The sequence below is a fragment of the Amblyomma maculatum genome, chromosome 1 (genome assembly GCF_055883805.1).
Source record: "Amblyomma maculatum isolate TAMU_Amacu chromosome 1, ASM5588380v1, whole genome shotgun sequence".
Classification (NCBI taxonomy): Eukaryota; Metazoa; Arthropoda; class Arachnida; order Ixodida; family Ixodidae; genus Amblyomma; species Amblyomma maculatum.
In genome coordinates, this window is record NC_139344.1 from 382,456,088 (window position 1) to 382,600,266 (window position 144,179).

At 45.3% G+C, this 144,179-nt stretch overlaps 6 protein-coding genes and 1 long non-coding RNA gene across 9 annotated transcripts; 3 read left to right on the forward strand and 4 right to left on the reverse strand.

Moving 5' to 3' along the window:
- The first annotated feature begins 5,040 nt into the window (after positions 1 to 5,040).
- LOC146208382 (fibroblast growth factor receptor 4-like) lies at positions 5,041 to 6,438 on the forward strand. The gene has a single exon (XM_084593011.1). It carries the CDS (start codon positions 5,299 to 5,301, stop codon positions 6,046 to 6,048), a length of 750 nt encoding a protein of 249 aa, XP_084449137.1. The 5' UTR covers positions 5,041 to 5,298; the 3' UTR covers positions 6,049 to 6,438.
- Positions 6,439 to 7,300: 862 nt separating this feature from the next.
- LOC146208383 (nicotinamide phosphoribosyltransferase-like) lies at positions 7,301 to 34,063 on the forward strand. The gene is made up of 9 exons (XM_084578469.1): positions 7,301 to 7,328; positions 10,032 to 10,189; positions 12,018 to 12,146; positions 12,866 to 13,024; positions 15,874 to 16,004; positions 17,393 to 17,624; positions 22,225 to 22,485; positions 30,923 to 31,045; positions 33,848 to 34,063. The coding sequence occupies exons 1-9, from the start codon at positions 7,301 to 7,303 to the stop codon at positions 33,953 to 33,955; spliced, it is 1,329 nt and encodes a 442-aa protein (XP_084434595.1). The 3' UTR covers positions 33,956 to 34,063.
- Positions 34,064 to 34,233: 170 nt separating this feature from the next.
- Positions 34,234 to 52,577, reverse strand: Prosalpha5 (proteasome alpha5 subunit). Its single transcript, XM_084593019.1, has 8 exons — positions 52,429 to 52,577; positions 52,017 to 52,112; positions 51,810 to 51,936; positions 50,274 to 50,341; positions 48,971 to 49,137; positions 46,656 to 46,758; positions 44,701 to 44,787; positions 34,234 to 34,391 (listed from the first exon to the last, which is right to left on the reverse strand). Exons 2-8 carry the CDS (start codon positions 52,110 to 52,112, stop codon positions 34,314 to 34,316), a joined length of 726 nt encoding a protein of 241 aa, XP_084449145.1. The 5' UTR covers positions 52,429 to 52,577; the 3' UTR covers positions 34,234 to 34,313.
- A 2,747-nt stretch (positions 52,578 to 55,324) lies between these two features.
- Positions 55,325 to 81,403, reverse strand: LOC146208385 (G-patch domain and KOW motifs-containing protein-like). The gene is made up of 10 exons (XM_084593017.1): positions 81,207 to 81,403; positions 80,866 to 81,044; positions 79,777 to 80,017; positions 74,816 to 74,987; positions 70,775 to 70,907; positions 63,122 to 63,281; positions 62,464 to 62,560; positions 62,201 to 62,270; positions 59,451 to 59,536; positions 55,325 to 55,572 (listed from the first exon to the last, which is right to left on the reverse strand). The coding sequence occupies exons 1-10, from the start codon at positions 81,362 to 81,364 to the stop codon at positions 55,441 to 55,443; spliced, it is 1,428 nt and encodes a 475-aa protein (XP_084449143.1). The 5' UTR covers positions 81,365 to 81,403; the 3' UTR covers positions 55,325 to 55,440.
- An 11,120-nt stretch (positions 81,404 to 92,523) lies between these two features.
- On the reverse strand, positions 92,524 to 102,548 carry LOC146208386 (uncharacterized). Its single transcript, XR_014704896.1, has 3 exons — positions 102,317 to 102,548; positions 101,471 to 101,578; positions 92,524 to 92,679 (listed from the first exon to the last, which is right to left on the reverse strand). It is a non-coding gene; the product is annotated as an uncharacterized LOC146208386 (long non-coding RNA).
- A 54-nt stretch (positions 102,549 to 102,602) lies between these two features.
- Positions 102,603 to 107,970, forward strand: LOC146208387 (U3 small nucleolar ribonucleoprotein IMP4). The gene is made up of 9 exons (XM_084593057.1): positions 102,603 to 102,713; positions 102,820 to 102,928; positions 103,017 to 103,100; positions 103,388 to 103,497; positions 103,952 to 104,084; positions 104,188 to 104,342; positions 105,203 to 105,297; positions 106,883 to 106,953; positions 107,809 to 107,970. Exons 1-9 carry the CDS (start codon positions 102,711 to 102,713, stop codon positions 107,949 to 107,951), a joined length of 903 nt encoding a protein of 300 aa, XP_084449183.1. The 5' UTR covers positions 102,603 to 102,710; the 3' UTR covers positions 107,952 to 107,970.
- A 1,293-nt stretch (positions 107,971 to 109,263) lies between these two features.
- LOC146208388 (uncharacterized) lies at positions 109,264 to 112,595 on the reverse strand. Of its 3 annotated transcripts, none has more exons than XM_084593038.1 (2): positions 112,511 to 112,595; positions 109,264 to 111,830 (listed from the first exon to the last, which is right to left on the reverse strand). In XM_084593038.1, the coding sequence occupies exon 2, from the start codon at positions 111,794 to 111,796 to the stop codon at positions 110,672 to 110,674; it is 1,125 nt and encodes a 374-aa protein (XP_084449164.1). In that variant the 5' UTR covers positions 111,797 to 111,830; positions 112,511 to 112,595; the 3' UTR covers positions 109,264 to 110,671. The 3 variants fall into 3 exon arrangements, with proteins under 3 accessions (XP_084449164.1, XP_084449155.1, XP_084449172.1); XM_084593029.1 differs by having other exon boundaries at positions 112,445 to 112,553; XM_084593046.1 differs by lacking the exon at positions 112,511 to 112,595 and adding an exon at positions 112,460 to 112,484.
- Positions 112,596 to 144,179: the final 31,584 nt, after the last annotated feature.

The following is a 144,179-nucleotide window of genomic DNA, read 5'->3' on the forward strand; positions in this document are numbered from 1 at the left end:
CCACACTCAGCCTATATCCTGCAACCGGTGTGTAATCTCCAACTGGTACCAGGTACCTCGTGCTTGGTGATCACGTTGGCATTTCATACTCAGTGATATTGGAAAAGTAAGTGCTGTAGGCTACAGTCCGCACATACCTAGCGGGCTGTATAACGCAATATATGCAATGAAGTGCAGTGTAGTGTCGCGAAGGGCCTTAGAAATTAATAACAAGGGTTCCCTACACAGAAGGAAAGCAGTGACGTAAATAGCACCAATGCGCTGCCCCCTCCCCCCCCCCCTTCCCCCAGCACACACACATATATACACTAAAAAGAAAACGGCTCGCGTTTTTCGTGTCCCTTCCAGTGAAACGGAAAAAACTGCATACACTCAAGTGCCGCGTGAGAGTGGCTACTACAAAGGCCAATATCCACAGTCCCACTTCGATCCTCTGGTTATGCCAGTGATTGTCTCAAGGCCACGCCCTCGCCGATCCACCAAGCAAGAGCCGCCAGATCCAAGTGTCTCTTTAAGAACTGAAGACAAGAATTGTCTTGATCCCTCAGCGACATGGCGAAATCCCGAGGCAATGTTGAACTGGAGTAAGGCGGTAATAAATGTGTTACAGATGTGCTTTCTGCGACAAAGTAGCTATGCATGGAAGGTCTGTTTTCTACAAAAGCTAACCAATCGCCTCCAGAAATTGGAAATTGTTGCAGGCCAGACGACCCACGTCCACAGTGAAAATAACTACAGTTTCAGCGTGGGGTCCAAGCTCAGCCATACACACGTTCCAGGGATTCACCACAGTCATAGAGAGGCAGCGACCAAGAAAGAAAGCATATAGCCAGCCGTTTGCAGTCTCTTCCAAGTTTCGACTATGCAAAAACAGCCAGGCTGTGCTCTGTCCTTCAGTCACAACTAGTAAGCGCGCTCATCGCACGCAATGTGATGAGCGTCTTCGTTCTGGTCATACTAGTACTTATTTGCAAACGCTTATATCCGACCCCTTCATGGATCACTGCCTTGTCGTGGCGGATGGGCTTGCGAAACTCGATGAAGTCGTGAGGTCTGCTGTGTAGGGCCACCCAAGATAGACAGGTCACGGCAGAGAGTTCTGACAAAATATGATTCACTGGAGAAGGTAATGGCAACCCACTCCAGTATTTCCTGCCAAGAAAACCCTATGGCCAATCACAATAGCATTAATGATATGGCGCCGGAAGATGAGCCCCCCAGGTTGGATGGCGTCCCACATGTTACTGGGGATGAACAAAGGGCGATTCCTAGTAGCTACAGGACGAATGAAGCGGCTGGGCTAAAGCCAAAAGGACGCTCAGTTGTGGATGTGTCGGGAAGCGACCGGAAAGTCCGATGTTGCAAGGAGCTATATCACATAGCAACATGGAATCGCTCAGCTACTTTGGTCATCTGATGAGAAGAGAGGAGTCGCTGGAGAAAGATTTGATGTTGGGAAAGGTTGAGGGTCACCGGAGAAGGGGTAGGGAGCGAACGCGATGGTTAGACGGCACCCTCGAGGCGCTGCAGATGAAGTTATGTGATGTTAGGAAGATAGTGAGAGACCGGAAAGCGTGGCGTGATATGATCCATAGGGTCACGAAGAGTCGGACATGACTGAACGACTGAACTGAACTGAACTGAACTGATATCCGACCACCAAACCTCACTTCAGTGGAGCTTCAGATACAGAGGCTGCATGTGGATGGCTGCAGGGAAAAGTAGTAACAGTTTCTTCATTTATACTTCACCTGAAGGCAAAACACGAAAGCTTTAAGTTTGATGCTCAAGCAACAGCCGTGAGTCTCCACAATATAAGGTTTTACTTTTGCTTATAAACGACGAATCTAAAATAAAGGCATTAATAACAAATGAAATAGTGCTTACTTCGTCCTTTGAGAAAGTTTAAACACAATGGCAAAAAATACGACTGCATTGTTCAGCAGTCGAGACTTAAATACTAGCCGGCTTGCGAACATCTGTGAGCAGATGGCTTTCTCAAAAGAAATAACAAATTCCAAAGACGCTGGGCACATCGCGGCGCCACGACGCATGACAACAGGTGGCAGCCACAGTAAAATGTCTCCGTAAAGGTCAAGCACGCACACCGGCTTTCGCTTTTCGGGTTTCTGTAGTTGTGAAGGTTTCTTGGTATAATGAAGCGACAGAATAGTGTGCTGTTCCTGGAGCACATGAGCTGCGTAAACAATTGTCTTCGCTCAAATTCTGACAAGAAACAAGTGGTAAAAACCTGTATAATGAGAGGTGTTCTTGTCTCGTGTGGCTCCGTTTAAAAAGCGTCGGCAAGCTCAATCGCAGAACAGCGTTATGTGCACTCAGTGGAAGCTTTTGCTTGTATTTGTCAGTGCAGAGTGTTTCGTCGCCTTGAACATTGGTGCCAACGACGTAGGAAAGAGCGACAAAGCATCGAAACCAAAGTTCGTTAAGAAGACCAGCGACGTACAAACGTTTTGGGCCGTCGTACCGGGCGAAAATGTGCGTCTTGACTGCAACGCTACAGGCAATCCCTCTCCAACCGTAGTATGGACCAGGAACGGAAGCGTAATCGCACCTGGAAAATCATCCAAGCCTGCAAGAAAAAAAACAGTGAAAACAGCCAAGCAGCATGACTTGATATTACGGCTCAAGAATGTGACGGCAAATGACAGCGGCCACTACCAGTGCAATGTTTCAAACAGTAAAGGCTCGAGACAAAGAAACTTCACCGTGCTAGTGATTGTGCGAGATAGGTCTCCTCCGCTGATCACGTACATCACGCCGAATGTAACAGCCACTGTTGGTCAAAATATAAGTCTGGAGTGCAGAGCAAGAAGCGATTTGACTCCCTACTTCGAGTGGTTCATATGCCCCATCGAAAGCAGTGGCTCGGCAGGTGAACAGAATGCAACATCCATGAAGAACAGTAGTCGAATTACAGGTAGTGTTTTTAATATAACTAACGCCCAGAAAGAAAACAGTGGTCAATACATATGCTCCGTGGGAACTGCGTCGGGTACAACTTATAACAGTACTTGGGTTGAAGTAACAGATAAGGGTGCAAATGGTTGCTAACATATCTGGTCGTTATTGGCGCGGCGTTTTGAAAAATTAAAGCAATAAAGCAGCTTATTATTCCACTCACTGAAAGCGGTTTATTTTGTTCCTGCTAAATACGTAAGCATAAGTCTGTTAGAAAAGACAGACAATCCTTAGAACCCACAACGCTTGTACTCGAAGACACAACTGTGTTGAACTTTCAACTACATTTCTGACGTAATCGGCCCGCGCCTTTTATTGGGAAAGGAAGGCGCATGCTCACGCGCACGTATTAAGCCAGAAATACGAAGTGGAAAATTCCACAACCGCCACTTATGAAAGGGCATATGTGCAAAAAGCGAGAAGAAACAATCCCAAGAAGATCGGACGGAAACAATCAATTGAAACATCATTGGATTGGGAGTTGCTAGTCAGCGCGTGTTCGTTCGGTGTCAGCGCTGTTTCCACCCCAGGCTGTAACGTGCTTGGGTCCCAATTATAATATGCGTGTGTGTCCTCCTCTTCTTGGTCCGTCGTCTGCTATAGCGTTCTTTCTCTGACAATAGAATATTTGTCGATTCTGAGACTGAAAGATGATATTGGTTGCGTCCGCGAATACTGTATGATGTTGCGAGATCATTTCTGGTATTAATCATAATCCACCGATCTTTCAGCGTGTTTAAGTCTTATTTTAGGCACGAAGTTGTAATTTGTTTCTTCGTCTAAAGGGACACTTCCAATTTTGCCGCTTTTAATGAAGAAAACCTTCACCCTTAATCATTTTCTTCACACGCACATTTTGAACAGATTTCTGCTACTGACTTGCGAGGTGCTTCCGGGCTACGGGAGCGACTATCTTTCAAGCTCGTAACTTGAGCAATACGATGGGCGACAGTGATTCGGCGGTTATCAGCCCATCGCGCGAAGAAATTGCGCAGCACGTCGCCCACAAATTATCAGCTCATGCAGCCAAAGCTTTAATCGTGACACAGTCAATTTCGCAACGTTCGTAGCATCCCTCATATCTGTAGACTTACAGCCCCATCAGCGAGTTGGGAGATATTTTTCTACAAAAAAAAAAAAAAAAAAAAACAATTTGAGCAATTTTGTTTGTTTTTTGTTTTTTTGTTTTTTACGCAGAAACGCTCAGTCAGAATAAAGGAACTTTGCTGTCTTATGCGCTGTAGCACGTGATGTCTCCTTAAATGATTCGCGTTTGTTACTGAAAAGGGTCTTTTTTTTGTTTGTTTGTTTGCGTACCTGCAGATGGAACGAAAACTTGAGAACGAAGTCGTAAGTCAGACGCAGAGGCGTTAACAAGTCAAAGTCTGCGTTGCCAGATAAAATAATTTGAAACATAATTGTGCTCGACCTAGCTTTATATTCGAACACGTCATAACGACCTTACAGCCGAGGTAGTGAAGACTGACACAAAAAATTGACAATAGCCACATATTAAGACACCCTATATATTCGCGCTCATGGTCCCTGCCGTAGGACCTCCGTAGTCCAAAATACATGCTGTCATAAACCATGCGTCGTGACCTCACTCACGGTCGTCAAAAATTTCTGAAAACAGCAAGGAAAACCATGTGACCCCGTTTCAGAAGTCTACGCAGTACTGTGTCATAATTGTGCCTCTTTTTTACGTTTCACAAACTGAAACGGTTGCAAAGTAATCATACTCTTGGCGGGACTAGCGTGAAGATACGTCCGGCATATTTCGAAGAAACTCAGTGGCGTTTTGTATCGGTTTACCTCATCCTCCGCTATGTTTGTCCGTGACGCACGAGGGCCACTGAATTTCTCGCCTTAGATATCAGTATGTTTCCACGTGGCGCAACGAAGTTCATTCAGACAGAGAGACATGTTTTTGGTTCTATTGCCTTTCGCAGCTTCAATACCGGATGCGACATAACGAGATTTCCTCCGCGCTTCCTGCGCAAGAGTTCACTGACGCACTCGGCGGCCAACCAGATACAGTGGGTCCTTAATGCCCGGCCTTGGCTGAATTTCGCCACTCTTTCTGATAGACGCCAAGTGCCGACGCGCAAAAGCGGCCGCCGTGAAGTCACTGGACCCTCTTTATATCTCGCCCTTCGCCAAGCTACAAACGTCGTTTCATGCACCCAGCAAAGCGCAACAAGGACGCGTGAGCATTTTCTGCTTGCATCGTGCATACCACGACTGCTTAACTTCGAACCTAAACTGTCTCCAGGCCTCTTCACTAAGTAACAACTTCGAGGTGTTGTAAAAGTGACCATGAAGCAGCTTCTAATCGTTTTTGTTGCGACTATAATCGTCATCGGCTTCGCCAGCAGCACGGAAGACAACCTGATCGATTCCTTCTATCGAAGCGGACCAGAGTCCGCACCTCGGTTCGTAAACCCTGCAAAAATGGAGAATGCCATTAAGGTCGTATCCACTGGCGGAAGCGTAAGGCTCGACTGCCGCGCCAAAGGCACACCCGAGCCCCGGGTCGCGTGGTTCAAGAATGACCAACCTCTGAAATCTTCCCTGTTCAACCGGGAAAACGGTGGCAGCGACCGGAAGTATACCCTGCTCCTGACCGACCTCGTTCGCAATGACAGTGGAGAGTACACGTGCGTGGTCTCCAACCGCCTGGGATCCGTACAGTGGACGTACACCGTGGAAGTCCACGAACGGCCCCAACCGATGCCGACCATCATCTGCCCGTACGTCAACGTCACCGTGACGGAAGGCGAGAATGTGAACATCACCTGCGAAATCTACAGTCACCTGGCGGCGTTCGTGCGCTGGATCAAGCACTACCACGTCAACGGAAGTTACTTCGACAGGGACGGAGCCCCGTACGCGAAGCTAGTCAAGGATGCAGCGCATTTAGAAGTCACCGACCCCTACAGGCTGACGTTGACCAACGTTACGGTGGCAGATTCCGGGTACTACTCCATACTGGCTAGCACGTTGTTGGGACTGTCGCGCAAGACGATAGAAGTCATCGTATTGCCCAGACCTTTTCCAAACTTGTAATTTCAACCTCACTAGGAGCGAAGGACATTTCTTCGTTAAAGAAAGCTCAGGCAAAAGCGGATAGAAGGTACGTTATTAACACCGATACAGCAGTTCGTCAGGATTGTCCTAATCCCCGAAGGCACTTTTGTTCTAACCTTGTGCGTCTGTTAAAAACAGCTTCATGTTGCTGAAAGTTATAAGACTGTTTACGACCACTGTCACAGCTTTCGATCCCTGAGAATAAAGCTGTGACCTACATAGGTTCCTTAAGCTTCATTAATGCTATCTAGCTATTTTCATGTTTACAGATCCGCCCTGTAAAACTCATCTTATGTTCGTACTCTTAGAGCAAAGTTTAAGAATGCAGAGGGCTACGTTGTGTTGCGTAATAAAGTGTATATTAACCTACCTGTCGCTTATACTTTAATATAAAGTTGATTTTACTGGTCGGCTTAAAAATGCAAACGTCCAGACTTCCTCATTTTAAGCAATGACCGATGACTGTCTGTCTACAGAAACGAGTCGTCAGAAACTTCAACGCATGTACCTTCTAGAACGCAATATGGTTTCAAGAACCAATAAGTACTAACGTTTGCACCAAACCCGTTAATATATTAAGCACTGTAACCTTGAATGCTGCAGCAGGCAAATTGGTGTTCTCGAAGTGTTGGCGGCTTACAGATTGAAAAAAATGCGAATTCGTGTTGTAAACACGAAGCGTAATGTAAAGGGTTTTTTTTTTTTTTTTTTAGCGGCAAAAAATATCGCTTCAGACAAACATTTCAAATCAATCGTGCGAGAAATGCACATAAATGAATAAAAGGATTCCTATTTCATTTGACAGGCCTAATGCAGCTTCGGTGCATTAGGACATATGATCGTTGCGTCGCTTTTCTCACCCTTGTTTACATTTAGATAGCATGGTGGTATTTGTTTAACTTTGCTTAGCTTTATATATACGCGAAGCCAAGGCAGCGCCACCAAGGAAAACGCAGGGCAATTTTTATACTACTTATTTACTTGTGCCGTTGATAAGAAATTAATCGTGTAATTATTTGGTGCCTGAAAGATAACTGACTAAAAATTAAAAGAAGAGCAACCAGGACCCGAATTTCACGTCCGGCTTCTACTAACCGAGCTAATGCGACAGTAGATCAGTCTTGAACTTTCGTAGGTATTTATGTTTTGTGTAACATATATCCAACCCTGTACATAGCATTCATTGATTACGAAAAAAGCATTTGACTCAGTCGAAACCTCGGCAGCCATGATGCCGATATTGGGAAACCGCGGTGCAGGTGAGCCGTATGTGAACGTACTAGAAGATATCTTTAGTGGCTGCACAACATAGTTCTGCATAACAAGAGTAATAAGATTCCCATAAGGAAAGGCGTCAGGCCAGAAGACAGTACTCAATATACCATTCACAGCTTGCTTAGCGGAAATATTTTGAGAAGTGCAATGGGGAGACTACCTCAGGAGATGCATTGCAAAGAATGATTGATGACGTCGACAGGAAAAGCAGAAATTTAGGCCTACAAATTAATATGCAGAAGACTAAGGTAATGCTCAACAGCCTCGGGGGGGGAACCGTACTGTTCCTCAGTTTAGAATAGACAGCGAAGCACTGGAAGGGGTAGGCGAATATGCCTATTTAGGCAGTAAGCGCAGGTGCGGACTATGGAAGGGAAATAACTAGGAGAATAAGATTAGGGTGTAGCGCAATTTGAAAGTGCTCGCAGATTATGACTAGCAGCTTACCGGTATCGCTCAAGAGTAATATATACAACAGTTGCATCTGAAACGTGGAGGCTAACCAAGAGGGTTCTACTTAAGTTGAGAACAACCCAGAGGGCTATGGAACGAAAAACGGTAAGGGTAACATTAAGAGATAGGAAGCGTGTAGAGTGGGTCAGAGAAGTAAGTTACTGACATTCTAGTGGAATCAAGAAGAAGAAATAAGAATGGGCAGGACATGTAGTGCGAAGAAAGGATAACTGATGGTCGCTGACGGTAACAAATTGGATTCCAAGGGAAGGAAAGCGTAGCAGGGAAGGCAAAAAGTGAGGTGGGCGGATGAGGCTAAGAAGATCGCAGGGCTCAATTGGATACGTATACGTGCAGTTGACACAGGACCGGGTTAACTGAGGTAATATGGGAGAGGCCTTCACCCCGCAGCGGTGATCATGATGATGATGATGATGATGATGATTCAACCTATCCTTGAGAGTAGATTTAGCATATAGGCTATATAGTAACTCTACTTGAGAGTGCCTACCAGCGCCACCCTCCTCTATCGTAGAGGACGTATTACTTTTGTCATTATCACCAGTGTAATGTGGAATGTGATCAAATGAGGAAGCTGGGAGTTATGCAATAACCCTCTTATATTACCTATGGTTTTGTAATAAATACTTGTTTGGCTTACATAACTTTGACTGGTTTGTTTTGGCCTTATTGACCTGATTAAATATAGTGCATCTGTTATTCTCGTATTAACGGTTTCTATTTGTATCCTGTGGTAAATGCAGCCACACACAATAGGTGCAGGTTCAAGACAGTTTATTATATCACATATAAACGACGTCCGAACCCACACACCCATAGAGCCGTTGCCGTTCCCGTAGTTTCATCAGATGCTGTTACGTCTTTCCACGTCGTTAACGCCGTCGGTAAAGTAATTCGACACGCCCACAACACACACTACACACTCGCAATCACCGACTTCGTTTCCAAGGCTGGTAGTTTAAGCTTGCAGGCGAATGCCAGCAGGAGTAACCAGGCATAACGAATACCGCTGCAACAGCTTCAGAAGGAAAAATGTTTGGGCGTGTTGGTTCATCGTCAAGAAAGCAAAGCGCAAAAAAACGACAAAGGACGAGTTGAGGACGGGACAAACGTTTGTCCCGTTCTCATCTCGTCCTTTGTCGTTTTTTGCGCTTTGCTTTGTTGGCGACAGCTTCATTTTCAATTTTCATTTCGGCATTGAGCCCGTCATACCACTACTGCTGCAAAAAGGTCCATTGCCAGATTAAAATCGCACCAGAGAAAGGCAATTCTAAGCATGTAGCCGGGCACGCTGCCGGCACCCAATTCCGCGAGTAGTGTGTCACTGCAAAGGAATAAGAAGAGGCTGCTGCTCGTTGAATGGGCGTGCCGACACATAACGTTTTCTTCTCGCCCGTGATCCGTCTTGTGCTATCACGCGAAAAATATCATTAAGATTTCATATACATGCATTTCAAACCTTTCAGGTCATGAATGTATTTCTAATGTATTTCTAAAATAATGTCGCCATTCATAATGGTAGAAGGTAATTTTTTCGAAAGGTATTTTCGCTATTGGTCACCGGCGTTTACTGAGCAGTTTCATGAAAAAGAGGTCTTCGTTGACTACAGAAACATCTGGCAACAATGAGACCAAAAGAAAAGGTCTTGAGCGACATATTAGAGGTATTATGTAAATAAGCCATTTTCGACTGAGCCCATCATGCTACAAGTTCTTGAGATAACGTCTATGCTTCACTATGATTTGCGAAGAGGCCGCATGTGAATTTAAGGTTACTTAGGAAAAGCATGACAAGAAGTCTTTTCTGAAATGCAGCTTGTTTCTACTTTATAAATGCAGTTTTTGTATTGCTCGAGTAAAAAATACCTACAAAGAAAAAAAGCACCCTAGTGCAATAATTTTTACAACACAGCCTTCTTTTCATTGTTCTTCGGATGACAAAAAAAAGCAACAAAAAAATTGCATGCGTGGCGCTTTTTCTTTTTTTTTTTTCGACCTGTAAGAATAACGCCGAGAACAAAACATATAAAAATTTGAGGCGCCAAGAATTCTCCTAAACGGTCACTAATGCGACCAAGCATTACATTCTACTTCGCCGAAAACGAGCTTTGCACCTCTAGAGCTGATCATCCACATGAAGACAGCATTGGTTGAGCATATCAGCCTATTTTACCGCATTACGTGGCTGGTCATTTCGTCGTATGCCGTTTCAGGTTATATCCACAAGAAGGCCCAAAGGCCTGCCGCGGTGGCGCAGTGGTTAGGCCGCTCGACTGCTGTATCCAAGAGTGCAGGATCAAACCCCGGCTGTGGCTCTCTCTCCGATGGAGGCGAAAAGCAAAGCGCCCGAGCACTGTGCGATGCAAAGAGGGTGCGACGTCAGTGCACGCGAAAGAACTCCAGGTAGTCGAAATTTCCGAAGCCCTCCACTACGACGTCTCTCATAGACTGAGTCGCTTTGGGACGTTAAACCCCCATAAATCATAAAACACAAAGGACCCATGGCTTTGTTATGCTCGGGCCTAAGGTTCTGGCCCATCATTGAAAACCAGCTCATTCTTATCAGCAGTGAGCACAATCTTAATTTGCCTTCGGAAAAGAAACAACAGTTTGCTGATAGTTTGGCATAACCCTCATTCGAGCGTACCGTTACCGCACATATATTACATGTATGTTTTTAGAAATATACCTTATTTAATCTAGTCGCTATTGCGTGCATCAGTAACGCTACCTGAGCCAAAAGCTCAGCTTTCGATGGGTGCTTAGGCAAGAAATGTACAGTACCCGATCTTAATGCGTTCGTTGAATCATGAGCAAATGTAGATCTGAGTTCGGACTGCAGTAAACCGCATATTCTCAATCACTGCCCTATAAACTCATGAGCGCACAGCCGCATTGCGCGGCATCATGCATCTCCTGGAATGTTTCGATGGCTATGGCAATCTGATATTGCTCATGGATCGTGTGATCAAGTCCTGGCCACGGCAGCCACATTACGACGGAGACTAAATGTTAACGCACCGGGAAACTGATACTTCGGTGCACTACGTGCATCCTCAGGGCGATGAAATCAGCTCAAAAATTCTCCGCCACGGAGCTTTTTCCCCGCCCAGAGTTGCAAAAATCAATCAATCAATCAATCAACAGTAAAGTAATCAATCAATCAATCAATCAAATTTACCCCCCCCCACACACACACACGCGCGCTGCGCGCGCGTGTGTGTGTGTGGGGGGGGGTAAATTAAAAAAAAAATTAGACTCTTAGATTTCTCTTAAGAGAAGAATGACGGAAGCCTACCCTTCCTCTCCTATCATTTGCCTTTCATTCTTCGCCTTTTATTGGCGTTCGTTGCATGCTACATATAATTATAATTGGTTTGCAGGAAAGGAAAGGCGATATATCTGTCACACTTTCCCCGACAAGTGTGCGTTTGGACGGCACACCATCGCTCCTGTCGCGTGGCGTTCATTGGCGCGCGTTCAAGTGTAGGATTGCAGATGGCAGGAACGCTTGACAAGATGAGACTTCTGGTTGGTCGCTTCGAATATGGCGGCTGGTGACGTTGCTTCTATGTTGATCAATTAGGTGCACCGCTCGCGCGGACAGCTTTTGTCGACGCCATGGAGTATGAGATATTAAAGGCTTTCGCCTTAAAAGACTACGTAAAGAAAAGATAAATATTTGCCATAACCTGCATTATACAACAATCTGTAAACTGACGGTATATTCAGAACATTAATTGTACCCGCTACTTTTCTTTCTTTTTTTTTGTAAAATGAGGGGAAAAAAAGCTACTGAGCCAGATGCAGCCTTTTCAACAGGCATTTCACAAGCGACCCTTTTGTCGCTGGTCCCATCCTCTAAGCATTAGTCGTAGCTGATAGCCGGGCCTCGATTCGCAGCTTCATAACACGTAGGATTAAAGTGATCAAGCGAAAGCCACAGAAAAAAAAAATACCGTGACAAGTACTGTGGTTGATCTGCGCGCTGACAGAACAAGACAGCCAGCAGGAAGGCAAACGTGACAGTCACAAAGTAATTTTGTTTACGAGATGCGCACACGAAAAACCTTTGTGATCTCAGCCGGACTTTTTCTTTGTTATTGTTCCCTATGCTGATATTGTGTGGCCTGACATAGCCTGCAAAGTAGTGATAGGCTATCCCCCCCCCCTCCCCCTGTCTCTGTTTGCGACAGTAGCAGCACGACGGATACCTGCCACTTTCGATCAAGGCGGTGCCCGAAGGTAGCATCGTTCCCACGCACAACGTCCTCTTCACGGTGGAGAACACGGACCCGGAAGTGCCCTGGCTCACCGACTGGTTTCAGGTGAGACCGCCGCCTTCTGCAATCATTGGTAGCTATAGCAACAGTTCGGAAAACGGGCGTGGGTGAAGCGTCTGAGATGCAGAATGGGCAGTTAATTGCCTATTAAAGTACAAAGGGGACTCCAGGTGACTCAATCCACTGTTTTTAGGGTGGCCTACCAACTTCTGGCGATTCTCCAAGCAAGAATTTGTACTTTTCGGTCTCGGCACGTAAATACTTCGGGTTGGCCCAGCACAACCCGAAATTTTGGGAGTGGCCCTTAAATTCCAGACTAAGCCAACAAGTGGCCCGGTAAGGCCCATAAATGTCTGGCCGGCAAAGACGCCGTTTCGAATTTGGCGGAGGCTCTTGATTGGCCCTCGGGGTGAAAGCGTCAATTTCCTGGTTGACCAACAAGGTTTCAGGACGCCGTTTTGCCTGAACGATGACACTGTATTTTTCTGGTGATGAGACGTATAATGATTTTTCATGAAAACATTTCATCACAAGCGGCCGAGAGCCGTATGGACCGACCAACTTTGGAAATCTGCAGTAATAAATGATGGGGCGCAAAACAATAAAAGCAAGTCATTGCAAGAAGCCATAGCTAACCGCACATTGGGGCGCAAAAAAAAACAACAATCGCCAGTCATTCTGGGAAGCATTTGTCCTCCATGGACTGAACTGTGGTGATTATGATGGTGATGACGATGGCGAGAACAAATCCCTTATCTGCGCAGACGCTGCTGATGCAAACGTGGTACCCGACCACTGTGGCGACAAACGCCTGGCACCACAAGGAGCTCATGGCGAGGTACCTGGTGGACACCTGCGGCTCGGCCGCTAGCATTCCTTACCAGCTGCACGACTTCGGCTTCGGCGGGGCTTCCTGCGCCGAAGTAAGCCCCTAGGATTACCTACCAAGAGATGCACGCCCTAACCTTGAACTTTCACCGATACATTTGCCGTCATTGGTGGTGTCAAATGTGACACCACTACCTTATGTCCTGTTTTATAAGACTGAGCTCGATATGCGTTCGTCTTCACACCGCTCATAGCAATAGATGAGGATAGTATTCGAACGTTGCCTTGGCCTCACCCTGGCACAGATAGACTGCATCTAACTGCATTTCATCATTAAGCTGATACAGCCCGACGAGAAACTGCGTTGGCGAGGCAAAGAAAACGTAATTAAGCTGAACTTAACGATTTTTGCTCTAATAGATAGGTTCAATCCGTACTTAAACTCTCACTATTATTTTCTACGTTATTTGCTAATCGGCGGTGGACTATGTCACGAAAAGCTCTGAAACAATTGGCTGAAATCTAGCCCTGTCTGCCAGCTTATTGCCTTTCCCATATGTACAGGGGTAATCAAAAGTTCCCAGGCCGCAGGTTTTGCTTCTGGTTAGCATATTCTGGCACTTGACACCCTATTAAAGCAATAAATAATCTCAGAGGTTAGAATAATGCTTCTTGAACCCTGCACAGATACTTTGAGACTTGGGGCTGTCGTAGCTGCTCACTATACTGCTCTTAAGAAGACCATGTGGCCTGGGAACTTTTGACTACCCCTGTACATCCCCTAGCGTCAATGACACTAGATGAGTAAAACTGAACAGAAATAAATTACGTGCACAAAATTACTGAACATGTTCCTGTGTGAGAAAAGACAATTCTGGCCAGAACCTGTAATGAGATAGTCGTGCAGAAAAACAGTTTGCTCTATAAGGACAGAACCAGCCATGACATATTACCGGCTCGTCGCCACAGTTCTCGGCGCCAAACTAGATGCAGCTTTTACAGAGCTGGTCAAAAGTTCCCAGGCCATGCTATCCAAACAGTACATGAAGCACTTACATGTCCCAAAACATCAAAATATCTGCAAAGGGTAGGAGAACTATCAGTGTCGCCTCTGAGAGCCTTAATAGCTTTATTTCCATCTTAAGTGTCAGCATATACAGCTGAAATGCAGACTTTGTGACCTGGAAACTTTTGACCGGCCCCGTGCATTCCATCGTAAAATTATACTATATATCAGTGCATCCAGCCATAAAATCGGAAATATGCATTCATATCCGAAATGTCAAGAAATGGTTTTCCTTAATAGGAGATTGGTTCGTCGACATAATTACGATGTTTTCCGGGGGCCATTCAGGCTGTCGAGGAACTGGTTTGGTGTGTTTCGTGGGGTTTAACGTTCCAAAGCGACTCAGGCTATGAGAGACACGTAAGTGGAGGACTCCGGAAATTTCGACCAATTGGGGTTCTTTAACGTGCACTAACATCGCACAGCACACGGGCGCTTGCTTTTCGCCTCCATCGAAAAGCGGCCGCCGAGGTCAGGATTCGATCCCGCATCCTTGGGCACAGTGGTCGAGCGCCGTAACCACTGCGGCACCCCGGCAAGGCTGTTGAAGAACTAAAAGCGCACATGGCCCAAAAGGACAAACAAGCACACAAGGGAGCGGAAACTACTCTGTGCGTTGCGAAAAAACTTTGAAACCTTTCCAAAATCAATTAAAAAAAAAACAATTCGAAATTAGTTTTAATATAAATTATTATAAAATAAATTATTTTATAAGCTCTGATTAATAAATTTGCAGTACTGTAGCGAAATATATATACATTCATTTGCAGCTAGAAAACCTACTAAATGTAGCATATTGCACCTTAAAAATAGCCCCGCCGGGGTGGTGCAGTGGTAAGACGCCCGACTACTGTGCCGGAGTTCCCGGGATCGAATCCCGGCCTCGGCGGCTGCGTTTCGATGGAGGCGAAACGAAGTGGCGTCCGTGTGCTGTGCGATGTCAGCGCACGTTAAAGATCCCCAGGTGGTCGAAATTACTCCGTAGCCCTCCACTACGGCCCCCCTTTCTCTCTATCCACTTTCACTCCCACCTTCATCCCTTCCCTTACGGCGCGGTTCAGGTGTCCACAGAACAGGTGTGACAGATACTGCGCCTTTCCCTTCCTATGAACCAACCAACCAACCAACCACCTTAAAAATACAAGCAACCGAGAGGGAACCACCCATTAAAGACTGTTGGCTGTTGTCTGCACTCCCCCCCCGCCTCGTCCTCCCACAATTTTCGTTCCCCCCTTCTCACCTTATGCCTACGTCAAATTGACGTCACGGTTAAGGGAACATGTTCCAAAGTGAACTATTTCGTGTACTCGGCCCGGATACATAAAATACAACGCGCACACGAGGCGAGCATTATTGCTTCAAATACATTATACCGTATTTGCAGCGTCAAACCGCCGAATGCCAGATCATGTATTTTGAGAGCTGCAAGCTTTCCGTTAGGACGAAAAATGTTTTTAAAAATTTTTTGCCGGTTTGGAATCTTCAATCAACCTATAAAGAAAAGCTGCGAGCTATATCCTTTGTAGCCGAATAGCTGCGCTTGAGTATAGGCTAATAATGCTCCCTTATTATTACGCCGTGCACGTAAAGAGATAACTAATGCCCACACAAATCCGGGGCCGCTCTACCTCCCCCGCTTTTGGCTAGAACTGTCTTACCCCAACAGTACTTCCCTCTACGCTAGCCTAAAACACTGCCTACTGATGTTTCCCGCCACTACATAGTCCCCCCAATTATGCTTACCCTCCCTGTTTCCTATTGTGTGTGGTTGGAGTGCTCCGCACTGGAGGATATACTAGTTCTGGTCCGAGAAATCGCCGACCACCTTTTGGGTTTCAATTTTTAGGCAAATAAAATTTGTTACTACTAATTATACAGTCGGCTGCCTTAGGTGGAGCGGCGCACCTCGTCAGCTTCTTGAGCAGCGACAACATAGCCGGCATCCAGCTCGCCCACCACTACTACGGCCATCCCATGGCAGGATACTCCTACCCATCCACAGAGCACAGGTGAGGAACGCTACATGGTAGAGCCAAATGCCCCAGAAGCCCCCTAGCTTGATTTGATGCAAGCAGTTAGCAAGGCGAATAATGCCGCAATTATTTGACGGGACCTGCGGCAGAAATGGTGCGCTTTAGTTATCCACAGGACTTCGGCAGGCAAACAGATTATAACCTCAAGACTCTATTTTTGAGTGACAATACAACTAAGTATATGGTAATCATGATCATGATCAAACGTATGATAACTACTGTATTTTTATTTTAAGGCAATCATTAAATTTGACTTGGAAAGATGGGGCCGCCAGTCCCGAATGAGATGCTCTTACATCTACACAGCGGAGTAACCCGTTGTCAAGCAAACCAGCGTCAAATAAGTTTCTGGTTCCTTCAGCCTAACGCACGTGGTTTCAAGTCGCCTTCATCACATGGCTTCAACAACTTATAAATAGCTAGGTTCCCAGTTGCCGAAAGTGCAATCTCAAAAAGTGCAACTGGTTAACATAGACTTCATATTCAGCATCTCTTCATTTTCTTCAAATGCTCAGAAAATGGAAATATCAGCACTGGAAGCAGTTCTGGTGACAGGAAAAATACAAGGCCATACATTTCTTCCATCGTACCTGCGTGCCAGAATTTGATAGAGTTAGCCTGATTATTACATAGACGCAGCGGTCCGCCATTGCGCGTAGCTTCCGGCGTCCAGTAATCCGGTATTCGCAACTCCAGGTTATTCCTCGCCACCTATAGCGGTCACCGCGAGAAAACCCAAAGCTGTGTTCGCACAGTAATAAGCAATAAGTATAATGGTACTCGCGCTTTGTGAAAGGGCATCTATGGTTTAACCGCACAATGGTTTATCCGCATTATTTGTAACGCGCTCTTGGCTAAATGTGTTGGTTTCGGTCACGTAAAATCGACGTATCCATTTTGTACAAATCCGGAATGATAACAGCCATCTTATGACGCCACAAGGTGACGTTCCCTTCGTCGCAATATTAGGATGCCTCCATGTCGCGGCGCTGGACAGCGAGGTACCATATGCAACATTTCGCTTACGCAGTTACACTAAGCTATTAATGCTCCTTCCAAGAGCGCGCGCTCATAACGTTTCCGTCTTGGCTGAAAACTGTTCGTTATTACGACTTAACCATCTGTATTGAAAACCATCGTGACACTGTTCGCGCGTGAATGATGGCAGTAAATGACCCAAGCGACTAACACGCGAAGAGCGTAACACTGACACATTACTGCTGATTTTCTCTAATGCGCTCAAGAATTTATTGTGTACGCATAAATTAGCCCTGCTTCTGGTGTGCACACAGTGAAAACCATGTTTTCCTTGTCATTTCTGTAACGACAACACGAACATCCACGTGCATGGCTTACGCATGCAGCACCATGACCCCGCGGGGTCCTGAGGGAGAGTACGTGGCGTGCCGCCAGGCAATGCACGCGTTTCCCAGCGGACCCGCCTCAGTGGCCAGCGACGCTTACCACGTCACAAACTGCTGCGAACACGTCTGGGGCCAGGACCTGAGGCATCTAGTCGAGGCCCGCGCGGAGCTGCACGGAGGCATGCTGATCGTCAGGCTGCAGTCCGGTGACCCGCCCGAAGTCATCGTCGAGGCAAGGTTACCGTCTAAGCTACTCAACAAACAGTTTCATTGTGTTCAAAGGGAGTGCAGTGGAAGCCAGGAAATAGGTTGCATTTGTCACGGTTGCCAATTAAACGGCGCTTAAGCACTCATGTCGGGTACAGTAGCGCTAAATATATCGAGACACAAATTGCACACATATACGACACACGGTTCCGCTCTACTTCTACAATGAATTAATCCTCTTTGAAACGTCAAAAGAACGCTCGATTCTTGCGCATGTGCAAATTGGCAGTATCATAAATGCATGGTTGTTTTTTGACCAGCTACCGAGCTGAGTTTTCGTGGCAGAAAAGATTTTTTTGTCACCGCCTCGTCCCCCCCCCCCCCCCAAAAAAAAAAAAAAAAAGAACCAATTCTACCGGCTCTCATGAAGCCGTGGATGAAAACGCAAGGCGTGAAAAATTTGTAAGTTAACCACAGTTTTATCGGATTAACCTTGGCGCCATGAAAGTCTGAGACCATTGGCTGAAGGGGCATCTGGCGCTTTTTGAGGCGAAAGTTTCACTACGTTGAAAGGGTGGCTGTTCCTGGCCCTACGGGGCTGGGACGGTAGGTCAACGCCGCTTGCGGCGGGGGTTAGCCAGCCACCGAAATTTTATCGGCCGTCATTGCACCCGCCACCGCTTAGGTGGTGGACGACGGCTGTTGCGGCGCGCGTCTCTCTCTCTCCCTCTTCTTTTTGTTTTTTCTCTACTTTATCTCTTCCGTCACCCCGCCGGTGCGGTGCAGTGGTAAGACGTCCGACTACAGTGCCGCTGTACCCGGGTTCGAACCCGACCTCGGCAGCTGCGTTTCAATGGAGGCAAAACGGAGGCGTCCGTGTGCTGTGCGATGTCAGCGCGCGTTAAAGATCCCCAGGTGGTCGAAATTGCTCCGTAGCCCTCCACTACGGCTCCTCTTTCCACTTTCACTCCCACCTTCCTCCCTTCCTTTACGGCGCGATTGAGGTGTCCACAGAAAACAAGTGGCAGTTACCCCTTCCTATAAATCAATCATTTTATCTCTTCTGTCCGCACGAAACAGAGGTGGCTCAGCTACAGAGCCAGTAGCAGGCCCGTGCATTTTCTTTTCCTTCTTCCTACAGCCACAACTACTTCACTACGTTATAGGGCCCCGCCGGGGTGGTGCAGTGGTAAGACGCACGGACTACTGTGCCGGAGTACCCGGGTTCGAACCCGACCTCGGCGGCTGCGTTTCGATGGGGGCGAAACGAAGAGGCGTCCGTGTGTGTGCGATGTCAGCGCATGTGAAAGATCCCCAGGTGGTCGAAATTACTCCGTAGCCCTCCACTACGGCTCCTCTTTCTCTCTTTTCACTTTCACTCCCACCTTCCTCCTTTCCCTTACGGCGCGGTTGAGGTGTCCACAGAAAACAAGTGAGACAGTTATCATGCATTTCCCTTCCTATAAATCAATCAATCACTTAAAGGTAAAGCAGTCGGAAGGAGGAGGTGGTGAAGGTTTGCTTTGGTTTGTGGGGTTTAACCTCCCAAAGCGACTCAGGCTATGAGAGACGCCGTAGTGGAGGACTCCGGAAATTTCGACCACCTGGGGTTTCTTAACGTGCACTGACATCGCACAGCACACGGGCGTCTTGCTTATCGCCTCCATCGAAAAGCGGCCGCCGAGGCCGGGATTCGATCCTGCACCCATTTGGGAACAGTGGTCGAGCGCCGTAACCACTGCGCCATCTCGGCGGGGCGGAGGTGGTGAAGGGTGGCAGTTCCTGGCCCTGTGGGGCTGGGACGGTAGGTCAACGCCGCTTGCGGTGGGGGCTAGCCAACCACCAAGTTTTATCTGTTGTAGGCCGCCATTGCACCCACCACTGCTTTGGTGGTGGACGACGGCTGTTGTTGCGGCGCCCCGCCGCAGTGGCACAGTGGTTAAGATGCCCTACTACTGTATCGGAGTACCCTAACTGTTCGAACCCAACCGCCGGCAGCTGAGTTTCGATGGAGGCGAAAAAACTGGCGCTCGTGCGCTATGCGACGCCAGTGCACGTTAAAGATCCCCGTGTGGTTGAATTTGCTTCTTAGACCTCCTACGGCACCTCTTTCGCTCTTTCCATTTCCACTCCCATCTAACTCCTCCCTTCCCCTACGACGCGGTTCAGGTGGCCAGTCCACCAGGAGAAAGTCCTGGTTGTGCAGTTCGGGCTGTACGCGGATGACATCTCCATATGGGCCACCTAGGGCTCCCTTTGAGAAACGAAGGCCAACCTGCAGGAGCCAGCCACCGCTGTGAACGAGTACGCAAAAAATTGCGGCCTTCATTGCTCACCGAAAAAATCCGAATTCGTGCATATTCGCCCCTCCAAAAACGTACAGAAAAGATAGAATTGCGACTTGGATCGAAACCGATATTCAAGAGAGAGGAAATTAGTCTTGGGTCTTTTCATTCACCAGCGTAAGCTAGCGACAACCACACTCGACAAGCTAAAAAAGGTGGGGGACCAGGTGGGCCGAATGGTCCGCAGAGACTCGAACAAGAAAGGCGGACTGAGAAGCAAAGACACTCTACGACCGGCTAATGCTTTCGTAACAAGCAGAATCCTATACTCCACCCCCTATCTCCACCTCAAAAAAACATGAGAACATCCTCGAAGTGATCACGCGCAAAATAACGATGAAGGCCCTCGACCTCCCGATAGCCACGAACCTGAGAATCCAAGGTCTGGGTATGACGAACTATTTCGAGGAAGTGGGAGAAGCCCACCTCACCAGCCAATACACGCGATTATCGCAGACACCGTCAGGGCGCCGCCGATTAAACCGTCTACACAAACACACGACTCTAACCGAGGGGAGAGTAAACCTCCCACGGGAGTGGTGATACGCCCTGCACGTAAAACCACTCCGAAATAAAATGTCCAGGGACGACCACAAGGGTATAGGCGCATGGCCAGGGCAAAGACAGCTCAAGACTACGGAGGACAAGCCGGAGTATACTACGTGGACGCGTCTGGCCCGCCCAAACGCGAGTGGCATACGGCGGCGGCGATCCACGCATCCCGAACGGTGAACGGGGCCATTTTTAAAGCCCGAAACGTAACACAAGCAGAGGAGGTCGCCATCGCGTTAGCTGCAACACACTCCGATTCCAAGACAATTGTAATGGACTCGCGAGGGGTGCGTGGGAACGTCCAACAGGGCTGGGTCCCGTACCTGGCCTACTGGCTACTGCAAAAGAGCTCAAACGCAGGAAGTTCGTCCCGCTGCTTCAGTCTGGGCTCCGGCCCACTCGGGGCTAGAAGAAAACGAGGCAGCAGACGCAGCTGCCCGCGCGCTGGTCCACCTCGTCCCCCTCCTCAGAAGCGGACGCCACACCGGCCTACTTTAAGGCAAATGACAAGATTGACGACTATATCAAGACAGACACATTTAACTCTACCCGTGTAAAGGATTAACGAGCGGAGGAAAGCGTGCTCCTCCGTCTTCTCAAGAACACCATGTGTGACCGGCATCCGGCGTCGCCAAAACAATATTGCCTTCCCCGAAGGGAGTACCTGCACTGTGGGGAAGGTCATGATGTGGGCGTGCCCCTCCAACCCTGCCCTTATGCCCAACCCAAACCCCACTCAGGCGGACTGAGAGGTGACCTTACTCGCCTGCTCCGACCTGAAACCTTAATAGGCGATGGTCAAACGAGCAATGGCGGCAGCGGAAGCCACTATAGGGTCTCGTATTCACTTTAGGGTCCCGTACTAGGGACTCCATCTGCTGCTGTTTGTGAGAGGAAGAGCCCTAAGCTTGACCCCAGAGCAACCTACATATAACTCCCTCCCTTCCGAGGCAATAAACGTTTTCCACCACCACCAAAACCTAACTGTGACCCCGGCGCGGTGGCTTCGCAATAATTCGCAATAATATAATAATTGTGCACAGAGGCCATTTTCCCTAGGCCTAAGGGAGAGTTGCCGCCTAGGAGCTTTCAATAAAAACTGCCGCCGCAATTACATTGAACCCGAATTTTGGCTCACTCTAACTACTGTTTCTAATGCGTAAGCATTAGGAGTCCTAAGAAAGCGAAAACTGCGCCATATGTTTGAAGCCTCCCACCAGCCAGGTGGCAAATTGAAAAGGCAGCCACATTTAACATATTTCTTGACGAAAACGTTGGATATAACGAGTGTTTAATGTGTTACTTATTACTACATATAGGCGAAGTCGAATTACTTATGAATTCACTCTAGCCCCGCAAATCAAATTTTATCACCGTACTTTTTATACATGATCTCTACAGATGTTTTTAAGCTGTTAATATTAAAGCGCGCGGTTTAATAGGCTACGACTTTGCCATAATTGAACTATTGAACTCTATTTTTAAATAAGGCCAATCACCTCACCTTGTCAAACCTGTGTGCTGTTACTACTGTCATCACGCTCACTCTTTCAATGACTTTTCCTTGCTCTTTTCTTTAGCCGAGATATATATGCATGTGTACATGACGCTTTCTGGTGAAAACAAGTCACGCCACGCAGAAACTGCCTGATGTCAAGACATGGATGGACGTTTTTCTACTGCCTGTATTCGGTGACCTTACCACTCTCTCACTTCCTCTGGTCAAAGGTCCTGGAAACACTCGGTCGGCATTACTCGGTTGCAACGAACTCGCTGGGCTTCCGCGAGCTTCCCCCGTACGTGCGCCTGATGCATAGCGATGGCGTGACGCTGGAAATGGCTGAGGCCGTGCTCGCCAACGCCAAGGCACACCGCTGGAGCACGCACAACGTTTTGCTGGCCAGCGACGGCTTGCTCATGCGAGAGCAGCGAGGTACCGCGCAGCGCTTCGCCTTCCAGTGCAGCGCGGCTATCGTCGACGGTAAAGAGGTGACCGCAGGATATATACTTGTGACCTCAACTCATAGTAACTAAACATGTGCGGACAGAAAGCAGTACTGTGCCATAGCTCGATCCATATGAACCAGTAACCTGCACGTTTTGCGGTCTACTTTCTGAGTACAGATTAAAGCGAGAGCTTTAAAAGCTTACTTAAAAAGAGCTAGACATAGGAGCTACAACAGCAGTCAAGATTTATTACATTTAGTTTAGCGCTACCGTACGAGCGTCAGTACGCATGCGCAGATCACCCCGAGGTCGACAGATGGCGCCACATTCCTGTCAAATAATTCCGGTGCTCGATCCATATGAACCAGTAACCTGGGGCCGAATTACGGTTCTCGCTCTAAAGTTATAGAGCGTGACGTCAAAATGACGACGCCGTGACGTCTCGGCGAGACGTCATCGCGTGACGAAAATCGGAATCAACCAATGATCGCCAGGGTGCCGCCCCGGGCCGCTTATTTTCACGGCAACAGGTTTATTCGCACGTCAAGAAGCCGTTTGCTAACTTTTTTATAGATATAGCGTGTGAATAAATTAACTAAAGCTTTATATTTTCAAGAAGCCGCATTTAAAGTTCAATGTCATAAAAAAAATCAAGAAGCAGCTACAGTTTTGCAATTAAACGCTCTCGTGGGTAGCCTCTTTTGCCGCGAGGGCGCGCTGGCAGAGGTAAACAACTGTATGCACAATCCCGGAAGTAGAAGGGCAGTCCAGCAGAACAGAGGGGAGAGTAGTCGAAGCCAACCGGGTCATTAGGAGCCTAAGCCGACGACTTGGGTACACCACAATGGAGGTTAACAGGGATGTGTACGAGGCCGGCCTCCACCCGTTTGCACGAGAAGGCATCCGCTACAGCCGGGCCACCGGTAGGAGGGTAGGAGGCAGGATAGGCCGCCAGGCAACAGCTTTTTTAGGAGGGCCCAGGGCCCTGAAGCCACCAGTTTCAACAAAGGCGACCAAGAGGACGAACGTAGACTAGGGAAACATAGAAGCCATAGGAGAAGCAACAGGCATAAGCGCAAGAGCCAAATTAATTCAGACATAGGGTATATTGACATGCAAGGAGGCAGGAATAGGCTAAAATGGGAGGAAATAGAAGAGCAGCTTAGGCAGGAGAAGTTAATGGTTTATGGATTTGTGGAGACGCATCTTCGGGACATGGAGCAACCACCCTGTAACCCTGATTATGCATGGGAACACTGCAACAGAACAGAGGGCAGCAGAAAGGGAGGGGGAATTGGGGCATTCATCCATAAAAGTACAAATTGGCAAAGAGTCAAACAGGAATGTAAGGAACATTTATGGCTAAAAGGAAAAGTGGCAGGGGAGCAAACACTCCTTGGCTTTGTATACCTGTGGACAGGAGCAACTGCCAAAGAGGAAAACAAAAAATGGTAGAATGTATAGCAGGTGACATTAATGAGCTAGGAAAAGGATGCGAAATAATTATAGTAGGGGACATGAATGCTCATATAGAAGATATAGATGGATACACAGACTCGACAGGTACCATGCTGCTGGATATGTGTGAAAGACACGACTTAGTTGTCTGTAACAGTACTGAGAAGTGTGACGGGGTCATAACGTGGGAGGTAGGGAGTCTGATGTTCGTGATATAATACAAGAAGTTGCTACTAAGGTAGTTCCAAAGCAAAAGAAATGCAAGAAAGCAAACTGGTTATCTGAAGAGGCTTTGCAAATAGCTGAGGAAAGGAGGATGGCAAAAGTTATGGGGGAAAGAGAAAGATACAAGGTTCTCAATGCGGATTTTCAGAAAATAGCAAGGAGAGATAAGAATGCCTTCCTGAACATACAGTGCCAAGCAGTTGAGGACAACAGCCAATTAAGGAACACAAGAGCTATGTACAAGACAATCAAAGATATCAAAGGAAGCTTCTGTGCTAAGCTGGGCGTGATAAAGGACAAACGAGGCAAGGACCTCACTGAAGCCTCAGAGATAAAGAAGAGGTGGCAGGAATACACAGAAGAACTGTACAAGAAGGACCCGAATGTGCAAACCCAACATAAGACGGTTGTGATTACTGATCTCGAGCCGGGCATCCTGAAGAGTGAAGTTGAATGGGCCTTAGCCAGTCTTGCTAAGAAGAAAGCCAGCGGAAGTGATGGCATTCCAGCTGAGTTGCTTCAAAACCTCAACCATGACGCTGTTAACATTCTGCATACATTATGTCAGAAGATTTGGACAACTCTGCAGTGGCCACAGGATTGGAGGAGGTCAGTTTACATCCCCATTCCAAAGAAAGGCAGTGCCAAAGATTGTTCCAACTACCGCACGATCGCACTTATTTCGCATGCTACCAAGGTGATGTTGAAAATCCTCCAAGGTAGGCTGCAGCAGTATGTGGATCGGGAGCTTCCGGACGTGCAAGCTGGGTTTCGCAAGGGCAGAGGAACTAGAGACCAAATTGCCAACCTCCGCTGGATCATGGAAAAAGCAAGAGAGTTCCAGAAACCCATCTACTTCTGCTTTATTGATTATGCGAAAGCGTTTGACTGCGTAGATCACAGCAGATTGTGGCAAGCTCTCCAAGAGATGGGAGTTCCAATTCACCTCATCTGTCTCCTCAGGAACCTGTATGAAGGACAAGAGGCCACAGTCAGAACTGGGCATGGTCTTACCGATTGGTTTCCGATTGAGAAAGGAGTGAGGCAAGGCTGCATACTGTCGCCCTGCCTATTTAACCTATATGCAGAGTGCATCATGAGGAAGGCCGGTCTGGACGAGTCTTCATATGGAGTGAAGATTGCTGGAAAACGTATCAACAACCTTAGATATGCGGATGATACCACTTTAATGGCAGAAAGTGAAGTGGAACTCAGGAGACTTCTGATGCGCGTACAAGAAGAGAGTGAGAAGTTTGGGCTTAAACTGAACATCAAAAAGACAAAGATCATGGCGTCTTGCCCTATTAAGTCCTGGAGCATCAATGGACAAGAAGTGGAAGCTGTGACAGATTTTCTCTTCTTGGGCTCCAAGATTACCTCGGAAGGAGACTGCAGCCATGAAATTAGGAGACGCCTGCTTCTGGGAAAGAGAGCAATGGTTAGCCTTGACCGCCTTGTAAAGAGCAGAGACATTAGTCTGCCAACCAAGATCCGTATAACTCGTGCTATGGTCTTTCCAGTTGTGATGTATGGATGCGAGAGTTGGACTGTGAAAAAGGCTGACCGCCGAAGAATTGACGCGTTTGAATTGTGGTGCTGGCGAAGACTCTTGAGAGTTCCTTGGACTGCCAGAAGATCAAATCAGTCGATATTGTCGACCATAAACCCTGACTGCTCATTGGAGGGTCAAATTCTAAAGTTAAAACTCAGCTACTTTGGTCATCTGATGAGAAGAGAGGAGTCGCTGGAGAAAGATTTGATGTTGGGAAAGGTTGACGGTCGCCGGAGAAGGGGTAGGCAGCGAACGCGATGGTTAGATGGCATCCTCGAGGCACTGCAGATGAAGTTATGTGATGTTAGGAAGATAGAGACCGGAAAGCGTGGCGTGAAATGGTCCATAGGGTCACGAAGAGTCGGACACGACTGAACGACTGAACTGAACTGAGGGAGTCTGCATTCGACAATAGATTATGCGATAATGTCACACAGGATGTACGATAGGCTAAGGGTCATGAACATAGATGAACATGGTGCCAGGAGTCTAGGCAGTGATCATAAACGTATCAAGATGAGTTTTGGAATAAAAACTAATTCAGGAATGAAACATGATGACCAGCCAGATGGGATCTTTTACTCGAAGCAGCAAATAGAAACAGCAAGTACCCAAATTGAAGCAGTAATCTCTAAGGATAAGAAAGCAGAGTGGACATACACAAAGTTAATGGGACTGTTTGGGCTAGAGTTGGCTAAGGTGCGAGTCAGGAAAAAAAGGACAAGACGAAAACCAAAGAGCTGGTGGGATGGGGAGGTGAAGAAGGCCATAGAGAAACGCCAGGAAGCCTCCAGGGAACACAGATATTCTAAGCATAGGGGAGACCCAGAAGCAGACGTTGAGAGAAAATGGGATAAATACATAAAATGTAGAAGGGAGGCATCCTACTTAATCAATGAGAAAATTAGAAGACAAGGTTCCCAGTGGCTGTCAGAAGTAAACAAAAGGGATAAAAATGCAGCTAAGAAATTCTGGCAACACTTGAATTCCCTGAGTAATAAGACTAGCCTAGAGCAGAGGTCTATTGTTACAGATCAAGGTATTCGGCTAGAAGGGGAAAAGGCAATAGAGCATATACGACTAACGATGTCAGAAAAGTTTAAAGAACAAAGAAATGTAGTAGGTGCCTTAGTAGAGGACGATAGACCGGTTAGTGCAATTGTTCCAATTGGACAAAGAGAGTGGGAAAGGGCTGAGAAGAGAGTACCAAGTAGCACATCAGCAGGCCCAGATGGTATTCCTGTTAGGTTATTAAAGATGTTGGGCCCAAAGTCTAAGGAAACGTTAAGAGAGGTGGTGAGCAAAATGTTAATGGATGGCAAAGTTCCTGATGAATGGAGACTAAGTAGAATGAGCATGATATATAAGGGAAAGGGGGACAAAGCTGACATAGGCAACTACCGTCCCATAACAGTAACATCAGTGGTCTACAGGGTGGTGATGCAGATTATAAAGGACAGACTGCAGGCATGGGTAGAGAGCAAGGGGGTGCTGGGAGAGCTGCAGAATGGCTTCCGGAAACAAAGGAGGTTAGAGGACAATCTGTTCTCATTGACACAGTGTATCAAGGTAGCAGAAAAGGAACACAGACCCCTATGGCTAGCTTTTCTAGATATCAAAGGAGCCTATGACAGTGTACTTCAAGAAGCCTTATGGAGTATTCTGGATGTGTTAGGTGTGGAAAGCGGAGTAACTAATCTTTTAAAAGATATTTATAAGGATAACCAAGTGCTAATAAAATGGGAAAAAAAGGTGTCGAAGCCTGTAGAGGTAAAGAAGGGGCTTAGACAAGGATGTCCCCTGTCACCTTTGTTGTTCATGCTGTACCTGCAAGGATTAGAGGCTAAACTAGAGGGGAGTGGACTCGGCTTCAACCTTTCTTTATTCAAGCAAGGAGAATTTATCCCACAGTCATTACCAGGACTAATGTATGCAGATGATATAGTACTGATGGCTGACAACAGGGTAGATTTGCAGGAGTTGATGGATATCTGCGGTACAGAGGGAGATAAGTTAGGTCTGCAGTTTAGCAAGGAAAAATCGGCAGTCATGATTTTTAATGATAATGAGACCGGCGAACATAGGGTACAGGAGGACATGCTGGAAGTAGTGGATAAGTACAAGTATCTTGGGGTGTGGATAAATACTGGAGCTGAATACCTAACGGAGCATGAAAAATATGTGGCAGCTAAGGGAAGTAGAAACGCAGCCGTCATGAAAAACAGGGCGCTTTGGAATTACAATAGGTATGAAGTGGTGCGAGGGATTTGGAAAGGGGTGATGGTTCCTAGTCTGACTTTTGCCAACACAGTCCTGTGTATGAGATCAGAGGTCCGAGCACGGTTGGAAATTAAACAGCGCGGGGTGGGTAGGCTTGCTTTGGGAGCCCATGGGAATACGCCAAACCAAGGTGTGCAGGGTGACCTGGGATGGTCTTCTTTTGAAAGCAGGGAAGCTGGCAGCAAGATAGCGTTTGAGCAACGATTGAGAAAAATGGGAGAAAAGCGGTGGGCTAGGAAAGTCTTCAGCTACCTCTACATGAGGAATGTTGACACAAGATGGAGAAGGCGGACAAGAAAATTGGCAAGCAAATATTTGGACAGCAGTAGGGGGACCAGCCAGGAATTATCAATTAAGAAAAAGGTTAAGGAAACAGAGAGGGGTCTGTGGAAAACAGGGATGGAGACTAAATCAGCATTAGAAATGTACCGAACGTTCAAGCAGGAAATAGCCAAAGAAAACATTTACGATAATTCTAGGGGCAGCCCATTGTTGTTCGAGGCTAGGACAGGAGTATTGCGGACTAAGACGTACCGAGTCAAGTACCAAGAGATAGACACGCTGTGCAGGGTGTGTGGGGAGGATGAGGAAACGCCTGAACACTTAATAATTTCCTGTAAAAGGCTCCGCCCTATAGTTCAAGGCAATGGGCCAGATTTAGCCAAAGCATTGGGGTTTAAGGATAATGAAGGGAAAATAGACTTTAAAAGGGTAGAAATAACCAAACGAAGGTTAGCTGATTGGTGGCTGAAAGGAAGGCAAGAATAGGTCCACACTATATATTACTATTCACGGCTAGGCGGCCTGTGGCGCCGCCGCCCGATTCAAAGGGTTCAGCCTTATCCATCCATCCATCCATCCAAACCGTAAAAATGGCGATTTTCAGTAAAACAGCTGATTCCACGGCTATAGTGCCGGCTTTTGCGCATCGTCTGATGTCAAGGTACTGTGTGACGGTCCTAAATGCGCGGAGAAATCATATCGAAAGCAGTGTAATCGGGGCTTTATTTTTCTTTAGGAAACAGAAACAAAAGAAAGATTGATCGCGGAGCACAGGCAAAATAAACTTTTATGTCCACATGAACGTCTCACACACAAATGCTTCAGTTAGAACGAGCACGGGGAAAAGCAACGCGGTTGAGCGTACACTACCAACCTCGCTCGTTTTCATTCGTTTTGCACTGTATGTCGCCTTCGCCTCCGCCTTTTGCTTTGGGCGCACTGCGGAGCCCAACCACCCTTCAGCGCCAACTTTGCAGTAGTTGAGTTCAGCCATTTAACGCACGCACTTGCTCACCGTCAGTTATGAGAGGCCGACTACCTGTGGAGACGAAATCCTCCGGAGGCAAAAAAAAAAAAAAAAGATCGAAGCACGCATGACAGCCGCACCGTCAAGAGCGGTCGACTGAGAGCTTCATCACAGTTCATCGGCGCATTCATCGCACCACCATTCCGCTTTCGCATTTTCAAGTCGAAATAGGCGTCGGAACAACTCGCCGAACAAGTAGAACGCATTCTCACACACCGCTAACACCGCCCTTCGTCGTTGCTCGCGCCGGCGTTGCCGCTTCAGCGCCGCAGCCACCACTCCACCGCGAACGCCGCCACCATTTTCGCTCTATAACTCGCTCTAAAACGTTTTAGACCGTCTCATCGCGCTCTACAAAAATAGTCTAAAACCATGGGCATAATTAGGTGCGCGACGTCATCTGTTTTTTCGCCTCCACGACGCAATCGCAGCATCCCGTGACGCAACTTTTCAAGATGGCGACGGCGACCAATAGGAGCGGGCGTTTTAGAGCGCTCTGAATTATAGAGCGGTCCGTAATACGGCCCCTGCACCTGTTTTGCGGTCTACTTTCTGAGTACAGATTAAAGCGAAAACTTTAAAAGCTTACTTAAAAAGAGCTTATACATAGGAGGTACAACAGCAGAGTCAAGATTTATTAAACATTTAATTTAGCGCTACCGTACGAGCGTCAGTACGTATGCGCAGATCACCCAAAGGGCCACAGATGGCGCCACATTCCTGTCTAATTCCGGTGGACTCCGCACGCAAGGGCCAATCAGCGCGTGCTGTGCTGACGACGTGCGGTAGCGGTAGACCACCGCGGTAAACTAAAAGCCTCTAGTGTAAACTAGCCGCCACCATGACCGCCTACCGTGCGCAGCTGACGTGCAAGCGCTGATTGGTCCCAACGCGGCAGGTCTATGTGCAGACTTCCAGCATGTGGCGCCATCTATCGGCGTCAAGGGGATCTGGGCATGCACAGCTGAACGCGTGGGCGGTAGCGGGTCACGGTAACGGATCGCGGTACATTAAAGCTCTCAAATGCCACACCACGCGCAGAGCATCATGCTTGGAAATGAGAAAAGCATAGGGTTAGGGAAAAGTGAAAGCAAAGCCTTCTAGAACACTTGTGAAAGTCCGATGGAACACGCTCTCTTAACGAGAGCAATGCTCGTACCAGTTGCCATGGCAAAAAAGGCACGTCGCACAGTCTCAACTGTGGCGGCAGAGGAAGGAGCAGTCACTGGCAGTTGCGAACAATAGCAAAGCCTCTAGTAGCCAGTTTGCATTGAAGCCACAAATAGCTCAATGATGCTGATGTGCCTCTATCAATCTTGTATATCACTATGAAAACAAGTACCATAAAATGTGTTTAAATGATGCACATTCAGCAAGTGGAATGACACTTAGAATTGCTACTCCCTTACTGAGTTAGTAATCTTTATTAAATGGAGCTGGCACGGAGGTCTTTAAGGAAATGCGGGAGTAGGGACGGAGATACATTAGGCGGTCAATACATGCCCGTTTCATATGAAAACTCCCAGAAGTATAGTAGCATGGGTTTGACCCAAGCATTCTTACTCGGTATAGTCCAGGCACCGATTGTTGAGACTAGGTATGAATGGCGACGGATTTGTAGATTAGTACTAACAAAAGTTTTCACATTCCATCAGAGGGAAGTATACAGAGACCCTGCGACAGACACTGGTTTGAGCTCCAAGAAAGGCAAGCTTACTCTACACAGATCTGGTAGCACCTATATCACAGTGGAACACGGCCAAGGAAATCCTGAAGAGGTACAGTGCCTGATAATGTCATTCCCAAATGTGGAAATTAAATGCCTTGTTTTCATGCAGCTTGCAAGCAGATTACAGAATTTTTGTCCGCCTAAACATAAGTTCTACCATAGGCAGGTAAAAGTGGCATGCACTTACCATGTTTCCAACAACCAATGGTACTGAAAGGCAAGGAAGAGGGTTCTTCTCACCTTAGAGAGATGTAGAGCTGCTGGAAATAAGTAGCTGAAAAAAGAAAAACATCTGGCTTGAAGACATTTGGCAAAGGCTGCAAGTTTATCATTTTCAAGGCGTAACTGACATATAAGTGCAATGGCTCAGTAGCTTTGGTATTTGGCTGCGGAGACTAAACTAGACTATTGCGGCCATATTACAATAGAAGTGAAATGCAAGACTGCCTACACGTTGCATGTTGACAAAGCATATTAAAGAACCTCAGATTTTCAGAATTACTCCGGAGACCTACATTATGCTGTCCTACATATCACGCGTAAAATTTCAGGGCGTTAAGCCCCAAATACCACCTATTTCAAAGGCATGATATATGCTGGAAAGGGGTGGGAGGGGACGGGAGGAAGAAGCTCCTCTTTCACTCTTTACAAGCACTCTGTTGCTCCAATTCCTCCAATGCAGCCATAAAATGCTGGGTTTACGAGGGGTATATATACTCCGTTTCATACATCAAGTGCAACACTACCAAAGCTACAGCTCTTGTTTGCACTCTCCGCATCCGCGATTAAAAATAGTGCCTGCTCTTGACGAGAGAAAATAATAGTTGCTTTGGCTGCAAGATTAATACATCTTACATTTGCCATCAAATTCATAAAAAGCACCCTTTTTAGGGAGAAAACGTCGGATTCGGCTAATTTGTATCTTTTTTTTATGTCGTTTTTCTTCGTGCCGCGTTTTGCTGCCCTGCAACCTTGCCAGCTATGCCACCAGATGGCGCTGGCTGTGCCTTCTGCGCTGCGCATCTCTTTTTGAGAAAATGGTTCTTTGGTGTGCATTTTTTCTATACGATCCGCTCTGTGAAGATGTCTAAGCATGCGAAGCATGTTATTGCAAACGTGTATGCTCGGAATAGATCCCGTTTCGGCAGGAACCACTCGCCTACAGAACGAGCGCATAATGATACACCTCCTGTTTTTTTTTCTTGCGGACTACTTGCGTAGCTTTCACTGCGTTGCACCTGATGTATGAAACGAAGTATAGTAGCATAGGATATTGCAAAAAATTAATTTCATTCCTTTTCTGCGAAGGCTGCAATCACTACACCCTTGAGTGCAAAGACCACATTCTGAAGATAATGAAACCCACCTAACACACCTATCAATGCAAAAAGTTAGCACACTAGTGCTCTACCTTTAAAGGTATCACACAAGTGTTAATGGCTCCTACTGCGGATCATTACACAAATGTATGTGCAGTTTGCTGCTCACTTATTCACTAATTGCTCATTTGTACCTCTGTTATTCATGCAAACTCGTTAACATACGGTAGTTAACTACACATTATGTGAAAGACCATTTCACATACCTATACCGTCATATTCAAATAAAGCCATATGCATGTGACTGCGTTGCCTAGAGGTAGCGCGACTAACTAGGGATCACGCTACCTCACTACGGGAAAAAAAAAAACTAGGGATCCAAGGGTTGCTAGAGGGTTTGCTTGCCATCTTACTCCTCCCACCTGAAAGTAGTAGCAGCCAGAGTTGGCAGCAGTTGCCGTGTCAGGGTCATTTGTTTAGCCTACACCAGCTACACCAGCGTAGGAAATCTCCTATACCTACAATAGATTTTAGCTGCACTAGTGTAGCTGGTGTAGGTTAAATAAATGACCCTGTCATGTGGTCTACTAACGTCACACAACCTGCCAACCAATCAGCACTCATCTATGTCACCTGCCAAAGTAATGTCCACAATTTATTGCTCAAAACGCAGACTGCAGAATTTCTGGTAAAGGGGGCCTGCAATGCTACTGTATTCATATATAAACAGTCTCGCTATAGAGAATTCTTCGCAGCTTGATAGGTTTCACAAAAAGCTTAAATATGTGAGTTTTGGAAGCTACGCTTGAGTGCCAACTGAATTCTTTAGCCTCCAGCAGTAATCTTCCACATTTCTCTAATTACCAGGAATAATGTAGGTTCACAAGGTTCACACTTGATAACCCGAACAGTCACAAGGCTGGTGAAAGCCATGGTAAAGTCCCTGGCCAAAGCAAAGCAAGGTTTATCAGATACTAAAATAGCTGCATACGCTGCACATGGTACTTTCTTCCATTGCAATTTGCAAGAATTCACAAAGCTAAAGGAGTGCAAGTAGGCATATTCTTGTGTAAGCGGCCAGATTTTCAAGCTCAAAGTACATGTAAAATACAGCCCCATGCTCATAACACTTATAGTTCAATACAAATTCCATGTTTCACAATGCCCTGACAACACAGAGTAGCATGAGCATGTGCTAGAACAAAGTTCATTACAACCTGACTCACAGCAATGTAGTCACCAACACAAATCTGCATTAAGATAAAAGTAAACAATATTGTACAACTCTAGAGCTCTAACACAGTTACCTGTACTGCTCCTGAAACGAAGTGTATGTAGAAGTTGTTACCAAATTTAACACATTATGTTTAATCCACATTTGATTGTCATCTCCACGCTGCCAGCTTTCTACAGGGCACAACAAAGCTTAAAACTCAAAATGCAGTCCTTGTACAACTAGCACATTTTCATTTACTCATCATAGCAAGTGCAGCACCTTATGGACTGTGTGAATTCCTTGCCTTTTCTTCCAGGACTGCCTCATGCAGGTGTTCAGAGATGGACTTCTTCTGGTGGACCAATCTTTTGAAGACATCAGGAGGTGTTCCCAAGAGCCTCTACGTGAGCTGCTCAGTGCATAGTAAATACAACAATCTCCAGCTGCTGCTTTCAACTCTCACTGCAACGCACATTACAACATGAACCTGCAGGCTCTTAGCGTGGCAAAAAAGAAACACAGGAAAAGTGGTCTTGTTACCGCAACTCCACTAAGAAGACTTGCATACTTTAAACTCTTAAATTCTTGTGTCGGTACACACCGCAGAAATTCTAGAAGGGGTTTCCTTTGAGCAAGTTTTGTTGTTAAACTTCTCAGTTTCCCCAAAAGTGACAAGAGCAGGAGGACACTTAGTTATGTTACTCTGGGTGTAAAAAAAGGTTTATTTCAAGCAGCCAACAGCACAGTTGAAAAAAAAAAAAAGAATAGGCACAAAGAATCTCTCAAATGGTGTTGATGACTGCCTCGACCTCTTCTTTAGAGAACATGTGGTATCCTTTCTCCTTTGTAACATTGGCAACCTGAAAGATAGCAGGCAGCCAGTTTCAGTTCATGATACCCAAGTACTACGCGTGTATGTGGCAACTTAAACTATTGACTAGATGCATACTCAACGAAAACATTCTTCAACAACTTTTCTCCGAACAAGAAGCGCCACTGTTGCTTAAACTAGTACTGAGAAACTTGTTGAAAAAAAATATGCACGTGATTTCATATCAAAACTGTGACGAAACCATTTTTTGTGCAGCGTTCATGGTGGTGCTATGCCATTTCAATTTAGCATTCAATTGCTAGACAAGCTACAGGCTAGCTGATGACATCGCCGACTGTTTTTTCGGACTTGGCAGGACCTGGGAAATGGTCCGAATAATCGAACAGTCCAAAAAATCAGAGTACTTGAAAAAAATCACTTTTCTGCGAAAAATCCGATTGTTAGAAATCACGAACTTTGCCGCTCCCCGTGTTTTGTTTATAAGTCAATAATAGGAAGTTATTGCATAGCGCGATCCGCTACTATGATCAGCTTCCGCGCGCCAGCGCGGTCTGATACGGCGGGCCCAGTCGCCACTGTGGGCATGCTGACTGGTCCCTACGCGATAGGTGTCCGCACCACCGGGAAGCATGTAAATCGCTCAAAGTGGTCACAGCATGCGCAGTAGTGCCCCGCAGAAGCAGATCGTGCCAAGCTGTCACCACTATAACCCTCCAGTTAGAATTATCTCGGCCAGTCATGTTTCATGTCCATGTCACTTCACGTGAAGCGCAGGTCATGCTCATGCCGCGAACGAATGCACGTGCCGCGTGAAGCAATATAATCGCAATAGCATTTAGTTTACGGTTCGGTGGTTAATGACGATAGCAAAGACTGCGTGGTGGAACTACAAAAAAAAAAAAAAAAAAAAAAGAGCCAAACGAGAACCTACGTAAATGCGCTGCCTCACTCCCCCCGCCCCCTCCACTCATGTTTTTTTCTGCGGCGGACGGTGCGGCTCTATTTTTCCGTCCGATTGCATGCTCCTAGGCTACCGTGATGACACGGCCAAGGATTCCCTTAATGCTACTGTCTCCGATGCCAACTATGCACAAAGAGTCAAGCTAGGTCGTCCGAATGACTCACTTCGCCTAAAACCAGGCTGTTTGCGACAACGATGTCCACTCGGGTCTACAGTTGAATCCCGCTATAACGAAATTCACGGTGCACGAAAAAAAATTCGTTCTCGCGGAACTTCGTTATCGCAAAAATTTGACGTGAAACGCAGAAAGAATTGCCCAAGCAGCAGCAAAGGCGTTTAATGCCAAAAATCTGGAAAGCTTGGTTTGCTTACGCTTCACGGCGAGCAACGCCGTCACGCGATTTTCGCACTCGGTCAGCAAACCCATTGCAACATCGTCGTCTCGGACAGCAACGAAATTCCTGATGACATCAAAAGCGTCCATCACCTGTACGGCGGTTGCCGCAGCCGGCGCTTCCTGTACGTCGTCGTCTTCTTCATCGGAAGAGTCCTTATCATTCCGGGCAGCTTTTATGATCTGCTCATCACTCACATCTTCGTGAACAACACAAGCGTCAGCGCCGATGTATTCGTCGAGCTCGAGATTAGGCGGCACGGTTCCTATTTCTCCCAGCGTTTTCCAGGCGGCCGCGATTCCCGGAGCCGGTGACGCCTCTTCGTCGTCGTCTGTAACGCCTGGTGTTAGGCCAGCAGAGTGTACGGGTCGACCTTCGGCAAATCCGGCGTGCCTGAAACAGTTCACAATTACTGAGCGCCCCAGTGTGCTCCAGGCAGCAGACATAATCTGCAGTGCCACGTACAAGTCCACCTTCGTGTCTCGGCCGGTTTCAGTGTTAAAAAGCAGCCGCTGAATTAACCTCCCGCGGTAAGCGCGCTTCAGGCTAAGAATCACGCCCTGATCGAGAGGCTGTAAGACAGACGTGCAATTGGGAGGGAAAAACCTCAGCTCCGTGTTAGTGAGCTTGACTTCGTCGGAGTGATGCGCTGAACAATTGTCCAAAAGCAAGCAAACTTTACGGCCCTGCCGCTTCATGTCGCGGTCGAATGCCATCATCCACTCGGTGAAAATAGCGCGGGTCATCCATGACTTGTTGTTCGCCTTGTACTGCACAGGTAGGCTACGAGTTCCCTTAAAACAGCGCGGCTTGGCACTTTTGCCTATGACTAACGGCGGACGCTTGTCCGAGCCATCCATGTTTGTGCAAAGCAGCACTGTGATGCGTTTTTTGCTGTGTTTGCCGCCGTGACAGCGCTGCCCCTTGAAGTCGAGCGTCCTAGCCGGCAACATCTCGTTAGCCCGGTCTCGTCGGCGTTGTAAATGTCTGCAGGCGCGAAGTTGCTTAAAATTCCGGCCATGTTACTCGCCTTCCAAGCAGCTGCTCCGTCCACGTCTGCTGACATTGACTCGCCGCACAACACTTTTCCAACGATGTTATGGCAGGCCTTGAAACGGTTTAGCCAGCCAATGCTGGCTTTAAAATCATCAATGCCAAGTAGGCATGCATAGTTCAAGGCTTTCTGCTGGACGATGCTTCCGGACAGGGGGATGTTGCTGGCTCGTGCTTCCACAAACCACGCATGCACTGCTTTGTCCAACTCTTCATGGAGGGGCCGCGTCACCTTTTTGTGCTTCGAGGATGTGCCTGAAGCAAGTGCCATTCTCACGCTGTCCTTATTGCCTAGAATCGTTGACAGCGAACTTGCAGGAATTCCGAAGTCTTCAGCAATTGCCGCTTTCTTCCTTCCGCTTTCTGCTTGGGCGATTATTTGAGCTTTTTGCTCAAGGGAAAGAGTTTTGCGTTTTTTCACTTGCGTTGCCATCGTGTCCTGCGGATGAAAACTCGTCGTTGTCGAAGAGAAAGGCAGCGAGTGAACAACGCGACCACGACACAAAGCCAAAATGGCGGAACTGCAATCACGTGATTTCATGCTTAATGTGGCTTTGGATTTGACTTGGACTTCTCGCCAATAAAACTAGTTTCGGTTTCGATTTTGAACGCGAAAATTTCGTTGAAGCGGAAACGCTCTGCAAAAATGGTTCGTTGTGCAGAGAAATTTAGGCCATTAATTCTTATAGGATACTCGCGGGGAATAAAAAATTATTCGTTGTCGCGGAAATTTCGTTGTGGCGGTATTCGTTGTGGCGGGATTCAACTGTATTTCATGCCAGAGGAAGACAAAAACAAGAAAAAAGTATTCGGCCAAAAGACAATCTCCACAATATTGCTGGCGCCAAATTTGGTCCCAAAAATCAAACTTTTGCACACCATAGGGTCCGAAATATCGGTCGTGAAAATGTACACACTCCTATGGAGTGCGTAACGGTTCCCGAATGAAGTCCGAAATATAGCGCTAATCCGAATTATTGGAGTCCGAAAAATCAGTTGGCTGCTCTATATACCTCCCATTATCAGTTAAATCTCGTTACAAGAGACACTCGGTTACAAGAGACATTTGAAAATGGTTTGGTTGGTTTTCCTATGTCTGCCATGTTAACAACATTGCATACAAGAGACATGGTTACAAGAGACACTCGGTTACTAAGGACAACTTTTTGAGGTCCCAGAAGTAAATTTTTCACTATTTACAAGAGACACAACCCAGGTGTGCTCATGCAATACATCTGGAACGTACCGACTCGTACATGATGCACTTCAGATTCCCTTAGCTAAATTCTGTTCCATATCAATGTCCTTTTTATTGTGTATGTCAGGAACTGAGGAGTGCTTCCCCATGATTGGAAAGTCAAAATGGCATCGCATTACTGTTACCTACGAAGCAAATCAAAATGAATGAATGACATCCAGCATTTTTAACTCCTCACTGTTAAAATTTGATCACAAGATGAAAGCTTAGAATCCTGATGTCTTTCTCTTTGTGAATCATCTGAGGGTGACGAGCCTGTAAGCATCTGAGGGTGACGAGCATGTAAGAGTGCCTCAAAGGTATTAGAGCAACAGGAAGGCTTGCAAAGTGAAGTGCTTTACCTCCAGAATTTAGGAAGGAATACACTCTGCACTCACAAAAATACATACTAGTAGGAATAACCTGAACAATTTCCTGTTAATGCATGTGAATGCATTTATATACTGATGTGCAGTAAACTGATCAACACAGTGATTTTAGAATTTTTGGTTACAAGAGACCTCGCTTACAAGAGACATGTTTTTCGGGTCCCTTGAGTCTCTTGTAACGAGGTTTTACTATCATTCAGATAAAGTGCAGGCGTCCATCGAGAAGAGTGACAGGTACTGTGCCTTCCTTCCCCCCAAAACCCAACCAAGTACCTTCACATTGTTCAAGTGTGTGCCAGTCCTTTACTGACAAAAATGTGCGAAATGAAGAACAGGTATTAAAAGTGCTGTTGTGTCCACTCTTAAAGTGAAGCTTAAGCATCGTCCTCATTTTAAGGCCCTGAAGAGAAAGCAGTAGCATCTGTAATTGTTGCTCTACTAACAGTCTGGCCACCTGGCACATTGCTTGCCGAACAGTTTCTTCACTCTGTCACTGGTGTAGTAGTTGGTGCCACCTATAGAAGCTCCGCCGAACATGACTGACAATTCGTTGCTATCAAAGAGACTTTTTCCATGGCTCCTTAACATAGAAAATGTGCATTTATGTCAATACTATATAGTGCTTTAAGACTAAAATAACTATATCCTAGAAAGACATGGTGCAATTCAGCTCTAACTTTGGCTGCGAAACCATGAAAAGTTGTGAAATGTATCACAGACAAAAGACAACAAAAGACACCACCTCAAAGACACGGACACTGAGGTCAAACAGAAATTGGGTGCATTTTAGACACAGAGATTCCACTCACATCTAACATGGATCTTTGATAAGCTGAAAATGATCCTGGGAACAAAGATGTGTCGCCGCTACTGACCGATTTTGCAAGTAAAATATTTGCGTGTGTCGACATTATCATACAGGCATGGATTTCGGGGTCAAAGCTAAACCGCCATTATCTTAAAACGACGGCAATTCGTGCCTTTTGATAGAGACTTTATGAGAAGGAAGATTTTAAAATTCAATATTCTCAGAGATAAATGCACTATCAGCTGCCAGACAAACATCAACACAGCCAGCAAGAGTCAAAAGATCAATTTTTAATGCAAATGATTTGACAGAGTTGTCCTCGAGTGTATAAAGTAATCCTCGATATAAGGAAGTTATAAGGAATACATAGCATATTGCTCATTAAAAACCATGTATATTTTATCTCGATATAACAAAGTAAATTTTTCTGTAATTTTATTACAACGAAGTCTTCAGACAAATAAATTTTACAAAAATTTCCACAGGGGAAAAGCATTGCCAACACGCGAGACTTGGGTAACCCACACGGACGGGCCTCGCAGGACGCGCGGCATTCGCTCCCTACAAGCAAGTGATAAGCGATAAGCCATTGATTATCCGCGCTCCGACCTCCTTTTTTTTTTTTGAAAGCGGCGGATCTGTCCCCTTTCTTCCCTATCCCCCCTTTTTGCTCTGCTCAATCCTTTGCTGTGATCCAAAGAACCTCTTCCCCGTGCCTGCGGAAGCTGATGAGTCAGAGTGCACGCCTGTCTGTCATTGACCCTTTCTCACACGGCTCTCACGCGGCCGCCGCTTCCGAAGTGGGATTGTCGGACGGGTGCTCTATGGGGAGTCGACATTAGCTGACGCGCCTGAAGCCGCTACTTGGCTGGCGAAGGAAATGCCAAGAATATTGATGAGGTACCAGCCATCAGAGGTGTACAATGCAGATGAAACTGGATTTTTTTTATCGAATGCTACCAAATCAGACTCTAGCACTAAAAGGGGATCGCTGTCACGGCGGGAAGCAAAGCAAGCTGCGCATCATAGCTCTTCTCTGCGAAACATGGATGCCACAGACAAGCGGGTGCCGCTTCTGATTGGCAAAAGTAAGAAGCCGCAATGCTTTAAGAACGCTCGGAAGCTGGAAGTTGAGTACACTTCGAACAAGGCGTGGATGTCCTGCGACATCTTCTGTGACTGGCTCCAGACGTTTGACAAGGAAATGGAGCATGACGGCTGCAGTGTTTGCCTCTTCGTGGACAATTGTTCCACTCATCACGTTGACGTGAAGCTGAAAAATGTCGAGCCGCGGTTTTTCCCACCGAATTGTTCTTCGCTGATTCAGCCGCTCGACCAGGGAATAAGAAACAGTGTGAAGTGCGTGTATCGTCGGCGGTTGATGGACAAGCTAGTGCTCGATCTCCGCTTAAAACACCCCACTAAGGTGGACATTTTTCAAGCTTTGGAGATGTTCGCTGCATCCTGGAAAGCGACATCAAAGGACGTGATTCAGAACTGTTTCCAGGAAGAGCGGGTTTGAGAACGGTGCAGCTGGAGCGAGTGCCCCTGAAGAACGCGACAGTGCCGAGGCCAATGAAGGAGCTCTGTTCGCTGCCCATGCACATGGCGAGGGAGACGATCAGGCCGGCCTCGAAGAAGCATGGAGATGCCTGGAAAGCGACGGGGCTGTTTCTGATGGTGTCGCTCTGGAGGACTTCCCCTACGCCGACAATTGCATTGTTGCTGCTGAGACTCCATCGTGCAAGACGTGCAGGGAAACACGCAAGAGGGCCCAGGCAGTGACACCGACGCCGATGACGGCGAAGCCCCAAGCAACCGTGAAGTGCTCGACGCAATTGACGTGCTGCGGCGCTACACGAGTTTAGCAGGACAGCAAGAAGCGATGCAAATCCTGTGGGCATATGAATGCAGTGTGCGGCCATCCCTGATAGCTAAGCGAACGCAAACGAAGGTGACAGATTACTTTCAGACAAAATAAAAATGAAGTCTTTACAACTAGCAAGTGCTTTGGTAATGTTACTGCATGCTAGGCATGGAATTTTGATTCGACGAAATTTCATTAAAACGAAGTAAACTACCGATTTTTACGACTTTGTTATATCGAGGTTTAACGTACATGGTTTTCAATGAGCATTATGTTATGTATTCCTTATAACTTCCTTATATCGAGGATTTAGTTATACTGAAGTTCGTTATATATGCAAAATTATAAGAATGCGCAAAGCAGCCAATGTTGCTTTAAGGCAAGGTCCAAATCAGGACACGTTGCCACGATACCATAATTAGACCGACAAACTTGACTAAAATTCTAAGCAGATATGGGGCCTTTAAAGGCAACTGTGGTATATTTTTTATCATTTTGAGTTACAGATCGCGTTACAATCCTCGATGCATGAAGACTTTGACACAACAAACAGTTTTTCGAAATTACAAGTATGACTGCCTTTAAAAAGTAAGAACCGCAAATTGAAAGCGAATATGCTTTCAGGGCCCGAAATAGCGTTCCAGTTGACGAATCAGTGACGCCGCAGACAGTATTGAAAAAACACTCTCACATGCATTGGATGGTGAAAATAAAGACCGGAAACCATAACGCACTACACAAAATGCAGAGATAACCAAACACAAGCCTCAAAATTTCTTGATCACGCGGGGAGCGGGCAGTACCACGGGTACAATGTCTGTGACGTCACAAACACTCCATTGCAGCAGATATGGTCTAAACTGAGGCCCCAAAAAATGCACATTTTAAAATCAAGCTGAGCATGAACGAATTATCACACAGCACCCAAATTTGGTAAAATGCGTCAGGGCAGAGAGGGAAACACGAGGTAACATTTTTACCAGAATATGCAATGTTGTCCTCGCCATCCGATTCATCTTCGGTCGCAAGCTCCACACCACTGCGCACCGCTTCGACAATCGCATCATCCGTACTCACTTCCTCGCAGACAGCCAGCTCATTTTCGTCAGCACAGACATTTTCTTCAAAAGTGTCTGTTGCGGAAACAAAGCTGCTCTCAATAAAGCCGCACCACACATCACCCTGCTCCTCAGCTTCAGGAGCCTCGAGATTGCGTACGAAGCCAGCCTTTTGAAAACACTTGTTTATTGTTGTGGCCTTCAACTGCCACCATGAAGCAACAACCATGTCATTTGCGCCCCTTGGATGCACCTTGAGGGGCTGCTGCTGCTGTATGTTAAGCAAAACTCTTTCACAAAGGCATTTTTTGTAGGGTACCTTTACAGTGGCGATGACTTCCTGGTCAAGAGGCTGACTTTTAGCGGTAGTGTTGGCTGGAAAAAACTCTTTCACAAAACACTTGCTTATTGTTGTGGCCTTCAACTGCCACCATGAAGCAACAACCATGTCATTTGCGCCCCTTGGATGCACCTTGAGGGGCTGCTGCTGCTGTATGTTAAGCAAAACTCTTTCACAAAGGCATTTTTTGTAGGGTACCTTTACAGTGGCGATGACTTCCTGGTCAAGAGGCTGACTTTTAGCGGTAGTGTTGGCTGGCAAAAACTCTTTCACAAAGGCATTTTTTGTAGGGTACCTTTACAGTGGCGATGACTTCCTGGTCAAGAGGCTGACTTTTAGCGGTAGTGTTGGCTGGCAAAAATTTCAAGTTGACTGCAGTCAACTTTGGCTGGATGTTATGAGCTGTGCAATTGTCAAGGATAAGCACAACCCGCCGCTTCTCTGCCACCATATCCACATCAAGCTTGCAAAGCCAGCTCGTAAAAATTTCTTGCGTCATCCAAGCTTTTTTTGTTCGCTTTGTATGTCACTGGCAGGTACTCTCTTTTTGAAGCAACGCGGCCTCGCCGATTTGCCAATTACGAACAAGCAACGCTTACTGGTGCCATCTATATTTGCGCAAAACAACACTGTGATACTCTCCTTCGAAGCCTTGAGGCCAGAGCAGGGTTTGCTTCTTAGCGCGAGACTGCGGTTGGGTAGGAGGTAGTAAAATGAGCCAGCTTCATCAGCATTGTAGATGTGCCCGTCCACATATGATGAGAGCATAGCTTCCAAATTTAGGTGGAGCCAGGCTGCGATGGACTTGTCGCTCACTTTTCCACTTTCGCCGATGCCATGGCGGTCTTTGAAACGTTAGATCCACCCATTAAGTAGATTAAAGTCATTGTGGCCCAGAAGAGCACTGAGGCACCTAGCTTTTTGTTGGAGCAGGGGGCTACTTACTGGTATGCTCTGAACCCTCACTTCTCGAAACCATCTGAAGAGTGCTGCGTCCACGTCCTCGTACTTCGATGCACGAATTCTGTTTCGGGACAGCAAAGAAGAATCTTGCTGCAGTTGCTGCCGTACCTTCTCCTGATTCGTGTAAATAGTTGACACTGTTGTGTCAGGTATGCCATACTTTGCCGCCACCGACGCTTTCTTCAACCCGCTCTCGACGACCTTTATAATACATTTCTTGGTTTCGAGCGATGAAGCATGCCTATTTTTCACGCCGCTTGAAGACGTTGACGCCATGGTGGCAGAAGCATACAGCACAAGTCACGACGAAAGCAACAGAGAGACTGGCGAGCCTGAAAATAAAATCTAAAAAAAAATGGCTGCGCTACTGCTTCTACCACGCACTCCGTGCCGCACAAGCACGGATTGGGCACATGACGTACATGCTCCATGGTGATGTACGCGCCTGCATTCCTTCGGGTACTTCGGGGGTTGCCTTCTCCCTTTCTCTTTCCGTTGCGCGCGTTCGTCCAACTGCTCTCCATCGTGGACTGCGCTCCCTCGAAGGGCGCGGAGTGCGCCCTTCAACTTCCTAAAAACCGCGCTATAACCGGTATCCTGGTTCGCGTGCCTGTGTATTATGAGGTCTGCCTATACATTTAGTTCTATGTTATGCATACCGGGAGACAGAAAAACCCACGTTATAACCACTTCCGCGCTAAAAGCAGTTACGTTATAAGTGGTCTCCACTCTATGTGCAACTGATAGCCCCAGGACTGAGGAAGATAAAAACTGAAAACTTCCTCATTCCATAAAAATAGAACGGTAAAAGACGCACTACTCAGCACCAGAAAACACGTCATTAAAGTGGGGCCATCAGATAATAAAGGTCAAATCCAATCACAGTTATCCTCACATTATTAGTGGAGCAACCCTACACCCCAGATTAAAAAAGGGAAAAAATTACAGGACAATCGGACAACAATGCTGTGGAATCAAGAGTTACTCCTGGTTACTACTTTGATGTTTTTAGATTCACACGTGATAATTTTTCTGGAGGATGAAGGTGGGCAAAGGTGGCTAAGTGGGTGGCCCGTTTGGAGGGTGGAGGTAGAAAAGAGAGGTGGGTTAAGAATGGTGGTGGGTGTACAGTCAGTCCCTAAGGTCGTAGGGCGGGGAGCACTTCTGGAGGGTAGTGAGTGGTGCCTCTGGAGTTCGAGGGTGGGTGACAGGGCTACTGCTGTGGAGGCTTTGACTAACCAGACACACATTTTTTGCACGTCTTACCTCTACATTTGTGGAGTTGAGTTTCTCCTCCATGACCTGTTTGAGTATGGTAAGTGCGTTGGTAGTTGCCTCGTTCAGTGTCATTGCCTGGAGAGCAAAGGGCACACACATTAGCAACCAACTACACAGTGCCAGAAAAGAAAGGGAACCAACCACCACCTTTCACTTCATGTCTCTGGATAATTTAGTTTATACAAAGTAAAAAACGACAAAACCAAAAGAAAGCACAGTAAAAGCTTGTTAATTCGAACCTCGATAATTTCAACTACACTCCTTGGTCAGGCCTAATTCCACAGAGATCTGTGTACAAGAAAGCCCGTCAAGTCAAATGCGAGTGGGTTGTGCTACGGATAGTTTGAACTATGTGCCGCTGCATTTGGGCAGCCTGGCGCGCAACACAGGGCCGAAGAAATGCCTCCACGATAGGGCAGCGTAGTTAGATGCCGCACATGTCCAAAATGGTTACAAAAGATGAAACCAGGTAACATTATGAAAGGGTGGGTAAAGCCTGAATGGCGCTATGACTGGCCCAGGGCCCAGCGGTGCGTGAGGGTAGGGGTTGATGACCGCGGCAGCAGCTGTTCTCTCTTTCACACAACCTCCAAAACTTACAACTAAATGCTCGCTAATTTGACCCTGTTAATTCGTAAATATGGACAAGTATTTCTGTCGGCGTGATCCCATCCAACGCCCATGAAAGGCTATGACGTCGCACGAGCACTAAGAGTTTCCAGATCAAAAACCAAATAATTACACAGGACCTTTTTTTTTTTTTACCAAAAGTCGTTCATCCTTACACTCATCAGTCATCAACAAAAGCATGCGGTCAGCCGTGATCATGAAATTGGCGTTTAGTATCGTTTGCTTCAAAAAGATGGAGCTTGTGTGTTCCCAATTTTTTTTTTTCTTTCTATCCATCCAGCACTGACACTCAAACCTTGTCACATGCTGTTCACTATTTGTGCAATGAAGTTTCCGCACGTGGCGCCTCACGCAAAAAATTCCCAGCTTGTCACATGCTTCTGACAGTCCCAATAGTGTGCACGAGTTGAACCACTTGGCGGAACTACGACAAATCTCTGCTATCGCACTCGCTACAACTGAATTAAGACAGCACCTTTCATTCCTAAGCGATAGCTGCTGCCAGGTTTTAATTGTTGCCTTCATCCCCTTTGACACCACGCTTCGGAGAAGGCCGAGGAGAACTCATGGCTAGCCAATGTTGTACGGGCCTCCACACTAACAAACACATCGTTCAGTGCATTCACTCCACAAATGTACCAAGGTGTCATCAAAATTAATGCACACTCTATGATGGAATGCTGCCGCTGAAGTGCAGGCAAGAGTGCTTTGCCTGAAATTTGTTACAAGAACCAGGACAGCAGCAAGGCTGGAGTGAATGAAATGATGAGTGGCAAAAGATGCTTGCAATGTCCCTTCAACGGTAACTTTCGTTTTGGCTGTCACTAGACTGCAGCACTTACCGCCAGCAGTCAAGGAGCCCGTGTTTCCGCCTCTTTTGGTGGTTATGTCGTCCTAGAGTCCCAAGTTTGAATCACAGCAGTGGGAAAAAACCTTTCCCAATTCGAATCCAAATCTCCTAGCAATACAGTCGTCTTTTGCCGCTGGATGAGCGACAACAAACCCAAAAGGTGAGCAATCAACAAATTTTAAAGCGATAAATATTTGATAGTTATTCTTACAAATAAGGCCCCCTCCAAACAACAAATGTCCACCTCTTAAAAATTTTTCGGGAGAAGATAAATAGAATCAGCATGAAAAAGTAGATTTGTCTCAAACTAAGAAATCACTGTTAGCTGTAGCACGCGCCAAAAAAAAGGAATGCAAATTCACATGACACATAATATTGTATGCGCTATACTATAGTGCCTGAAAAGGTGAATCCTAGTGGGCAAAGATCATCAAATAAATTCTGCAATAAATATGTGGCCTACCTTATGGTATTTCTCCTGCAAAGCCTGCTGGGCACCTTCAGAACCCGAGCCAATCGCCTTGGCATCATACTGGACGTACGTGCCGGAGGGATCCATGTGGTACCTGTATGTACACAAACCAAATTAACCACAGCTTACAAACTGCACATGGGGGAGAGAATACAAGAGCAGCTAGATATGCTGCTGAACCACAAAAATTATGAATGGAGAATATAGGCGCTTCACATAACAAAGAACCATCAACATCAGGAAAGATTGTTCATTCAAACCTCGATAATTCGTGTTTTTGCCTACATTTCAAACAGCACTACTTGGTCCGACCAAGCTCCATAAAGTCTGTGCATTAAAACACCTGGTAATTCAAACGGGAAGTCAGCACTGTCGGGTTAAACAGAACTATGCGCTGTGGTGTCTAGGCGGCCCAGCACACAGCACATAGCCAAAGAAACTCCTCCGCAAAAGGACAACATAATTACCGAGGTTGCATGTCTCCATAACGGGGACAGAAGGCCAAAACAGGTAAAACGGTGGAAGAATGGATAAATCCAAACCAGCGAAGTGACAAGCATGACAGCCGCGGTAGCGTTTGCTTGCTCTCTGTTCCACATTAACTCCAAGACACGCAACTAAATGCTTTTTAATTGGAATTGCTAATTTGGAATAACGGCCCCATCCAACACCCATGTAGGGTTATGGCACTGGATAAGCGCTACGAATCTTGCACCAGTTAGGCCAGCATCCAAGTACGATTCGCACAGTAAGAAGTCAAAATTAAAACCTCTACCATCTAACTGCATGTTGCGCAGGCTGACCGTGCCCCTCTGACACACGTGCAACAAACAAGCGCATGAAATGCGGACAGCCTCGTTTCCAATAGCATACCAACTACTTATTTTCAGTTCTGCTTTTATGACCTTCGGGCAGTTTGTGGCAGCCTGCAGTAATGGTGGCTATTGGGCGCACATCAACCACCTAACTGATCGTAGTAACCTGATGGGAATGAGAAAATAGTCACTGATGAGCTCTTCTCCCCTAAAAAGCAGATAACCATTGGCCAGACTTTCGCCAGGTAAATTTACCATAATGCAAAAGGTTCTGGCCAGTTTTTTTAAAGGCAATAAATCCCAACTTTTTTGTGGTCCCATAAAGTTCGATTGAGAAGCTTTTGCTGCACTAGGAGCAGTAGGTAAAAGCAGTGGAGAAGGAACGTTTTCAGTTGTAAATACTAGAAAAATATGGAAAAAATGTGAAAAGTCAGACGCACTATGCGAGACTACATCATCTTCCTAGTAAACATCTGAACGTTGTCAGTTTTCTCTGTGAATAAAAAATGGTTCCGCTTTTCCTTACTCAAGTTTCAACAAACTTCACAGGCACCAGTCTTCACGCTGGGCAAACCCTACACTGTTTTCGTCTTCACTGCTCCCCTATCTGCAGTTTTAATATGGCAATCAAACCATTTGTGGCTCTTGAAGACCCTTTGACAGTCCCTGAAGTTTTTCCCAATCAATTAAGCCCTAAAGCCATCAGTACCTTTTCTTTACTGGATGGCAGGACCAACATACTCGCTCAAGTATATGAAATCCATTACAACTTTTAGGCAAGCTGCGCAGCTTGAGAGCTCATGCTTTGAAAAGGCACAAGAAGAGCGTCCACGGAGGGAAAGGAAAGCTGACAGCACTGATGAATAATAAATGAGCTATCATCCTCCAGCAAGCATTTTCAGTCTATCACATGTAGCACCAGACATACAAGACCTTTGACACAGAGTATAGACAGGCTTAAGTCTCCTTCCTGATATGCACTGTGCCTTCTTGCTGAGGTATTTGGCGAACCAATCTTCCCAGTGCGGTCATGCAGGTCTCATGATGCTCAGAGACGTAATTCACACAGACGGCCGCTGCCAGCAGTGGCTGCAAGGCATGATGGAACTGACAATTTTATGACATTATTTGGACATTATCAGCTCTGCACAATGCACGCATCTGATAGGCACTTTTTGAACCTGCTCTCGGAAACCTTTTGAAGTGTGTAGCAATGCAGTGTCACGATGCACAAATTAGGTGCCAATATGAGCTGTTGCAATACTACCTCTACTGCTTTCAAACTGTACAGGAAGATTACAGGCAAGCATTAGGAACACACACTTAATCAGCCTCTATGAAATGTGTTCCTTCGCCTCACTGTGTTAAAAATGCCACCAATCTAATACAATTTCCGCTCCCAAAGCCGTCGCCAGCAGTGCTCAAGATGTCGACACATTAGGAACAATCGCAGCTTCCTTAGCGAACAATTGGCAGAGATAGGTCACTCACAGCTGTGGGCCCTTGGCATCGATGCCGGCGAAGAGGATGGCCACACCAAAAGGCCTGCTCATGGCATTCCCATCGTCATCGCTGTCCCCAAACTGGATGGCCAGGTTCGAAACAGCCTGGGCCACACTCTCCACTTGCATCTTCTCATTGTAGAGAAACCAATGGTTCTGGAAGGAAGACAGAAATGACAGAAACGTAGAAGCATGCTAAACGTTGAGACTTTCGAGTCAGGAAAGCGTGCTACTTTGGCGTGAAGCCTGTCACAAATCACTTTTTTTTTGTTCATAAAAAAATTACACTGTGCAATGCAAATTATTTCCGGTACATTACAAATTTTTAGCAAGAAAAGGACGAGAAAAATTCAATTCAGGGCAGCAAAATTAACCAATGTACTATAAAACAACTACAGAGAATGAAAAATGCTAATTTTACCAAGAAACTGGGGGAAGACATTATAATTTGTAATTCTTGCCAAAATGTCTTTTTTTTTTTTTTTCTGACAGCTTCCACTGTATTTCCTTATGCCGAGAAGTTTAAGCCTGATAAGAAATCCAAGTCTTCCAAAAGCCTGGCAGTGATGATGGTTCAGTGAACCCTCAGAAACATTTGGCCAGTCAACTGATGAATATGAAAGAAAACTACCACCAAAAAATTATATCAAACTTAATGCACCACTTTGTCCAAAATGGTGGTTTACATGTTTCTAAGTCCCTTATACTGATTCATCAAAAATGTCTCAATGAAAAATGATAATAAAGAAACTCTTCTTTCGTTCTTTCCAAGACAACCCAAGAGTGAGCATCAAATTCTCAGCAAGTTCCTTTTCAGCAATCACTCCGCATAATTATTTTCATTTAGCAGAATTAAGGAGGCCAATACTGTACAGATTTTTTTTTCTGAAAGCAAAGAGCTAGTGAAATTTAAATCTCAACCCATTACACATCATTTCCTAAAAATACCACTGCAAATGGTACTTTAATATCTACCATTAGCAGGTAGGACTCTCATAAATATTCGAATGTACAAATTCCCTATTAGAATGAATGCAGCCTTCGTACACCTCATGGTAATGGGAATTCACTTCACCTAGTAGCTGTTCACAGGATAGTTTAATTCGATTTTGCTTGATTTATAAACTAACGTTCCAAAGTGGCTCAGGCTTTGAGGGAAGCTGCAGTGGAGGACTCAGAAAACTTCTACCACCTGGGGATCTTGCACAAACATCGCACAGTGCATGAGCACCTTGCTTTTCCATCTCCATCAAAAAACAGCCCCTGAGGCTGGGATTGAACACAATCCTTACCTGGGCTTCTACTCGGGCCCTGTCAACCATGGTCCTGGAATCAGCCATCAAGCCACTCACAGCACACCCTAAGGCAAAAAAGAAAAAAAAATTATGGAGGACACTTAAGCTCCATTTTCAAAGGTATGACGTGATAGCATAGGCGACACCCCAACATATATAGAGTATGGCCCGCTTTAACTAGGCCATATGAACATGCTTGCGTGTCTGACCCCCCCCCCGTCATATGAGCAACCCAATTTGGCAGCTCCTCCAATCTCCCCAATATCACACGGTCTCGTTAAAATGCACAAACCATCGAAGAATCAGTGCTCGGCCATGTCAGCTGACAGCTACCCCCTGCATGCGCTATGCTCGTGATTTTCCACTGCCTAGCTCGACGCCACATTTTCTGTGTAAGGATTTTAATGCCATCGTCTTAAAATTGCAAAGACGCTGGGATCACATTTTGTCGCTCATCTACGATTAAATCACATTCAGTTTCTGTTATAAACCTTTTATAAAGCTACGGTGCCATCTCGTTCTTTACTATGAAAAAAGCTAAGGCTATCTCACAACATTAAGAAAAATTTTCACCACAGAATTAAAATTCAAACAAAATGTAACCAGAAATAATCTTTAGAGCTGACAGGAGTGAATTATAATGTGCATGTGTATTACTAACTTTAAAAAAATGGATTCAAATCAAATAAAGCAAGGAATATGACTCATGTAAGATAAGTGTATGCAGAACACTTGTAGTTACATCTAGTCACACACAAGTTTCATCCGAAACTAGTAATACTTTCTGGCAGGCTTGTTACCGTATTTTAGGCAGCTTAGAGAGTATGAAAATGTGGACAGTAGACAAAATGTGAAAACAGAAGCCACCATTTATGCACTTTTTATGTCTTATCTAGTATCTTGTTATTTAGGCAGTATCTGGGAGATTTCAGGTTGCAGCCTGAAATAAATGCCTTTAACATTTTCGTCCCCATTTTTGTTACCCTATGTCCAACTGCAGCTCAACTACACGAACCTGAAGACTGATTTGCACAAAAGAAATTTATATCCTAAACCTTACTGTACGCCTCATTGATACACACTACAGCAAGAATTCTCAGTTTCCGGGAGTAATTTGTAAAAGTGAACGAGTCTGCTCTCTGGCCTACTTAAGTACTACAATTCCTTAGCATCTTTCAAAACAGCCATTTTCATACCCTTCGATTTGCAGACAGTTACCATGACTCGGTGATGTACTGACGCATTCTAGGCTCATTTTTCACCATTTTCCATGTTCCTTAGTGCAGTAATGTGTGCTTATGGGGCACTTATCATGCCTTTCATTTAAGCCATACAACACATGTAGTTGCTCTGCATGCGTGCCGCTCATTTTGCCAATGCACGCCTGTGACCGCGGGCACCTGCCGACCTGCAAATATATGTGTACTGTGCACACGAACACATGGTGTCGACACTGCACAGGCTTCCTCAATACCAGGGGCGCGGAGACCAACAACGAAAGCAAGGCAAACAGGGTGCGACAGTTGTGCATACCGATGTGGGTATCGATCTCGACGATTTTCTCAATAGTGGTAGGCTCCATGAGCGAAGACGTCACTCGCTTCTCGACGGCCAGAACCACGCCTTCGGTAGTTTGTATGCCAATGGCTGTGGAGCCGAGCTGAAAACGAGCGGCACGTTAGGCGCTCCTTCAATGCACTCAGAAAGCTTCGGCGCTCAAGCGCATGACGCTTCACTCACCTTAATGGCTTCGATTGCGTACTCTACTTGGAATAACCTTCCTTCAGGAGAGAACGTGTTGACCCCCCGATCATACTCCGAACGTGTCATGAACATCTAGTAGGGATGAGGAAACACCGTCAGTGTCAAACAAGCCTTGTAAACGGACACAAGTTTCGAGCGAGGTACCACATGACGTTTGTGAATGCATTTAACAAACCAGGTCACTACAATAGTTTACTGTTTTATACAACAAACCTCTAGACGCAAAAGTTACATTCAAGCACCAGCAGGGATGACATGCAACTCTTGGTGTCGGCTGAAACGAAGTTCGTAAGCTCGTTTACAATCATTTAGTACCCTGCCAATGTGAGGGCGACGTCACCAGCAGAGCCTAAAGATTCATTCGTTCAGTAAAAAGTTTTTTGCTTACGTTTCCAGATGCTTTGTAAAGCACGAATAAACTCCAAAACACAACCGGCACAGAGTCCTCTGCAAGCTCGTGGGAGACTCCGCGCCACCTGAATTCCAAAACCTTCGAAAGCTGAAACAGCTCAAGTGACCAATAATTTTTAATTAAGCAATACTTTTTTATTTAGGGCTTAATAAGTAAGATTCATATAAATATAAAATAAAGATTCTTTAGACTTGTCGCTGTACTGATGGTGTTAACGTGTGCTTCATCACTTGTTTTAGCTGTTTTGCCAGTAGCAGCTTAGTGGCTTGGTAGCTTAGTCTTAGTAGCTTGTCAAGACAAGTCTGAAGTTCAGAACTCGCTGCTTTGTTGCGGCAGGTAGGTGGTGGGATTGTTGAGCTTAGTTAGCTTAGCTTAGAAATTAATGGGAATTTTCGTTGCCATATTTCGTAACAGTATACTGCAGCGGTAATGCTAGCGTGTTAGGTTCTTTCATGGAGCCCTACCACCGCAGAACAAAGCACCGAGTTCATTGCACGGCTTGAGACAGCACTGCTGAAGACATAGCTGTTGAATGAATCCCATGCCTATGTATTCACGTGGGTTGGGGTGGTGTTATCAAGTTTTCAATCTGAGGTGCTCCTTGCCGTGTGTCACACCCTGTGATGAAGTTAAGGCGAAGATGACTGCGCTTGAACTCTCGCTGCGAAGCGATCGAGATCGCGTAAATGATGTCTCAGTTGCTTCTGAGGGTGAAGTTGCCAACCCATGCTGGTTTCTGTGATGACAATGTTGTGTGCGAGGTGACTGTGAGCACATAACCTTTACTTTCCACTCATTAGTTTAAGTCTGAGAAACCAGAGAAATGGTGCGGTTACTTCAAATCTAAGTGGCCAAATAAGTGTCACAGCTCCATGAGCTTATGTGACAAGCTCGGGAATGGAAGTCCTGCTCCATTCTGCTTTCTCTCCTTCGAAATTGCTCCGACTCGGCTGCCTCAGTGCCTTATATTTCCTCCAAAAAAATGTAATTTGATGCAATATAAGTGATCATGAGGAAGCACAACAGTGCGGTGACATGCTATGAGCTCCATGTTTCATACGGTCTTAGCCTAACAGTGGGAGCATACCGGTGGCACAGTTTTAATGCACCTCGCACTGGGCTTAATACCTATAATATATTTTATAAACTAGGAAAAGCATAGAGCACTACAAATTTGCAAGTAAATTTAAAACGAGCCACAAGCGATTGGAGAAATAATTGCAAAAAAATAAATTCTGTGCACTTGATGTAGCACTTCCCAGCCTTTTGAATTGTCTGTGGTTAGAAGCGAGAGCAGGGAGCGAAGCAATCATTGTGGGCTACTTTGAGTTATGAAGCTGGTCTGACTACAACGAGCTACTCGAGTTGTTCTAATTTGGCTCCGCTGCGCGACAAGGCTGCGCGACAAGGCAGCGCGACCCGCTACAAACGACATAGCCACCATCATCTAATGGTTCAGCTGTGACAACAAGCGCACTTCACCTTCAAGCCTCTGTAGAGAACAAGCGCGTTAAGCCATCCAACAGAAGCATACTTGAAGCATAAGGGGGCGACGCCACAAAGGTGCCAATCACTAGAAATGTTCTTAAAGTTCTGAAAAGCCATAGGGGGCCTAATGCCTACCTGTTTAAATTAAGGAAGTGTCAGCATCGCTCAGGTAAAAACATGAAGCCACTGGCAGAGGGCTACACAGCAAGAGAATCTGAGAATCTGACCGAGGAAAAGGCTACCCTTGAGTGCAGTCTTATCCTCCCTGAAGGCACTACCGACTCATGCCCAGGAATTTATTAGCGGAGGCATAAGATCAGAAAGGATACGCAGAAGATAGACAGTGAAGAAGTGCTGCTCATTGATGCCAAACTAGTGGCGTTGTTTGAGCACAAATAGTGAAAATGCTTCAAACTCGTTCTGGTATGAAATGTAAAAGCAAGCATTCCGCTTGGTGCTAGTCTGTTCAGTGTCGAATACAAAGGACTTAAACTGGATATTTTTGCATGACAGGCACAGAAAATTGTATTTGTAAAAGCCCGTGACCTTAGCAACATGCTCCAAAACTCTCCTTTTATTGCTCCAGAGCTCCTCCAAAATGCTTGAGCCTGCTTCCACCCCTGCTTGAAGCTGTGTCGAGTGCAGTGGCAATGCGGAAGAAAGAGAAGACCAGTGTTTTCCTGCGATGAGCACACACCACGCCGCAGCATCATTTCTTACTTTTCCTATGAAATCAAATTGGAAGTTCTGTCACGATGGTCTATCGTACATAATAAGTAGGCTAACAAATCTAAACAAACTGGGTCGGCCTGTCAAGTATGCAGAGGAAAGGAGCCTGCTTTTATGCCCCATTCATTAGGCACAGTGAGAGACTGGATGCTCTTTCAGTGAATTAAAATAGCCAGTGCTGTGCTGTACCATGTCTTCTAATTGTAATTTTGGAGGACTTCATTTGTGCAGCGGTGACATAATGGCATTTGACAGAGTGTTACAACTTAATGAACATGTCGCCTCGTGTGATGGTTGGCAAACTTGGCTCATTAAAGGCTCCATTCCTCACTTGTTTCTTTTCTGGGCTCACCCCCATTTTTTTTTTTATCGGTTTGATTAGCCTGACTTACAGCCTTAGAAATAGTAAATGTAGAATCCAGACGGTTTGCAAAAGAAGTTATTTTGGAGATAAGTGTGTAGGAGGGCTAACACTGTACAAAAGATATTGTAATTGATGCAGTGGTATGCTCTGAAAATGCGACTAGTATTTTTTTTCTTTTTCAGTAATCCGTTGACAATTACACTATTGTTCGAACCTTTGTGCTAGTTTGTATCACTAAAAAGCAAGATTGCCAGTGCGATCCCCTCGAAATAATTAAAGATGGAGCAATGGGTTTTATTCCACTTTTTTGCATCTCTTTTTAATGCGCACATAGATAGCAAATAACAGATGTTCACGTCAAACTAATGAGCTATGTACAGATGTTTTTCAATCCACATCTTAATGCATCAGTAATGGTGGGAAGCATCTCCTGTGTACTCCGATATGCTGTCGTAGTCAAAATCCAACACTGCTTTGTCATACAGCATCTGCACAGTGGCCTTGCATCGCTCCTTGTCCCTCTTCAACAATGCACCAACCTGCAAAATGCAAAAAAAAAATGGCTTGCAGATTGGGGATGCTCGGGAAGGCATCGTCATTCATGCAGAATGCACTACTTTGCCCTAAACTGCACTTGCTACTGTCTTGTTAGTGAGAAAACATACACTCCATACAGGTATAGCTATAGCTATACACTATAGCTAGTAACCTGCTTTGCTTTTTCTTAGAACCTGGTATCACTTAACTTTTCTTTTTTATAACTTGCACATTTGAAAGTTTGCCCTCACCGAGTTGTCAAGATGGCAACAAAAATGCTGCTACATGTGTGTCACAGTCTTTACATCTTGTTAAACAAATATATGCACAAAGAGAGCAGCACTGATTTTTTTTTTTTTTGAATAAGGAGTTGTGAAAGCTCTGTGTAAATGCAAAATGGATTTTTCTAATCAACTAGGGTTTGAGAGGAGTGTTATTTGTTTTTAATAGACACAATGTAATGGAAATATCAACGTTGTTTAATTTGAACACAACTGTCGGTTAGGACTCTCTCCAGTCTAAAACGGTGAAAGCCAGAACAAGCACATAAATGCCAACTTTATGCAAACCTGCTCTTTAATAGCAACTAGGTCAAGGATACTTGGCACAGCAAAGCCACAACTAAGTGGCTGACTGCAGGTGCTACTACATACAATTTCTAGAGATATTTTTTTTTCCTTCCAGACAGTTTAAAGGGACACTGAAGACAAATGAGATCCGTGCCAAAAAAAATTTATGCATGAATTATACTTGTGAAACTGACTAGTGGTGGTGGCAACACCAGTACAGTCAAAACTCGGTTTAACGAAATCAGATTTAGCGAAAGTCTCAATTTAACGAAGATATCCCGATTCCCCCTCAGATGCTCATATGGTCCAATGCTTTAAGTTAACTTGGAATAATGAAATTAATTTTGCTATCCGTCCCAATTTAACGAACCCTTTTGCTGAAAAATGAAGGTGAAAATGTCTAGTTTTAGTCTATTTTGTACAAAATGCTCAAGAATGTATTGACTGCGAGCCAAGGGTAAAATTGTTCAGCAACTACGTCCTGCTTTTATCAAACTACGCAGTGCGAAACACGAGTCATATTGATTTTAATTTACAAGATTCCACCAGCGGTAAAAAGCCGGTCCGTCGACCCGGTTTCGGCAGCGGTACCACATGCGAACACCGGGACAAATTATGGTTGTCCTTTATCTGCTGCGACAGCTTGCCTCAACACATGAGGGAAGAACGCACGAAAAATCCGGGAAGATGTTGCTTACAAATCGCAAGCAAGCAAAGATCAGCGACGTCTTTGCTGAGAAAGAAATTTAATCCCCTGGGACTTTTCTTGCAGAGGTAAAAATTTCGTTGCTACTTTTTATTCATGCTATCGGTGTCGATTGTGGCGCAGGCCGCAATTTCATTGTAGCAACGTAGCACAGTGGACAACTTGGTATTGCATTTAAAGATGACATAACAGTACAGCTTCCTTGGACCTTCGTTTAAGTTGGCTGTTACATTCTTTCAAAACACGATTTCATTTTCAGCGCATTTATGCTTCGCAAATATGATGCCGCGGTATTTATTTGACGCTCCGACACCACATAATAATCGACTGTATATGATTAAGTGACCGAGAAATGCCTCCCTGGATTTAACGAAGTTCCCGAAATATTTCGCGGCTTTCCTCACCTTTGTTAAATCGAGTTTTACCTGTATTTTGGTTTATAGTCTTTCTCTGTTTTAGGTGTGTGCAGTCTCTTCGAGATTGCTCCCTGCACCCAATCAATCAATACAGGCAAATTTCTGTTTGTTCTCAGCATCCATTCATAAATGTTTCCATTACTGACATTCTGTAGCTTAAAAAACAGCAAAGGAAACCACGATAGATTGTAATCTGAAGCATGAATCAAGTGAAAGAAAGAATAAAATTGGTACAGCATTTCACCTAAAGCAAAAATCAGCTTCATTTTTATTAGACATGTAAGCACTGACCACCCTAACCATTTCAGCTATAATGTTGGCAGCAATGTGATGCAATTCTCATTATCTAGGAGCAACTGTACGACAATGGCTTTATTGACAACAAGCATAATAATGTCATGAAGTGACGTACGTTATGAGGAATACTGTAGTACTAGAGGGCTGTAGTACTGTATACTGTAGTACTAGTGAGAGACCGGAAAGCGTGGCGTGACATGGTCCATAGGGTCACGAAGAGTCGGACACGACTGAACGTCTGAACTGAACTGAACTGAGAGGGCTGCAGATTGATTTAGACCACTCATGGGCCCCTTTTGTGTTTCCTTTTTTACAAGATGCTTCTCTAGCAGGGAAACATATCTACTGTTTCACATGCTGATAGCTGACCATACCCACTGTGTGCATAGATAGTAAAGGATTCTAAAGTTGGCGCAAAAGAGGGCAGGGTCAAAGAGGCACATAATAATTATGAAATTGGCACTTCCTCTGTCCCATCTTTGTCCCTACCGTCTTCTGCACTGCATGCTTTCACAACTCTTTACAATTATGAAACAACTAGCCCAAACCAATCTATCACTTGATCCTGGCTACTTAACAGTGGTGGCACAGACTTGATACGTCGAGAAATAATAGTAAAGTGTGCGTATGCACGTGAGCAGCTTTCAATATCAGGTTTACAATCATTCTTGTGGTTGATGTGCTCTGAAAACTTTTGGAGCTAACCGTACAAGCAAAATCCTTGTGTCAATCATATCCCTGCACGCAATGCCCGACTGGGAGAATCGAGGTTTCTGAATGCTTCCTAGAAATTAAAAGCTAGCCCCAGAAAGATATGCAGTGGTGGAACTGACAACGGGCTTCTTGTAGCAGCTTTTGCAGCAACAACTTCAGGTATCGCAGCAGCAAAAAATTGCATTTCTAGCAGCTGTTTCAGCTTTCTTAGCTGAGCAATTTGTCGAAACAGTTGGCCTGTTGCAGCACAAACTGTTGACAGCATTGCAGCACACTACAGTTACGCATTGCACGATGCTCCATTTTACGATCCATGAGTGCCAAGCTAGCTAAGCGGTTGCGGCTCTCTATAAACCCTTCAACAAATTTCATGCAAGGCCTAACGCTATCTCTCTCACACACATTTTTTTCTGCCTGCTGGTGATCGACCACACGAGGACAGCGCAGGTTCAGCTTATGTGAAAAGCATGTCATGCTTTTCAATCTATCGGGCTCTGTTCTGAAACATAGCCACAGTACCGCGAGCTCTGGAGAGCAGGAACACGCGCCACTTTCAGATATTCAGTAACGGTACGGTAACGGTAATGCACGGTACAACTCAACCAAACAGCTGATTCCTTTCGCAAACCATTCAGGAATTTGCTTATATTCATACCCTTACTTTACGCGATAGTCGTGGAAGGAGCATGCAGACAGCTTGTGAAAGCACTAGCTTCGGTTTTGGCGCCACAAAAAATTTTTCAATGACCGTCTGGCATAATTCTTGATGCAAAAGTAAGCAAAACCTCAATATTGTAACTGCATGTAGCCGTATTGACCATTAGACACAGTTTGGCTCAATCAGCGCAGCAGTGTCGGCTTGCCATTCTTTTTAAGAGCAAGGAGGAAAGTATCAGGAATATAACGCTTTTTTTCTTTCTTTTTTTTCCGATTTCTGTCTTTCCACACCTGGGTCCGTATACCGGGTTGGCGTCGTTATCAAAAGTGTCATCTCCCGACCTCGAGCCACCCAATTTGTGGAAATAGCGGATCCAGAAGTGGTAGTGACATCCGGCTGTCGGCGTTTTCACCATTCAGATGACTCGAGGACAGGGAGATAGCGACATCTTCGATAATGACACGAACTCGTCGAATACAGACTCTGATCAAAGGGGATTTCACATGCCAAGCCTACTTACTTGGCCACAATAGCTTCCCAACAACACGAGCACGTGCGCTTGTGGCTTTCGTGGTATCACGGTTTCCAACATGGAGGCCTTGACATCTGCGAAGGATAAGATGGAAAAAAATTTTAAACACCTGCTTCGTAACTCAAATTCTACAGGACATAGCAAGTCAATATGAATGCGTTAGACAAATACTCTATATAACCTCTTCTTGATTAACCACTGGGGACGGGAGACAACGCTTTCTGCTTGACAACTTGTGAAACATGCCTTGCTGACATGACAAAGCTTATTTAGATAAATGTCAACAAACTATATATAAAGCAATGTTAAGTATCGCTCCACCCACGACAAAACTATTCTTCGTGCAAGGTTTCACTTCAAAAAAGAATTAGTTGTGGTTTAACTCTGGTTAACCCTAGTTGAATTGCGATAGCAATGGCGGAAGCTCCATTTGCCTGCTACATTATTCCCCTATCCCGCCCTATCAGTGTAAGGTGCTTTATTATTTGGGACACTTAAGCTCATCCTTTAAGAGTATGATGCGAGAGCGTAAGCTACCAGCCCACATATAAATGAGAAGGGTTCAAAGCTGCTGAATCGAATGTGGAGCAAAAGCATCAGCTGCCGGTGACCGGGCATTCTTCTTCTTCTTCTTCGCGGCTGTTCAAGGTCAAACATGGCCCTTCCCGGGACGACGCGACAGGCGGAAACCTGGCGCAATATTGCTATCGCAATAAAATTTGTGAAAAAATGAAAGTGAGCTTGACAATTTATTCTGCAATTTAAGAACCACGAGGCCACCAATTTGTACATAGTATCCTTGAGCATTCAAGGATGCCTACAGTATTTATTATTTTGTTGCTAAAGCAGCCACTTGGCTTATTCAGCAAATGACACTGGCATTCACCGTGGACCAGCACTCGGTGACTGCATCAATCACGATGCATAAATCCTTGCTAATTGTAGGAACCGATCCTGCACCATTCACGCTTGTAATCATTGTTCAGAGAACTTGTCCAAATCTGTTCTTTCTTTTCTAATGCACAAAAGGAAGCAACAACTTGAGGGGCAGACTTCGCTAAGGTCACAAACAGAAAACAAAAATGGTGCTAATCTTTGAAGCGTGAATCGCAAGCAAGGAAAAGTATACCCGATACGTACAAGCTTCTTGCTTTTCATTATCTACAGGAGTTTACAAAGTGTTAATAACGTATAAACATGAAAGCGAACGACAGCAGAGCACTTGTGGCCAGTGTGTTGGCTTTTCAGCCTCATATTTTTCGTCTCTACCTTCAAATTTTGGGTCCCATTTCGAGCCACTTTTCCCGCAGCGTCTTTGCTTTCCTCGATCATTATGCAGAGTGATGTAATCGCATGCCACATGAGGACACATAGAAAACTAGCGAGCAAGTTCAAATATATATTTTTTATTTTTTTTGGCTGCTTGTTCAGACAATTTAAAATGCTTGGTAAGACCCAGCAGACCGGTCACTATCTACAAGATGAAGTTGCAATGCAGTAGAAAACTGTGAAAACTACACCGACAATGGGAAAGCTGCCATAGTTGAGAGCATGACGGTGATAAGCTGTAGGTCTGAACTGCTTAATCTAATCTGCCACTTATCCACTTTCTTATTCAGTGTGATAAAAAGACAAATGCGCACACACAAACAATATTCAAGCAATTTATAAAGGCGTTATACTATTAAAATGATCACTACTATAACTATCACTCGCCACCTCAAAAGCAAAAACTTATTAGGGTTGTTGAAACCTCTGTAAGACATCATTCCAAACATGGGTTTTGTGCAATATGCTCTCTATGGAATATTTTCAGTGTGTGTTTATTATTGTGACAAATTTTCCCGTCACTGTATGCTCGCCGCTGATGCTGGGCCTAGTCCTGCAAGCCTCCTGTTGGCTTTGACAGTCCCGAGTCTGTATGTTTGCTAATATGTTGTGGCAATAAACTATTATTATTGTTATTATTATTATATTCACCTTTCTGTTCCTATCTTTGGCCTTAGACTCACAACCCCTACATACATGGACTCTACAGCACCAGGTCGTATCAGCGTCGGGTAAATGAGGTCACTATTATTTGACCCGCTTCTAGCGAATAAGTATAGCGATTGTGCCTAGCGTCAAAATTTGCCCTTGTTGTGCAAGCTTCCCGCTTGTGTTTGATTCCGTTATCATTTACTATTGCGAGTTCCATTCTTTGCTTTCTATCAACGATGAGAGCAAAAAAGCATTGAACTTCGCTGACATTCCTAGCCACACTGGAAGCTTTCTGATCCCAGATTTTCTTGTAACCCAACTCCCTGGCTCGACAGCGTCTACATGCTTCTATACAGGCAGGTCAATCGAGTTAACTCGACTCGCTCTGCTGCCTATTTTACTCAACTTAACTGCGTATACATGAACCCAACTATATTCGGTTCATGTATACAGGGATATAGTAAACTTACTGCTGTTGAGTGAACACAGCAGACCTTCAAGCAAAGTCGTGGAAAAATATAAAAAATGTTACATCTGTGGTATTACTGATTATGGCGGTGCAATTAATTAAAATAATCAATTCAATTTATTAAATATATTAATTAAAATTAATTATTAATACAAATCCATTAAACTAAGTAAAGTTAAAATAAAGCAATGACCAAAGTGGATCCCTCAAGCAATATACAAAGAGGAGATTTCAGACCAGAATTCAAACTGCACGCATAGGATATTTCATCGGCAAACTTAACACACACCTTCCAATATCTTTCCATCTTCTGTGTTGCACATGCAGGTGGTTCTCGAGGTGACATCTTCCACTGTCATCTGCAATACAATACAGTCAGAATATAAATCTTGGCAACTGTGGCACGGTGACAATCACGAACTGCAGTGACCTACAAAAGCTACTAGGCAGCCTATGCTGCTTGCATCTTTGCTAAGAGAGGCAAACAACAGTTAACACACACACACACACAAAAAAAAGATTAGGCAGCGATTACCATTAAAAGAAACTAACCTTTGTATTGTAGTACTTGCCGTTCTTGTACTTTCGATCAATAAAACGCACCCTAATCTGGGGCCGAAGCCAGAACTCTTCTTTCCGCTTAGGTGACCTATTGAAGATGAAGAGGACGCAGTCATTTCGACTGACAAAACGTACTGTTGCAAGAACACACTGCACTTTCCCCTCTTTCGTCCCGCCCTTGCACTTTGCTTTGCAGTTGTTTGGTACATGCACAACTTAGATATTATGAGCATAAATTCGAATTACCCAGTCAAATTCGCATCAGAAATTATAGGACTGCAGAAATTATTATATTATCCAAAATTTCAGATCAGCCCAGTTCAAATCATCCAGGTATTATGGAGTCTGTAACCCAGTTTCAACTAGTCAACTCAAGAGCACACAAACAGAAAAAATACAAATAAAGTCTACTTGAACACACTGCATCATCAAACATGCGAGCACTGTGACTACAGCCATCAGTCGAAGCATTTCTGGTTACCATTCTCCGCCACAGAGAAATATGCAATATACTTTCTCTTTTACTCCAAACTCATGCATTAACTAAATACATACTGTTATGGATGGGGTGCTCTCATTTCACTTGCTAGCATCTACCTCGCATTTACAATTCCATTTGACGTTAACGAACTTTATAATTGTTCCTAACCTTGATCGCTCTCGCTTGCTACTCGATTTGGATGAACCTCGTTCCTTCTCAACCTTGGGCTTCTTGTGTGACGAGTGCGTTTCACCATCTCGTCTTCTGTCCACAACTTCTTCCTCCTTGGGCTCATGCTTCCTCTTGTAGTCGTCATATTTTTCCTTATCTAATGAGAAAGCGAGAGAGAGATCGGTAAGACGATGCAATCATGACTAATAATTCATCTGGCTGTTGCACAGAAGTCAAGATACCCATACAACGTGTACAGTAGGGTGACAGCCTCTGATGACTCCCCTCCCCCTCCCAATAAAACTTGTCACAGAAGTTATGTGCAGTTACAAATAAGCTACAAGATGTCCATGATAATCTTGCAGGTTGCAGAACTTCATTTCCAAGTATTAATTTCTTTAGACTTAATTATCTTATCTTAGACTACTATTATCTTAGGCTATTAATTATCGATAAAGTGTCTCACAGGCTACTTCTTTATAAATTGAGCATGCTTAATATTGACAACAACTTACTAAAATGGATTGAATGCTTTTTAGCTAATCACTAGCAGTTTGTTCGCGCTAATGGCTACCTCTCCTCGTCAGTCCTTGTAACTTCTGGTGTCCCGCAAGGATCTGTGCTTGGCCCTCTTTTATTTCTGATTTACATAAACGATCTGCCTAACAACATTAAATCAACAGTCAGACTTTTTGCCGATGATTGTGTCATATATCGCTCAGTAAAATCTACTAATGATCTAAATGTGCTTCAAGCTGACCTGGATGCTGTTTCTAACTGGTGCTTTGCATGGAATATGACACTTAACACAACTAAATGCAAAGTAATGCGCTTTTCTCGTCGCAGCATTTATTGTCCTATTTCATATAACCTTAAAGGTGCATCATTAACATCAGTAAAATCATATAAATATCTTGGCGTTAATGTCGCATCAAACCTAACTTGAAATAAGCACATTATTTCCATTATCACAAATGCTAACCGCATGCTAGGCTATATTAAACGTAATTTTTCTATGGTACCATCATCTGTGAAACTACTTCTTTATAAATCACTTGTCCGTTCAAAACTGGAGTATGCTGCGTCAGTGTGGAACCCCCACACAGATTTATTAACTAATGCTCTAGAGTCCGTTCAAAATCGCGCTGCAAGTTTCATTCTCGGTGACTATGGGCGTTTATCAAGTTTAACACTCATGAAGCAAACATTGTCATTAGAACCTTTGTCGCGATGCAGAAAAATCTCCCGCTTGTGCCTTCTCTTTAAAATGTATCACAATAATCTAACGCTGAAAAATGCACTTATAACATCACCGGCATACGTCTCCTCACGCATCGATAACTCTTGTAAAGTAGGAATACCTCATTTTCGAACTGCATCTTATCAATATTCATTTTTACCCAAAACAGCAACGGAGTGGAACTGCCTGCCTGAAACGCTGGTGCTTGCTGACAATGTCGATGAATTTAAAAGAAAGCTGTGTGTACTGTGCAGCAACGATTGATAGTAATATTTATTTTAGTTCCATAGTTTTATAGGTTAAGTTGTGCACTTTGGCCTTCCAGCGATCATGCACGTTGTACGCGACTTCTTATCTGCTTCCCTTTTTTTTTATTGAGTGTTGCTGTTTGTATTCGATACCGTGTGCGTCATTGTTTTTTTTTTCCACCCTATCCTGTATTTATGCATTCAATAATTTGCAACCTGTATAATTTGCTTTGTTTGCTGTTATTATTTTATTGTGTGAATTCTGCATTGTAAACATCATTTGCCTTCATAACCTACAATGCCATGTACCCATGTTCTTTCGTCCCCTCCTTTTTTTTTTTTTTTTTTTTTTTTTTTTTTTTACCAAGTCCCACTCCCCCTCTATAATGCCCACCGGGCCAAGAGGGCAGCTGAAATAAATAAATAAATAAATCTCAGAATGACAGACCTATATATAGACCTGCCTGTTTAGAGCTGCTTTCTCCCCTTACTACAAAAAAGAAATTGCATGCTTTAAGTATTACAACTTGATTAAAGCAATTGGATAAATGAGCTTTCAGGTATCCATCAGACCATCTTTTCTAACCAACAGGATTTAACAGCAATGAGACATCAAAGAGGCAAAGCTTCGAAGCTCCCTTCAGAAATTGTGTGCGAATATTATTGAAATTTTTTAATACGAATCGAATAAGAATTTGGAAAAGAAAAGTGCCTTCGAATATCGACTATCTGATCATTGAAACAAGAATGGAAAATTAAACATAGCAAACATTGTTCATCTTATCTCAAAATTCACATGGTATTTGCAAATAAACTAGAACTGCATAGAAGTGCATACCATGAGTAAAACCAGTATACAGTCAAACCTCGTTATAAAGTCTCATTTTGCGCGGAAATTCGTTCGTTATATCCGATATTCGTTGTAAAAGTACGCACAAATTCCTACAAAAAAAAATTCTGTTCATAAACCCAAGTAAAGGCTACCCTAAAATGGAAAGCACAGAGCTGAAAAAAAAGCATTTTTTTTTTTCTTTAAAGTGTGGTATAAGCACGTGAAACCTTACCTTTCATTTTACACTGCCAAGCAAAAATGAGCATACAAATCGTGATTTAGGCCACGCAGAACTGATTTATTTAAAAAACGACGTAATCTTCATTTGGCGGCACTTCACACTATTCGATAGAATAAATTTCTCAGCGAAATCGACACTGTGCAGCGCTTTCCCAATGTCAGCTGATTTGGCCACAGGTAGGTTCTCAAGGTACCTTCTCAATTTCCTCGCCATATCAGCGGCCTCGGTGCTGCTGAGAGCTCACTCTTCGCCTTCTTCTTCACTCTCATCGCTGCTCGTAGCATCATCTGTAGGAAGCAGCTGATCGACAATTTCTTGGTCAGTCAATTCGGGCGCAATAAATCGGCAGCAATAAAGTCCTCGAACGTAACATTCGGAACCGCCAGTTGACGCCATGTCGTCTCGTCGAAATAGTCCGCTTCACCTTCAGAATCGTGGGCGTCGTTGGGCTCAGTCTCGCTGGTAGATGGGGCTAGGCCAGCATCAACAAAGCAATTTCTTATTGTCGACTGTGCCACTTCGTTCCATGCACCGTACAGCATGTCCAGCGTAGTTTTGAGGTTTATGGCCGTTGATATGCCCCTGTCTATGTCAAATACGAGCTGCGTAACCAATCGCTTTCGGTAGCAGCATTTTAGTGAGCGAATGATGCCCCTGTCTAATGGCTGCAGCACTGAGGTCGAGTTTGGCGGCAAAAAAACTAGGCGGACCGCTTCAAGTGGTACAGACACCTTATGGGCAGAGTAGTTGTCCAATATAAGGAGCACTTTCCTGCGTTGCTCTGCCATGTCTTTGTCGAAGGCCTTCAGCCATGCTGCAAAGAGTGACGATGTCATCCACGCCTTTTTGTTCGAGCGATAGTCCGCTTGGACATTCCGGACATTGCGCAGGCACCTGGAGCGAGCAGATTTACCAATAACAGTTAGCCGCCTTTTATCTGACCCATCCATGTTGACACAAACAACAACGGTGACGCGGTCTTTGCTTTTCTTGCCTCCTCTGCACAGTTCGTTCTTCGCAAGGAGTGACCTTTCCGGGAGCAGCTTAAAAAAATGCGCAGCCTCATCCACGTTGTAGACATCGTGCATCTCGTAGCCATCCAGTTGCATGCGGAAGCTTTCTGCCCACTTCTCGCAGTTCTCTACATCGACAGCTGCTTCTTCGCCCGACAAGGTGTGGCAAACAATTTGGTGGCGGTCTTTAAATCGCTGCAGCCAGCCACTGCTTGCATAGAAGTCATCGTGGCCTAAGACGCAAGCGAGACTTCTTGCCTTCATTTGAAGCACGGCACCAGACACAGGCAGGTTGCGCGCTCTAACGTCCTTGAACCACGTGAACAAGGCATCTTCAACATCCTGGTGGTGACAATACCTGACGCACTTCCTGTCGTTCTTCACGGCGCCTGCAGAGTGCACGTTTTCTATCTTCTGCCTTGCGCTCAGTATGGTTGACAGAGTGCTAGGCGCAACGCCGGAGTCTGAGGCAATCTCTTTCTTCTTGCGCCCGCTGTCGACCATCCTGAATATTTTTATCTTTGTTTCAAGAGAAACTGCTTTGCGTTTCGGTGCCGCCATGCTGCAAGACGACGGCACGACCTCGAGGAAAGTGAGCACACGTGAGGGTCGGCAAAAAGTAGGGGCAGGGGCACGCGGGCGGTGGTTAGATCACGTGCAGGTCACATGCCAGGCAGCCGTTGATGCTAGATTCACTCGCGGTCCCTAGATGGCGTGGCGTGTGAAAGCGCGGGTGATTCAAACACATTTTAGGTGGAGGCGACGTGGGCGGTGGTTCGATCACGTGCCGGTCATATGCCAGGTAGCCATTGATGCTAGATTCATTCGCGGTCCCTAAATGGTGTGGCGTGCGAAAGCACGGGTGATTCAAACTCATTTTAGGTGGAGGCGATTGATAAAACCGAAATTTAGCGTTTTGAAAATTTTTTTTTTTTTCTTTTTTGCGGATTTTGAGTCGTGTGAATACGAAATATGCTTCGTTATAACCGATCTAGTGTCAAATTTTCAGTTTTTCATTTCGTTATACAGATAGAACTCCCATAGAAATAAAGCACAGCCAACCAAACTTTGCTTTTACTTCGTTATATCCAATAATTTGCTGTATCCGTGTTCGTTATAATGAGGTTCGACTGTATATTTTATACAGGAGTCCGCATACTGGTATTTTGTAAAAAATAGACCTGCGCGAAACCTTGCGGATTTGTCACATTGGTGCCGAATACAGTAAGCTGTCGTCAATTTGGCCTTTACGGGAGAAGACAAAATGCCCGTATTAACCGAAAGCTCGAATTATAGAATAGGCCTGAAAACCCGTTGAAAAAACATTTACATCACAGTAATTTTACCTGAAGAACACCTGCATGATGGTTGCCTGCATTTGATGATGAAACCCAAATGAGAATGATGTTGGTTGCATCAAATGCTTCACTTTGCTCACACCGTTCACAAAAAAGTTCCCTCTTCAAAAATGGTCTCGTTGCGTTTTGAGGATTCTTCCCTGCATAGTCCATGTGGTCGAGCATTGCAGTGGAACTTTGGCGAACCCGAAAATTTTTGGTGTACTATTCGGAAATTTTCGAAAATTCTAAAATTACCAATACAGTGAAAGCTCGTTAATTCGGACCTCGATCATTCGAATTTTCGGATAATTCGAACTACACTACTTGGTCCGGCCAAGCTCCATAAAGATCTGTGTACAAAAAAGCTCGCTAATCAAACGCGAGTCGGTTCCGCAACGATAATTCGAACTACGCGCCGCCGCGTATGGGCGGCTTGGCGCACAGCATGTGCCAAAAAAAAAGAATCACTCAGAGAAAGAGCGGCGTAGTTTGAGGCTGCGCGCTTCCAAAACGGGGACAGAAGATGAAACCAGATACAGTCGAACCCGGAAATATCGAACCCGGATATATCGAAATTTGGTTATATCGAACTCACGGAATATCCCCTTGAAAATCCCATGCAAAAGTATAGGAAAGCCGCGTCATATATCGAACTTAATTTCACCGGTCGTTCGATATATCGAACTCCGCACCACGCACTGGAAAGTGTGCCTTCCCCAAAGACGATCGCATCACCCTTGGCCGTTTGCCGCGTGCCGTTTTCAAGCCATGTGCGGAAGGAATGAGAGGGGACAGTTCGGCGACGGCTGGTCTGGGCAGCGCCGTGCCCATTCCCCAAAGGCGCGCGCATCTGCAGTTATCGTTTTCCGCGCGCCAACACATGACGTTTGCAAGCCATGTGCGTGGGTGTGCCCATCCTTTTGACAAGCTATCTCTCTCTCCTTCAGCACGCGCTACGCATGCGCCAAGCCAGCTCAGCCCGTTTTCAGACAGGCGTCGACGCTTTCTCCAGCGTGTGTTGCGAACCCTCTGCAGGCGCAGCGGCTGAGGTGGCTATGGTGCCTGCGGACGTTAAAAAGCGGCAGCTCTTTGTTTTATTTACTTTTTTTTGCGAGTCATCCTTTCTTATCGTTGTGCTGTTCGGACGTTAAGAAGCGACAGCTTTTCTTTTTTTTTTTCTTTTGCGGGAGTCGTTTATCCTTGCATGCATGAGTCAACGAAAGCACGCGGTCGGCTGCTGCGATCATAACGCCCGCCCCAAGCGTGGCGCGATAAATCGAACCAGACTTGTACGTGCAATCAAGCCATCACGGGCACTTTGCCAAGTTCACTCCCCACCACCGCAGGAGCCATCAAGATAAACGAACCCCGACGTTATAGCTGCCCAGCATATTGGCACGCTGCCAAGCAATGAGCTGTGGATGAGACGACCGAAACGGAGTGACGCGTGCCATCGACATGCAAGCGAAAACGCTCGCGATTTCTGCCACGGCAACACAGAAACCTAGTTTAGAGCTGCCGCAGTGGCTCGAGCAGCGAGAGGGTTTGAAATTTTTCGCTCTGTCGTTGCCGCTCGTCCCTGAGATCGCTCAATCGCTTGCATGAGAACGAGCTGGCCTTAACGCCTTTTTTTTTGTTTTTTCAAATTCTCCGTGCAAAAGTGCAGGGTGGGTTCATTATGCGAGTGGGTTGCTTATGCTACAAATACGGTATCGTTTTTTGGCATCGTAAGTGCCGTCACAAGCTGATTTTTGTATATCGAATTATCAATATATCGAACTATTTCGCGATCCCCTTCGAGTTCGATATATCCGGGTTCGACTTAGCGGCATGACCAACGCGGCGGCGCCGGAGGGTAGGGGTTAGCGGCCGCGGCTGCCTGCTCTCTCTCTCCTGCAAAACCTTCGAAACTCGCAATTAAACATTCGTTAATTAGAGCCCTGTTAATTCGGAAATGCGCATAAGCACTCTCGGCGCCGCGGTGCCAGCAAATGCCCACAAGAAGCTATGACTTCGGATGGGCGCTATGGGTTACGCGTTTTCTTTTTTGTTTTTGGGAGAGTCCACCCTTTCTTCCATGTCAACGAGAGCAGGCGGTCGGCCGCGGTCATGAGGCGGGGTTTTAGCATCGTTCCTTTGAAAAGGCATTTCGTGACAGTAGACAGCGCCAGCCCCAATCGCCTATGGCATGATTAAAGCGAACATACTGAAAATGAGGCTTGCACAACTGGACATGCGCTGGCACCCTGCCACGTTCACTTTTCCCCTTGCTAAAGCCAACATCAAAAGAAAAACACATCGCTGTTATCGCTGCGCAGCATCTTGGCTCACTGCCAGTGACAGCACGAAATGGAGGGGCGCGTTAGCGGCTGAAGCCTTTTTTTTTTTTTAATTCTAGGGTGAAAATCGCGGGTGGGCGTGTTCATTACGCGAGTGAGTTGTTTACGCGAGTAAATACGGTAAATTTGCCATAATGCAGGTAATTCGAACATTGGATAATTCGAACTTTTTTCCCGGCCCCGTGAAGTTCGAATTAAAGAGCTTTTACTGTATCACTTTTCCGAATACGAATACGAATTGAATAAAACTATTTTATTCATATTCAAAATTTCGAATATTTGTGCACTGCTACTACCTGTAGGAGGCTTGCAAAGATGCTATATTTTACAGCAAACTATCATGTCCCAATGAAAAAAAAAAAAAAAAAAAAACCACAAAGTTCCTGTCAACACTTACTTAAAAGCTTTCCATCCCTCTGGTACTCTTTCTTGCTGACAAGGGCAACGAAGAGCTCACTGACAGACACGGCTTTTCCACCAAGAGCCAACTTCACAATTACCCGAGCGTTCTCATCGTCAAGGCCTTCCACCTGCGAGAAATAGTTCACCAGTAAGTCCATCTTGCCAACTTCAAGTGCATCTACATGCTCAGCTATCACAGAATGCATGACAGGTCAAATTATTACTAAAAGTGGAGAATATAAAAGTGCAATTAACACCGTGGAATTATACTCTTAATTAAAGCAGAGTTTATGTGTTCCTAAAATTTTCTGGAGTAAAACCTCGTTAATCTAAAGTCCCTGGGACCACAAAAAACCTTCCAAGTTAACCGGAGTTCTGAATTATCAAAAATGGACAAAAAACAAAAAATAATTGGACGATATGTTGCTGCATCAGCACAGCCCCTTTATTTAAATGTTCACTTAAAATAGTCATCGATGCACGACTGCTTGGTGCGGTAGTTCACGACGCCATAAATCATGTCCTCCAGTTGACTAACAATGCGCAGCACATCACTGTTACTACCACTCCACTCCACAAAACTGCGCACAACGTTTAGTGACTCTACGACCACAGGTAAAGCCGGTGCACGGACTGGTTCAGCATTAGGATCATCGTTGTCAGAATGTCCACTGTCAGACGTCTCACTTTGGAAGTCCAGATACGACGTTTGCACATCACATTCTGCATTCATGTCCATAAAATTGCAGCTACCGTCGTCTTCAGCAGTGTCATTCATGCGCACACAGAGTGCTTCCCCTTCAATGTCGAATGTAGTATCGGTATCATACAAGTCATTGCTACCGTCACTCTCTTCATTGGGTAAACCGGCTTCTTCCCGCTTAGAAAACCCAGTATGCTTAAAACAGCGCTGAATCAGATCACCCTTTACTTGCTTCCAGGCGTACGCAATTAAACAAATGGCACCTAAAGGATCCACAGAATACTCTGCCGTTGTCATAGCAGAGGATCCTTTTCAACAGATTGTAGCGATAAATCTTCCTTGCATGCAGGATGATTTCTTGGTCCATGGGCTGAGATGTTGCGGTCACATTCGGTGGCAGAAAGATAAGCTTAATTGCTTCCAAGTTCTGAATATCACCGTGGGCTCGGCAGTTGTCTACAATGAAAACAAATTTCCGCCCCGATGCAGCAAACTTGCAGCAAACTTGCGGTCGAGGTGGCGCACATACTCCTCGAAATGCGCTGCTGTCATCCAGGCCTTTCGGTTGCTTTTATAGGGTACCTCGTCCTTGGAAGGGAGTCGGGCATTTTTTAAGCATCGAGGCTTCGCTGCTTTTCCAATGATTAGCAGTGGGAGCTTATGATTGCTGAGCACATTCGCTCCAAACAGTATGGTTATCCTGTCTTTTGGTTGTTGCCTTTTTCCACTGATCACCGCATATCTTGGTGCAAAAGTCTTTGTTGGAAGCATTTTGTAGAACAATGCAACTTTGTCTAATTGTAGATATTATCCTCTGCATGCTCTTGAAGCAGTGGAGCCAGTGTATGTGCCTTCCACTGCTTGACGACGTTTGTTTCAACGCTCCTACTTTCGTCGCACACTGTCACGAATGTGAGGTTGTAGCGGTCTTTAAGGGGAGACCCTGGTCTTTGACCAAATTTAGTTAATATTTAACTTAGATGAAACTTCTGTGGCTAGTGTATTTTGGCATCCTAAAAACAAATATGCAATCCATTTTTGCCTCTCTCTGATAGATTTTAAGATTTCAATTGTTTTAATAATCAGAATTCTGTCCAAGTTTTAATAATTCATACATTAATGACTGGCAAAAATTTTGTCTACTTGTTCTACTGTAACCCCAGAGTGCAACTATATCATCAGCATAATTTTAGCAGCAGCAGTTCAAAGATAAGGTGTGCATAAATTAGTCAAGTTTTTTTTTCTATGGAAGTGCTAAGTTAATTCAATTTTGCCAAGAAAAATTAGTAGTTTTTTGTTATAGTTGCACAGAAGGATGTATAAGCTTTCATATACATCAAGAATGATTGAAATCTGACCACTACATCAAGAGATACCTTGGGCAACACTGTATGTCATGCTAAGAAAAACACTTTTGAGAAAACGAAGAAGTTTCAAAACATAGCCTGAACTTATTTACTGCAAACTTGGACATGAAATAGCAAACACTTTATATTAAAACCCTCCGGGAACATAATCATTTTCCTTGATGCGCTTTTGTTTGTAGGAGCTTAAACATAAGATCTTGTGGAGGAGATTTCTATTTCTAAATGATCTAGAGTCACCAAGTGGTGCAATAAGCCTATATAAGAATATGCAGCTAACAGTAACTCATTAAAGTGGGTTCTGACTGGCTTTCGATGTCAGTGCATCGTTTACTACCGATATAATTGCCCTCGAACGAATAAAATTGACAACGAAATGCATGCTCTGGAGGCCACCACCAAGACGAGTGCGTTTGCATCGTGACCTCCGCAAAAGTTGGTGCTAAGTTCTGGCGCGAGATCGCCATTCTCACATTCATGCTGTAAACGCAGTCAGCCTGCAACTAGTGATAAGCGCCCATTGCTCGTCTTGCACCGCGTAGCATTCAGAAGCAAGTTTATTTTTACAAGATTTGGGATTCCGCGCAATGTTCTTTTCTATGTTCCGCGTGTTGCGGGACGCTGCTTCGCGACTGCTGCTGCGGCTGGTCGCGGCACTGAAAGCTGCACTTGCTCACTTGCACCATCACGATTCTGTATGCGGCAGATCGTGCCGCTCCTCGCTGTCGCATAGAGCACGACCGGCTATGCTACGCTGTTATCAGGCCATTGCGGACTCGACGCGGAGCGTCGGTGCTTCGTCATTGATTGCAGATAACCAGATGCGGCATTACGACGATGCGGCATTACGGCGATGCAGCGTCCCCGGCGCGTTTATCTCCTCTGGCTACTTTTTTTAGGCTAATAACGAAGCGCACTTCGCGTTGTGGTTACGATGAGGGAACGGCGCTAGGCCGACTAGGCCTAAAGGAGAGACCTTTTCAAAATGGCGCCGGACGCGAGCAGTCGACGCCGCCAGCCAACCAAAGCTCGCCCTTTTGCTCACGTGCGGTGGGAGTCCAATAGCAGGGCGTGCTTCATGAAATTTTGTTCCTTTGTTTTCCGTTTCGGTGGGCTCGCTCATGGTCGCCAACTGAGATATAGGAATGGCCTGAATCACAATCTTTCGAACGCCACCAAGATTATGCCCGCGGATCGCGTATTTTTCGAACTGCGGGAGATCGAAATTCGGCGCGATTTGACCTCAGTTTAAAGGGCCACACGCGTAGATTCTCGTCTTTGGAATGCTGTAACGCACAAATTAGGCGATATGTTTAAACGAAACGTCGGAAATAGCTGCGGAAGGATCTCAGAATCGCGAAAACGAGAAGATTGAAAATCCGATTTTCTGACCGATTTTCGGCCGCAAAGACCCGCTGCTGTGCTTGAATTTCTCATGACCCAGCCGCAGGGCAAGCTCATTGGCCTTTTCGCCTAGCGGCGTGCCTTAGGTGAGCTGTATTTGCGTGCTGTAGCCCTTTCAGTAGAGCACCTCTGTCAGGATAGGGTGGAAAATGAATTCTTGTCCGCTTCGCCGAATGGGTTCTTCCGTAACCTTTAAGAGCCTTCGCTTTGTTTTTCAACATGGTCGAAAGGGTTGGTAGAGGCGCGTTGTATTTTTCTGACAGCTACGTTTTAGACCTCATCCACTTTTCTGCATCTTCAATCAGGCACACTTTTTGGCACAGAGTCGAGGCTTTATACTTGGGCATTTTTTTCTCAGAAACTCCGCACACATGGTAGGAAACGAAGAGCACAGCACACACGTCCACTCACGGCACAGAACAGGTTGAAATGCGACGAAGACGACTGTGACCGTGCGAAGACCGCAATGCAAATGATAGACAAAAGAACAGCGGAAACAACAACAAACATCAGAAAAAGCCATACCAGCTGCTGGCAACTATAACACAGCAAAGACTAGTCTTACCTGCCCATATAAGTCCTTGTTTGGACCCTGCTCGATGCGAACATAGGCTCCAGTCTTGAGGACAAGCTCTCCTTCCTCCTTGGCCACCATGGGTGGGGGCTTGCCCATCTTCCCTTCGGCTCCCAGACCCAATCCCTTTGGTCGCATGACGGCTTCTATAGGCTTTGCAATCCTGCAGAGAACAGCACTGCTCAGACCACTAAATTTGCTACGTGCACAGGACAACAGCATAAAACTGCAACAAAGAGTGGTTATCACTATTACTCCATTATCTGGGTTGTTTGAAGTCTAAAGCAACTACAACTTTATAACCAGCGATAATGCATACTTCAAAAATGTATAGACAGAATTCTTCTCCCTGTACCCATTTCTGTTTTAGAATTATTCGTAAGACATTAGTGGACATGTATCAGCCGGACATGTATTAGTGGACATGTGGACCGAAGCGTGGCCTTGTGGTAGAGCATCCGCCTCGTGTTCGGGAGGTACCAGGTTCGATCCCTGGTGCCGCCGGGTACCCACCGGTTTTTCAATGGGTGGGTGGTAAGAACATTTATTTACACAAGGGCCAGGAGGTATGTTTGGATCGGCCCATAAAGGACCAATCCTTACAAGCACTAGGTGGAGGTCCCTAGTTGGGGACCCCAGTGGCGGTTGCCGCCGCTCGGGCGCGTCCGACTAAGGCTTGTTGGGCCTGTAAGTCGTGGCAGCCGAGCAGGACCGCCTCCCAGTTCTCCCGGGTTGGGTTGGGGATGGGGGGAATAGCCGGGTTGGAGGGGCAGGCCCACACCATGTGATAGATGTCAGAAGACACCGCTCCACAGTGTGTGCAGCTGCCACTAAAGGAGGGGTCAAAATGTTTTAGGGCTGCCGGGCACAGCAATGTATTGGTGAAAAGGCGGAGAAGAAGCCGCTCATCCGCCTTTTTGAGACCTTTGCATGGGCTGGGATAAAGGCGATGACAATTTTGATAGTACGTCGTGATATCTTTGAAGGTGTAGGCCGGATTAAAATCGGGTTCCTGATCGGGTAGGGAGGAGAAAACAGCCCGGTGAGAGAGCGCGCGGGCGGCTGCGTCTGCTGCCTCGTTTCCTGCCAAACCCTGATGAGCAGGGGCCCATATAAGGTAGCGGTGTGCGGGGTCCGTATCCCGTATGCAGTTTAAGTAAATTTTATAGGCTAGTAAGGGAGTCCAGCCTTGTCTGACGTTCCGACAGGCTCCTCGCGAGTCGGTAATTATGTATTTTGAGTCGGAATGAGAGGCCGCGAGAGCAATCGCCACCTCTTCTGCGTGTGTTGTACTCAATGGGTACAAGCTTTCCCCCGGCCTGGTGCTCGGCTCTTTGGGGTGAAATGTTTGGGAAAGGGGGTCATAGGTCTCAAATAGTTGCTCCGGTGTGGCAGTGATCAGTTCCGCCATCGAACAACAACAAGCCCGCCTTGTGCAGTAAAAGCCCATTATGTGGCCCCCTTTACCGAAGCGGTGGCCTTGTGGTAGAGCACCCGCCTCGCATTCGGGAGGTACGGGGTTCGATCCCCAGTGCTGCTGGGTACCCAGCGGTTTCCAATGGGTACGAGATTTCCCCCGGCCTGGTGCTCGGCTCTTCTGGGGTGAAATGCTTGGAAAAAGGGGCCATGAACCAAAAATGTTGGTTCAAGAAGACAGTCGCCTACTTGGGGTTAATAACTTATAATTGCGTTTTTTCTGCCACACAGACTCGGTTTCAGGTTTCCCAACGATGGTTGCAGCGTCACAAGTGAGTATAATGATTCCCCATAAAAAATTTGTTGTGGTTTAACTCTGGTTAATCTTAGTTGAATTGCGATAGCAACGACGGAAGCTTCTTTTGCCTGCTACATTATTCCCCTATCACGCTCTGTCAGTATAAGGTGCTACATTACTGGGGCCACTTAAGCTCATCCTTCAAGAGTATGACGCGAGCGTAACCTACTAGCCCACATATAAATGAGAAGGGTTCAATGCTGCTGAACCGAATGTGGAGCGAAAGCATTAGCTGAGCGTTCTTCTTCTTCTTCTTATTCCTCGAATTTTTGTGCTTTGGGTGGACATCACGGAATCGTGGACAGCCACACTAACTCATGGTTCTTGAGGAATTTCAGAAAGGCACAGTATATTCCGGGTGGACACCACAAATCGTGAACACCCACACTTTATTTGTCAAGGTCACTCGAAGGTCAACCGTGGCAACTGGCCATGAGCTACGCGATAAAACTGCAACAGCATTTTGTGCAGTCGCTGTCAATCCGGCTTCAACTATAAAGGAGCGAGTATACTGCAGCTTTCGTATGCGTCACGTGACCTCATACTCGATTGTGACGCTCGAAATTTAATTCGGCAAACTGAAACCCAAGCTGCAGAAAACAAAAATTCTGATAACATACTTATCGAGTGCTAGCTATTTCATGTGGTGACCTATGTGCAGTAATGTCATACACACAGCACAGAAGCAAAATTATGCCTGGAAAAATTTTGTGTTTCCACCATAGCATCAAGCGTTCCAAATTTTCAAATGTATCAAACGCATTAACAGATCTACACAAATGTATATTCCCTGTGATCCTGCAAGTAGATAGTTCTCTTCGGTGACACAACTTTCCAGTGATAAGAACAATTTTCGTGCGACCCTATGACATGCGAGTCATCGGTATTCTACTGTACAGAAATAGTTGTGGGAACAGTAGGATAAAATGCAAGGCATACACCAGCACTTTTATAGTGATGCCTTTCGAGGTTTCTAGGCGTTTTAAAATGTATGTTTCTGGTGGTGACTGCACTTAATTCCAATTTGATGAAAACCTGCAATGAAATGAAATGCGCGCTAAAAAAAAAAGGGTAGAATGAAACTAGTAATGTTTGCTCACAATTTTCTAGCTTTCCCTGGCAGATAATCCATATACAAGATGTCACAGGTCCAATCAGCTAAGAGTGCATGTTTCACCAGAAGGCAGACAACAACTGCCCGAGAGAGTAAAGATGACAACCCACTCTGCAAGAGGCTTATTCAATCAGTAGATGTAGCAGCAGCAGTAGATGGGATAAGGAGAACACTACAAGCTTTATTACGTTAGGAAGATATCTGTGAAGCCAGTGGTAACAAACTGCTCAAAGGAAAAAGAAAACAACACGGAGTTACGCTTGGCAAACAGTTTCTATGACCACAAATCTAATGTGCCTCTTTGTTTCACTTAAAAAATTAAAAAAAAAATAAAAGACCATTTTAACAACCTGCCACCGAAAATGAGCCCTGGGAGCTGGTCTTTCATATTTGCTCTCACGAATGCATGAATGGCACACAAAATTCCCCAGCACATAAGAGCTAAAATACCTATTTATTATTTTTGTTTTGCTGATGTGGGCATGCTAGCTTGCACAAAAGGCAATGAAGATCCTTTTCCGATGACTATTTCATGATACGGACATTAAGGGGCATTAAAAAAGAAAATACTTTTGCTGCACTGTTTGCTTCCACAAAAACCAGGATACACCACGGTGCATGTGAAAATTTGCTTTAATGAAGGTAACGGGCAATGCTTAGGCATGATGGATGTACACCATGCCGGATGCTACTGATCATTGCCGCATGCATTTCCCAAATGCACTGGTAAACACGAGTCTTTGACGCATTGCTGCAATGCTAGCTAAACAGCGATGCTAGTCAAAATAACACCACATACTAAGAAAATGGTAAGAGATAACACAACCCACGACATGTAGGACAGTGTGATGATGCAGGTTCGTTTTGCAGAGAAGCAATATAATATAATGACAACCCGCGAGATTAGTCATCAGCTCTGTCCACATATACAAATAGCTTCAGCAATATTACACACACAAAGAAGCAATCATTTAAACTGACAGCCAGTGAAGAACACTGATAACAAAAAAGGAAAAAAAAAAGATAACTGAATTTTGATTACAGGCTGCCAGATCATAGAAATTTAGGGATGTTCTCTTAAGTTCCAGATAAGGCATTCTCAGCTGGACTATGTTACGCCTTGTTCGCTATACATATTGCAACAGCTCGAAGCAACAGTAATCCGATTAGATTACGGGAGTGGCCCATGTAATGAATCCCAAAATGTCATTCTGCTGAAACATTAGACTGAAGTTGAAACTTTTAGCTGCTTCTTCAGCCAGCCGTATCTATGTGAAGCTAGTATGAATGACACTCAAAAGAATGCTGATCATGAGTGATTCCGTGTTAAAAAACTGCAGATGTGCGTATAGATGTGAAAATACTGAAACGGTGGGTGGAAAATGTACGACGGGCAGGCTTCATATGACTGTAAATCCCGCTCTCGCACTGTCAGATTCAGAGAACAGGTTGTGGTAAATATAACAGTGAATTGCCACACTCTCAATCAAAATAATCTGAGAAATTCTTTCAGTTGCAACTGAGAAAAGACAACAGCACTTTTCACACATCATCTGCTTTTTTTCTGAATTAGTATTTGGTAATAATGAACAGGCAGTGTAGCTTGCTGTTTGCCAGGTTCCATGTTAAGGATAATATCAACTGCTCATGTAAACTATGAAAGCTAATGGTAGAGCTTTGTAAGGACACGTACGCTTTGATTTGCAAGAACCATTAGAAAGGTGCTGCACAACGACTTTATTTTACTATGGTCCCATGCGAGCGCACAATATGGTAGTGGATCGCTACAACTGTTTCTAAACATGGTCTTCGTGACCCTGCCCTAATTAAAGTTAAACAAATGTGAAAAATATGTACATTTTTGTTAACACGGCTCCTGCTATCCACAGAGCTGAATCACAGATATGTGACAAGGTTGGCTTCCTGGTCTGACATTGCAATAGTTCGATATTGCGGAGCTATGTTTTCATTTCCGGTTGCACCAGGTCGAGACACTCATGAAGCAGAGCTAACACTAACAGACATGATCTGGTACGAAATGTAAACGCCAAATGTGCAACTTACTGAGTGCAACGAGCTCCAATGGGCTTTCCGGGGTTCCAGCCCATGCCCCTAAGCATGGCCAAGCCATACTCTTCAATGGGAACGTTCTCGTAATCATCCAGCGTTGGTTCTTCAGCTCGAAGAGAGACATCAACCTTCTCGTCTGTTTCATAACCCTCAGGAACCTTGTTTTGCACCAGCAAGGGTATGCTCATATCTTCGGTGGCACCTTTGCTGTCCGACTCTCGGCTGCCTGCTGCATCTGGAAAAGAATTTACTTTTTTGCTTCCATGCCACTTATTCCCGTTGTGCATATACTATTACTCAACTTGTATGCATGAAAACCTTTCCAGAAAAACAATTTAATGCACAGCAAAAAATAGAAAAAAAAGTAGAAGAAACTGAAAAAGTTCACACTAGGCCAGCCATGGGTAAATGTACTGGAAAGTGGTTGTGGTTTGCAGGGTTTAACGTCCCAAAGCGACTCAGGCTATGAGAGATGCCGTAGTGGAGTACTCCGGAAATTTCGACCACCTGGAGTTCTTTAGCATGCACTGACATCGCACAGCACACGGGGCGCCTTGCTTTTCGCCTCCATCGAAAAGCGGTCGCCGAGGCCGGGATTCGATCCCGAGCCCTTGGGAACAGCAGTCGAGCGCCGTAACCACTGCGCCACCTCGGCGGGGCGAATGTGCTGGAAAGTCATGCAACATAATAAATCTGGTAAAAATTACCAAGCAGAATTGAACATCGATATGGCTTGTTCTAGGACTGAGTAATGCTGAAGTAAATTAGTGATGTAGCATTGACAGTAGTTAGCCCAAAAAACAGCTTCCTATGAGAGACTGTGCAAGCATATTTCAAAGTAAAGCCACACTGATGCTGCAAAGCATCAAGTGAGATATAAAATAGGCCCGAATTAATAACGCAGCCTGTTCCGAAATAATATATGGTTTGCTGTGGTTTATAGGGTTGACCGTTCCAAAGCGACTTAGGCTATTGGGGTTGCCAGTGATGTCACCATGCTGTTTTATTGGCTTGTCAACCATTTAATTTTCCCTTATTATGAGCACATTATGTCAGCCATTTCCACGTGTAAAGTAAACATACCAGCAAGTATCTCTTTGATCGCTTGCTGTTCCAAAGTGAGCTCCGCATCGCCTTCATTTGGTTTGCTGGTCTCTTCAGAGCTCTTCTGGACTGACGATTTTTCCGCCTTAGGAATTCTCCAAACATTGTTCCTTATGAGGGGAATCACCAGCTCCTTCTTTTCTGCTTTCGGTTGAGAGCTGAAAAATAAAGTGCTTGATATAAGGGCTTGAATTGTGTATCATACAAGAATCGATCATCTGCGAGTTTGTTGAAATATTAATCTTTTTTCGACAAGTTATGAACGTTCAATCATCAAAACTCATTGTGAAAAATGAAAACAATTGAATAAGGTTTGTTACCTTTTTACGATGCTGTCATCTACAGAAACAACGTAGTCCTTTTCCACATGAGATCCGCATTCTATTTTACTTCTGTCACTACTTAGTACTTTACTCCCGACTTTTTTAGTGAATTTAAAGCTGAGACCAGTCTTCTCAGCTGACACAACAGCTGCCATCTTGGGAACCACGGCACCACGGGAGCACGGCCGCTTGCGTTTACAACACGCTTTAAGCCAGAAGCGGACAAACATTTGCGCATAGAGCTAATACAGAAAGCGAAAAAGCATTTCTACAAAAAACATCTCAATTATACTTAAAATTTGCTACATATTTTAGTGCAGTAAACAAAAGTTATCATTGTTAACTTATATTTGCTGGCCTTTTTACATTGCATTAAATTTATGGCCGGCGTTGCTGCGACCCGGTTGGAATAAGCTAGAAGCTTGGTGCAACCGGGTGAAAATAAGCAAATCGTTATTGCAACCCATGGATTGGCTTGGCTTTGTTTATTATTTTCGGATTGGGGTTTTTGCAGGAAAGCCCAAGGCAGATCACGTGTCGTGTGTTTGTAAACGACGTTTGGAATGTGTGGTCGTGTGAATCGCGATTTTTGCGCCGTGCACATTTCGTGCCTCAGTGCTCATCTTGCAGTTTCTTCATGGATTACGTTAGTAACGACAGAGGCGATAGACGCAGTAGAGGCTTCGTGCATCCACGGAAGTTGAAAGAGTGCTCCTACCTGCGGACCCCGTCGGTCTCTCCGTTCGTTCTGCAACAAATATTTGCGTGTTGCTTCACAAACAGGGCGTCTTGGATTTATTTTTGAAGCATGAATGGTGCACAGTGTGGCATACTAGAAACCAAGAGCGTATGTAAAAGGCCTGTTTATGGGGATCGTGATTTGGTTTGTGCTGCCATGGAAGAAGAATATTCTCAACGTGTAGGTGGTCTTGGCTTTCGTTTTGAAGGTTGCGGTGTTTATGTAATCACCGTATGTGATCGCTTGCCTGATTCGGGAAGGGTGTTTATGTGCTCTTTCTTTTGCAATGCCGGGCACTCCAGATAAAACGGGTCTTTTCGAAGCTGCGAGCAGTAGTTTTCCCAAAACTGCCTTAGCGAAAGGACACTTCTGTTTCGCGTTATTCACGAGGTGTCCGCGTTCGCGTAGTGTGCAAGAGTGTGTAAAAAATATTTAGCATTATCCCGTTCCTACGTTCCCTGAATCGCACAGGGTATAGGCACTAAGATGGAGCCGAAGTGGTGCCTTTCGCCCTCAATATATCCCAATATTAACTTCGAAAAATATATCCAGCAGGTTCAGTACTCGATTTTCTTTTACCGCTTTTCCCAAGTTGCGTCGCCTGTGTGCACGCATTTTTCACGTTGCCCGCATTGTGCTGAAGCTGCCTGAATTGAACAAACCTCTATCCACTAGTTTGATCCAAGGCTTTCTGACCAACCGCGCGCGGTTTGTTACTGCTAATACCCAGTCCTCTTTTTCAAAGTTTTCTTTCAGCTATGTGTTCCACGAAGCACTGTCCCTTACTCTTAACGATCTCCCTTCAGTAACTTCTACCACCTACATTTTAGTTGATGACTGTGTACTTTGCTGCTCTGTAACCAACTCGTCCGACGTTTCTGCCTTATATCTATATCTAATTCACATACAATAGTGATGTGCTATGTGGCTTCCGTCCCTGAGAAGCTTTAGACTATTTTGATTTCTTCTCACCACTGCCAAAACAACACATCCTACTTACAAAATTAACACTAGTACTATTTTTTCAAAGAATTCGTTTAAGTACCTTAGTGTTCACCTCACTAATGGCTTAGCATAGTCTTGCCTTGTAAGCCATGTAACTAATTACTCTAATAGAACTGTTGGATACCTCTATCGTAACCTACCCATGGCTGGCACCTTCTTGTGTAAAATTACTAGATTACAAAACCCTTGTGTGATCACAACTTTAATATGCCAATGATATAGTTTATCCACACTACTGTAACTTTACTGAACCTTATGAGCCTGTTCAAAACCGTGCCACCAGTTTCATTCCCTCGAATACTCCTTCAGCATCTCTGCCATGAAGTCTCTGTTACAGTCTCTGTTCTCGTCGTTGTACTTCATGCCCCTGCCTTTATCACCAGCTTTTCATACAAGACCTCATGGCAGTCGTCTCGGCTAACCAGTGTATAGAACACCTCGCACAGGTCATCGTAAATGTGGCGTTTCACCGCGTGCCCGCACAACTACATTTCGTGAGTCATTCTTCGCAAGCACTGTTCACAACTGGAATCATCCCTCATCAGTGATCCTGTAAGCTTCAATACTGCCATCGAAGAACCTGTCTAATCACAGCCATGTATACCACTCATCATCATCATCAGCCTGACTATACCCACTGCAGGGTGAAGGCCTCTCCCATATTTCTCCACTTAACCCGGTTCTGTGCTAGCTGCATCCACTTGACCCCTGCGAACTTCTTAACCTCATTCGCCCACCTAACTTTCTGCCGCCCCTGCTACGCTTTCCTTCCCTTGGAATTCAGTTTGTTACCCTAAGCGACCATCGGTTATCTTCTCTTCGCACTACATGTCCTGCCCATGCCCATTTCTTCTTCTTAATTTTTTAATTACTAGCCACTAGCCTGTCGCCATTTATCACTGTGCACAAGCCCTTCTGTAAAGTCTCACATTAGGACCTCTGAGGTATCAATAAACACATAAATAAAAGCATGGTTGATAAAGATTCCTTACAATATGGGAACTGTGATTATGTTCGGCAGGAATATATATATGTAACTGGACCATGTTGAACGGTGTTAAGCTTGAGCTTGGCACTATTGTCTTTCCTGTGATGTTGAACTTAGAAATTGGGATACTGAGTGATAACACTGACATGGTGGCTTGCCTTTTGAACTTAGAATTTGATTGCAGTATTCCTTTTTTGCATCCATCCTAAATGCAGGGGTGGAAGTGCTGCTCCATTCTGCTCCAGCCTGCTTTCCCTGCTCCAAAATTGCTCCAACTCGACTGCATCAATGTTCTGACATTAAATTTAGTGGAGCACGGTTTTGCCGCTCAGTGGGCCATTACTGGTATTGACAGCAAGAACCGCAATCTGAGACAATTAAGTTAAGTGACTATGAGAAGCGCAGCTGGGCAATGGTCTGTTATGAGTTCTGTATACAGGGTATGTGGGTGGTGTAGTCAAAACGATGGCAGCACATTGGTAGCAGAGGTGTAATGCATCTCACCCGAGCCTAATATGTATAAAATTTTAATATACTAGAAAAGTATGCAGCATAATGTTTGCTTATAAGCAAATTTGAGGACTTCGTTACGGAAAATGTTCTGTGCACTTGATATAGCACCTACTCCCAGCCTTTTGAATCGCCTGTGTTGAGGGAAATGAGATCAGCGAGTGAAGCAGGCACACCAAACTACTACGAGGTAGCGAAGCACTGGAAGTAGTGGACGAATATGTTTACTTAGGACAGGTAGTAACCGCAGATGCAGATCATGAAAGGGAAATAACGAGAAGAATAAGATTGGGATGGAGTGCATTTGGTAAGTATTCTCAGATTATGACTAGTAGCTTACCGGTATTGCTCAAGAGGAAGGTATACAGCAGTTACATCTTACACTTACTCACCTATGGAGCTGAAACGTGAAGGCTAACGAAAAGGGTTCTAAGTTGAGGACAACGCAGATGACTATGGAACGAAAAATGGTAGGTGTAACGTTAAAAAATAGGAAGCGCATAGAGTGAGTTAGAGAAATAACGAGTTAATTACATTTTAGTGGAAATCAAGAAGACGAAATGGGCATGGGCAGGGCATGTTATGCATAGCGAAAACAACCGATGTTCGCTTAGGGTAATAAACGATTCCAAGGGAAGCAAATCGTCGCAGGGGACAGCAGAAAGTTAGGTGGGCGAATGAGGTTAAAAAGTTTGCAGGAGTAAAGTGGATGCAGCTAGCACAGGTAGGGGAGTATGGGGGAGGCCTTCACCCTGCAGTTGGTATAGTCTAGCCGATGATGATGACTACGAGCCATTGGAAACTTGTCCAGCTGCAACGAACTACACGGTTTGTTTCTAGTGATTCTGCTGCGAATACAAGCAGGTGCTTCACCATCTAGCCTGTCATGCCTACGACAGACAAAAGCACACTTGGAACTCTTATGGAGGTGATGCCACTTAGGTGCCAGTCACTAAATGTGTTTTCAAAAGTGTTGTTAAGTCATACAGGGCCTATCGCCAGTGTGTTGAAACTAAGATAGCTCAAGCAATAATTTGAGCAGGCACAGAAGGCCATAAAGTAATGAATTTGAAGGGGAAAAAGGCTATACTTAAAGTGCCACCTATCTTCCCTGAACGCGTTACTGGCCAGTATCCAGAAATTTATCAGCACAGGCGCAGGATCAAAAAGAATGTGCACAATATAGAAAGCAGAAATGTGCTGTTCATTGATGTGAACTTCGAACTAGTGGTAATACTTGAGCGCATCAAAGTTGTAAAGTCCACCTTTGAATCTTACAAAACAGTATAAATCTCTTAGTTAAACGATCTTCAATTATGAAGTGTAGAAGGCAGCATTCCATTTTCTGCTATTCAACCCTTCGACTGGTTTTGCCGTACAGGTGCTGCGGACGCATGCCGTCCAGCGGCGTTTTTGCAGTAAGGGTATTGCGCTAAACGCATAGCGTTTGAAATAGTTCGACACTGGAGGTGATTTTTTTTTTTTTTTTCGGAATATTCGACACTCAAAGGGTTAAGTGAGGAAGCTAGAATTCTATCATTAAAAGCGAGTCTGGAATCTTGCTCCAAGACAATGTGATTGCTCCAAAACTCTCGATTTATTGCTTCAAAGCTGCTCCGAAGTTACTTTATTACTGCTCCCTGAGCTGTTCTAAAATGCTTGAGCCTGCTTCAACCTGTGTAAATATGATTACTTTCTTCCTCTGTATGGCGCTTCAACCAATAAAAAGCTCGGTTATAATTTCTTTTCCGTGTTTTTTTTGCTTGTGTGACTAGACTATTTAAACTAATATTCTACCTTGAGGTCTAAACCAACTTAATAATCTCCTTAATAATAAGCGAAGCATATAAGCAGAAGGAGCGATCACTTTCACTTTGACATTAGATCTTGCAGAAAGTCAAGTTCATCATGGTTGACAGCAAAGTCTTATTCATTGTAATAAATTTATGACTGTATCAATACTTGTGCATGTTACTATTGGAATGAGGTCTTTGAGATTGAGATAGATGTGGTCAGAGGTAGGGAGGTGAACACAGCACCGACTGTCAACTGAGGTTTATTCGAAAACGGAGGAATTTATGCAAATTTTCTTAACATGTGACTCAGCCGAAGTCAAAACGTCATATACACATGTACCAGTTTTCTCTCCTAACGAAGCATTGACAAAAAAAAAGTGACAATAAACAAGAAATCACTAAAATCCAAAACAGAAGTGAAGTAGTATACACCATGAGCAAGCACATACCTCACCGCTAAACATTCGATGAAGACAAATTTCATTTCATTTCATTTATTTTCCTTAAAGGCCCTGTGAGGGGCATTACATAAGGGGTGGGTACATCATTGTAGGCGGCAAGTGTTAACACGATGAAAAATGAGCATGAAGATTGTCAGCGAATGTCGCGGAGCACATGATGGCTGCAATGTCTCTGGGAAGGTCGTTCCAGTCAACAATGGTACGGGGAAAAAATGAGGCTGCAAAAGTAACTGTGCGGACACGTGGACGAGAAACCTGGGAAGGATGACAAGTGCGATGAGATATGCGGGTTGGCGGGACGATGTAGGGCGCGCAGGAAAGTGAACTGTGATAAAATTTGTAGAATAAGCAAAGGCTGGCGATGCGACGACGAACTGAGAGGAGTGATAACCCTGATTTATCTTTCAACCCTGACACACTGATGTCGTAGGAATATGAAGAATGAATGAACCTGGCTGCTCTGTTTTGTACTGCTTCAAAAAGCCAGGTTGAGCTGTATATGGGCTTCCGTTTTTAAAATGTAAAGTATGAATGAGCAGGATTAAGTCTGTCGTTAGCCTTAAAAACCACCTGATATAGAACCGAAAACTGCCATACAAGAAAAGATATAACATAACTTTTCTTCCCCGACCTGGTGGGCTTGGCTAGTCTTGCACCAGCTGACGGACTGGTTGGCCTTGGTGACCCGTACGCAGGACATTCTCGGTGCCTAATGCTCCGTGTCATTAAAGTTTCTTCCTCCTTCTCCCAGTGCATTTCTTTTTTACCGTTTCCACCTAAAGCATCTTGTCCCAACTATATCTCCCATTTGCATTAACCTAGAACACTGCTTTTCCTTTGCACCATTGCCATTCAGTCCCCCATTTATCTTGACTCTCCTCCTTTTAATTGGTGCACCTGGCTGGAGTCCTCCATGTCGAAGTGACAGATGGCCCTGGTTCTACAAGTTGCAAACCTCTTTGGCACTCATTTTTGTAGCGAAATAAAGTTTATTACTACTACTTTTACTAGGTCCTGAAGTACAGTTTAAAGAGTTGAGGAAAGGTCTACAGGGACCAGCATAGCTGGGAGCGAAACTTAAAAAACACAATTAGACCTTAAACTTGGGTCGTTTTATTTTGCAGTTCATAACTTATATTTTGGATAGTTACAATGAAGCTCTGAATGGTCGCTTTTGATCGTGCTTCTATACCTTAACATTTCTAACAAGGCATTAATGCATCCTAGAAAAGAAAGCAAAAGCCTTCAGGGTTGGGCTTTTTTTGTGCAAGATACTGTGCTTCTAAGTGTTGCAATTTTTTAGAAAATTTTGGCATTGGCAGAACAGCCAAGGTGAGTATTAAATTTGGGTAAAATGAATTCTGCTTTAACCATACACTCTAAAATTGCCCAGAACTCTTGCTGAATTTTGGGGGTGCTATTAAAATCACTTCTCACATTTCAAAAGCTTTTTTCTGTTTCTTCTTTGGCTGCATATACTGCAGCTAAGTCTCTTGATTTTAAGCGAGTATCTCAATTTTAAGGCACTTTTGATGACTCAGTACTCGCACCTTTTCCTTTCTTAGGAATTTTTCCCTCAAATTCAAGTTTGTTTTTCATTTCATACAAAGAGGAAGCAGCCACAGTTGAGCAACTACTGTAAGTGTCTTGATGAGCTGGCCCATCAGGTGATGAGGAATGCTTTGCATATACTGATTCACTAAATGAGAAGCATGGGCATATTCAACTCAAATAAAATTAGCTACCTTTTCTTAATCTTCAAAAAGCATTTGATACAGTGACCCTTAAGATTTTAACTGCCAAACTGAACCACTTAATTGTCTTCTGCTGTCCATTTATCGCTATTTATGAATTTTTTTGCATCAGAATAAACAACCAAATCAAACCTGGTGATAATGTATCAGTAAAGGGGGCTGTAAAGGGTGGGGTTTATTCCATCTCCATATTTTTTTTCTTAATTTCATAACACAAGCCCTAAAATTTAAACTTCCACGAGTTTGACCTTCTAGAATGAACAAATTGTCACTAAGTGTTCTGACTAAGCAGTTTCAGTGAATAAGAATTTGTTGGCACCATGCAGGGGGTCATGCCGACGCCCATGTCAGTATCTATATCAGTGTAAACTTTCCCAAAACATAATTCTGTTGCCGTATTTAGCGCAAGAAATTTTGATGCGCGGGCTAAATTGGAACCACTGTGATGATTGAGCCCGTACCTGGCCATAGCCACCTCTATTTTTTCGACCTGGCACTCTTATGAGCCCGCTTCATATATACCTTGCTCTCGAAGCTTGCCGTCCCTCCTGGCCGCTACGAAGGAACAAATGACAACTTCGGAGCAGTACGCTGCCATCTACGCTACCTGCTCGGGTAGTTTCGGCCGTACACAGGCGAAACCGAAACTATACAGCGGGTGAGCGCAAATCGTCATGCTAGTCATGTATGCTGATCTTTACGATTCAATACGCGCCATGCACCCCCGCGGGTGTCACTCTTTTCATAATGTTCGGAAGCGCCCGGGAGGAATGGCTAGCGAAGCGATCGTACAACGTACACCCGTACATATATATGCCGCGCGCACTAAATTATCCTCGACCGAGAGGTTTCATTTTCTGCCATGCGCGGCCTAAATTCATGTGCTAAAAGCGGGGACGATAACGGTGTTTCCAAAAATTAAAAAACTGATACAGATATATTATAATTGCGACCTCAGCTATACAAACCTATAGCTGTTAGAAAATGAGGCGCTAGTGCGCATGACTAGTTAAAAAGTATTGTCAGTTATATATCAGCGCTTGCTTAATTAATTGTTACCGCGTGTTACCTATTGCCTGCTCCACACCACCACAGAAATCGCACCGCATACACGGGCACAATTAAAAGCCTCCAGCCGAACCAACCCGTGAAACTGCATGTTAATTCTGCAATGTCCGCAGTCCCGGCATAGTTTCTTTTTTCACGACTCGCACCCGCAGCGACGGAGGCTGCAACGAATTGCATGCCACCCGTAAGCGTCTACGTGGCGTCGATCGGCATTGCAGTGCACCATTGGGATCATTTAAGAGCCAACAGATCCCGTACGACTTTGTTGGCCAGCGTGTATACACGAACTGTCTGGCGACTCGAGCAGGGTAAGCCATGCTAATTCGACCAGAAGGTGTCTTCGTGCCAGGAATTGCATGGCTGCGATTTTATAGGAGGTCGAAATTGAATTGCGATGGCCCAGTGGAAGCTATGGAACGGGACTGCATGGCCATGTCACAAAAACGTAGCAGCCGCGGGCAAAACCAAGCACCCGACAATGGAGCAGTAGTGCCCCCCCCCCTCCCCCGCTGTGCTAGTGCAGTTGGCGTACTCGACTTCTGTGTCCAAGGGTGTGGGATTCAATCCTGTCTGAGGTGACTGCTTTTCGATGGGAGCGAAAACTAGCAAGGCGCCCGCGTACGTGTACTGCGCGATATGTCAGCTTACACGGTAAAAACCCAGTTAGGTGGTCGAAATTCTCGGAGCCCTCCACTATACACGGCGCATCTTATAGCCTGATCGAGTTGCTTTGGGACCTCATAAACCAAACCAAACCATCTTTTGCAGTGCAGTTTAATTCGTCCCCCACGTACCCACCTTGCATACACAGCATATGTAACGTGACTCATTCGAACATTTGGCCTCGAGAGCTATTATACGAACTGAAGTGGAAGCGCGAATTTTCACGTGGCGCTTGATCTCAGTGCGTGGTTATGCATAGGTTTGTTGTGAACATATAATGTCGAAAAAGAAGTAAATTTTTTACTATATATTTTGCGCGGCCGGATTTACAAGCAATGGTATATCCAGCAGCGTGTATATTGAACAATTTGTTCAAATTATTCCATGGTCGTCTCTAACAAATCCAATGCGTAAGATATGCATCAGAGTGCATCGCCGAACTTTCTTCCTCTGATGCGCTCTTTATTCGTTTCGCCGGTTACGCGACTGCCATAGGGCTGGGCTGTAAACTAAACTCGATAAAATATTTTATTTATGTGCTCAATTAGTAGAGCTGGGCTTACCTGCTTAGTGCAATAATCAGCGAAAATTGATGGCCATTAGCAACCAAACTGGAAAGAGAGTTGAATCCGTGCCGCGGAGGGCGTGGCGCCGCTGGGAGACGATGCGCCGGTCGATAGCTGCGAGTCGATGACCAGAGGTGAGCACTGCACAAGTGCTACCGATACTTTATGTCGCAGTCGACAAGAAAGAAGTGAAAGCGATTAAGTTGACTTACGCTACTCTCTCTCCAGGCGTTTTAATTGAGCAGTAGCCCGCCCATGTTTGGTGTCAGTGCTGCGAATTGTGCTTCAGGGAGTATATATGACAAACACTAAGTGACTAGATATATCAAATTTTCTTTATTAAAAATAGTAGTTGGCAGGGCCCTTACCTGCAGGTATACGTAAAGCCTGATAGCACCTGGTTTAAGCACCCTTCCATATATATTTCATGGAAATCAGGTTAAGCCTAGCTGAGTCCACTTAGGTACCCTCTCGCAAAACGTGGCTTGCCAGTGCGAAAGCACGAAGGTGCTGTATAGTAACTAGCAGATGTCGTCCTTGCATGATGGAAACTGGCAGCTTGAAATATGAAATCTATGTGTGCCAGGAGGAATTCTATGTAATATTAAGCATTGCAATACTTTGCTTGAAAGCATATGCTTCTTTTTTTACTCATTAGTTTCATTCACAGTGCACATGGGGTGTCCACTCAGAGACATCTACTCTATTTTCCTTTTCCAAAAGCTTGCTTTGTCCCTGACAGAATACTGCCAAATTTTTCACTTTTTTAGGCTAAGAACATTTCTCACTGCAAAATTGAAAAGTGTGCCAAGCAATTAAGTAAGGCAACAATGCTATGCTTCAGAATACTCAGGCTACTAGAGGCATTAAGCTGAAGGTTTCATCATTAAAATCGTGTCAAACATGAGGATAGTCCGAAACTGAATTGATAAACTACTGAAGTTAATACTGCATTTATGGTTCCAAAAATGGCTGGCATCACACGTGCATGCTGATGGTACAGTGTAGCAACTTTTGCTGCTATACGTACCTTAATTACTATTTCTCAATTTTTTGGAACGCTGTCATATTGACAATGCTATTTTTTAACTGCTGATTTTACTTACAATTACTGTGCCTAAAGGTTAAAGGTGTGGGAAAGGTTATACCAGAAACTGAAATACACCTAAATTGAGCAAATGCAACAAATATTTCAGGGGCACTTCTGCACCGCTGTTAAGGAAAACATGCCACAGCATTTACGACTCCTGTATCCTCATCCCTGTACATTTAGTTGGCTACTTGTTGACTCACCAATCTTAGTTTGCGCTTTTATCACACATACCAATTTGTAAGTTTACTAATTACCACATGATGTGAATGAACTCGCAACTCACACATCCGACTTCGCATTCTGAAAGGCAACGAGTTTTTCTCGTGCCAAAAGGAGCTGCTTGGGTAGGCAGCTGGACGTCCCCACATCACCCAGACCAATCCATCCGGTTATACGCTTACCTCTAAATATTATCTACGAAACATATCTGTGAATTTTTCTTACTTCACTGGTTTTGCAGATTATTTCCTGTCTCAAAAGGAATAACAGAAATACATGTGGTTCTATGACACATACAGTAAATACTTACCTTTCTAGGTAGGCTACAAAAGGGAAGTAATGCAGAAGGTTGGCAGTCTAAACATAAACGTGTGTGTCAACATGGTGTTTTGGCACTGGAGTATTTATTACTCCAATCATGTGCGTTATTAATGAATGAAAAGGCACATAAGTAGGAATACTTTATTTTGACACAGAAGCTATGGCCAACGTGTGTAAGTGAAGTGCAGACTTGTGAGTACACTGTTGAGTCAGTAGCACAGGGAGCAGTCAACTTGGACCAGGGAATGCCATGCTTTGAAAGGTGGGCAGCTGTTGTGATCTCTTGACTAGCATCAGTCACGTGCAGGATCGGCCGTCATGGGGAGAAAAAACAAAAGTATGCAAGCTCAGAACAATAACAAAACACTCAGAGAAATTCAGAGACCATACCAAATTTAAATAAAAAGATAACAGGACTGCAGACTATGCAGCAGCTCATATATTCTAACAGTGGATTTGCATATGGTCACTACACCCTCAAAAAGGAAAGAAGCACAAATGCTGAATTCACGACTCGTCAAAGGAACCAGACCAAAAGGAAAGTGTGCACCATGTAGCATAGCTGAAGAATGAGAAAAGCCAAAACAGCAAAAAAAGTTACCCTAAGTAAGGCCAGTACTAGTGCTCTCTGCATGCGTGCGACAATGTATCACTGCAGTGCACATGCACAGCAGAAATGGACACAGTGGGTGGTAAAGAACTGATATGAAGTTATCAACACTGGCCGCAGACATCAGAACAGACAGGTGATTGTGCTTTGGTATAACGCAAGCGTGCAAACTTTGGTAGGTTGTGAAGCATATAAATAAACGTTGAGACATCTTGAAAACCATGTGTGCACATTTTCATTTGCTGCTGCATCCAAGAAGTTTCGTTTGCACTGTTCATTAGACGACATGCGTTGCTCTCGGAATGTAGCGTTTGTCGACTACACAGCATGATTCCAGAATCGCGACTAATTCAGCTGCGGACTTTTCAATTTCTAAACTTGCGAAATCCTCCCTATGGGCTGTGAAAAAGAATGAGGAACTGTTCCACCCAAATGTAGTCGCTCGCACATGATGGCAGCCACAAGTCATTTTGTGCCAAACAGTAGTTTCCATAAAAGTAACAAGAAGTTCTCAAATTATGTGACAGGACTATAGCTATTTACTTTGAGGGTGGCCACAGCAAGCGGGCAACAACCACAAGATGGCCAAATCCCTCACCAACTGCAGCACCACAACAGTTGCTACAATGCCAGCATTATAAAACCTCTGGCTGTCTTTGTATAAGGTCCTCATCACAAATACACAAGTTCATGTTGTTAAGGTGGCTGTCCATGAGCATCTTACTTCTCAAAGCAGCTAAAAGTATTGCAAACAGAGACCAATACTTGACTTTAAGTGCAGTAGCAGCACTACTAACATTCAGTGTGTTAATGGAGTATAGACACCCTGAAACAGATAAGACAAAAAATCAATTATAAATTATTTAGCAGTTGAAGATAAAAATCAGGTGATGACCTGTACAGAGTAATGTCTTGCATGTCGTTAACAAGCAAAATGCGACCAAGATTAGATGCATATGCTCCTGTAAGATGAAGTACTGCACTGGCCTAGCCCAAGCAGTGCGAGTACCTCCAGTCAAAACGCTTTCAAGTGCCATCATCCATGAGATGGTTGCCCAATAGCAATCGGAATTTTCATAATGCTGCGTTCCTTATCTTCAGCCAGCATTTTTCACTCTTCCCAATGGATGCAACCCTCCCCAAAACTCCAAACTCAAGACATCAATTCAGTCATGCAGAACTGTCAATAATGACCTGAACCGCACACCAACTTGGAGAGGTAGAAGCAGGCTCGAGCACTTTGAAGCTATAAAACTGAAGTTTTGAAGCATTCAAATTGTTTTGGAGCACGTTTCTAAAGTCAAATGATTTTATTAGCTGAATATTTTATACCTGACATACCAAAATAACCTATTTGATTCCTTTTTATTCAAAGATCAATGCATTGCTGAAAATATAAGACTAACAGCCAAAACATGTACAGATATTTAAAATAACACAAATGACCTTAGAAACAATTTGGAACAAACTAGCAGAAAATGCAATGCTTGTTTCCATACTTGATGCCCGAATGATAAGTTCGACTAAAAACATGACTATTTCAGCCTGAGAAATGTGGACTATACCACTATGATGTGCTCAAGCACCACTGGACTAGTTCGGAGTTCACATCAATAAGCAGCACATTTCCACTACCTATCGTGTGCATATAATTTTTTTTAACCATGCCTGTTCTGATAAAATTTCCAAGGCACTGGTCAGTAATCCCTTCAGTGAGGATAGACTGCACTCAAGGGTAGCCCTTTCACCCTTCAGATGCCCTACTCCATGGCCTTCTGTCAGTGGCTTCTCATGTTTTCGCTTGAGTGGCATCCGAGCTTAATTTTAACACGTTAATGATGGGCCCTGCATGCCTGCCCAACACTTGTGACATTTCTAATGATTGACACCTTCATGGTGTCACACCCATAATACTGTATGTTTTTGTCTGACGTATGTTTGAGAAGCTTATTATTAACAAAGAGGTTCAATGAAATAGATCTACGACTGCCAGAAACGAGGCTCATGCTGGTCTGGCTTATGGGATTTAACGTCCCAAAGCAACACAGGCTATGAGAGGCTCATGCTCTTCTATTTAGCAGAAAAGGAAAAATATATAAAAGCTCTGTTACGACACAGGTATGCAAACCAACAGAATGAAATTGAGGAAGCATATAATTAACTAATAAAAAAAAATCTGCATTGGTGATGAACGGTAATTAGTAGTGTATCTACTGTCAAATGAAAAATAACTCATTGCAAACTAGAAAAACAAAAACAAGAAACATGCCACCGTTGAGGTCCGAGACCTGCACATTATGCATCACATGCTTTACAAACTACTAGCTACAATGATGGCTGTGCAATCTTTTACTTTCAAGCTATTTATGTTGCATGTATCCCAACATAGACAGCGTTCACCAGTGCTCAACTAAACCGCAGCAGCAGACGTGGGAATGCCCTGTAAATACAGCAACAAGGTTAACAACTGGGCGAGTTGGTAATAATTCATTTTAAGCCAGCCAAAAGACTAGACACAGAGAAGCCAGCCTCATCTCGTTAGCTTCTATTCCCTGTCTCGTTTTTTGGCTGGTTTAAAATAAAATACAGCAAGTGCCAAGTAGAGCATGATGTGGAGTGTGGTGTCTGAAGGGTTGTGTATGAACGAGCAGCGCCGGCGCGGCGTGCCACTGCTTGTAGTGTGCCCAACCTCCGACAGGCAGTGAGACTCACGGATTCGGGCAGTACGGCCAGTGTGACTCTTTCGTCTTCCCACGACAACTCTAAACTGTTAGAAATTCGCTGAAAAAGAATGTATTAGTTTAGGCTGTTTACAGTCTCCAAACACACCACGAAATATGTCAGCTGTATTGCATTTCGCTTCTGCTTAAGGGGGGACATGGCTCTTAAAATTATTTTCCAATTTTTGACCAAATTTGATAAAACCTGGCATTCTGATTCAGTTTCTTGCACTGATTTCAAACATGTAACCATTTTTCCAGCTGCCCAATCAGAATACCAGGTTTTATCAAATTTGTTGAAAAACGTAGGAAAAATAGCTTTAAGAGCCATGTCCCCTTTAAAAGCAACCAGTTTGGCCATGATTTCAATTCGTGAAATCGCATTCAATTAGAATGAAAAAAAAAAAAAAATTGTCATTGGACTTCTTGCAAGGATGCTTTAATATTTAGACACCGTGTGCAGCAAAATATAACTGATTAAAATCTCGAGGAAACGCAAAATAGCCAATAAAGTGCGTATGTAGCCTTCACGCCATGCCAAAACTGCCGTTCGTCAAGCGTAGGTACCACCTCCGTCAAAGAAAGAGAAAGCCAATATTCTTCTCGATTTAATTTATCTGTGAACTGGAGGCGACGGCGGTAGACAAAAGACAAGAAGCTCAGGCGGCGTGCCCGCCCTGTGGTGTGCGAGAGGTGCTGTTATATCATAGCTCACAACAGCACCGCTGCCAGGGCCGGCACGTGTTCTGGCTGCAATGCTCTTCACTGATTCTGCATGTAGAAGGTCCCCCCCCCCCCCCCTCCTCACCCTCAATTTCCTCTGTCGAGAAAGATGGCGCCGCTGCGGCAGCAAGACTATCTGTGGCTGAAGCGTCATGAGTGTTGAACACCAACCTTGAAAAAGATAGCACCTCACCAAGCGTTCGAATGTTGGCCCTTCCCAGTGGTTTGTATGAGGTTTCCAGTTCCTAGCCTCCAGTGGTATATAAAACTGACCATATTTGAAAGCGCCTTATCGCAGACCAGACTGCCTGTGCTCGCTGATAGCTGAAACAGCCTCATCTGGCGCTACTCTAATTTATTAGGAGAACTCCCCTCTGCACCACACCAGCGTAACCCGCACATGGCATTTTACGCTTTAAAACACGCAAGAGCGGTGTCTGACTGCTGCTCTTTAGTCACCGAGGGGAGTAATTTCATATATTCGTTTGTATCGTTCAATGTGGCCGGCGCGCGCCTAATTGTTTACGACACTGATTGACTATTTAAAAATTGCTCATTAAAGATTTATCTTATTTCATCGTCAAGGAGATTTCTAAACTCTATCAAGCCTTTGCGGCTATTTCAGTTATGAGACGTTCCAATCAACAGATTAAAATGAAAACCATACCCACATTTGGTTTTGAATTTTCTCATGTGGAGAAAAAAAAAAGTGTACATGACGCCAAAAAAACAACAAAAGGGCTGTGTCTCTGGAGCAATGGTCCCAAACCGGCTCAAAGTGTGAGGACGCCGTAGCAGAGGCGTCCGGATCACTTCGGCCACCTGGGATTCTTCAATGAAACTGCCATCGTCAAGTATATGCCTGCCATGCTTTCAACTTCGACCAAAACGCTGTCTCCCAAATAGGATCAGACTAGGGTATCCCAGCTCAGTACTCGAGAGCTTTTATGACTAAGCCACCGCGGTGCTGTAATAAGTAAATAAATAAGCTAAGAAGACTAAACTTCTTTCTCGGAGCGTATCATGGTCATTTCATCCATTTCGCTGCAGCGACGCCGCGAATGTGTATTTTACTCCGACAAAGTGACTATAAAGGACATCGGCCCTCTGTGTACAAGCCCGAATCCGGCTCAGACCCGTACGTTTAAGCCCACCCCGAGTCCAGCAAAAATGTTCATGTATCGGCCCAGACGGCCCGTGGGTTGAGCCGCACCCAGCTTTTGGGCCTGTCCATGCCCACACAGTGTCATGTGAAGCGCGTGCTACCTTCACCTGACGCTTCTACATAAGGTTTGACGATCTTCTACTTTTTCGGTTCCTGGGGCTGCCTTTCAGTGGTTCGCTTTCTACTTTTCGATGTCTGAAAGGTAGGCAAGGCAGGCAGAGAATATAGTGGGGACCGCTTCCTTTGCTAGCAACGCTTTGCAGCATATGCCCATTTAACTCTGTCGTCCATGTTTTGGACACAAACCTGGGCTCAAAGTGCCCCTCACAAACAGTGACAGTACAGCTCGGCCCTTTCTTGGCATGCCGGCAACCATGGCTGAAGTCGTTCGACATCTTTTCGCACCGAAGAAAGCTGACATTTTTCATTGCAGAATATGTAGCCTGTATTGCAGCGGTGAACAATGCACTTTTTTCCACATTACATTACATTACAACTTAGACTATACCATGATCGAAGAAAGGCGTGGAGCGGGGGCGTCAGCGAGAAAAACAAAATGCGCACCGATGCAAGTTGAGAACTGACTGGCAATCTTGCGGCGCCAGTTAAGTTTGCGGGCTTTGCCCAGAAGGAGATTCCGAAGGGGCGGCCAAGGTCAAGGGGCAGCTTGACGCGGGCTGATTTATGACGGTCACACAGGCGACCGCTTCTCGGAAGTGAGCCCAGAACACACGGCAGCGGGCGACGCTGCCGGCTCTGTCCGTCCCGCGACGGAGGCAGAGCAGTGCAAGTGGAAGGCACAGCATAAGCGCAGTGGTTGTGGGTTCGGCGCTAACTGCTGTGTCTCCCGGTTCGAGTGGAGAGGGCGCGGAGGCCATAAATCCCGAAACGCGGCGTAACACGGGCCTGGGGAGAACGCGCTGTTGACATGTCTTCATGGGAAGACGCCTGTACGTCCCTTTGAATCCGCCGCCCGTGCGCAACCAAACAAGGGCAGGGATCGGAATGTTTGGGCCTGAGGTTTGCGTGTGTGTGTTTATGTGTGTGTTTTCGAAAGTGTAACCGTCGACGCCATTTGTCTTTGCGACTGCTTGGCACCTCTTGCGTAGGAGGATTTTGGAGAGGGAGAAATCGCAGATGTATGTGTTTGTGTGCGCAACCACTCGCCGCGTAGTGCATGCTTTGTGTTTGTATTACTTAACATGCATAGGAGAGGGGTATATGTGGCACAGCGATTGGCCAGCCCATTTTGAAGGACTGCATGTTATTGGCCACAGAGTGACTAGTCTTTGATTGGTTAACGGACTAGACTCGAATTTTGAGCACTAAGGAAGGAGCGTTGGGACAGTTGGGCTCGGAGGACGGTTGGGCTCAGACGAGGGCAGACGGGTTGTTTGAGGAGGGAGGCTAGGCTGACGGAGGTCTCAAGGGACTCCGGCCTAAAGTGTAGCAGAAGGCCAAGGTCTGATTCTGCTAGCCTCTGACCTCCGATCGTGCACCCAGTTGCAGTTAGTTAGCCCTCTATGTTTTGATATCACATCTGACGACGTTATTGTAAATAGTTTGTAAACAAGTGTAAATAAATGTGTGCAGACGACAAGGGAAGTCCTCATCTCCGCACCGCAATGTGTTGCTGAGCTACGGACGCAGCGGTGGTCACCAACACCACTCGGTACGAGCGAAGGCAGAAGAAAAAGCAAGAAGCACCTGCTGTGTAGGGAAGCCCTTCTATTCCCCACGCCTTCGCCCGAAGAGTTTAACTGCACCCAGCGAACCCGCGGCCACCAACAGTCAACGCAGTCTCTTGACAGCCTACGGAAATCAGAGCATCAGTATCGTCACTTACTGTTCGGTGCGGAGCGGCCCGTTCACACACTTCTAACACCATGATGCGGAGGTTGTGGGTCCGGGCCGACCAGTGGCATATGGTAGCTTTTTGCTAAACAATTACCTTTCAGACAAACTCATTATGAATTATCCATTGACCCCCCCGCCATTATGGGCATAGAGCAGGGGGTCTCGAACTCATATTGCTATGTGGGTTGCATTGAGAAAGCTTTTTCTCTCATGACCCAGGAGCCAGAAATCAACAAAACAACAGGAAACAAAGTACAATAAATAATAATAAAATGAACAAAAATAAGCTAAACTTCGTTTTGTCAGACCAAGCCCTCCTATTATTGCAAAAGAAAAGCCGCTTCAGGATCGCTCGGAGAGGGTAATGAAATGGTACACCTGTTAATAAACACTACCACACTTATAATCCTCAAAAAAACACTTGGAAATAAAAGAGAAGGCAAGGATGTCCTTGCTTTGAAGGCATAGTGATGTCAGATGAAAGTTCACGCAGATGAAGTGGTCAACGCCTTTTAAAAAATGAATGCATACTAACTGGTACAAAGTCCGAGTTTATTTTAGTTGGAAATTAGGGCTGGTGGTAATGCTTTCAAAAATGTCAGCTGAAAAGTTTGAGCTGGCGGACTGCATCACGCAGCTCCGCGGGCCGTGCGCCAAGGCCCCTGGCATAAAAGGATAATCTTTGATGAGCGGAAAGAAAGTGTTCGATGTTGGCGAGAAGATAGTGGATGGAGTGGAGAGGCTGCATTCCCCATTCTCAGCAAGGGAAACTAGAATGCTTCTTTGCGCGTCAAGTGAAGAGGATATACTTTAGGCAGGCACTGCCTCTGCTACGAAATGGGCACCACCCTAGGCAGTGTACACCTGGCCAATGTTTTAACAGTACCACGTGACCGTCGACTGCCCAGGGCTGCTGCGCCGGAAGATGCAGGAGTGCGAGGGCGTGCTCACAATTCTTGATGCTGCAGTGAACCTCGTTTGTTACGCTGCTTTGATCAATGTGAAGCAACCCTGCAACAATTGGCTGGTAGGCATGTCGGTGCCCGGAGAAGCTGTCATTGTTTGTTTTTAGCCGCAATAGTATCTGCATATCATGCGAATGATATCTGCAAAGCACACACATTTCCAATGAAAAATCTAACTTTCCCCATAACTCTTGCCATCGATACTTTCATTGCTTGAGAAAAAAAAAAAAAAAAAAAAACACCACCCGAGACAGTATTTGCAAATAGAACCAGGGACAAGTGTAAAATTTGGAATGTTACAAGCTTGCACAGATTTAATCCACAAGCGCATAGCAGAGTGCGCTCAGAACTCCGATATGAAACTCGATCCAAGGGGTTGCTGCCAACGGAGCAGAACAGCCAAGCAGACAACACTCGCTGAAGCAGCATGATTACATCTCCCTGCTTGTTACCTCTCCTGATTTCCAGTTTGTTTCTGCTCGGACAGTCGATGCTCGAGCGATACTGTTAAAGAATTGGCAGGGTGTATATTCTGTGCTGCTTGCCTTGCAAGCCATTGATGCCAATCTTGCAGACCTCATTTTATCTTTCACAGTGGTTTCCAAAGCTATAAAGTTCTTGCAGGAACTTTGTCACACACACACACAAAAAAAAAAGCAACACAACCAACCTGTGCAGGAATACCATTTGTTAAAGAAGGCAGCTTTGTCAGTTTTTCACAGAGAATTGAGAAGACAATATAGCGTGGTTTGATCTTCCATCTTGCGCAAACATTTGTTTGTTTTTGGAGCTAGGCTGGTTTTCTTAGTCTGAATCAACTGTTACATTGCACACTGTTTGCAATGCATTAATTGCAACTGAGAAAGAAAGGCTGCAAACTACAAGCTGGACACTGCAGCTGCAGGAATGCTTGCTTGTTTGATTCATTCATGCACTCTATGCAAACTGGGGACCTGTGTCCAAGCATGTTCCCCATGTAAAACAAATGACCAGTCGCGGTGGCACAGCAATTGTTTTGAAATTAAGTACAGGGCTCACCTTGTGGCGTTTGAGCATATGCTGTCTCCGCCTTTCATAGTCCCATTTGTTCAGCCTCAGGAACCAGCAAGTACATGCTAGACTCCAAAACACATACCAGGAAGGTCCCTGCGTACCAAATATTAGACGTCAGCTTATAAGCGATCTTCACACACACAAAACAAATTGAATTTAAAACAAGTACGTGTTGATGCACTTTAAGCACAAGGCGAAATCGCTTACCTCACCGTAATCAGAAAGCGGCCCTGCATACATTTGACCGTGCGCAGTCATAAAATGAGGTATGAAATCATTACACCGCGTCATAGCAACGAGGGCCACACAAAATGATAGTATGTCGCACAAATGGTTAGTACGTCGTGGTGCATCGAAACAAAAGCTTCCCACATAGGCCTGTGTGATCCTCGCCTTTCCTGCTTCTACGCATTGTTTTGTCATGTCCTAGTACCTCCTAGAGTCCCTCTATCAGCTCAGAGACGTTACAATCATTAACTATTCACCCAGACAGGTGCGCAAAGTTTACCCAAGTTTCCCGCCCTTTTCAAGCGCACGCAAGACTGATAGTCAGGCGTGCTTTACATGACTGAGATTTTCGTGCGGTTGGCCTAATAAACGGTATTTAACCGCATGCTCCTTAGTGTCGAACTGCGTTGAGCTTTCGATTGAAACCTTCGATAATACACCTTTGGGGCGTTCGGGCCCACTGCCGGCCAAGCAGGCTCAATGGTCAACAGAACATTCGGGCGCACGGACGTTGAAAACTAAATGTAGAACTCTAGACAGTGGGCAATGACTCAATACATGCATACTGAAGTATCTTAAGAATAGAAAAAATTGCTTACGTACCGTACAACACGAGAGCACACGGCTGACACGGCGACACAGCTCTCACGCCTTCCACCATGAAAGACGACGACCAGCCATTTTGCTTCTACAAGCAACACAAAACCCACAAAACAATAGCCGGATGTGACGTTTTTCTTAAACCGGATAAGACGTCATGGGTTGCAGCAAGCATTTTGCTCCTGCAACCCGGTTGCAGGAAGCATTCCGCTGCTGCAACCGGGTCGCAGCAGACGGCGCCTAAATTTATAACAAGCCAACTGTCCAGTCATTTGAAGACAAGCCAATCAATAGTAAAAGCTTCAGAGATGCAGCATGCGCGTGTGATCGTACGGTTGTGAGAAGGAAGCGCTGCTACCTCTTCTGGACGGTAGTCCTGCGAATAGTTAACAGCAACATGGTGAGTGAGCCGATTAAGTGGTAGACTCATTGCTTGCAATTTTGCTTTCGAGATCTCGTTTTGTAATTTGACTGTTTTCCGGTCTTGCCTTGCTGTCACTTATTAGTTGAGGCGGCTTGCTCGGGAAAGGAGGGAGTACTTGTACAGAAAGTCCATCGAAGACAAAAGGAAAACTATAGAAGAGAAGAAAGAGCGGCTGAAGCAAGCTCTTGAAGGTTTGTTTTAAACTGCTGTAATGCATGGTTTATTGTCATCAATGTGCTGACTGGTAATTTCTTATCTTTCTTACCATCCCTTGTTCAGAAAACCGGCCTATTCCGTATGAACTTCGAGAAGAAGCTTTGAATCTACAGCGCGCTTTAGACTGGGATGATCCTGGAGGTGAAGGTATGTTGAAGCATTTGGTCAGTGTTTTACACCTGTTTGAGGCAACAAGTTTATTGGTTGAGTGCAATTGCTGCCTGAACAGTAATTTGCAAATCTAATGTTGAATTCTACTTCATTTCGAATACAACTTGTTCTGTCACAGCTGCTTTAGCTTTTGTACTAATTCTCTGTGTGTTATTCCAGCTGACACGATCTCCAGTCGAGTTATGAGCGCAAGAGTGCGTCTGAGTACCAGTGCCGAAAGCTCGGTCATTTTTATAAAAACTGCATTCCTCTCTTCTTTGCAGGTGTGGTCAGCCAAGAAGACGATGAGTACAGGTGGGCAGGCGTGCGTGACCCGAAGATTGTCGTCACCACGTCCAGAGATCCAAGTTCTAAGTTAAAGCAGTTTGCTAAGGTAAAGCACGTGCACATTAATTTCACTGCTACAAAGGGTGGCAGTCACCCATCACTACCTTTAGATCTTGTTGGTTTTGTCTGTTACATGCCTTGGTGTCGATTTCCAGAAAGTAGTGTATACAATTCTCATGCCAGTTTCTCGAAGAGCTTACAAATAGAAAATTATTTCTTTTTGGCATTAGAACAGGCAGGTGCAGGTTCAGCTTCCAACCACATGACTCCTCGCTGAATTGTGTCACTGTCTCGTTTTGCTTCTGCAGACTTCCAGCTCAGCAAATTACTGTAAAGGAAGCTGTAAGCATGCTCCTATTATAACGCTAAGGCAGTTATCTTTAGAACTCGACTGATGGTGTGCCATACGACACCAAGTTGAATATGACTACAACTCAAGCTTTCATACGAGCATGTGGGGTTTCTGTAAAGATGGAACCTTTATTTTATTTTCTTTGCAGGAAATCCGACTAATCTTTCCTAATTCTCAGAGGATGAATCGTGGTGGCTATGAAATGAAACAGCTCATTGAAGCATGCCGTGCCAATGAGGTCACGGACTTCATTGTTGTTCACGAGACCAGAGGAAATCCTGGTGAGAACTTGCTGCAGATTTTTGCTGAAACGCTTAAGCTTTGGTGCATCAAAACTTATCTGGTACAGGAATAACAAACAAACACTATTCATTCTCTTTTCAGATGGCTTGGTTGTCTGTCACCTGCCTTATGGTCCTACAGCATACTTCACCATACTGAATACAGTCATGAGGCATGACATTCCAAACATTGGTACAATGTCCGAAGCCTATCCCCACCTGATCTTCCACAACTTCAAGACTAGGCTAGGGAAAAGGGTGAGCTATACCTTTTGTGCACATGCTACATGGAGCGATGTTGAGACAGGAGCCATGAATTTGAATTTAATTAATCCATCCCAAAAAACATCAGTTACGCTAGTCTCATCCATGACATGCAGACACGTTTTTTACCTTTCCTGTTGTTGCAGCTTAGTACATCACAGCTAATTGTATGTACTCGAGAACCCACTACAAAAATGAATGCTTTTGTGGAGTTCTTTAAGGCTCCGCTCTGACAAAAATCTTGTGTTGGCATTTTTTGCTGTGAGCGAACAGTCGCAAGCATCCCTCTGGCTGGGGACATGGCTGGGCCCTGATTTGTCAGCGGGTTATGTGACATCATGGGGACACATGACAAGGCCAAGTCTGCCAACTTGAGCAGCTTCTGTGAACTAGGAATCAAACCCAGGATCTTTGGATCGCAAGTCAGACACACTATCTTTAGACTACTTGGGCACATTCGTAGGGCTTGACTAAAGCAGGGCTTTATATCTTAAGTCGCATGGTCTTGCGCATGATGTGTTAACTGACAAATGTATGTTAATGGGAATGTGTGAGATAATAGAGGCACAAATGAAGGGATAGTGATTGAGTAGCAAAAAACATGGATGTGAATGAGGTGCCACAAAGGGAGCCACAGATGGAAACCGGTAATGCTATCATATTGTACCTTTAAAGGAGCAGCTTAAGTGTTCACTCAAATATTTTTTTATAACTGGGATGAAAGCCACTACTTCTTATGGTTTCAGTTTATCTGAAAAAAGCACTGCTGCACTTCTACTTGATTTTTTCGCTTTCATTTACAGCTTTAATCTTGCATAGTTTTGATGGATATTGCATCTCTGCTATTGCTATAGGTCATGAACATCCTCAAGTACCTGTTCCCTGTCCCAAAGGAGGACTCGCATCGTGTCATCACATTCGCTAACCAAGATGACTACATCTCATTTAGGTGAGCTTCGTTACATTTACTGAACTCATCTTCTAGGAAACGGTAAACATAGGAATAGAAAACTGAGGCAGCAATATTATGTTTAGATGTAAATATACCATTCAAATTTGTGCATTCAACCTGGATGCTATGAAATAAAGAAAAGAAAGCTTAATTTCCATAAATTTTGATGCAGAGAAATTGTGCTGAAAGCTGTAGAGTCATGCATGCAACCATCTCTGGCATTTCAAAACGAGTGGCAAAAATGACTTTTAAAATAGAGCCTCCACCTTTTATTGTGGCTTCAATTAATTAATTTTGTTTGTTTTAAGCATCAGCACTTTAATATGTCTAGACCGTGTTGATGTCTTGTAATAACGACTTTGCTCAGAATTAGTCACAAGAAGTACAAACAATGTGCAATACTAAACGTACACCGTAAAATGCTTCTTTCTTAAAGCACTCGGTCATTCGCTCTGAAATTCGGCACACACAGCATACAACTGTCTTGTTGTTTTTAACCAGTTTGGATGTTAGTATACTTGCTTGATTTGCAGACAGCATATCATTGCAAATGTTTCATCACGAATAGCGGTGTGCACGGGCCGAAATTCTGAATCTGAGCCCGGCCCAGGCCCGATGCTACAAGCCTGAGCCCTGCCCTGTGCTCAGACTTATGGCCCAGGCCCAGCCCAGCCCTCCCTCAATCCAGATCATGATTCCGGCAGCGCTGAAGTTTCTTCTGAGGCTCTAACATGCATCTGGAATGACTAATACATTTTTAGCAAGAAGAACAAGTTTTGTGTACACAGCTTCTTTGCTTCTTTGAAAGTGCGCAGGCTGTAGCTACGAGCAAATGGTGAATTCTGTGACCGAGAACTTGTTAAGCTCTTCTTGCTCACCGTGAGCTTTTCACGGTGCAGGCAAAGAGCGCCGCAATTGCATTCTTAGCACGGCGGATGCTTTGACGAGTTATGCCGCGCTTCCACCGAGGCTATATCGAGGCCAGGAGCAAGCCACAACAAAGATGCGAGAGGCAACAGCATGGCGCGAAACTCGAAACGGGTAGTCTGTTAACGGCGGGGCTGCGTGGTGTACAGGTTGATCTACATTCGGCAAGAACTCAGACACTCTCGCACTGGGAGGATGCAGGAAAATGCTAATTTTGTATATTCGAGATGCCCATCTCGCCATGGCAATAATCACGCCTTCACTTAAGTTACGTGTGCTCGGGATCGGTGCGTCCGGCCCCAGATAAAAGCTGTCGCAATGTTTTGACTCTCTGGGCTGGTTGCTATTCCTTGTACTATAAAAATTCAAAGCAAACTTACTGGGTAGTGTTCGCAGGTTCAGCAAATAGCTTTGCGTTTCTGGGTAAGCTGACCAATTACTGGTGTTTGCATTTGTGTATGCAGTGGAGTACAAGGACAGTACAAAGCTGCACACAGCATTTTTTTTAGGTGATTTCTCCACTAGAGAGATAAACGTTCACACTCTGCATGAAAATTGAGCAAGAGGAAAAGTTGCAGGAGACTTTTGTTTCAGAGCTGTTGTAACTTTACATGTTTCTGTAACAGTGCAACTTTTTGCTTTTTTCTATACGCAGACACCACACCTTCAAGAAGGAGGGCAAGGACTACAAGCTTGAAGAAGTGGGACCACGGTTCGAGCTCAAGCGTGAGTGTTAGGACAAAATGTTCCTCTATGGTTATCTTTTTTAAGTCTCTTTCAAAACTTAATCTCCTTGATTGTGGCATTTGGGTTGATTCTAATAGTGGTGCCTGGATATTTATGGTTGCAATATGTGAGGATGCTTGCATACTGAGCATTTTAGGTCCCCAAGTGTGCCTTAAAGGGGCATAGTGACGTTCGTCAGGCTGCTAATTCCAGCCAACTCCTAGGTTCTTTACATCGTGCTGACGTTAGTTCAAAAAGAATTGCAAAAATCGCCGCACAAAAACGAGTTATTCGGTGCATAAAGTCCTAAATACAAGAAGAAAAAGAAAACGCGTCTGAGCCGGCATGAGAGGGAGGTCCTCTCCCATTTCGCTCGCCCAGCGCTCGACTTGGGCGGAGCCTATGAGAAACGCAGCTTTCTGGTGACGTAGCGGAAGCTATCCACCATGGTAACGACGCTGCAAAGAAGCTGTGCTACAAGGATTGGCTTCTCCACCGGCCCAAAGCTAGTCTAGCCCACCAGACGCTGCTCTACACCATCTTTGCGGGGTGTCGACAAGGTGAACCCGAAAGTCAGCAAATCTGCGTCGCCATTTTGGTGTTCCGCCGGCGTCCATCACTGCTGCTGCCAGGGCAGTAATTGGTGTGTCAGTCTTTATAATTAACGATGACACACCAACTAGCCCAGCTTTCTGCCTTGATTTTCAATGCACTCAGTGGCGACGAGTGCGGGTGCATAATTCACAAGAATGCACTGCGCTGCCGAAGACACCAGGCAAAATATTGAGCATCGTGCATTTACTCGGCGCATCTGATTCTCTTGCTTAACCTTTCTTTCTTTTTCTTTTCGTGCAGTGTACGAGATCAAGCTGGGAACGCTCGATGCTACGGCCGCACTGGATGTCGAATGGAGCTTGCGCCCTTACATGAACACTGCAAAGAAGCGAAGGTTTTTAAGTGACGAAGATGCATTTGACAAAGATGGGATATCGAAATAAATGCTCTTTTGCTAATATATGAGAGCCCACAAAGACAATCTGTACATACAAATGCCACTTAAAATGTCTAATGGCTATTCTTATTTGAAAAACGCTTACATTGCCTGTACTTTAAACCCGCTCCGACTTCTATGCATGTTTTGTGAAGAAAACACATTGATTTGAGTTATGGAATAAGCCTCACTGGCCGTTCTGTTAGGCGCTAGCAGTACACAGAGTTCTGTGTGCAAGGAGGATTGGCTTCTCCGTCGGCCGTTCTGTTAGGCATAAGGATCTTCCTCTTTGCAAACTATGCTTCCTGAGGCAAGAGCTTAAAGCAGGTGTCTCTTTTGTATGAAGTTACTGCTACTTTTGATTTCTTAAACCGAAGCTCGGGTGTACAGTTATACCATGCACGGCACTTAACCCTACACTCAAATAGCCATGCCCTGGTCTGGTGGCTTAAGGCTTTTCACTGCTGATGTTAAAGGTGCGGATTCAGTCTTAGCTGCTTTTTGTATCGCGGAGTAAGCAAGGCACCCGTGTACTGTGCAATGTCAGTGCATAATGCGCCTCTGGTGGTCAATATTTCCGGGGCCTTCCACTGTGGCGTACTTCATAGCCAGAATCACTTTGGGATGTTAAACTCTATAAACCAACCTACTCAAATATTGAACGCCTTGAAGAAACCCAAAGGAAGGCAATGTTTGTAATGTAAAATGTCCAGGCTCAGCTATCCTTCCGGAAATATGACAGCACGTTCTATACCAAGTATTTCGTTACAATGAAAAAAGTTCAGAAGAATCTCATTGCTTGCTTTTAAGAGCAAATTAGCAGCGAACCCGTTCCTGAATAGAAAATGCAATGTATAAAAATGTAAGCATGCAGTAGAGTGCCGAAATGTGTCATCTGCAGAAGCATTTCAAGTCAGGCAACTGAAATGAATGCCAAAAAAAATTTGTTTTCAAGATTGATATCCCAACATTTCATGGTAGCTCTAGTATGGCCTCAATCAGCGCGTATTTTATTTTCTTCATTTTGTAAAAATGAATACTTTAAAACACAAGATCTGCAAATTTGTTTACATTAGGAATTCTTATAACAGGAATAGTCACTAGATGTACAGTTGAGACCCTGCCCTGAATACAATGGTGAAAAGATGTCACCGTTCAAACTGCATATCTCAGCATGCGAGGAGAATTTTTCTGTACATTCTTGTGCTTGGTAAGGTCTGAAAATGTCTACATTCTCCACCTTTTGATGATTCACACCTGGCAGGGTTATTTGGGAACTCCAAAAAGACATAAACCTGACACACTTGAACTGACAGAACTTCCGAAGCAGGAATGCATTTTAATGGCTACATTCTCACTTTTTGCCCTGCACGCGTTTCTTCACACCATGAGGAAATCTCAAGCGGGGTACATAAATTCAGGAGCTGGTCAATCATATTTGGATCAAAACCAACTTTCTTAAGGAGACTCATACAATCAAAGCACAATAATTTAGCGGAAGAGAAAACCGTACTCCTGTGGATGGGGTGGGAATTTAACCCAGAACTTTGTATTGCAAGACAGGCCCACTACCATTAGGCTACAAAGGCTCATTGGTTAATGCCGAACAAAGGTGGACCTAGCAAATATAAATGTTGCTTTTAATCACTTTGGAATGTGCAGTGTATTTTCCATGCGTTTTCTGTTGCTTTCAAACATGCATTCGTAGCCTCCCTCATGCATGCTCCCGTACGCACTCTCAAGTGCTCGCAGTAGCTGCATTTGTTTTGTTAGCGTGCGATTTTTTTTTTTTTTTTTACTGGCTCGTCACTGGATAAAATGAAAATATGCCTTTGCCAATGCCACAGCATCCTCTGCTTGCATCCGTCGGGCCTACCTCGCATGGAACATGAGACACATTTGGATCGAAATAAACAAATGCTTGATCCGGGACTCCAATAAACGCACTACATCATTGCTACAAATCACACTTTTCCTTTCCTACTCACAATGCTGGAGTGGAATGGTGAACACCTTCGCTCAGCCCCAATTTATTATTGTCCATACATCAACTAATGCTTCTTTGCTTGTGCTCAAGGGTCCAAAGTACATAAACAAAACTCTGAGGTGCAGGAATACCAGCAACCAAATTGTATCTGACCAGGCTTAAGCCACTAAATAACGCCTAACTAAAAGCAATGAATTGCAATAGAAAAACCAACCTCTGTGGGAATCTTACTCCAGCACAATTGCCTTCTAGGAGTATGAGGCAAGCACTGGAGTTAGAGATGGCAACAGGGGTAGCGGTTAAAACATTTTACTGTAATATAACTTGTGCACACTAATGTACAAAACTGCGAGACAAGATAACCCATCTTCAGCATTGTAAAAAAGATTGTACGGTGTCAGCTATTGCATAGCTCAATTCCACGAGCACTGTAACAAGTGGAAGTACAAGGCAGGTACTTGGAAATTTGTGACGATTGCAACCAGCAATATAAATCGTAATAAGGGCTATTAAATACAATTTTATCGCAAACAAACATAGCTGGCACAAGCGCTCAAGGCACTTATAATATGTTGGATGTCATTGCCAATAGTTTCTTAAGGCCCATTTTAAAGTTTCCCACGGCTCAAAGTTGAGTAATTGCTCGAGTAAGAGATGACATTGTATCAGAATAAAATGGTGGCTTCTCAATGGGGAATGACATAAGACCTCTTCGGCAAGGCAACGGCCAAACCATCGAGCTAGGCTTGTGCCACTGCCCCACACCACAGTGCGCCGCCCACGGAATCTTGCTTGGCCCCAGACACCTTGCTGAAGAAGCTGACCTCCTCTCTCACCCGCAGCACGGCGAGGACAGCAGTCATGAGGGCCTCCTTAAACTTGACGAGTTGATCTTCTGGCACGGTGACAGTTATGTCTTGATCTTTGAGCATGTTGGTCAGTTCAGTAATAAGCAATAGGTTGCGGGCACCACCACCCGTCACTAACATCTTGCAGTGGCCCGGGTACTTGGCGCCAACCTTCTTTTTGACAGCGCACACCGTGGCCACCACCTGGTTACAGATGTGAGCTGTAAATGTCCGTAAGGCATCAGGTACTGCCAAGTCACGGGCACATATCAGTGGGTACAGAATTTCTGGGCCAAAGTCAACCTCAAGAGATTTTGGCAGCGGTTTCTTGTAATAGGTGAAACCATCGAGATCCTTAAGTAGTCGGGCGTTGATGCTTCCCGAGGCTGCTATCTTTCCTTCGTCATCATAAGTTCGGCCTGCCTGTTCAGCAAGAAGGTTCAAAAGCTGGTTGGCAGGACAGACGTCAATTGCAAAGCTGTCCTCGTTGCCTTTGCCGACATACGTTAGGCATGCCATGCCACCTATGTTGAGGAAATACTGGTATTCACTGCCAAAGAGCTTTCTCTCCGCGGCCAGAGAGAACGGGGAACCTTGACCTTCCAGCGCAACGTCAACAGACCTGAAATCGCTGACAGTGGGCAGCTTAGTCACGGCGGCGACAGCAGCACCATCCCCAACTTGCGATGTTGTCAGCTGTCCTGGCAGGTGGAACACGGTGTGACCATGGCAGGCCACCAAGTCAACCTTGCCCTCAAGCCGCTTATCACGAATAAAGATGTTGATGCAGTCCCCGAGGTAACGGCCATACTCCGTGTGAAACAGTTGATACTCCAGTGCATTCATGGAGACGGCATGCTGAAGCTTGTTCGTCCAGTATTTACCGTAGGGCTGGCAAATGGTGTGCTCTATTTTGTACTTCCACGTGTCGCCCGCGACTTGAAAAGTAACATAGATGATGTCGAGGCCGTCGAGCGAACTTCCGCTCATGACCCCGATGACCCTATAATCAGGCATGTCTTGTTTTCCGTGACTTCACAGCTGCAGAGTTCTGCAAGTTAAAATACGTCCCATTTAGAACTTTTATCTCATTGCCTTGCGCATAGCAGTATAATCGGAGAACAGCTCTGATCAGTGTGCAGGAAAAATGGTGAGATGTAGACAGCGGAAATTTAACCTACTTAAGGCAAGTTCCACGCCCACAATGGATGCGCAAGATACGCCCAACACTACGCCAGCACAACAATGTTACACGTATTTTCCCTCTTTTTTAAAATTTAAATCCTGAAAACCAAATAACCGATGCAAAGTTTGCTCGCATTAGAAACCTGCTGCTTGACGTAATGTTGTCTAAACGATTTACACAGACGGCCACGTCGTTGAACTCAAAATAACCAGTAAAATCGTTAACATGCCCGCAATTTTGCCGCATTGACGACGATGAATATAAATACTAAAAAAAACCGGCGCAACACACAATCACTGTAAAGGTGAACAGTGTCAGAACAACATCAAGATTATAGTTCTCTCGCGGCTGTCCCTCAACCGGCACTTATGCAGGTGACAACCAGTTACGTAAGCCAATGGCGTTTTGCTGAAGCGGCGCATAAACTACAAGTATCAATTCTAGCCTGTCTGTCCTTGACCTTGTCAGATAGAGCGTACCGTGAAAAAGCTCACAGCCGAAATCATGCGCTGAATGCCAGAGTACTTGCAGGGAGCGATGCTTACCCGGGAACAAACGTACAACAGAAGATACGAATGAATCCGGCAGATGGCGCCAAGGTCATCAATGGGTTGATGCCGATGGCGTTACGAATGGTGCAAAAACCAAACAAATGCTAAACGGTTCCACATAGTACTAACATGTGTCTGAAACAACGGCAACGGATATGCAGAGAATTGTAGTGACTAGACTTTGCCTGTGCATATATTCAGGCAGGGAAGCAGACGGAAAGTTTTATAACTCTGGGTTTTATAACAACTCAGTGCACTGCTAAAGAGAACTGACAATTTTTGCAGACATTAGCAGACGCCTAGCGAAAGCATAACATATGGGTCATAGGCTGGAATAGGTGGTGGTGGTGAATTCTTTTATTGCGCCCCAAAGCAGGGGACCAGTCAAAGTGGTCAAAGGACCGGTTGCGCGGGCAGAGGAGGTCGGCGGGGATCCCTTGGGATGTCGCGGCCTCCACCGCGCGCTGGATAAGTCTGCTGACTCGGAAGTACGCAGGAGGGATTCCCGCGTCTCTGGGTTGTTTGAGTTGTCTATGTTGCAGTGTGTACAAGTCCACACCATGTGTATGAGAGTGGCCGGAGTTGAGCCGGGGAGTTGAGCACATGGGGGCTATCTGTTCCGGAAAGATCCTGCTGTATAAGAGGGGGTGTGGGAAGCTGCCAGTTTGTAGTTTGCGCCATTGAAAAGCCTTGCGTCTTGTTAGATCGCGGTGTGTGGGAGAATATGAGCATCCTTCGAGTCGGTAGTGCTGGAGTATGTCCGTGTAAGTAGCGAGTGGAGAAGCGCGTGAGATATTAGTCTCAGGGGAAGCAGGGTGGCTGATCATACTCTCGGCTCGGCAGCTGAGATCTCGAGCGAGAGTGCGCCCAGCCGTTTCCGCTGAGCGACTCGTGGGCTGGAGCCCAAAGAAGTAATTAAGCGAGATGTGGAAGAGGGTGCAGGCAAGAGATACGGCGATACGGCCAGCATCGTACTTGCGGATAGCCTTCGACATTTACTCGACCCAGCCGGAATAGGTGTTACAAAGCTAAAATGGCACTATTATGCATGTAGCTTCTGGAGCACTATATATATACATAAGAGCTTTTGGTCAGAGCAGTTTTTGTCGGTCGTGGTGATGAAAGTGTGCTTTAACTGTATCGCAATTGTGCAACTGCTCTTGGATGCGTGTCGTAATGCGTGATGCTTGTCGGTCAACTGGTGACACAGCCTGCAGGTGGAATGGATGGATGGGTGGGTGGGAAAAGTGAACTCTTTTAACCGCGCGGTGACGTCACACGCCGCCTAGCCGTGAATAGTAACATAATTTGTATGTATGCTTGCCTTGATGTCAGGTTTCAGAAGCTTATGATTTGTTTCCTATAGGAGCGGTCAATAAAAGGTATCTGCAATTGTCGTCACTCATTTATGAAAGAATGAATGCATGAATGAATCATTGCCATCTGAAAATCGCTTATTCTCTCTTTCTTTATTTATTTCAATTATCTCCGTGGTTGTTGCGTCGGTTTCTTGCTACAGCAACTTTTCAACTGTATTATTTGCCAGGTACATGGTTGTGGATTTATCAACAATCTGAAGGTTCGCATATTAGGCATGTTTTTCTTGAATGACCACGCCCCCACTACCCGTAAATCTAAATTTAGCCAATAAAAACCGCCGTTTTTGTTACATAAGGCCTATGGAAACTTTCGCATCTAATGATACTATCTCAACATCATGTCTATTTCGGTGTCATGGACTATGTGAACTTCGGTCAAGGAGCTTACATTGATATTAGAGTTGAAATTTTTGTAAGAAATGGCATTCGGTTTACAGTATCTTATCATACCAAATATGTTTAGGACCTATTGTGATCGGACGAGCTGCGGAGACTGCCGCGTCGGATCTTAAGAATGGCGACAACGATTGAGACTGGAACTAAGCCTTCAGCAATACGAGCTGAAGGCTTAGCTTCAGGGACAGAAGAGCGATGACATGCCCAGCACCTGCATTAAGATGTTACGGGGTGCATGACAAGCGATGAAACACGGAGACACAACAGAAACTGAACGACGTGTTGAATCGACGATGAGATATGCTTTAATGGCAGTTATTAGATATGAGAGTTCAATGGCCAGCGGAGCGCTCCGCCCCGCGCCTCTGCTCGCAGAGGGGTAGTCCACTCCACGGCTCGAGCCATTCTATCCAAGTGCAAGCTTCCGGGAAGAGCCATAGAGCTCGTGTGGGTCCCAGCTCACTCGCAGGTAGCAGGCAACACCATCGCAGACTACTATGCCCGAGAAATGGCAATCCGGGGCGAGCACGAGCCGGAAGAGCTACCGCATCCGGTTACCAGCTTTCGGGAGATAACCCGCATGTACCGAGAGGAAAGGTGCAAACTGCCAGAACCGCATCCTAAACTCACCAGGCAACAACAGACGATCCTGCGTCGAGCGCAGGCGGGATCGCTTGCGCATCCCGTACTGATGAACCGCATGTACCCTGCGTAGCACGATATGATCTGTCCCTTTTGCAAAAAAGAAAAAGGCACCCTGCCGCACGTTTTGGCAGAACGCAAAGAACTCAAGACCCCCCCCCCCCCCCCTCCCCATCCCCTCCTCCCCTACCCGCCAATCCCCCCAATCCCCAACCCCTTGAGCGATGGGAGACCTTGTTATCCAGCCCCGCCATATCCATCCAGCTCACACTGACGGACAGGGGCCAGGAGCTGCTGGGAACATTTGGGTCCCGCAACTAGGGAACCACCCAATCTGGTGCAAGCATGCACCACCGAATTATTTCGGGCACAATAAATGTTGATTCCGCCCCTGCTCGCATCGTCGTCTTCGTAGCAATATTGGCCGGCTTTAACACGTGAAGCTTGTGGCTGGCCAGAGACTGCACCGCACGTTAACATGCCCGCAGCTTTGCAGCACTGACAACGATGAATAGAAATGCTAAGAAACCGGAGCAACACACAATCACTGTAAAGGTGAAGTGTCAGAACGACATCAAGATTATAGTTTTCTCGCGCCTGTCCCACCAACCGGCACTTATGCAGGTGACAACCAGTTACGTACTTTCTTCTTTTTTGGTGAGTTTCATGTCCCACACTTAAGCACTTTAACAACGCAGGTTACATCGTTACGCTAACGTTAAAAATTAGCAAATAATTGTACTGTAAATATCAGACTAACGTTCAAACGAAACGCTGTATTTAGGCCATCTCCCCCTCGAGCTTAATGTTCAAGTCATCAAAACAACGTCCCAAGCTGGAATGTGGCTGTGAAACTCTACGGACAACGAAGCAGATGGAGCACCGCCTCTACCACTGGTCTCCGGTGTGTTGTGCGTGCTACATTCAAGCCAGACGTCACCACAGAGATAACCCCCCTCTCTCGGTGTGCGTCGGGCTCAAATGAGAGCAGCCGAATAAAAATTTTCTTGTGCCTCTGCAGCGAGTCTGCAGTGAGTACCTTCACAAGGATGTCTGTAACTGGATTGGATCGTATCGTATAATTCGGCTCCTATTGTAGAGATTGACGCATTCTTCCCTTTTGCTTTCACTGAATCGCAATAACAGGTACACCACCAAAGAAAAAAAATTAAAGGGTCTCTTACATGTCTCTTAAGAGGAGAATGGCGAACGCCTATCCTTCCTCTCCTACCATTAGCCTCATTATTGTTTGCCTGTAATCGGCGTTCGTCGCAGTGCCACATATAACTATAACTGGTTTACTGAAAAGGAAGGGGGCAGTAGTATCCGTCACAATTTCTCCGGCAAGTGTGAGTTTGAACGGTATACCATCGCTCCTGTTGCGTGGCGTTCCTTGGCGCGTGTTCGAGTGTGGCATTTCAGATGGCAGGAACGCTAGAAAAGAACTAATCTCGTGGAATCTCGCGAAATATGACAGTTGGCGCACAGATCTCGCGCACGACTCTCGCGCATGGGTTTTCGTTCCATGAGCCTAGGTTTTCGCCTTAAAAAATCGCGCCGTCGTGGCAGGAGCCACCTGCCAACCACGGAAGAGCCGTCTACAACCATCCGCCATGGTTGAGAGCTGGCAAAATTAAGAGAGGAAAATGTATCCTTTACTTTGGCCGAGTGAGAAGAGACGAAACGAGAAGGACTTGGATTTAACGAGACTGATATATGGACGTATTCATTATTGATATAAACAGCGCGAACACGAAAACAAGGGACAAGAAACACGAAAGCCACAGTACCTGCATGTACTGTGGCTTTCGTGTTTCTTGTCCCTTGTTTTCGTGTTCGCGCTGTTTATATCAATAATGAATAAGTACCAACTCGCCCAACAAAGTATCTTGATATATGGACGACCTCTGAAGTTCGCGTACGATACATGTACTGTGCCCAAATATAGGCAGCGTACGCCATAAGTGCATGACTAACGTATACCTCGTCACGTGAAGGGTAATCATCTCCTGGGAATTAATGTTCTCTCAAAAATGAACGAAAGGAAAAGAAAAAAATTAGCCATTTTTTTTTTTATGGTTAGGAACAAGCGCGTTGTTCAATATTTATGAATATATAGTGTTTTGGTGCTAGAATGATGTGCGCTATATTTAGTTTGACAGTGTTTAGTTTGAACTTCGCATGCTTAAGGGAACGTCGAATTACTCTTCCGGCAGGACTGCTGCTTTCCTTGCTCGTCTTCCATGTGTAACCTTGAGCCTCATTTTCAATACTGCAGAATGTCCCACTTCGATATTTTTTTAGACGTTAGCGTCGCATTACGTGGGATGCCGTGTGTAACCAGCTTATTCTATTGATATTCGCAGCGTGTAATACGAAGAAGGCACGTGCTTGCCGCTATAGTTTCGGATTCACAAAATGTAGTTTATGCAAGAGGAAATTGTGATGAGCCGAAGGAGCTGCTTGAGCTGCGCTGATTAATTTTCTCCTATTTCGGCACGCGTAGTGGTCACAACATTCGGTTAGGGTAAGCCATAATTTAACAAAATAACAGAAAAAAAAAACAAGCACATCTTGTGCGATGGCGAAATTGATGCACACTGTTGGCAGCAACCGCCACTAGTAATTAGGAGTGCAGTTACGTCGTGATTAGTTCCGGTGGTTTCAGATTTTTCTCTAACAACTTAACAAGCGTTAACAAGTAGTTACGGCACGCACGCGCGTCTTATATCCGGGAAAAAGCGCATTGAAAGCTCGTTCTTGCCAGTCACATTAACGAATGTGACGACACACAATTACCCGGTAATACAGCCATAGTGCCGCACTGCGCAGAGTGTCGAAATAAATGGAAGTGCTTGACATGCGTAGGGCGAAAATGCATTTTGCTCACTGAAAGAGAGCGATCTCCGCATAGAGAGAGTGCTACCGGCTTCAAAATAAGCCTGAAAGTATTTTTTTCTCTGTATCCGGTACAGTACAAAATTATGACGCTGTACTAGAAGGTGCACGAAATGATTGCAAATGTAAAGATGACCTGGCGCCAGCATGCCGGCACGAGACGCGAGCATCAGCCGTTCGAGCCAGGACCTCTCCCTTGCTCATCAGGACCTTTCGACAGAGTAGGCATTGACCTCTACGGCCCGCTTCCCTACACTGCAGCCGAAAACCGCTGGGTCATTGTAGCGGTAGATCATCTCACCCGCTACGCTGAAACCGTCGCTCTAGCTGCTGCTACGGCATGCGGGTCGTAGAGGTCAATCCCTACACGGTCGAAAGGTCTTGATGGGCAAGGGAGAGGCCGCATCGGGCCGGTGGAATGGCGATGACCGACTTTGCGGCGTTGACAATCAAGGCACGAGCGGACGAACTTGCAGACGTAAGGTCTATTCACACTTGCGAATCGCGAAGGACGCGCGACCGGCAGTCGCATGCGACCAAAGAGCAATCGATGTTCACACTTGCGAATGCGACTTGCGGGTTGCTTTCCATATCGTGTCTACCTTGACTGTTCACCACATAGAGTAAAGCTAACTTACGTTCACCTCAGCTGAGCCGTTGATTGGTTTAACGGTTTGCGACCAGCAGTCGCTCGACTGGAAATTGAGCAGTGCCCGAACGGCCCGCGGCACTCGCTTGTCGACCGATGCGACCATTTGTGACATTTGCTTTTCGACCAAAACGGTGGCGCGACCGCTGCGAGTCGCAAGTGCGAACGGGCCTGTAGGTGCACATTGCGCGCCAGTAGTAATGTAAGTGAACCCGAATATGTCACGAATGCTCCGGCGTGAGCGCTTGCAGGTCAGTGTGAAATGAAGTGCAGATTTCTTAACGCAAGTGTCGAGGAATGACAAGTAGCCATTTGCGGCCCGAAGAAAGATAATTTCGGCGATATAAGAGGTCATCGCTAATTGTAAAATGAGCAGCTTGGCGGCGAATTGCACTAGGCGTCGAAGTGAGCGAAGGGGTCGAAGGGAAAGCGAGAAGGGAGGCGATCCATGGATCTCTGGGCTGCTCGACTGCCATGTTGGTCAAAGACGAGGACATGCAGTCCAATGGCGGAATCGCAAACACTTTCAGGGGGTAGCAGATAGAGAGGCAGTGCGTCGGCGTCGTTATGCCAGGGCGCCGGCGCCGGGTCATTTCTTCTTTACACAAAGAACTAATTGTTTAGCATAGAACATCTGTTGTATGCAGCGACCCCTTAGAAAAATTATTATGCGGGTTCAAGGCCGGAAGTTCGCCAGTTCTTGCAAGTGTATCCTACCACGGAGTTCAAGGTACCGGAATTTGGCTCGAGAAAGCTGCCACGTGCCACCTCTGCAAAAGACGAGGGACATGTGCGACGGTATTATATAACTTCCTTTTACTCTCACCGAACCTCTTGGGTGACCAAATAAATACTGCATGTATAACAAAATTATAATCGCCATGTTCAGCAAATCATGCGCAGTTCGGTATTCAACAAACTTTTAGTACGGACTGATATCGAAAGTAGATAACAGGCAGAATTATCCGAAGAAAGAAGCCGACATGCTGACGGGTTTAGAAAAGATTATTTTTCATAAAAAGCAGGTGTTACATAATTCGTATAAAAGGAGGTCCTAGGGCCCCAGGCTGACTCTGGCCCTCCTATAGTTGAATGCGTAAACTTATGTGCAATAATATTAGAGCAAAGAGAATTCCAACTACATGGGAGGCATTCACCGAAATGACTGACGGTTATTTTGTGACGCTTGGAACTTATGTGCTTCTGTGAGCACACATGGCTACGATGTCATGCATGTAATTGCAGTAACCATGCCATTCTCTGGACCACAATATGGCCTCCAAGAAAAAAACACATTAACATGCAATTGCTGGCGTATTCACGCATAATTTCGCGTACGATTCGTGTGACGCAATATTAGCATGCTCCTAAAGACGTGTGACGACGAGCGTACTTTTTATTCTTCTTCAAAGTAATGACTATAGAGGTGGACCTTTAGTGCAAACGACGCGTTTTCTGTCGTGTCGATCATATATAGATCTGTCCTTGCAGTTACGAACGCTGCTTATTGATCCTGAAAGCTACAAAAATGTACCAAAAGTGTAAAAAAAGTTTGGAAGACACTTAAGCTCTGTCTTGAAGACTATGACTCGACATCGTTGATGGCTACCGTCTGTACAGTCCCCTTTACGGATCCTCGATCGTGTAAATGAGGTTTTCGTTTCGCTTAATCATTATTCCCTTGATTTGTGTATCTAATATTTCACACATGCGACGTAAGTATAAAGCCTCGCTTTTACCAAGCCGCGTTAACTTACCTGCGTGGCTTATAGGGTAGCCTGTCTGAGTGAGGACCAAATTGTCCTGGGTTGGACTCTCACCTCAACCTCTTGTATCACAGAACCTATTCGCTTTGGCAGCTCCTGCCTATTTGGCCATATCACGTGCTCTTGTGACGTCAAACTAGACGTCGATTAATCAGTGCCCTGTCTACGTTACCTGCCACATGCCAGAAGAAGGCAGATGCCTTTTCACTTACAACACCACGACACTTCCTAAAGGGCCCTAACAGGTAAATGGCGTCGACCGATTCTCATAAAAGCGCACGAAGACATGCTAGAGTGACAATAAACGGAGTGTGGCAGATGAAAGTGGGTTCACCTTAGTTTTAGCGGATGATAACCGCGGCGTCGCAAAAACATGTCGACACCGATGGCCTCTTTTAAGGATCATGTGCTGTTTTTTTTTTTTTTTTCTCGAGTTGTATCCGACTGCAATTAAAGCGGTCCAATGCACTCGGTCTTATACGTCTGTATAGATACTGCGTTCTGAGATCTGCTGCAGGCAACATGTAATTGAAACAGAGTACAATGTTTACAATCTGTATTATGTTCTCTTCAACCGCCTCGGAAATGAACAATATAAATAGGCAGTGAAACACTAGAAGCGACAGGCGAATATGTCGACTTAGGAGAGGCAGTAACCGCAGATTCGGACCACGGAGGGGAAATAACTGGGAGAATTCGGGATGGAGCGCATGTGTCAGACTCGCAGATTATGACTAGCTTAACCCCGGGTAGACGCTTGGCCAGTGTCACGATGCTTTAACCCGTCGTTTGCCGGCTCCCTAATAAAGTTATACATACATACATACATACATACATACATACATACATACATACATACATACATACATACATACATACATACATACATACATACATACATACATACATACATACATACATACATACATACATACATACATACATACATACATACATACATACATACATACATACATACATACATACATACATACATACATACATACATACGTACATACATACATACGTACATACATACACACGTACGTACGTACATACATACATACACACATACATACGCCCCGCCGGGGTGGTGCAGTGGTAAGACGCCCGACTACTGTGCCGGAGTACCCGGGTTCGAACCCGGCCTCGGCGGCTGCGTTTCGATGGAGGCGAAACGGTGTGGCGTCCGTGTGCTGTACGATATCAGTGCACGTTAAAGAACCCCAGGTGGTCGAAATTTCCGTAGTCCTCCACTACGGCGTCTCTCATAGCCTTAGTCGCTTTGGGACGTTAAACCCCACAAACCAAACCAAACCAAACCAAACCAAACCAAACACATACATACATACATACATACATACATACATACATACATACATACATACATACATACATACATACATACATACATACATACATACATACATACATACATACATACATACATATGACTAGCAGCTTGTAGGTACTGCTCAAGAGGAAAATATACAACAGTTAAATCTTACCGGTACTCACTTATGGGACTGAAATGTGGAGGCTAACGAAAAGGGTTCTACTTAAGTTGAGGGCAACACAGAGAGCTACGGAACGGAAAATGATAGGTGTAACGGTAAAAGATTGGAAGCGTGCAAAGTGAGTCAGAGAAATAACTCGAATTAATGACATTTTAATGGAGATTAAAAAAAAAAAGAAATGCACATGGGCAGGACGTGCAATGCGAAGAGAGGATAACCGATGGTCGCTTAGGGTAATAAACTGGATTCCAAGGGAAGGAAAGCGTAGCAAGGGGCTTCAGAAAGTTAGGTGGGTGGGTGTGGTTGAGAAGTTCGCATTAGTCAAGTGGATGCAGCAGCACAGGACAGGGTCAGTTGGAGGAATATGGGGGAGGCCTCCGCCCTACAGTGGGTACAACCTGGCTGATGATGACAATTATGTTCTTTTCACTGACGTTATAGTGCACTGTAAATACATCATACAGGCACAAGCTGCAGTAAAGTGTAAGATTCTCCGACGCTATAATGTCAGAAAGAATAAATGTTCTCGACAATAATTCAAGTTCTCTAAGCGTCAAAATGAAATGCCACCAATGCTATTGAAATATGAACAAAGAAATGAGAAAATTTAGGATAGCTAAGACAGAATTCAGGCGCTTTTTATTTCCATCTCGATAACGCGAATATCGGTGCATGGAATTAGTAATTGACGCATCCCGTATCTCTTGTTCAGCGCCTAAATTCTTTTTTTTTTGCTTTTTTTTGTCAGTTATCGCTTGGTATTTCCGGTTGCTTTATATATTGCTAATAACCATCATTATTTATTCGGTAAGTGCGCAAACCATTAAATGGCACCGTAAAGACTAAATCATACAGGTTATTTAAATCAGCTTCAGTCAAATGTCACCCCATCGGGATGAGGCAACAGCATGTGTTGGGCAGCACACAGAAAGAAAATCTGCGGAGTATGCATACAAGATGGCAAGTGGGAGCTAGCGCTCGTGATATTGGGTCGGGCAGCGCATCGCTCCGCTTCTAAATCAGGCAGCACGGACGACGTCAGAGGCCGGCTGAGATCGCATGCGTAAACAAGACACGGCGGGACGTTATTCCTGCCCTATTGGGGCTCATCCTCGCCGTGCCAAGAGGCAGCATGTGGACCAAGTGGCCGCGATCTTCGTGGTCGCATTCGTTCGGCGGCTGGCTCGGTGTGGTGCGGCTAAACGCCTCAGCGGGAGAGCATCTGGGGCGGAGGTAATCAGGGTCGCTGCAGGCGAGAGTCGGAGCGGCTAGAGGCGGCGGAGCCGTAACGCTAATAGGAGAGGCGCGCGGTCCCTAATCAGCTATGGGGGTGGCGGCCGATGGAGGGAGGCCGCGCGCTGCACGTGTGCGAGCTTCGTGACGGAGAGCACGTAGTTCGGTTCAGCGCGGCAGAAGATAAGGGAGCGGTTGACCGGACGGGGGCATCCGCGACCACTCCCCCAAGCGGCGTCGTATGTGTTGTACAGGCGCGCAGTGTTTGCTGCTCTTGACTAGCTTTGCTCATTTACGTCACTGCGTTTCGCTTGCACGCGTGACACGCGTTTCACTACTAGGCGCAACTAAACAAGTAGATAAATAAACAAACACAAAGAAACTGTGTTCACACAATGGCAATTAGGAAGGTCCGAGATTTAGAGCCACTGTGGAAACAGTGGCTGTGGTACTCAGTTGCTGCGCAAGTGGTCGCTGGTTCGATGCCCGTGCGGAGCAGCAGCATAGCGGCATAATCGAAATCCAAAAAACAGCCTCATATTGTTACCAAGGTGAAAGCTTTACATGCCCCATTAGCCGGCGTCCACGGCACAAAAATCGCGAGACCATGCCTATGGCAGGTGGTGGTTGACATGTGACATGGCCGAATACTAATTGGTCGGCGAGTTGCGTGACGTAACAAGACCACGTGACATGGCCGAATTTGTAGCAGTTGCCGACTTGGATAGAACATTTGAGATGGGAATTTTAGTTAATAGCTGAATAATTATAGGTGAGTTCTAGACGATATTGGGGATAAAATACCCCAAAATGGCCATCAGGCCAAGGACTCTTTAAAAGTGACAACTGATCAGTACCACTCTTTACCTCTGCTAATGTAAAAGACACGTTTTTTTTGTTTTTTTTTGTTTGTTTTTTTTTTTTTTGTTATCGAACGCCCATCTTCTGAAAGTCGATTTACTAGAGACACATTTTCATCAACATCGATAGCGCGGGAAGTGGCAGCAAAAGGAGCTGAATAGTACCCCTCAAGTTTTAGGGTAATTTCATCTCTGTTTGTGGGCAGTGACTGTCGAGACAATTGATCTTACTACAAAGCCCGACTGATGCGAGAGCGTGAAATCGTTGAAGCTGGCATTTTACGCTAGCGGTTTCCTCGGAGTGCAAGACAGAAGCCTCTTATTCAAGCCCACAACATGTACAAAGGCTCTTTTGTAAATTCATATCTATATTTAGCTCCTTTATAGTAGCAACTTATTGAACCGATGTTCCGGACCTCTTGATAGAACATATCTCAGACTGCATGCAAATGCATGGCCGTGGACAAGCATGACTGATAACCTGCGGTCACCCGCACATCTGGAATCTTCATCGTTTACCAGTGTAGTACTGACTGTTCAAAGAGCCCATTTACGGCAAATGCAGTACCCAATAGTCGCAATACTTTTAACGTGATCTGAGAAAAAAAATTGTATAAACACTGCACGATATGCGACGAGTAAGTACTGCAAAAGAAAAAAAAACAAAAAAAAAAAAACAGATCCTCTCTAGACCGATACGCTTGTTCAACTTGGGAACAAGCGGATGTGTATAATAACTATGACGTGTAGTCATACACGTAAAGTGCATTTTACAGCTGCGTCCCAATGAGTGTGTGAGTGTAATTAGGAAAGAACCACAGGCCCTATTACGCCATGCTTCTAAGGCGGAGCTAAAATGCACCTTTATTTTTTTTTTTTGTAATGTCATGGCCTCAGTTGAGCGAATGTCGTACACTGCTTATTGAAAAATCAATGAAAGTATTGCTTAAAAAATGTCTTAAATTGGAATGAAGAGTAGTGAAAAAATTATGAACACATTTTTTTTCCTTTCTACTACTGTAGCTAGGCTGGCATATAGTTTTCAGGCAAAACGCCATGCTCAAATGCTCAATTCAGTGATTAAAAAAAAACAAGAAAAAAAAAAAACGTTTGAGGTTACTGCGGCCACCTGCATTGGAGTAATGCGCAAGTAGGGTAAGCGCGTCCATTCCCGGTTTTAGGACGTCACACACTGACGTCACATCCGACGTCGACGTAACTTCATCTTTGTGCCGACGTTCTCATAGGTCACATGATTGGAAGTGAGGTGCCATGTGATCACGTTGTGCGTCGGCATTACCCCGTTTGGCTATTCCGACCTCTAACTGACTTAATTGGCTCTAATTAATTAACTAATGCCTCCACATGCACTAGTTTTTTTTCTCTGATAGTCTGCTCCCGCAGTTCAAGGAGCCGGTCACGGAATTGGGATTGAATCAAAGCTAAAGTGGCCTCCAGAAATACCTTTGATAAGCCAACGCGCCACGGCCTGCAGATGACGTGTTGTTGTTGTGGCTGTAGGAAGAAGGAAAAGAAAATGCACGGGCCTGCTACTGGCTCTGTAGCTGAGCCACCTCCGCTGCCTCGTGCAGACAGAAGAGAAAATAGAGAAGAAAAGTAAGAGGGAGAGAAAGAGCGAGAGGGAGGCGCGCCGCAACAACAGCCTCATCATCATCACCATCATCAACAGTCGTCGTCCACCACCAAAACGGTGGCGGGTGCTATGACGGCCTACAACAGATAAAAATTCTGTGGCAGGCCAGCCCCCGCCGCAAGCGGCGGTGACCCACCTGTTCCAGCCCCATCAGGAGAGTACCAGTCCCAGCCCCGTAGGGCCAGGTTAGATGACGCGTGGAAGAGGCGACACGTGGGCACCGGTATGCATACCGCTAGAAAGGGCCCAACTGTTCCGAACACCGCGCCGCTCGTTCGTTGGACTCCCGAGACGCTTCGCATTGCGTACCCATCCAGCATTGCAGTCAGAGCATCATGAGTTTCACCCTTGCAGGCGTCAGTAAACGCCGTAGATGCTCTCTCTCTCTCTTTCTCTCTTCATTCACGCACTCTTCTCGCGTTTATTTCGCTTTGAGAAACTGAAGTCAGCTTTGAACCTTCGTTCTTTTTACTCTGCGAAACTGCGGTTCTCTAGGCCATCGCGTGACCCTTCTTTTTTGTGTATGGGCGTGGGTCTCGCAGACCCCAAAAATTGCTTCGCCGACACCCTGGGGTCCGTGGACCGCCATTTGAGAGACACTGCTGTAGGCAACCTACGCACAGGTGTATGACTCGTCGAGATTTCCTAAAACCCTGCCCCCAATTCAGGGTCGCGGATACACATATTTTCCGCAAGTTGCTCATGAACACCTTACTCACTACAGCTCTCCTGCACCTCTTCCGCATGCAGTCTGACCCTTCCTGCCCCAACTATCCCTCAGCCTATCTGGAGCATTATCACAGCGCATAGTAGCTATCAGCACTCCTCTTTTCTACTCCCCTCCAACTTAAGCACCTGGCCGGCATCGGACTATTGGATGACCAGCATGCTCTGCGGCTACACGCTCAGTACCTTGTGAGCGGTTAATCGGTCGCTCAGTAATAGAGTGATTTTTCTCTTTTCCTTTCTTTTCAGCAAATAAAGCTCACCGCGCAGCCGCTGGCCGATATGACGTACGTATAAAAATAAAATAAGTTTCGATTTTAAAGTTCTCTGCTGAGAATACGGAAAACAGACTCATCTTCTGATAATCATTAAAAAAGAAGACAAGTGAATCATGATAAAGTTGCCCGCTACATGAGCTTCAAAAGAGAATGCAACCTTGTCGGGCGATTCTTTGATGATACCTCGGGGTACGTACGCTGTCCATGCAGACGAAATTCGTTCTATATGTATATTAGCTACAAGGTTCGTTATAGGGGTATTGATGACAAATGTCCTAAAAGTGAAAACTGAAGCGACACAATGTGTAGTGATTTTCTGGGGAAATAAGCTGTGACTGCTTCACTTTACGATGAACACTGCACCTGAGGGAAGGGAAGCAACAATGGAAAAAAGAGGAAGGTAGAATGAGGTGCCGCAGTATAGAGGGCCTGGAACACTTTCGTTCACCTGGGGACATTTAGTGTGCGCTCACTCCACACAGCACAAGGGCGCCTGTGAGCGCCGCGGCCGGGATAAGGCAGAAAAGAGGTGGCTTTGTCTAGAGTTTTCTGCAGGCTGAGGGTTTAACGTGCGATAACACTGTACAGCACGCGGCTTTTCTTGCACCCTGTCACCATCGGAATGCCGCCATTGTAGCAGATATATGCTCACTAGATAAGTTCTCTGGGCAGATAGACCTAATTCCCCGACCAGCCTAGGGCTAGTGGTGCGCGCAACTACTTAGGACCGAAATCGTAATGCTGCTCGCACCGACCTCATTCGTGCGACGAGACGACGCAGGGCCCTTTTCGAGCGGTGGCGTGTAAGGTCGAGCTACAGCCAGTGACACAGATATAGCAAGCGTGTCGATCCGTGGTCACCGCCTCCTTCCCTGGGGACGATCCGAACTGTGGGACCAAGCACCGTGATCAGATGGGAGCTGCCGAGCGCTCGCTTACCCCGAAAGGGCACGCGCAGAGAAGAGTCCCGCTTGGGGAGACATCCGTGTCTTGGACCGGATAGGCCCTCTGCGATCAGATCATCAAGCCAAGCTTGTTAATGTTGCCGTAAAGACGCGGAGGACACCGCCGTGGATCATAAGCTCCCGGGGAAGATGAACTTTGGCCCACGTAAGTTTCTTCTTCGTGCAAAAAAAAAAGAAAAAAAGAAAAGAAAAACCAGCGCGAAGAGATAAAAATCAAAATAAAGTGCGGAAAGCAAGCCATCGATTTCCTGCGTGTTAATTAGGGCAGCAACTGCGTCCCTCCCGTTCTGTTCATGTGTGAGTTCTTGTTTTTAGGAGGATATCAGGCGCATTCGAATTACCGCATAAAAACACATATATTCGCTGATTGCATCAATTTCTAACATTCAGAACCCGAAATGTCTCACACAAGCTGTACTGTGCATTATAAACTCGTGGACATCCAGCAAGAAATTAAAGAGCATGACCACTCAAGCTGCTACCGTTAACACCGCCGCACCGTGAATATTCCCGCTCTCTATTACCATTGCTTTGCCGTCATATCATATATTTGCAGAAAACTGGTTTGGGTTTTTAGGGTTTAACGTCCCAAAGCGACTCAGGCTATGAGGAACGAGGACTCCAAAAATTCCGACCACTTGACATCTTTAACGTGCACTGACATCACACAGTACAGGGGTGCCTTGCTTTCTGCCACAATTGAAAAACGGTCGCCGCGGCCGGAATTCGATCCCGCATCCTTGGGTACAGCAGTCGAACGCCCTAACCACTGCGATACCGTAGTTGGACCCTAATTACGTAAGAAGCGGCATTCAATTTCGCGAAGCAACCTTTCGATCTTTATAAGCGAGAAGGATGTCGAAACTTTACGCTCGTAATGGCGGCGTTCGCGCGTAATCCCGTCCCTTACTTTGGCTGCCAAAAGCCAATAATTTCTGCTTACATCCTGTGATAAAGGCACACCGTTATGGGTCCGCATTGTTTACTGATAATAATATTGAATACTAGCAGGCGGTTACTTAGGAAACTCTTGAAATAATTGTAGAAGTGAGGGCCGCAGATGGTGGAAGTTATGATTTCAAAGGTGCGGTCACGTGCAAAATGAAAGAATGCTTTCCGTACGTCGAGACGACAAGAGGATGAACTTCGGCCGCGGTATATCTCTGGAATGCATGATTGAGAGCCAGAAATAGATCTTGTGCAGACGTGTTCATTCTGAAGCTCATTTATTGTGGGGGAAAGAATTCTTTCTACAATTTGTCTTTCTCATTTATACACGACTATTCATTCCGTTGACTTTTCCAGTAAAAAAATGTTACGGACACTGGTCGAAGGTTCGCTATCGTGTTTTACCTGGCCTGGCGAGAAATACACAGGTAGATGGTTTTCGTTCTGTGATTCTGAAGGGTTCCTGCTTTCCAGGGTGTTTATTTTGTCCTGTAGGGTAATTTCCCTGTAGGGAAGGTTTCGTTAGAGAGTGTGTTACATATAGTCATCTCCTAGGTCTGACCTTCGGCTTAGTGTTCGAGGGCTTGTTTCGGTTCATTTAAGGGGAACTTGCTTGCTACTACGGGGTTCGGTGCCCCTGTCTAAGGAGGTTACGACGACTGCAGCGCAGCGGGTCCTAGCACAATCAAATGTTTGGTGAGTGCGGGAACATGGAGTGGCTGTGGTGTGAGTAAAGCGCGCAGGTGTCATGTGTATGTCCAGTGAAATGGTCTGTTAACTTGACTGCATACTTAGGTACACCGTAAGTCAGCAAGTGCTCAACTAAGTGTGTTCATCTGCGAAATAGGTTCATTTATTCTCCGTGTTATGCGCGTGCTATACTTTGCTTCTGCAGGGTGTGTTCATTTGCGAAATAAGTTCACTTATTAGCTGTGCTATTTGTGTGTGTGACACGTTTGCTTCTGAAGGGTGTAAGGTATATGTGCTGCCGGCGTTTGAGCAGTGGCGTAAGAGAAGGGTCGCTACACTTTGCAGCATTAGTGCCTTCGTGACCAGTTTTTCGGTGTTCAGTATGCCCTTCCCAGACAACGTTAAAGGCAAGGCATTTGTTGCTGCTTCTCGGGTTGCTAGAAATTTTTCCCAATCTTAACGTTATAGCGTCAAAGGACTCGATGTCGAAAATACGATGTCAGCGTTGCGAGCGAAAAATCATGAGCATGCACTGGCAGGTGGTATCTGGCAGCTAACATGGACTCGCAATGATTGAACGTAGCGTTACTTGACGTTACGTTTGCTGGGAGCTGTCAAATCGCGCCTCTTTCATAATGAACAGTGATATCATATCGAACCTCTACAGTTAGCAAATTTGCTGCAATGAAAAGCAATCAGACGTTCCGCCAGTAACGAAGGACGAGGCTAAGAAAGCCTTCGAAACTATGAAAAGGGGAAAAGCAGCTGGTAAGGTTCAGTTAACTACAGATTTGTTGAAAGACGGAAAAAACAGACCACCTTGTATACGAAATGCCTGATGACATCGAAGGTACCGGTATCATGGGAGAACGCTAACATCTAAATTCATAAGAAAGAGGACGCTAAGGACTTGAAACTTTACATACCAGTCAGATTACTATCAGTTACGTACAAAATATTTACCAAGGTAATCGCTAATAGAATCAGGATAACCTTAGACCTTAATCAACCAAAGGATCAAGCAGGATATCGGAAAGGGTACTCTACCATCGACCATATCCACACTATAAACCAGGTGATAGAAAAGTGCTCCGAATATAACCAGCCCTCATACATAGCATTTATTAACTACGAGAAAGCATTTGATTCGGTCGAAACCTCAGCGGTCATGCAGGCATTGCGAGATCAGGGTGTAGGTGAGCCATATGTGAAAGTACTGAAATATATCTACAGTGGTTGCGCAGCAACCATAGTTCTGCATAAAGAAAGTGGTAAAATTCCAATTAAGAAAGGTGTTAGGCAAGGAGACACGATCTCCCCAGTGCTATTTACCACTTACTTAAAGAACGTGTTCAAATGCATGGAATGGGAACAGCTAGGCATCAGGGTCGATGGAGAATATCTTAGTAATCTATGATTAGCTGATGACATTGCCTTCTTAAGTAACTCAACTGAGGGGACCAACTGCAACTAATGATAAATATCTAGAAAGGAGAAGCAGAAAGGTAGGCCTAAATATCACTATGCAGAAGACTTAAGGAATGCTGAACAGCCTGGGAAAGGAACAGCAGTTTAAAATAGGTAACGAAGGATTAGAATTGTGGGCGAATATGTCTATTTAAGACGGGTAGTAACCGCAGATCCAGACCATGAAAGGTAAATAACAAGGAGAATAAGATAGCGATGGAGTGCATTTGGAAGGTACTAAAACATTATGACAAGCAGCTTACCGGAATCACTCAAGAGGAAAGTGCATCCTACCGCGGTACTGACCTAAGGGGCTGAAACATGGAGGTTGAGGACAACGCAGAGGGCTATGGAACGGAAAATGGTAGGGGTAACATTAAGAGATAGGAAGTGTGCAGAGTGAATCAGAGAAATAACTCAAGTTACTGACCTTCTAGTTTAAATCAAGAAGAAATGGGCATAGGCAGGACATGTAGTGCGAAGAGAGGATAACCGATGGTCTGCAAGAGTAACGAATTCAATTCCAATGGAAGGAAAGCGTAACAGGGGGCGGCAGAAAATAGGTGGGTGGATGTTAAGTTCGCAGGGGTCAAGGGGATGTAGCTAGCACAGGACTGGGCTAATTGGAAGAAAATGGGAGAGACCATCGCCATGCAGTGTGTATAGTCCGGCTGGTGATGGTGATGCTGATGACGGTGGTGGTGATATCATTCTTCTCTGACTCAGAATGCCAGGATACTGGCAGGCTGATGCCTGCCAGTATCCTGGAATTCTGAGTCAGAGAAGTTATACTTTAGGCCATGTAGACACGTTCATCGGCTTGGTTAAAGCGGGGCTTTATATGTGGGGTGGTTGCCTACGTTATCACGTCATACATTTACCATAATTTTTAGTCTGAGTTGATGTGTTTGCACTTTCACGGTGTATTGGTGACCATTAAGGATGGAGCCGGGGAGTGATTGGGGTGCTGTTTTGTTGTGTCCAGGCTGGTTGTTGGGCCTTGTGAGTACCATGCCGTGTAGCCGTGCGGTTGAATTTGTGCGTATAAAATCCTAGCTATTCATAGAGTGCGGTTGTATCACCAACTGATGCGCGGGGCATTCATGTACCCCAACGAGAGCTATTGAATCGTTGTTCTGTGTACGTCTGAACAGTGTATCTAGTATTTTATTGGTTTACATGAAACGGTGGGATATACCTATAAACACCGAAGCTGTACACGCTACCACTGGTACAGTGGCATTTACTATCATCTCCCAGACTCAAACCGTCCTCACAGAAATTTTCCGCATGTTCTCTGGGTCCATCGATTTCTACACTAGAAATACTTTTGATAGTAGCAGGTCGCAGAAGGCAGTAAGGTGACCCCTAAACCACCTGGAAACAGCGCCAACACAGAATCACAGGCAGCTATCAGAGCCATTCAAACACTTAGCTTTCCCGTTCACTAAGAGCTGATGTACACGGTGACCGAAGTATCCTAGACTAAATGTTAGGATTAGAAGGGCTCCTGGTCATTCCAGGATTGACGATAAAGTGCTGAAAGATCAGCTTGCTCGCCAAACTTTACTCAAGGCGCCCGTGATTTCCCCGACATACCCACATCTGGAATGGAGGTCCTTCAATACCGGAAACAGATCAACGTACAATACGACACTTTGAGAAAACTAACACTATTTCATTACCGCACCCCTCTTACGCAAAATCCAACTGAAAACCTTTTACACCGTGGATGGACTACTGCATATCTATATTGTCATTGGGCTGCACCTTCATGTCCCATCTATCCATAGCCATCCTCACTCGCTGTTTGTTTAAATTTCCATCAGTCGTACAATCGTCTAAAATTACCCTTACCTACCCCGTAATTCAAGGAGCTTGGCTCGCTTCGAACACATTGAAAGACCAGCTGGCCCTCGTGAGTCAAGTCCGCTGCTAGCTCAGCAGAAACCGCCGAATAAAGTGCGCTCTCTCTTGCTTTCTCTCTTTCTTGCAGGTACCCATTTTAAAGCACCATATTTCGATTTCCATGATGGCAACGATGTAAAGGACCAACAGCCAACAAGAAGATTTCGTGAGGAATCCGAAAACCAGTAGAATCACCCGGGTCGCAACGAGTTCCTCTATTCGATCTGCCAGGTTAGGGTTGTAGCAATTTGCTGCAGTTGGGGTTTGTGCCAAATACTATTACTTGCATTTAACCTACCTGGGTCGCCACGCGAGTTGTGCGTGCAGAGCGAAGAGAAAACAATTTTCTGTGGTTTAGCGTGTAGTTAAACCTGGTGTTAAGCGAGAGCTATCTGAATGGCTGCGCTTAGGTTCGACTTGAAAGTAAGGACATGACGTTTGCACACAGTAGTTTCCTCTATGGTTTTACATTTCATCATCATCGCCCTCCCATATGAAAGGAGAGGCCTTGAGTTGGCAGCTCCTGCCAAACGTAATGTCAGGAAACCCTACGTCCAATTAGTGCTCGGCCAAGTCAGCTGCCAGCTACCGCCTCCCACGACTACTTCTTCTTCTTTCCTCGCTCTTCAAACAGGCACGGACCGGCACCGGACAGGCATGGCGAAATGGTGAGAATGTGGCCAATGTAACGCTCGCTACAAAAACAGTTAGACCACGCATTCAAGCATGGAAACCATGCTGTATAGTTAGCTGTTTTAATTAGATGCCGGGTCGTACGGCGCACCAGCTCTCCCCGCCAAAAAAATCTTGGTCGGGGGATGAGAACAGAGCTCAAAATGGGTAGGAAAACGAAACACTTCTGGTCAGCTGATAGTGGCGACCAATTATTTTGGCGAAAAGCATCTTTTTCCCCCATTGACGCCTTTCCCTTCCTCTGAACCAATTTATTTAATAAACAGGCGGCGGTGCGCGGTACATTGGTCCCGAAAGATCGCTGGGACGTCATTACGAGAGGCACGTGGCACGTGATCGTACAGGTCTTATAGACTGTCACTTGACTACTACAATTCCACCTTGATTTATTCCTTAATCCCCATAAATCTACATCTTAATTAACCTTGGCTCCCATTTATCCACTTCTTAATCTTAGGCTTTCATATTTGCACCGCGCAAGCAGTTTTAAGCACCCTTCATGCCTCTTGTTAGTAAGTGGGATTTTGATCAAACTGACGTTGCCATGTATCTGTCACGCCTTTTTTAACTACCTATAATACCTACCCAGACAGGCACTTATTTACTGTTCGAAAGGAGCCCTGAAGCAAGTGTTGGCGGCCTCTTACCGTAGCGCATCCCACCAGATAACTATTCCAACCATCTACGGCTCTCTTGAGCAGAAAAATGCGGCGGCGGCAGTGGTGTCCACAAAAAAAAAAAAAAAAAAAAAAAAAAAAAAAAAATTAATAGCACCGAAAAACTCAGATTGGTCCAATAAGACTGTGACGCCATGGGAACCATTTAGGAGAAAGTGCGAAATTAAAAAGGGCCACTTGTCCCTCGTGAAATTTTTGTGTCCTACCGTACCAGTTGGTTGTGTAACCCATAATTTCGCTGTCTTCTCCCGAAAAATTCGCTTGGGCTGGGACCTTTAAACTCTGGGGGTTCATCTCGAAAATTTCCAAATAGAACATAATTGGGACACGTCTACAATTTGGGTATAAATTCCGAAATTTTGGAGTAATGAGGGCACCTGAAATGTTTCAAGTTAACCTTGGCCCACGCCCTAAACTGTGGATTGGACCGAATCACTTCTCTAATGCTTTTTTCTTTGGGGAGGGGGGGGGGGGCACAATGGATCGGGCAGAGGTGAAAATAATACCTTCCTGCATTATTAACATAACCTTCTTCCCAGTGAACGAAAGCAGTGACACACTAGACCCCGGTCAACACGGTCAATAAAACTAATGTGCTATAATCAGAGTATGCGAAAATTGACATAAAACATTCGGTGATACTTGAGCCACAATGGGACAAGAGTGCGATCCAGAAACGACTTATTTCAAAAGACCGGTGCTTTAGCACAGTTGGGACAGAAGTGTTCAATACCAATGCCAGGCATCGAAGTCTTATTTAACATAAAAATTTAAAAGTGACTCTGGCATCGAAGCAGCTGATGGAAGAAGGACCGTTACATGAAGACAGTTACATGAAAAGCACGAGGTAAAAGCAAAGAAGAGGTCCATCCGTTTTGAAGCCAATACCCTTAACGTCAGTCTCTAACGAACCAGCACCTCTACCTTTTATCCAAGTTTAGATCCGCGCTTCATCACACGGTCCTAGACATTTTTTCTTGTTCTAATCAATAAAAATATTTTCAACAGTTACTTCTTAGTGCAGTGAACTCAATTCAGATGATTACGATATTTGGTCTATATTGCCTTTTTTCCTACCATAGTGTTTTCTTTGAAACTTCTTCAGACATGAAAAAAGAGTGGTAAATGATATACTAAAACGTGAAGGTCATAAGTCATCTCCAAAAGAGCTGTCTCTCATTAGCTGCGCTCCCGGCCTAGTCCGTGTGGCGTCGTCTCCCCTCCTTATATGCGCCAAGCAGTCGTGTGTTCTTGCGTTTATGGCACTTAACGTCCTGCCATCATTCATTCAACTCTCACGAGGCCCACTTAGCGCCAAGAATCCGCCGAGGGATGCAAATGAATTAGGCCATGCGTCTTGCTTCCGCAGCCCGAGTCAATTAAGACGACAGGTGCCCGGCGGCGGGCTTAATCAGAACAGTAAAAAAAAAAAAAAAGAGTAATATTAATCTAAATGTAGCGAGGAAAAGTCGCCCAGCACAAGCCATGGAATATTAAGGAAATCATATTTATTATTAATCATATGATTGTCTTGATTTTTTTTTTCTATCGTCCCAACATATCACAATGTTTTCTTCGAGCGCCTGTGAGACGACACTGCGCTCGTGAAGTGAAGTGGTGAAGTTATTATTCAATGCTAGTTTATGCCAGCTGGAAAGCGCACAATGCTCAGGAAGGGCTAAAAATGCGTGTCTTGGTAATTAGCGCCACTACACGCCCTTTTAGGAGTTTTCTGCAAGAGTTCCCTGTGTGTGGAGGACGTTCTTAATGTGGAGCATGACGCAGCATAAATGTCTTCTCTTTTATTACTAAATCACCACATGCAATTACAAAAAAGTTCTTAAATGCCATGTTTGTAGGACACTGCGTACGAAAAAGAAATAAAAATTAAGAAGTTCTACAATACTGAACAGTAACTGTCGGCGAAATGTTTTGTTCAATATCGTAATATTGATAAACAAAAATTCAAAGGAAAATGTTCTAAAGCATAAATAATTTAATAACATGTTCAGTTTTTTTTAGCTCAAACATGATTTTAGCATAATTTCGCCCTAGCAGTGGTTGGAAAATATCCCGTGCACATTGGAGGACGTAAAGGGGTACCGCAAACTGACATTCGCCGTGGCTTTTATGCGGAATCACCTTAAGCCTATGTTTTATACCATACCCTTAATGCGCGAGTCATCCGCTTCGCTTCCTTCTGATGTGGCAGGACACACAAGGCGTCGGTGCTTTGTGACAAATGTGATAGAGCCGTTCCGTCTTCCACACTGCATGGCTGATAGACCGTGTACCTGCACAGTATCCTTTGAGCTCCGACATGTAGATCCTGAGCTGGTGTAATGCTGTGAATAAAGCCCATCACTGCCGCGGCTGGTATTTTTTGGGTGTTGTTTTGTGGATCGTAGGCCACGTTCTTCCCCCCCCCCCCCCCCCCCCCCCCCCCCCCCTTATAGAATGCGGAAATGGATAGTCGGTACACGGCCGCTCGAATCGCCGTGGTAGGTGGCAGATTATGCCCCCTATAGTTTCCGTGGAAGAGATTCTGTTAGGCATAGATCGGCAGTGGTAAGGCTGATAAGAAACGTCGTTAGCAACGAATAAGAAAACCAATTTTTCGCCACGCGGAACATATCTGTCAAATGTCGATCGTCTGTGCGACCTTGTCAGTTTGCTCGTAGCTCGCAGTGTGATCTACAGACAATAACACGATGGTTATGATTTGTTTGACTACGTATATGCTCAAAGCGGCCGGGCACCGATTTATAATTTTAATTGTTCTGCAAGCTGGGCCAAGGTTTATACCGATTCCGCGAATAATTTTGGCCACTCGCGTATGTTTTCGCATTGTTCCAGGTTGTCCTTTCACATTTTACAGCTTTACCTAGATGTTTCATTGCCGAATTTGTATTGAGCACTGACGAGTGCGACGGGCATTTCTAGTTCGATCACCAGCTAGCGCTTTTGATGCTATCATCGCCACCACGTTGTCAAGTTATTTGAGGGAGCAAGTCAGCCCAATAATGAGTTGAGTGCAACCCTTGTTTCTTGATTTGCTGCATTCGTCCTCGTAACAATCATGAGGCAGTAAATGCTATACGATCGCCTTGTCATGTCATGACTAGGCATAATGACGAAGAAACAGGGTCGTATCTAACGGTGTATGCATATGGGGCACATTACTAAGCACATGTGATCAGTGACCATGGCATGCATGTCATGTCATGCCATGATTGTTTTTGTGTAGAGGGTTTAATCTTCAGAAGCAACTCACTCTATGAGAGACGCCGTAGAGGAAGGCTCAGTATAATTTCAAATGCTTGGGGCTTCTGAACGTGCAGCCAGCCGTGAAGGTGATGTAGTGGTTGGGGTGCTCGACAGCTGCGCCCAAGGATGCGGGATGGAATCCCGGCTGCGGAGGCCGCTTTTCGATGGAGGCGAAATGCAAGGCGTCTGTGTGTTGTGCGATGTCAGTGCACGTTAAAGAATCCCAGGGGTAGAAATGTCCGAAGCCCAACGCACTACGGCGTCTCTCATAGCCTGACTGCATCGAGGCGTTAAAACCCCATAAACCAACAAAACCGTGCAACCGGTCATCAACGTACGTGTACATCGCCCGTGCAGTACACGTACGCTTTGCATGCCATTACTCACCATGCCTAATTAATTTAGCGATGAATAATCGGCGGTTGTTGCTTAGTGTAGAACCCATGCAACCCGACACGTTTCCAAGGCGTTCGTTTTAAACGAAGCTTTATATCTGTGTTGTGTGGTCTTGCATATAATGACTACGATTCTGAAGGAGGAAACAGTCTCTTTGCCTGTATCGACAAGAGGTCCGAAGGGGCCAATACACGCTGCGGTGTCATACATTTCAAGGTCAAGCATAAGTGCCCCCAAATTTTACTTGTCGAACTAGAAACGGTTTTCCAAACGTGCAAAGAGCATGTGCTCGCGCATGGTGGTGCCTGACAATCTCAAAGGGCTCCTTTCGGTATAACAAACCATGGTAGGTATAGTCTTGGAGTCGGTTATTATTTAGTGCAGGAGAATTACTGTAGCATATTCCAGGTTTTCTTGTGTGTTTCGCAATAACAAAATTTGAGGAGAACGAGTTATAAAGAGGCAGATGTAAAGAAATGCTAAGCGGTGCAGCTTTTCTGGCTGTATCACGTGACTGTCAAAGGCTTGACTTGGAAATTGCTCCGAGTCCGAAGCAGTGCTCACCATGGTGGTCTGCGCCATGGACCACGCACGCACGCACGCACGCACGCACGCACGCACGCACGCACGCACACACACACACACACACACACACACACACACACACACACACACACACACACACACACACACACACACACACACACACACACACACACACACACACACACACACACACACACACACACACACACACACACACACACACACACACACACACACACACACACACACACACACACACACACACACACACACACACACACACACACACACACACACACACACACACACACACACACACACACACACACACACACACACACACACACACACACACACACACACACACACACACACACACACACACACACACACACACACACACACACACACACACACACACACACACACACACACACACACACACACACAAACACGAACCAATGCCTTTTCGCTGAACCTCTGAGAGACAGACACACCACAAGAGGGATGGGTGTGAAGACGGGGAGGTGCGAGTATATATATATATATATATATATATATATATATATATATATATATATATATATATATATATATATATATATATACTATATTTGCATACATGCCAAGATTGGTCGGAGAAGTGCGACATTGCCAAGGCGAATCTCGAATTTCGACTCTCTTAAGGTTGTTTTCTTCGAAAGAATAACTCTTTATTTGGCATGTTGGATAATTTTTCGCATGCGCTGTCCAAGTTAGGTCACAGGAAATTACAACCTTTAGATCCTTATGCTTAGTGACACTTGTAATGCGATGTTGTTAAGGGAGTACAAAAAAAAAACTATATTTTTTTTTCTTCGTAACTCAGACTGAAACTATATTCTTTTCGAAATAATTCAACCTGCCATTATTTAAATTATTACGAAACTTTCTTTACACCGTTGTTGTTTTTAATTTCATCTCCACTGTCATTACCTCATGGGAAAGCACGCAATCTTCTGAAAACCACCGAAATTAAATGTCAACTTCATTTTCTATGTCATTTAAGAGTAATATTAGAAGGAACGTAATCAAACAATGCCATTGGACACACCGGAGAAAGCTTTATCTAGATTTAAAAACATGTTACCAAGCTTAACAAACTGTTTAGTTTGTGGTTGGTGCATTACCGAGTATGGGGGTCAGCTTGAGGAAGATTTGCTTACGTGACCCTATCGAATACTTCGGATAGCTGGACAAATATCCCGTACGCTTGCGACTGATGTTAAGAGCTTGTGCTAGACTATAAATAATTTTCACTCGTTGCGTGCGAGGGAAAAATCCGCGGCGAAATCAATGCTAGTTACGATGAATTATGAGTTTAGTTTCTACCAGTTCTGTAATGAACCATGAGAAAATATTCTGAAGCATTCTACAGCAAGTTCAAATTAAAGTTATTGTTCGGAAATCTGCTACGAAGTACGTGTTACTCGATTTTGGATATGGGATAATTTTGGCTACTTTTGGCTAGTCACTGAGTCTGTTGTTATACTGTTACGGTGCGCAATATCTAGATGACGACGACGCACTGGTGTGGTGTGGTGAAGAAGACGACGCTCAAGCTAAGCTGAGTTTGTGCTGGTGGTGTGAGCTTCTGAGAGCTATCTGGCTTTTACCGCTTTGTAAGTTTCCCTTAACATTTGGTGGAGGTGCTGGGCCCTGCTGCACTAGGACTGCTGCAGCTGAGGCTCTAAGGGAGCACTTCAGGTGAGGGTCAAAGGAAGTACCTTTGCAAGACAAACAGAACCACCTTCGCAGGCTGCGAGGTTCGAAACTGGGTTTGGGCCCACTGCGGAGGAGGGGCGCGCAGCGGGGTTTACGGAGCTTCTCCCAAACGCACACCCCTGGAAAAGCCGAGCGCCAGGCCGGGGGACGCTTGTACCCATTTTTACCGGTGGGTGTCCGGCGGTGGGTTTCGAACTAACCACCTCCCGCAGCCGAGACGGGCGCTCTAACCACTAGCACGGCCTTTGCAGACCATGGTTGTTCGAAACTAAGCCCCCGAGGGAGCACAGCAGGGTTAGCAGAGCCTCTCCCAAACGCACACCCCTGAAAGAGCCGGGCGCCGGGCCGGGGGACGCTTGTACCCAATTTTACCGGTGGGTGTCCGGCGGCGGGTTTCGAACTGACCACCTCCCGCAGCCGAGACGGGCGCCCAGTGGTTAGAGCGCCCGTCTCGGCTGCGGGAGGTGGTTAGTTCGAAACCCACCGCCGGACACCCACCGGTAAAAATGGGTACAAGCGTCCCCCGGCCTGGCGCTCGGCTTTTCCAGGGGTGTGCGTTTGGGAGAAGCTCCGTAAACCCCGCTGCGCGCCCCTCCTCCGCAGTGGGCCCAAACCCAGTTTCGAACCTCGCAGCCTGCGAAGGTGGTTCTGTTTGTCTTGCAAAGGTACTTCCTTTGACCCTCACCTGAATTGCTGAATTGCTTCGGTGTTCATGCTTGTGAGGCGCACGCACACACACAAGCATGAACACCGAAGCAATTCAGTGTGATATTAGGCCTTATTTTAACTCTGGTCAAGTCTTTACTGCCGCAGTCAAAACAACGTCGACTGAGACGGGCGCCCTAGTGGTTAGGGCGCCCGTCTCGGCTGCGGGAGGTGGTTCGTTCGAAACCCGCCGCCGGACACCCACCGGTAAAAATGGGTACAAGCGTCCCCCGGCCTGGCGCCCGGCTCTCACAGGGGTGTGCGCTTGGAAGAGGCTCCGCAAACCCCGCTGCGCTCCTTCTGGGGCAAAATAGTTTCGAACACTTCAGCCTGCAAATGTGGTTCGAGTTACCGTGTTTCACGGGGTTCAAAACTGAAAACGAGTCGTGTCCTGCACACGCGAAAACTCAGAAAATGCCTTGTTTCAAGTGCGAAACGCTTTAAGCCAGCGTGTCGAAAGACGTAAAGGTTCACTGTCACTGATGAAGTTCACTTCTCAGAGATCACTGCAGTCCCACGGCAAGTCCGGATTTCCGGCCTGTCTGACTTTGCGAGAAGCAAACGTTGTGATGAGGTCACGAAAACAACTACACATATACAAAACGTGAGATAATGATCGCTGTGGTGCAAGCGTCTCGTGTTTCGCAAGTTAGATGTGAGAAGAAAAATAAGTAAATTGGGCACTGCAGATTCACGAACGGTGGCTCGAAAGTTTTTGTTTACTCTGAGAGGTTCTCGGAATTCTACATTTATCTCCCTTCTTTTAGCAGAAACATAGCTCTTTGAGATACCTGTACAAAATTTTCTCTTTCTTCGTACTTTGGTGATCAAGTTAGAAAATGCTGACTAGAACGCGACCGAAAAAGTAACAAAAAAGAAGGAAGGAGGAAAGACCTCATTTCAGGGCTTTACAAAAATGAGCATCTTCGTCATGAAGGTCGGGGACCTGAAAAAGCGTGGGTTTACGGAGCTTCTCCCAAACGCACACCCCTGTAAAAGCCGAGCACCAGGCCGGGGGACGCTTGTACCCATTTTTACCGGTGGGTGTCCGGCGGTGGGTTTCGAACTGACCACCTCCCGCAGCCGAGACGGGCGCTCTAACCACTAGGCCACGGCTGGTATCGATCCCAGTACCTCTCGCAATGTTAAGGGAAACTTACAAAGCGGTAAAAGCCAGATAGCTCTCAGAAGCTCACACCACCAGCACAAACCCAGCTTAGCTTGAGCGTCGTCTTCTTCACCACACCACACCAGTGCGTCGTCGTCATCTAGATATTGCGCACCGTAACAGTATGTTGTTGATAGTACTTGCTAACTGGTAAACGAAGCCCTTTGGGGATTCCGTCCGGACTTGCGTCTCTAATTCGTGTTTCCGCCGCTTTCAGAAATATCATTATCTCCATGAGATCGAGCCACTTGATTGGTGGAAACGACGGAACCGGAAGTGGTAGACAATTCTGGTCCCTGCGTTTCATTCAATTAGGCGACTTGGGGTCATGAAGATGACGACACTTTTGAAACGACGCAAAGTCAGAATATGGACTCTACTCGTTTTTGTATCATTACTCAGTAACGCAGAACAAACTAGATCCTCAGATAACTTAGCTTATAGTTAAGGGCATAGTGCAAACGAAGAATCTAGACGACCGACCTACCTGCTAACGCCCCAAGTTTGTTTCAATAAGGAGTTATAGCTTTAAATCAAATCCTTAGTTCCAGCTCTATTGCATTCGCAACAGATATATTCTATGACTGCTCTTTCCTTTTTTTTTTTAAAAAAAAAAGAAAAGAGCAGCGTATTCAGGTATTATATTTGCGGCCTCCAAAACGAAATGACCACAGCCTTGAGAGCTTTCACCGAAAGCGAGGGGATTCCGGCAGGCATTTTGAAGATTGGTTTGGTTTGGTTTGTGGGGTTTAACGTCCCAAAGCAACTTAGGCTATGTGAGACGCCGTAGTGGAGGACTCCGGAAATTTCGACCACCTGGGGTTCTTTAACGTGCACTGACATCGCACAGCACACGCCTGCACAGCACATGCTTTTCGCCTCCATCGAAAAGTTAGGAAAGCAAATGCCAATGAGAAATAGCTGATGTACTTACATGTAAAATCATGAATGAAAAAAGAAATAAATAAACGCTTTTTGTTATTCACAGTGGCTCCATGGGCATGTAACATTGGTGAGAATGACTGAAGGCGTACCGAATTCTGCCCAACGCGAAGCTGTAGGACCGTGTGATGAGGTCACGAAAACAACTACACATATACAAAACGTGAGATAATGATCGCTGTGGTGCAAGCGTCTCGTGTTTCGCAAGTTAGATGTGAGAAGAAAAATAAGTAAATTGGGCACTGCAGATTCACGAACGGTGGCTCGAAAGTTTTTGTTTACTCTGAGAGGTTCTCGGAATTCTACATTTATCTCCCTTCTTTTAGCAGAAACATAGCTCTTTGAGATACCTGTACAAAATTTTCTCTTTCTTCTTACTTTGGTGATCAAGTTAGAAAATGCTGACTAGAACGCGACCGAAAAAGTAACAAAAAAGAAGGAAGGAGGAAAGACCTCATTTCAGGGCTTTACAAAAATGAGCATCTTCGTCATGAAGGTCGGGGACCTGAAAAAGCGTGGGAGAACCAAAGGCGCTCGTTTCAGTTCGCGGCACGCTCCATGTTCGAGCCCAAGGAAGTGGCGCTAGGCATTGCAGCCCCCGTATGTTAGACGCACTTTTATTTCTGCGTGTTCCACAACGACAAGCTTACGGGCACTTTCTGGTAGTTTATTGCTTGGAATTTATTGCCAGCACTGGATTTGTCCTTTTAACTTTTCTTTTGCGTAGGAGGTTACAATTCACAACTATTAAACCAGTAACGACTGGGCAGTGTTCCGTTGATATTTTAGCTGAGGCGCACGCACACACACAAGCATGAACACCGAAGCAATTCAGTGTGATATTAGGCCTTATTTTAACTCTGGTCAAGTCTTTACTGCCGCAGTCAAAACAACGTCGACTGAGGCCTAAATACGATGCACATAATACAGCTTCTAGTGGCCACTTATTAAGTTTAATCCTCTGAAACAGTCCAGAACAATATATCGGCTGAAATCTTTGCGCGATCAATCTACATACGTTGGGCAAGAGTTGGCTTGCGCAAACAATATGTGCTGTGGCGAATAAAAGCTGTCCGCAGTCGGGCGCGTACTAAAAATGTTTACCGCTGCTTCTCCAGCACTCTTAAGTCTGATTCGTTCGTTTCCACGATGTCGCAATAAATACCTTCCAATGCCATGTGCAGACATGAAACAGGTTCTGAAGATGGCAAGACGTGTAAAAAAGAAATAGATGGAAGCTCACAGCAAAGACATATACGACAATGCGGCTGGGAGACTTCACAGCTGTGTGCTAAGGTAGTACGTCAAGTGGCACAATTCTAAGGTGTCGAAATTTTCTACGAGAACTGCGACAGCTTCCACAACGGTAGTATTACTCTTAAAAGCACAAATTCTACTCTCTCTGTGATTTCTAATGCTGTTACTGCTTTAACAACTGTTCTGTACTGCTGCTAGTAATTAATTTCCCGTCTACTACTTATTGTATGAATGGATACCTCGGTGCGCTTTAAAGAAACAAGTGGTAGAAA

Bases quoted from the DNA above. Each gene is read 5' to 3' on its own strand.
- LOC146208382 (XM_084593011.1), top strand. From the start codon at position 5,299: ATGAAGCAGCTTCTAATCGTTTTTGTTGCGACTATAATCGTCATCGGC.
- LOC146208385 (XM_084593017.1), bottom strand. From the start codon at position 81,364: ATGGCAGCTGTTGTGTCAGCTGAGAAGACTGGTCTCAGCTTTAAATTC. The intron at 74,988-79,776 runs GTAAGTTGCACA...TGTTCTCTGCAG, and splicing joins ATTGGAGCTCGTTGCACTCA to GATTGCAAAGCCTATAGAAG. The intron at 62,561-63,121 runs GTTAGGAACAAT...CATCTTCAATAG, and splicing joins AGCAAGCGAGAGCGATCAAG to GTCACCTAAGCGGAAAGAAG.
- LOC146208387 (XM_084593057.1), top strand. The intron at 103,498-103,951 runs GTAAAGCACGTG...TTTTCTTTGCAG, and splicing joins AGTTAAAGCAGTTTGCTAAG to GAAATCCGACTAATCTTTCC. The intron at 104,085-104,187 runs GTGAGAACTTGC...TTCTCTTTTCAG, and splicing joins CGAGACCAGAGGAAATCCTG to ATGGCTTGGTTGTCTGTCAC.
- Prosalpha5 (XM_084593019.1), bottom strand. From the start codon at position 52,112: ATGTTCATGACACGTTCGGAGTATGATCGGGGGGTCAACACGTTCTCT. The intron at 51,937-52,016 runs GTGAGTGAAGCG...GCTCGTTTTCAG, and splicing joins ACGCAATCGAAGCCATTAAG to CTCGGCTCCACAGCCATTGG. The intron at 46,759-48,970 runs GTGAGTGACCTA...GTGTACATACAG, and splicing joins GATGCCAAGGGCCCACAGCT to GTACCACATGGATCCCTCCG.
- LOC146208383 (XM_084578469.1), top strand. From the start codon at position 7,301: ATGCCGATATTGGGAAACCGCGGTGCAG. The intron at 10,190-12,017 runs GTGCGACGTCAG...TTGCGACAGTAG, and splicing joins CACTGTGCGATGCAAAGAGG to CAGCACGACGGATACCTGCC. The intron at 12,147-12,865 runs GTGAGACCGCCG...TTATCTGCGCAG, and splicing joins GGCTCACCGACTGGTTTCAG to ACGCTGCTGATGCAAACGTG.
- LOC146208388 (XM_084593038.1), bottom strand. From the start codon at position 111,796: ATGCCTGATTATAGGGTCATCGGGGTCATGAGCGGAAGTTCGCTCGAC.